Source organism: Haemaphysalis longicornis, unplaced genomic scaffold (genome assembly GCF_048455015.1).
Source record: "Haemaphysalis longicornis isolate Haplotype H1 unplaced genomic scaffold, Haemaphysalis longicornis Haplotype H1 scaffold_62, whole genome shotgun sequence".
Taxonomy (NCBI): Eukaryota; Metazoa; Arthropoda; class Arachnida; order Ixodida; family Ixodidae; genus Haemaphysalis; species Haemaphysalis longicornis.
The window spans coordinates 869173-1013351 of NW_027526410.1; positions in this window are offsets into that span (position 1 = coordinate 869173).

The window sequence follows — 144179 nt, forward strand, 5'->3', positions numbered from 1 at the left end:
ACGAGTAGTTGCGTTGTTAATCTCGTGAGGTGCTCATTAAAAATACGGGTGTAGATTCTCCCTTTGGGATTCCGGTTGGCATTCGTTGCGATTTGGGATGGTAATTCCTTTGTGGCAATTGTAGCTTTTCTGGCCTTCGCATAAAAAGCATTTCTCCTGCCACCGGACAAATCTGGCAATGATATTCGCCTTATTGTGCTTTGCGGTCAGTACCTTGCGACAAATGTCGATGTCGCTATCCAGCAATTATCTGCTCAATATTTTTGATAACATGGCTGTTAATTCAGCATTGGCTCAGCGTGAAGTTACGGTGGTTTTAAACAACAAAAAAAGGTGCTAGAAAAAAGCCACACAGTCCGAGAGCCTGAGGATTGGGCGCAGTACAAAAAAGTGGCCGGCTTACTGGAAGCCACTATTTTAGAAGTATTTTATTGTAAAGTTTCTTACTTTAGAAGTATTTCAATTTAAAATTAATTTATTTTAACAAGCATTTCAATTCTACTCTTTCCAGCGAGCTTAAAACAATCCCCAAAATGTTCTGGCGCACGATAAACACTGAATGCACAGCCAAAATACCCTTTTTAGAATGCGATATAGGTACCCCTTTAACAGAAGTTGAATTAGTTGAACGTTTTAACTTATATTTTAGTCAAATATTTACAATTGAACAGCCATTAGGCAATTTAAAAACCACTCAGCAAATTCCGATACCCTTCCCAGATATTCCTATCGTTGCCACTGGACATGGTGTAGCTCTTGCGATTGACCGCCTGGCTCACAGCACAAGCCCGGGTCGTTAGGGCATTAGTTGTATATTGCTAAAATTTACCCGTCATCTTTCAGCCCTTCATGTATCCCTAATATTCGAGCAGTCAAGCGACACAGGTTGCATACCGGAGGACTGCAGAAACGCCCATGTAGTCCCGATTTTTAAATCTAGTGATAGCACCCAACCCAGTAATTTTCATCGTATTCCACTAACTTCGATTTGTTGCAAGCTACTAGAGCACATTCTTTATCACCATATCATGGCTCACGTCAACAAAAATAACCTTCTGTTTGAAACCCTGCACGGTTTTAGGGGCGAGCGATCATGCCCAACACAACTTTTTGAGCTCATGAACGACCTTCACAGCTCATTGCATTCTTCGCTTTACGTCGATGCTATATCCCTTTATTGTTGGAAAGCTATCGACCGTGTGCCCCATAAGCGCCTACTGTTGAAGCTCTCTGGCCTTCAACTTGACAGCCGGGCGACAGAGTGGATCGAAGAATTTCTAACTAAGCGTTTTCAGGCAATCAAGCTCCGTCATCATGTATCTAATCGCATGCCTGTAAAATCCGGTGTACCACGAGAATCAGTTCTAGGCCCTCTACTCTTAATATACGTAAACTAGCGGTATCCGGTGGTGCCCGGGTGGGCCATTATAATGACACTAATGAGTAAAACACGTGTAAATTGATTCGTTAGTTGTCATATTTGGCTAGTTCATCGTGAAGTGTGGCACAGTGAGTAGCTCCTGCCTCCTGTCAATACATTGGCTCCAACCCTAGGGGCGTCGTGGTAATGTGAAACAACTGGCAGTCGTGTTTTACTGCAACTCTCGCTAAACAATTTGCACCAAGATGGTGCGCTCGAGCGAGTGAGTCACTGAGTGAAAAACGTTTTATTGAGCCGGTGAAGTAGGAGTGGTTCCAAATTTCAGAAGGCCATGTGATGAACGGGCAGCCTTCGCTCTGGAGGAAGAATTGTATGGACATCCCGATCGCTGTTAGTCACCAGGTTCCCCCACAGCTCATGGGTGTAAAGAGTGTGAATAAGAAGGGGGAAGTTTTTTTGCATGCACTCTTAATATGATATGAGGAGAAGTTCCAGGTTTTAAACACAACTTGAATTCGGCAGCAGAATACGCTGGGAACAAACGATGAAGGCTGGCTGGGTGAGGGGTATTCTTCCTCACGGGAAGTGGCATCCCAGCAGATATGAACGATGCTCATCGATACATTTTTATGATAAGCAACATGGGCTCCCTACGGGAGGCGCGGGGTTGCAGGAAGTCCCAACAGATGGCGAGCGCTAACCTTTCCGCATTTTACCGGCCCGTGTTCTCTTTTAGATTTATGATAAATGAGAGGGCTCCTACGGGAGTCGTGTGGTTGCAGAAAGTGCCAACAGATGGCGAGCGCTATGCGAACGCGGGAAAATGCAACTGAATTCCACATCCAGAGGGGTGTAAATTATAAAACCTCGCTTCCCTTTTTATCCGCATGTTAAGACAAAATCATAAAATCATAAATTTTTGAGCAATTAAATGGGCAGCGTTTCCAAGCAAAAACGAATTTGATTTTTCAACTGGCTGTGTTGTTATTGAGGAATGCATATAAACACAGTGTTTTCCCGAAATCCAGCCTGCCTTTCTTGGAAGGGTGTCATAGAGAAATGTTGCAGAACAGTGTTTAGATAACTGTGCAAGTGACCTATCTCAACAAAAACCAGTTCAATTTCTAAAATGGCGTGCGATATACAAATTAATATCTGAAAAACCATCTTACCGCTTTTCACTGCCCCCGTGGAGAATTTTTAATATTTTCAGCAATATTGACCTTCAAAACCGTGATCACAATGTGCTGATGAAATCTGTAGCCCATTGAAAGAGTACTTTGGCTAGACGTGTACATAACCTGTTAGGCCTTTTTGGCTCGTCAGCCGTGTCATTTGTAAAAAACAATTTTGTCCCTTTAGCGGCGTCGCAGGGCGAAGTCATAAAAATGGTTCTCTGCATTTGTATGAGTAACGTATGCTAGCAAAAATCGGTCGGATAAATGAATCGGTGAAAGATTAATTTGAGAATCTTTAGGAACACTAATATTTTTCCGGAATGCGGAATCACCTCGATAGTGTTGGTTAAGGCGAAATCTAAAAAAACACTTTTTAGATATTCTTAAGCGCCACATATATCCCTCGGTTAGGAGTACACTTTCCAAAAGTCTTCCGTTAGTGAGCCTCTACGCCATGTCGCAAATGTGCTTCCGAAATTTCAAGTTTCTAGGTGTAGCAGTTTTCGCTGAGCGTTGATGAGTCAGTCAGTCAGTCAGTCAGTCAGTCAGTCGAGCACTTCATTTTGTAGGTATAGATTACATAGCTGGTAATCTAGCCTCAAACGTCCGCTTTTCTCAGATGATTGCGTTATTCATAGAGAAATTACACATCCGGCTGATATAAGTACGTTCCAGGCAGATATAACAAATTAATCAGAGTGGTGTCGTACCGGGCAAACAGAGATCAACACCGATAAAACTAAGCTTGATTGATTGATTGTAGGGTTTAACGCGCCGACGCAACGCAGGCGATGAGGCGCGCCGTAGTGGAGGGCTCCGGATTAATTTTGACCACCTGGGGATCTTTATCGTGCGCCGAAATCTCGTACACACGGGCGTTTTTGCTTTTCGCCTCCATCAGAAAAGCGGCCGCCGCGGCCGGGAATCGAACCCGCGACCTCGTGCTCAGCAGCGCAACGCCTTAGCCACTGAGCCGATAAAACTAAGCGTGTAACATTTACTTCCCCTAACAATTTCGCCTTAAAATAAATATATTATTTCGATAACCAGTGTAAAGTCAGTCCTGTCGTTTAAATATCTATGTATTTGCCTTAGTTCAAACATCTCCTGGAACACTCATATAAAATGCATGACGGATAAAGCTTTAAAAAAACTGGACCTCCTTAAACGACGCTTACACATTCAAAACTATTAAACAAAACCGCACGCATACAGCTCTTTAATTCGTCCTTCATTAGAGTACGCTTTATTATATGGCAAGCCAACCAGAAACATCTCAACCTAACTGGAGTCAGTACACAAAACAACGCCGCTATGTTTATTTTTTGGTGTGATTCCCGCTATACCAATGTTTTGGCAATAAAAGCGTCTCTCAAACTTCCGCCTCTTGCAATTCGAGGAAAATGCTGTCGCTCCTCACATTTCCATGCTCTTCATCACAGTGGTGTATTGCCTTAAGCAGTCATGTTCAGCACAAGACAACCCGACGAAATCGACATTTATACTGATTGCAACCTGACACCACCAAATGTTGGAGCTGCCTGGGTTTCTTCAGATGACCGAGCCATTATAAGAACCCGACACTCCAAAATTACCGTCACATCCATGGAAGCGGAACTACTCGTCATTACCCATGCTCTTGACTACTTGATGTGCGACAACCATTAACCCATACCAAAAAAGATCGGAATATTAACCGATTGCTACGAAGCGTTTCAAGAACTTCGACGACCATTTTTAACGCACTCTTCCGTAAACCAAATTATCAGGCAAACAATGACCCTACAACTCTATGGCATTCAAGTCTGTATAGACAGAACTCCTGGCCATGAATTGGCGGCACTGGGGAATCAGTCCGCCCAAGAATCTGCGCAGGAGGCTTGCTCTTTTCTCGCCTCCGCTGACCTCGCCGTCGCCCAGCCTTCAGACCTACGTGAATGCTTGGACACGACCGAAAATACCAGCGTACCTCCCGCCATCCGCATACACCGCTACAAACACGAAAAGAAACTCCGACTCAAGCAACTTACGCCGAAGGATCACGTTTCACAAAGACCTTCCGTTACAAGAACCAAAGAAATATGTATTAACAAATTCTATACAGATGCATCATTTTCACAGGAAACAATGCGCAAATGATACTACCCCCACATCAACCCAAAATGTTCATACTGTTAGCAATCCGTCAAGGCTGATTTGCACCACCTGGTCTGGATATGCCCTAAATTCTCTCGATACCGGAATTTCACTTCCCCAAACCCAGATCCCTCAACCCGTATCAATCCCCTCACATTAGATGAATACACCATGAACCTTATCATACGGTTCACCACCAAGACCGGTCTAGCGCGAGTTGTATAGCGATGGCCTACACCAGTGAATGGACCATTCAATGCTGAACAATTGCCCTGTGAGAAACTAATGCCAGCTCCCGAAGACCATGAACTCGTATGAGCCCCCTTAAACCATGAATCCTCCCCTCCCAAATACCCCACAAGGCCTCTGGCCTTCCCTTTTTGAATAAAAGATTTACCAACAACATGTTCATCCAGCTAATTATGTATGAACGCGCATTGATCATGCAAGTAAACTTAGGGCCATGTTCGCGAAAATTAACAAATACAATTATTCACCATTACCACTTAGTATTGCAGAGTGGAATATGTTGCCTGCTAGCGTTGCAAACCTAACCGAGCTGTCCTAGTTCCAGAGTGCTCTGTTAGCTTTTGAGAAAGTAAATCCGGTCTAGTTCTGTACCCATATTCTATTTTATTTTTTAATACCTGGATGTATGCACTGGCTTTTCAACCTGCAATCATCTGACACATCTAACTTGTATGCAATTTCTTGTTTGATGTACAATCCCCTTTTATGTAAAGCCTTCTTGGCCCTTAGGATATCTCAATAAATAAATAAATTAAATGAATAAATAAATATATAACCAAATAAGCAAACAAACGAACAAACAAACAAACAAATAAATAAATAAATAAATAAAAAATGGGATGCTTTTAACTTCAATGCTTATTAGGGCGCTGGTATTTCTCCAGCTGCTCAAGCCTTTGCGTCAGCATTTTGTTCTGAGATTTGAGGTTCCTGTTCTCCCGCAGCACAACCTTTATTTCCTTCTTGAGTGAAATGAGCTCCCTCACTCCTTGCTTTAGGTTTTTAGTTGCTTTAGCTGACTCAGGGCTTCTTTAATTGTTCCCCAATTTATCCTTCAACTAATTCCTTAGCTCCTGTAGTGTCTGGCGTATCATCGCAATCACATGTTTAGCGGCCAAGACACTAGAGCTGTGCACGTTCCGAAAATTTGGGCCCGAGCCCAGCCCGCGCCCGGTGCTCATCGCAGTAGGCCCGGCCCGACCCGACGAAAAAGGCCGACGGGCTGGCCCGGCCCGAGATATTAACCTTATAGCCCGGGCCCGGCCCGGCTTGGCTGCGTGTTTCCGACCCAAATACCGTAGGGGCCCGCCCCTGATAGGGGCACGTTTGGAAGCGAAAACTACCTAAAGGCGGTAAAATGCATCGTAAAGAAAATGATAACAGCCAACCAACATTAAACGGGCAAAACAAACCCAATTACCCGTAACAATCATGCACATATTTGTACCGCAGCTGTCCTTCGCTCAGCTACATACGAAAGAATTGAAACCGACATAAAGGTGTCCAACCCGCCCAACCTAAAAAAAAGATGAACCAAAAACCACCCAACCACAGACAAATTCACGGTAATATGGAAAAATATTCAAGAAAAGTAGCCGAAACCGAAATGGCCCAAACCACTGAAAAGTAAAAAAAGATAACTGTAGCTCACCTAAAGGGAACAAAACCACCCGGCATTTTGTGTAGAATTTCATAATGTGCCATAAATGAATTAAAACAAGCAAATAAATACAATGGCGCCTTGGGCATTTGAACCTGATTCTTGCGATTGCTATACAGAAATGGAACCTGTGTGCCAGGGTACCAGCCGGTTCGTGTTTGTTTAAACAGGGTGTGTACTTGCTTTGTTGTTTCGTCCGTATACGTTTCCTTTTTAAAGCAAAGCTTTTCACCTCTACCCCCAAGGGTTCTTTCGCGACCGTTGGTGTCACCGGAAAACTCCAGCGAACAAATAAAAGAATTTACTGGCACCGCAGGAAATCGAACCTGCAACTAATAGACTAACAAAGGGAGAGCCCGTTGCCTTTCCGATTTAGCTACGAGCCCACGTGAAAAGTGGGAAGACAGGTGGTGTACTCACCCAGAACATCTACGGGTTTACCCCCTGCGCTCTCGCTGAATGCCACGTGAAAGCGTCACGCGACCACTCACGCCCGTGTAGCGGCCCTGTGCGCACGTTGCTCATTTGCTAAGAGTTACAAAAATTAAAGTAAGCTCACACCAATGCATGGCATCTCACTTCTAGTAGGCCAATGTGCTAAACCGTGTCGCCTCCAGTGTTCACGTAAACAATCACAGCTCCTTGTCGTCCGCCTTAACGCCAAACCAAGGAATACATTCAAATACTCCTTAATGGCCAAGCCATCACTCAAGCCCCAGCATCAAGATCCTGGGCTTACATCTCGAGGCTAACACCAAAGTTACATCTCCTTGCCGCGCCTCAAAAACAGCATTAATCAAATAATACACATGACCAGGCCGGTACCTTTCGGTATCTTTCGATTTCGGTATCTTTCGCCTAAAGGAATCCGGTACCTTTCGATTAATTGAAGCTTTTGTCCTCTCGAGAGTTACTTACGTGAACCCCTGTGTTCTTCTCGACGAGGAAGACCTAGAGATGCTTTATATAATAATTAGAAAGGCGGTCGAGCAGGCCATTGGTCTTCTAATGAGTGCGTCCACACAGAGGCTGCTTAGCACGGGGCTCCACCATACGGTGGAAGAGGTGATAGAAGGCCATCTTTCTAACCAGAAGGTCCGACTCAGAACTTCGATGGGTAACCGCATGTTTCACCAGATTGGATGGGTAGCCCAGAATGTCACTCCTCTTGACGAACTCCCCGACTATTGGCGACTAAAACTAAATATGCTCCCTTTGCTTAGAATATGAACCCCTCATATGACGAGGGTCACCGAAAAGCACGGGCTCAAGCACTAAACACTACCCTCGGTGGGGATCATGCAGTTATCTACACAGACGCGTCCAAACATCGAGGGCAGCAATACGCCATCATCGTGGCTACCTCCAGAACCAACCTCCTTGCGTGTACGTTGCTTAGGACCCAAGAAAAAACGGCAGCAGAAGAGGCAGCCATCACCTTGGCTCTCGCTCAACCAGGGGTTCGGAAGGTAGTCATCGATTCCCAGCAAGCCTACTGGAATTACCAGTAGGGTTGGGTGTCCTGACCTGCACTGCGCGTGCTAAAAAACCACTCCCCAAACGGTTCCATTCAGCTCATCTGGACACCCCCTCACGCTTCAATGGCGGGCAACAACTACGCCCACCCAACAAGCCTGCACTTTTACCTCCCGTACTATGGAGCTGCACGAGGACAGTCACCCGCTTGTCACGTTCAGGGAGATAACCCAGCATTATCGCCTTCTTGGACAGACCGTACCTTCGCCTTCCCTTGACCTTTCCAGAGAACAACAAACTACCCGACGGCTCATACAATGCGGGTCCCTTCCCACAGCCTACGCGTCTTCACTTATTGTATCCGAATTCCTACGACGCTGAATGTAAATTTTACTCAGAATTAGGAACACTCCGCCCCCTAATCGGGGTGTGCGACTTTAGCTCTGAGCACCCTCCTCTCTTTCCGTCAACTACTGCTGCTGTCCAGGCCTTCTCTACCTACCCAGCTTCAGCGGGTGGACAGAACACAGGCCGCGCGGACTGCATATGGGCCCCACAGAAGAAGGAATCACTCCCCAGGGATGCACTCTGGGTCGTTCAGAAATCTGAACAGAAGTATTTCTTCCTCCTGCTCCTTCTCTGCCGCAAATCTCGTCGCCTCCTTCCGCGGCGCAGAGACGGAGAAGACAGATCCTCTAACACCGGGTTGGAGCTTACTTTAATTTTATAAAAAAAGTTTTCACTCTTGTGCTACACCAATACAACTCAACCAAACGCCGTTCATGCTTCATGCATTGATATAACCTTAACAAGAATATCTCCTTGAAGTAATAAATGGTGTGGTTAAGTGCATTTCACTTCTTTGTGGTTTTGCTATTTATAGAGCTATGTGAGTGAACTTAAGTGACGTTGCATGGGTAATTGTTATTGGTCCCGTTTACATCTTCGCTTTCCAACCACATTCACGGGGTGGATAGGCGCGATTTTTTTCAATAGTAGATAGGGCTGTCGGACTCGGTCCATTCTTTTTATCCAGACGCAATGTACACGCGTGCATTTATGCGCATTTTATCGTTGCCGCTTCACTGCGTTCTATACCGACTCATATCGCTTATCTATAAAGTTTCAATCATATTAGGTGTTACTGTTTAGGCGGCTGTTGGCGCATTTAAACCACCATACTCCCCTGTTGCGCTTTTCGTTTCGTCTTCGTCTGCCGGCTACGATGCCCGAGGGCACAGGCCACCTTCTACCACCAGCTACGCTCGCCAAGATGTTTTCCCGCCGAAAGAAACACCAAAACTAAAGTTTAATTGTCACCTCAGTCTTTGACAGGTTCCCTTTTGTTGGCTCGGAGAAGGAACGCAATTCTGAATAGGGCACAGCTACAGAAAACAGATGGAGACGCATGTTTATCTAGAAGCGTTTGCAGTTCAAAGTGCTCCATCTTAAAAAGTTACGAATCACCCAAACTTAGAGGTGGAAACTAGTCACGCTGAATTGTCATTCGTTGTCCTTCCCTAGGCGATGTGTCGCTGAGCCGCATGTGTTGCTCAGTTCATCCCAAGACATCAGCTTCCAGATCTCTCGCACTCACCGGCTTGCCATACGCCCACATGTGACTGAGGGCCTAACGATAAGTCCCGTGGAATGTAGAAAAACCTGACCCGTGCTTTTACCGCGTCAGCAACATGAAGTTTCTGTGATATCATAGAAAACCTAAATATTGCTTCACTGCGCCGGGACAGCCCGGGCCGTCAGGACGGCCCGGCTCCTCTGAAGCATTTACATTTCGGCCCTGGTCCGGCCCTGGCCTGGGTGAAAAGTAAGTCTGGTGGCCCGAGCCCGGCCCGCGGGCCGCGCCGGGCCCGGGCTTTTGGGTAAGCCCGAGCCCGTGCACACCTCTACAAGACACGCCTTCACGGGAGCAGTTTTCATGCGACAGTGCTGCACTAATCAACACAATCAGATGTCTAATAAAACTTGCTGCTCGGCTAGTTGGTACATTGTCGTCACAAAGGAGGTTAGCGCTTCAAGAAACCTGACACACAACAGAAAACAGAAAGGACGAGCGCTACTTCAACTGATTTACAGTATGTAAATTTTGGTTCAGCGATGTTATTTCATACTTTGTAGTGCCGCCAACCGGTCACTCACACACGCACACACACAACCGGTCACCCACACGCTCAGGTGCCGCCTTAAATTGTCGCACATGTTGCGGTAAGGAAACAGACGCCTTTTACGCAGGAGCTCGGTTCTGCAACGTTGCATGTGTTTTCAGCATACTGAAAACACAATCAACGCCAGCGTTTAATGTGTTTTAAACGCCCCTGTTGATAAAAGGGATTCACAGAAAAATTTGAAGATACATTTTATTCAGAAGCATCACAATCATGAAAAAACACTAGTGCGTAGCGTGAAAAAAAAATGTTTGCCGCAAGGAACCCCGCGTCGTCGGCGGAGTTGACTGCAAGAAGAAAAATCGTGCGGGCTGAAATTCCGTAGCGCCATTTTACGGCGCCAAATGAAACATGCGGGATAGGCGCTGCCCCAACTGGCTGCGTGCTAACAGGTGCGGAACGTTTGCGTCGTTTGAGGGTGCCGCACAAATAAATGAGCTTGGGTTATAAAAATTACGACCCTCTGTGAATCAAGAGTATGGCAAGTGAATAATAACGAGATGCTAGCGTAGCAGGATTGCGCTGTCCCATTCCACGTTTGAACGCTAAGTTTAGGCGCCCTTCAATTTCTTACTATTTTCGGGTAACTCTAATACCCACACTACTTTTGTACGTTGTGTATTGCAGATCATGAAATAAGGGAATACATCACCAAAGCAGTGCTACAGTTCGCCGAGCGAAAAGCGAAGGAGAAAGGAATGCCCCTCGCTTGCACAAATATTGACGGCAATCCCCCCGTGACGACGTGGGAAACACGCAGGTATTCCTTCTACGCAAAAATGGAGTGCTCTACCTCCGACAAAATAAGAGACTAAGGGTTTGGCTACAAGCCGGAAAACTGTGGAACAAGGACTAAAAAATCCGCAAGACACACACGTCGCAACATTTCTGACGAGTGGCTTTTTATAGAACTGTTTAAAACACGGCATAGACAATTGTGCAGTGGTCATAGTACGCCAAGAGAGTGATTTCGCTTAGTGCCGTTATATTCTACTCTTAAGACACTGCTGAAGATTATGGGTCAACGCGTATTTTCTTTCCGTAATTTACTTCTGCGCGTGGTGCGTGTATTCAATATTGCATGTTTGGCATACCTCACCGGCCTTGTTACCTGGAAATCTTACGCGATGGTGTAAATACGTTTTAGCGAACCCCAAGTTACATAACATATAAAATGGAACCAAGCCTTTTTCCACAATATAGTTAATTGTGTGAGTTGGTGGGTGTTGATGTTGGTGTGTTAGAGCGCAATCAGACGAAGGACAGGGGATGGAAGCCCAACACGGGCGCTTACACGGCGTGCAGATGATGATAGGGACATTTTGTTCACCCGCAAGGGCCAGCTGACACGCAAGTTGTTGAATCCGACTATAACACAAGCGCGAATGTGACCACGTGTGTAAGCCAGCCTACTTTTGCTCGGTACAAAGAGTAAATGCGTTTCTTGCTACGTTTTATCCATGTGCGCAGTTCTGATGCCATTTTCAGATTTTGTTGTTTGTTTCAATTTTGTTTGTCTTCTAATGCCATTTTCGGATTTTCTTGTTTGTTTCAATTTTGTTTGTGTTCCTACTACACAACATTGCACGTGTAATTTATATACTTGTGCTCCTTTTCAATGAAATGCTAGCTACGAATCAGCACCCGTTTTGTGCTTTCTTCCTCTGTCCTTCGTCTGCTTTCGCTGTAACTTTTACTCATGAAGCTTTTATGACTTAACGTTATACATCACCAGCTGCAAAAAGTGTTTGCGCCAACGACGGCGCTAACATTTCTTTCCTTGCGAGCTCTGTTTTCTACTCTAAGACTAACACTGTCGTGAGTCATGTTCATTTTATAACGCCCACTTTTTGTTTAGAAGCTTACATTCAATATTCTTGGTAATTTTCAAACACCTCTGTAAGGGATCCAGGCGTCAGCGACGCGGAATCTGTCGAACGCGTGGGAAGCGGCGGTTCCGGGAAGGTGGAATGAATGACTTTATGGCAGCCAGCTCGTTAAGAGCAAGCGGTCTCTGGGTCATGCCGTTCGCGGAAAGACACATTTTCTGGGGTCGCAGCTGCGCGGTCGCGTTGTTTTGGCCGAAGTGCGTGGTGTAGCCGTAGGAAAACATTGGTAGCCTGGCGACTCAAATGGCACCCCGGGGGCATGGCGGCCGCTGGCTCGGGGCTCACCGCGGTTTCCATTAGCAGGTTGTAAAACCATTTAGTCCGTCGAGCGGCTGGAGACGGGGAGCGTGGAGCTGTCAACTGGGGTTAGACAGTGGCCGATTTACGGCGATAGCTTTCCTTTTGTTGGCCAGTGCGCGCTCGGAGCGGAGGCGGGCGAGGGAGCGCGCGTTGCGGCCCGGGATGGGCGCGGCAGAGGCGATGCCTGAGCCGGCCGCCGCGTCCTTTTGTCCGTACGCGCTGTTTCTGGCCCACGGTCCAATTAACGGGGCATCGCCTGTCAACGGCGGAGAATCTTGGGGACGCGCCGGGCCGTTAAGACGGATGTTTATGGGTTTCAGCTGGCTTGAGTAGCTGTCCGGTCTCGGACGAGATGCGTGGGAACAGGCGATGCAGACCAGCGTTCGTGGAAGCGTGCCCCGGGCGCATGCACGTGTTTCCTCGGGTTTTTGAGTGGTTGTGTTTGTTTGGTTTACTTTTGATCTCCTCCTTGTTTTCTGGTGGGAGAGAGTGACCAGCGTTTGAAGGTTGCGGGGGGCGTTGCCCACCGTGGTTTAGACCCGGATTTACTAATCCATCCTATCAGGTGCCCAGGAGATACCGATTGGCCGGTGTATCGGGGGAGGGGCCTAAGTAACCCATTAAAACCACGAGACACAAGGTCTCGGGGTCGAATCCTCAAGGTTTTAATGTGCTATGCACGGCCGGCGTATTGCCGGGCTAGCCAGGTCAGGCTAGGGAGGATCTCACCACTTGGGTAGTTTTAAGGTCAGGGTCCGTCGCTGACGGGGGTGCCGCGTGCACAAAGTTTTAGCTGACCTAGAGCCCCATTTTATTTCTTACTTTGTTAACTCTATCTTCAGTCTGTCAATATTCTGTATATATCTTCTGTGTAAATATACAGTTTCGAAAAACCCTCCATCAACCATCGTCGTCGTGTCATCAGTGCCGTCACCATCAGGCACCAACGCAGATCATCATCAATCTTCAAGGAACAACATCGAACTTGACATTTACTGGCGCAGTCGACAGGATCTGCGACACACGGCAACAAGGAGGGCGGCGACTGAAGAGCAACAAGTAAGGGGCGCATCTGCAATCGGGGGAAGACATCGTCTACCGGAAGCCCGTGCAGACAGCGGGACGGCAAGTTGATTGCGGCTTGCCGGGGACCAGCAGGAGCAACGAAGGCGTCGACACAGCGTCGGCGTCGGAGCGACTACTGGGGACGCAGCGCATCAGGTGTGTGACTGCGGACACTGACTGAACGCCGGGATCGTGCGGTGAAGAGCAGCAGGGAAGAGAAGCCACCGGGAAGACGACGGCGTCTGTATCAGCGCGTCGTGGGGTGAGTCCCTTTTGCCTTCACCCGTGTGCGATCACTGCCGTTAAGTCAGGGCATGCATTAGCGTAAACTACGATTTAGTTCGTATAGCTGATCATGGCGAGCAAGAATCGCTCAGTCGAAGCGATGGAAGCAGAGCTCAGGGCTGTTCGGGAGAACATTAGGGATTTAGAGCGGGCGCTCGAACTAATGGAACAGCGCGAAAGAGCCCGGCAGTTGCCGCGGCGGGGAGCGGCGGAACAAAAGCTCTGTGAGGCGACGCCGCATTGTCAGCCGAGCACCGATGAGGCGGTCGTGTCAGAGGCGGGGGGACGCGCGTGCGTCGCACCCGTTGCGGCCGCCGCAGGGGTTCACGAGCCGCCGCCCGACCCCGCCGCGGGGTGGTCAGTTAATTCAGACTGCGAAAAGGATAGAGCGACCGCACGCGAGTGTCTGGTCTCACGCCGGTGCGGGATTGCGATCCCGGGAGCGGAGCCTTCAGGGCAGTTGGCGAATGCTCAGGAGCCAGGGCCGGCCGACGAGGCCGTAAAAGAGAAGGGTGACGCGACGCAGCATTGTCTGCCGAGTGCCAACGGAGCAGCGGCTGTTGCTTTCCCAGCGGCAGAGGTGGGATGCGAACGCGTCGCAGTTAGTGCAGTCGCACCATGGCTTCAGGAGTCGCCGCCCGATGCTGGCTCGGACCGGTCAGTAAATCCAGACCGCGGGCAATCTCAGGAGAACGCAAGCGAGGGTGTAGTCCTACACCACCGTGAGGCTGTAATCCAGGTAATCGAGCAGAAGGGGCGGACCAACGGCGCGGTCGGCGTATCTGAGGCCGCGAAGCGTAGTGATCGCCATCACCGCTCGCGGAGCGATGCGGTGGGCGGGAAGGGTGCTTCGGCAGCACTCGGCCCGCGAGGTGATCTCGACGACACGGAGTGTCGGGAGGAGCCAGCTGTCTCGGTTCCGCGAGAGAAGCAGAGCGACAGGGTCGAGCAGGACGCGCTGGTATGGCTGACATGCCCCTTGGGCATTGTTCTGCAGCAATCAGACGAGAGGCGCGTACAGGGCTCGGCGGGGCAATGGCACAAGCCGCTCAAAATTGAGCATCATGTCGCCCCGGTAAGATCGCGTGAACGGGCAAGCGAGCTCAGCTGTTCTTGGAGCGAAGGAGAAACCGACACAGTGTTAGTAGGCAGGTGTCTGTTCGCTGGCAAGGGACTTCCAGGCCAGGTTTCGCATTGTCAAGCAAGGGGTAGCTTCATGCACAGGCGCGGGGAGTTTTCTCCGGCGCAGGTGGAATACCCAGCGGCTGTCAGGCGCTCATTTTGGGTGGCCTGGGGGTATTTCGGGCAGGTGTGGCTTTTTGGTGGCCAGGTTGAGCTCGAGGCAGAGTTGCGCCGAGGGGCAGCTCTAGACGAGGACGGAAGGGTGTCGATTTTTCTGCGCTGTTCTTAAGGGAGTGGCAGTGTTCGCATGCGGGTGCATGGCGGGGGACCCCTACTGTGCAATCGAGAGCTTCGTGTCGCAACAATGACTGGTCGTGCTGCTGAAGAAGACAGCAAACGAGACGTTGCGGACTGGCACCGGCTGTGTGTGTGTTTCGCTAGCGGAGCACAGCGAACTGTACGCTGTGTAGCGAACGTGGTGCTACACCGGACACTTTTTGCCTTCGCGTGGAACTCTAATTATTTTGGGGGTTGTCCTTGTCGAAGGGTTGGTGTGTGCAAGCAAGCTCGGGTTAGCGTGTTTTCCGGGTACAAGTATGTGAACTGTTTTCACTGTCACTTTGCACGCCTGGATCCTGTTTGTGTTATTCACGTAGTGACCAGTGGGCCCCTACGTGAATCTTGTGACGGGCGTGTAAGGGATCCAGGCGTCAGCGACGCGGAATCTGTCGAACGCGTGGGAAGCGGCGGTTCCGGGAAGGTGGAATGAATGACTTTATGGCAGCCAGCTCGTTAAGAGCAAGCGGTCTCTGGGTCATGCCGTTCGCGGAAAGACACATTTTCTGGGGTCGCAGCTGCGCGGTCGCGTTGTTTTGGCCGAAGTGCGTGGTGTAGCCGTAGGAAAACATTGGTAGCCTGGCGACTCAAATGGCACCCCGGGGGCATGGCGGCCGCTGGCTCGGGGCTCACCGCGGTTTCCATTAGCAGGTTGTAAAACCATTTAGTCCGTCGAGCGGCTGGAGACGGGGAGCGTGGAGCTGTCAACTGGGGTTAGACAGTGGCCGATTTACGGCGATAGCTTTCCTTTTGTTGGCCAGTGCGCGCTCGGAGCGGAGGCGGGCGAGGGAGCGCGCGTTGCGGCCCGGGATGGGCGCGGCAGAGGCGATGCCTGAGCCGGCCGCCGCGTCCTTTTGTCCGTACGCGCTGTTTCTGGCCCACGGTCCAATTAACGGGGCATCGCCTGTCAACGGCGGAGAATCTTGGGGACGCGCCGGGCCGTTAAGACGGATGTTTATGGGTTTCAGCTGGCTTGAGTAGCTGTCCGGTCTCGGACGAGATGCGTGGGAACAGGCGATGCAGACCAGCGTTCGTGGAAGCGTGCCCCGGGCGCATGCACGTGTTTCCTCGGGTTTTTGAGTGGTTGTGTTTGTTTGGTTTACTTTTGATCTCCTCCTTGTTTTCTGGTGGGAGAGAGTGACCAGCGTTTGAAGGTTGCGGGGGGCGTTGCCCACCGTGGTTTAGACCCGGATTTACTAATCCATCCTATCAGGTGCCCAGGAGATACCGATTGGCCGGTGTATCGGGGGAGGGGCCTAAGTAACCCATTAAAACCACGAGACACAAGGTCTCGGGGTCGAATCCTCAAGGTTTTAATGTGCTATGCACGGCCGGCGTATTGCCGGGCTAGCCAGGTCAGGCTAGGGAGGATCTCACCACTTGGGTAGTTTTAAGGTCAGGGTCCGTCGCTGACGGGGGTGCCGCGTGCACAAAGTTTTAGCTGACCTAGAGCCCCATTTTATTTCTTACTTTGTTAACTCTATCTTCAGTCTGTCAATATTCTGTATATATCTTCTGTGTAAATATACAGTTTCGAAAAACCCTCCATCAACCATCGTCGTCGTGTCATCAGTGCCGTCACCATCAGGCACCAACGCAGATCATCATCAATCTTCAAGGAACAACATCGAACTTGACATTTACTACCTCATTCAATGTGCAGCAGGTCGCCAATTTATTTCACAAAATGACATCACTCGGCAAAGATGCAATGAGAATATCGAGAATGATCTCACAGCACCCTCAGCGCTCGAGAGTTTTGTACTAATCTATCTGCTACAAGTTGTTGTTTTGAAGTAAAAAACAAAGACAACGAATACGACAGGGACCTTTTTCATAGTTACTCAGCCAAGTTTTAGATGCGGCTGCATCTCATTCACTCGCCTTGTCCTTCCATACGGCGTTGCTGTCCGTCTACACCCCTCCCCCTACACTATAAAAAAAATAAGAGTTAGCGTCGCCCGGTTTCGATCCCACGACCCTGTGGGCGGAACGCGAGGTACATGCTGCTCTTCCCAGTGCACCACAAAACCGAGACAGAATCAGGTACTACGAACGCGCCTTATATCCTTGACTCATTCAAACTACGTCAAGAAGCTACTGATACAACGCATGATAAGGCAATGATTAACACTTGCAATAAAAGAAAAGAAGCTCCCACTTACAGCAACAATGATGGAGTAAAGGTCGTTGCGACAGCGAAGCCCCAAGCATACCACTTAGAGAGATTGACCAAGATTGGCCAATAAAACATAATAATAATCATAAAACATAATAATCATACGCGTTCCCGACACGTTTCACGCGATTTCAGAATCAATCCAACGGAAACACCCAGTGAACCCCACGATGCGTCGCATCTACACAGGCTTCCCCTCGCGGGGAAATGGGCGCAATTTTATTGGGACGAATGTTTTGAAATAAGAAAATTGGTTGGCGAAAAAAATTCAAATGAGCTTGCACGGTAGCAAGACGATGCAGACAAAAGTATGGTACATCCTGAATGCCCAATCAGGCTTGGCGAAATTTGTTGTTCAGGATGGCTAGGTTACATTTGCTTTGGTTCTAAATAACATTATTTGTAACAGCACTCACAAAGAAAGACGGGAAAATATACGATCCCATCAGGCAAGTCATCCCTTGCTGGTGGAATTTATTAATGGTAATATTTCTTTGACTTTCCTTGAGATTTGCCGCAGCTCTTCCATTGCTGTTGTTTCTGTTTTCGGGCAAAGCGCGCAGCTGGATTTTACTTTACCTGATATCTCTTATACCTACGTTGCGAACGTAGCTTCCGAGCTAACTAGGGCACCTCTGGACCTGGCGGCAGCGAGAGCGTATAACGTAGCATACTATCGGTTCGACTGCGGCTCGAAGTCGTTGTCGCGTCACGGTTTGTGCGACTTTTTATGCACATCTCCCGATTGTGCGAATAATTCCGAGGTGCAATGAAAATTATTTCGTGGTCGCCTACGACACCATGTCCAGCCACTCGCCGGGAACGAAGTTTTACAGTTTGCCGAGCCGACCTTATAAAGAGAAACGGCGTCTACGCTGGATCGCGCTCGTCCGGCAGCAGAACTAAGCTGTTTTAATTTCCAGCGTTATTCTAAGCGCGTTAGCGCCAAATTTATTGCTTTTCAGCAATCATGGCAATAGCTGGGGCCTGCAGAGCGTTCCAGGGCTTGCAGCAAAAATTTAATCAGTGTAGTCGATTCTAATAAAGAAGAATTAACGCTTACCGTCCCTCGATATTTTCCGATGCATGCAGCGCAACGATGACTGGGTCTCTGTCAAGTGACCGCGATAAAAGGTACAGCAGAATTTCTTTATTTTGCCGTCAACTTGAGGTACTGTGGCAAACGGCAGCTGCTTTTGTGCGTTGCTGGTAGATTTGCTTGACTCGTCGCGGCGCTTGATTTATAATGTTTCGCTGTGACTGTCCCTACAAATGTTTTTTTAGAATAAGAAACTTCAAGGGGAAAAATGTAGGAGCGACAGATATCTTAAAATCGCCAAAGGGAGTGGGACACATGCCGTGAACCACCCATTTCAGAAAGCCAGCCTTAAAGTGACAACGAGAGAGATCCGCTGGAGGCCAGTGTGCAAATGACACCCATCATGTTCATGAAAGCGCAAGTTTTTTCTGAATAATTATTTGTGCTTTTGATTACACTTAACAAAACTGATGTGGCAAGCTGGCCTTTAAGTGCTAGTTTCACGTCTTAGCAATGAAGGGAGATGGCGACGTTACCTTCAGCATGAAGTTCACTTCAAACCAGAGTTGGGCAATGGGAATGCACCATCCAAAGTTAGCCACAAAGGAGTGCGCAGCACAAACTTTGACAGCTCATGAAGCCAATGCTTTTTTGTAGAAAAAGCACTGGGCTAGTTTGCAAAAAGCCTTTCATCGCTGAGTTCAAATCTTTTCAGCACAATGAAAACATCTTACCTGCATTGGCAGCAATAAATTTTTTGATGTTTTTTGCCTGCTAAACTTACTGCCGCATGCTTCAAAAAAGCAGAATGGGCTCTTCAATCAGCCATCCTGTCTCCAGGAAACACACCTACATTCAAAACAAACAAACTTTCTAAACTGCCACTGTGTTTAGGAAAGCTGGGGATATCTGTTCTCACTGCTCTGGTGGTGTACCAACAGTCGTGCAGGAATACATTCCTGCCACTTTCTTCCTTTGGCAAGAACTCTTGAAGTAGTAGCTGCACGGGTAATAATCTCCAGCAGGTTAGTAACAACAGGTTCAATATGTATTCCCCCTGATTTTCGCCTATCGAGTTCTGAATTAGAAGCCTTAATTTTTCATCTACCAGATACATTCATACTGGCGGGCGACTTTAACGCGCACAGTAAACTTTGGGGCTGTGAGCGCGAAGATGCCCGACCCGCCTAATGGAGAGATTTTTACTACCGCCTGGAGCCCGTCATTTTTATTGAAAGGAACCAACATACTATAGCACAACACACAACACCTACTCACTTATTGATTTAGCCTTTGGTTCGTCTGTTCTTTCTCTTGCTTTGAGTGGAACGTGGACTGCAACCCATCTGCGAGGGACCACTTCCCTGACACTCTAAAGTGCTTAAGGTCATCGACAGTTCCTTGTACCATAAAATACTCAAAGAAACACATGCAGACTGGGTGTTTTTCACGCAAACGTCACAACGTTCCTACAAATCCATACAGCACCTAGAGATCTACGAAGCCTGTAACATTTTTACCACACACACTTTCGATGCTGCTATAGAAGTTCGATCCTTCAGACCTCTGGCAATCCACAAAACCCCAAAAGGCTCTGGTGGAATGAACAATGTCGAGATGCACGCAAAGCGCAATACAAGGCCTGCGGTAACCTTCACGCGTACCCAAGTGCACAGAACCTCATTGCTTTAAAGCATGCCGAGGCAGTTAGAACACGTATTAACCAAGAGGAAAAAACCAACAGTTGGAGGGTTTTTGTATCATCACTTCTTACACAGCCACAAGCAAAGTCTGGAACTGAATAAGAAAAATAGAAGGACACAGAACAAACGACTTAACCCTCGTGAACACCACTGGTAGCACATAAGACCAGGCAAACACACTGGCTTCACACTTTGAACTTCAAGCCCTTACACTACACAGAGATATTTACAAAGCACAAAACGTCTGCCGAGCAAGTATATTAGGTACTTAAGGCAATTGTCACAAGACTCTCACAGCTCTCCGTTTTCCCTCAAGGGGTTTAAGGGTGCCTTGGCGACTTGTAAGTCATCAGCACTGGTTGAAGACTAGATCACATATGCGATGATTGAACACTTGCATGCAGACACCCCTGAAACATTCCTCTCTGTGTGTGATAAGAAATGGTGTCCCGGACGTCTCCCACGGGCTTGGAAAGAGGCGATTGTTGTGCCGTTACTAAAACAACGGAAAGATTCCTCCTCTCCCGAAAGCTAACGGACAATAGCCGTAACCAGCTCAGTAAGCTGTTTGACAATTGTGAATAGAAGACTTGAGTCCCTTTTAGAATACCATGGTATTTTGGATAACTGCAAAGCAGCTTTCTGGGCGGAAAGGTCTACGACCGACCAGCATGTGGCTCTTGGACCGCAGGTCAAAGATGCTTTTGTTCACAGTCACCTCTGTATATCTATTTTCTTTGACTTGGTAAAGGCGTCCGATATCGTATTGATACCGCATCCTGGGTTACCTCAAAGCTTACGATGTATCTGGAAACATGCTCAACACTATATAAAGCTACAAGTCTGACCGAACTTTTCCCGCAATAGTTGGAGCCTCAATTTCTGGAACGCACATTCATGAAAACGAGGTCATGCAGAGTCGAGTACTAAGCGGCCCATTTTTCATATTCCGAATGAACTCACTTCAAAGGACACTGCCACAGACTATTCTCTACTCCGTCTACTTTGATGACATTCAAATCAGCTATAAATCGTGTAATCTGTCAATCTGTGAACAAAAGCTAAAATTATGTGCTAACAAACTTGCAAAGTGGGCCAATCAAAATAGTTTCAAGGTCAATCTTTAACACTTGTGTTTGGTTCTCCAGGCAGCGTGGCATAAAGCCGGATATTGATATTATTTTGAATAGCGTTCCCATTTCGGTTAAAAAAAGTACATTTCTCAGTGTTGTGTAAATGATAATATGGCGTTTATTCCACAGATGAAACCGCTAAAGTATAATTACATCAGCAAAATAAATATACTGAAAGTCTTTTAACAACTCATATGGAGCAGATAAAACGTGCCTTCTGCGTCTCTTTAGCAGCTTGTGATGTCGCGCCAGGGCTATGGCAGTCATATATTGATCTTCCAGTCAATCGTAAAAATTCTGAATTCAGTTCTTCACTTGGGGCTCCGTCTTGCATCAAGAGCGTTTCGGACAATTCTCATCCAGAGCTTAAACGTTCAGTCACCCAGCACTCTAATACAGCGGCACTTTATGTTCTGAAAATGGCCTCATTGACTAATCATCCATCTAATTCTATCATCTCGGGTACGTCGGCCAGCAATCTCTTCCTTAACTATCCATCGATCACCGTGCCATTCCCCTTGCGAATTGTCGCGCAGGCCCAGGAACTCGGTGTCACGATGAACGACTTATACAAAACTGCTTCACCGACATTGTTTCCCCTTGGGATATGTGTCCATTGCCGTGTGGGGAATCTTTCCAACTAATTTAAAAACAAACGCATCACGGAAATAATTTTGCAGCATTTTCTTCACTTTCAACACAAGTATCCATACCCCACCTTCTAGACAGACGTCTCAAAGTCCATTTCTGCTGTCGCATGCGCTGCACATGACCCAAACGTCACTAGTACAAAGACACTGAACACAAACTCCAGTATGTTTGCGCCAGAAACTCGCGGAATTTGAATTGTCGTAGAAAACATCATAGAAACGAAATCAGACAAAGCATTGTATTATCTTTACAGATTGTCTGAGTGTCGTGACTTCATTACGCTTAAGAAAACCAATTAAAAGTTCTGTATGAGACCGACTCATTAAAAAGACAACGTAGGCGTACGCTTCAAATATGACGGTAATTGTGTGTTCGGTGCCGGGGCGCGGCAGCATTTGTGGAAACGAGATTGCTGACCAAAATGCTGCTGTGGCTGCTCTTCGCACTGGCGTGAAAAACCTCTTGTGCCGTATTTAAACATAAAACCTGCTATAAAACATTGACTCCGAGAACTATGGCAGCAGGATTGGAAAAAAGACTCCCCTAACAAACTACACACAAAAACACACACGTAAATATCTCACTGAGAAACACGATAGGTCACAGAAGTGCCCATTTGCAGATTGCGAATAGGCCACACTCACGCCACACATGCCTATCTTTTGACCGAAACACTGCCACCAGTTTGTGACAAGTGTGTGGAACTGCTTTCCGTGCTTCACGTGTTAATTGGGTGCACATCGTGCAATGCCGCGAGAACACGATATCTCCCGAAACTCTACACATACAACATTCTACTACACCGTAAACTTTTCTTGGGGAATAAACCTATGTTCACTTGCAAATGTGGTCTAACCTATCTTGCGGATACCCACTTCATAAAACTTCTATCTACAGGGCCTGACTTTAGACCCTCTCATCCATGAGGGAGGTCCCGATGATTCCTTTGTGTACACAGCAAGCCCCGCTGAGCCTCACGCTCTGAGGCTGCAGGCAATGTCACTTCACCATAATCCCCTTTTAGCCGCCATTATGAGCATCTTTATATTTTAGACTACGGGCCCTCCACACCGATATATAGATTTTTTAGGCAGCACGATACTCACCTCATACATATTTTGTGTTTGAACCTGACATTTAGGCACCACCTAACAGTCTTGGAGCTCTTTGGTCGAGTACACCTTTCCGCCAATAAACACAAACATACTACTACTACCTGTTTATCGTGAGAGTGTCAAACCTCGAACTCTGATCACTATCGTGGACAAGTAAATGTGATGTACATTTTATAGACATTCTAGAAAAAACTGCGTTCTCTTGGGCGAAGCGTAAATTATCTGTGAATACTTTTTAACAGATTCGCTACCGTTTGGGCTTGGCCTGAGTGGAGTTGCAGCAGGCATGCACAGTCCATAACAGCTTCTTCGGCGGACCAGTTCATTGAACTAGCAAAGGCGGGTTGATCATGAATGCCGTGTCCGCGACTGAACGCTTTGCACAAACATACTACAAAAAATAGGACAAAATGAGAGCAGGAGATGTTATCAACAATCACAGTATTTCACCAACGCCTTTCACAGTTTGGGCATTGCCTACAGGCCACCTTCAAAGATGCGTCCGCCGCGTGATGCACTGTTCAGTCGCGACGAAAGAAAAAAATTCCCCCGCATTTCCCCGAGGGGGAGAATGTGAAAGTGCGAATGCACGGTTGTCGGCCCGCTTGCGGCGCTTGCGCTCGGCCCCCGCAGCCCACCGCCTCGCCGCCTTCTTCCATCTCTTCCATCGGGTTTGTAGTATCACGTGTACACCACGCAGTTATCAAGCCGCTATAACGCCGCTGAGTCGCCAACGCACGCCGCTGACGACGTAGTTTGAATGCGTTAAAGATATAAGGCGCGTCACTAACACTGATATCACCGTCGCGTCCGTGGCTTGGTCGGTAGAGCGTCGCGCTGCGGCCGCAAAGTCCTCGGATCGAAACCTGGCGCCGGATGCTGTTTCTTTTTTAAATATAGAGGAGCACTGCGGACGCCGCCGCCGCCGGCGGTGGATGGTTTGGGGTCGCTAAAAGAAATTAAACGTGTAGCTTTCGTAGATCGTTGCTGTAACGTTGACTTCGTTATTGCGTTCCCATGCGGACGCAGAAATATGGATGTATTTTGGGTATGTCCAGGGAACATTCGTGCATTCCGCGTCCAGCTGGGTGTGGTGAATACGAATTGGTTGACCGTGATAGTGCTTTTGCATTTCAACGGCTGTGGGAGATTTTTTCTATAACACATACAACCTTCATTTTTTTTCCGGCTCGGAGACCCTTTATCGTTGAATATTTTTTTATAACTCTGCGTGTTTCGTAAAAGCGTTAGTGTCCACATATTTATGACACTGAGATTTGAACTACGGCTATTTTTGCATTGCTGGGTTGTCAGAGATGTCGTACATAGGCCAACACATTTTTAAGAGTTTTTTGTTCCAAACTAGCCTGAAATCGTTGTGAATTGACCAGATACGCGCTGCAGGACTCCAGCCTGTCACCTTAACGTTGCCCACATTTATTTATCACGTCTAATGAGGCGACAATATAATTTACCTGTTTTTGACGCTGCATGGTGCAGACAGTGATAACGTCTTCTTGTCGTTCTTGAAGTTTGTAAGGTCGCACCAGGAAACACACCGAGCACATCCCACATACCTTTTGCTGGAGCTCGTCCGGTTTTCTTGGTGTGGCTCACTAATACGGTGACCAAACAACCTGGATATAAATCAATATAGCCCCCACGAAGTCAATTCCGCTTCCTTCGTGTTGAGCATAGAAACATCAGGAAGGCACTTTTCACACTCTTCCACAAACCAGCATGTCATTGCCTAGTCAACAACTTTACGCAAATACTCAATAATGAGGCACTTTAAAACATGGCAAGCTTTCACCCCCTCAAAGTCTCAATATCATAAAGTAGGTTATGATTCATATTGTGTGCTGGAAAAGGATTGCAGTTTGCAAATTATACGTCCAAGCCCAGCCGCTTGGGCTTGGCCGATTTTTCGGGGAAATTATATGTCGCCCACATGACGTCGTTTCAGGCGATATTTAAATTATTGATACTATTGGTTGACACTGGTTATATTTTCGTAGTAGAAGCAATGCCACCGATTTGTTTTGGTTATTGTAAAAAAATTGTCCAAACGTATTGAACTCATTTATCAGTGTTCTGGAAAACATTTTCGGTAAACCCGACATTTGGTTGCAAGCAATCATGTGAAGAAGCATCAGGGGGAAAAAACCTAACATTTAAGCCCCACTAGGCGATATTGCCAGATTTCTGGACAGCCGCATAGGCCGGAGTACCTTAGGGAGTCTTACTTCACGGGAATCTTATTTCAGGGAAATCTCAAACATTGTGATTTTTCTAACCATGTGAGACCGACGTCGTATACCCCAAGCAGGTTGGGAAGCCTGCAGGGCGGACAAATTCTCAGGTACTTCTGTCTACGCATTTAGTGAGTTTACCTGAATATACCAAGTTTTTGACAATAGCAAAGCTGGTTTTGGATCTTTTGTATTATTCTTAGGCTCCAAAACAGTTTGCGGCTAGCCCCACTGCCAAGTAATGATGAGATATTGAGTCACACCCAGTTGTCATATTACATAAGTTGGTGAACATGAATAAATGTATTGGGTCCTCGCTCACAGTTTATGTGCTTCTTAGAGTCTGGGGCCGGTATCCAAACCGGTCCTTCGAAACGGCATTTTGAAAAAGATGCGCTCACCTTCCGGATCCAGAGAACAGGCAGGCATATTGTGCAGCCCCCACGAACGCTATTCCATTTCAGGTTTGAGGTATTATTGAAAAATATTTGCATAAAGGAAAAGAACAATGGCAATTATTATTACAGAAGGAGGTTCCAGAGTTTACACTGTCGAGGGGACCTCCTGTGCTTAGTACAAAAGAAACGCACACACAGGCAGGTAGAGCGTTAGAGAGATCAGTGAAGCGATATTTGGCAAAGATCAAAATACATGAATAGAATATAATTAAACAGATATATTCAAAGAACGAGTTAGACGTAATAATCGAGGTTAATTGACATTGATTACGGCAAACTGTTGACAAGTGATTTTTAAGCAGTTGTGAAATAAGCGTTCAGAGTTGATGAATTTGATGTTTGTGGGCAATGAATTCCAAAGAATTATTCCTGAAAAGAGACTGTTTGTTTCCCGCAATTAGTGCGCACTTTTGGTAGTAGCATATTGTTTTGTTCCGCGAATCTGGTATGATTAGGATTTATTAATTCTGGGGCAGAAATATTATTAACGAGAGTACCCTTATTTCGAATTCGATGAATTAGAACGCCGAGCTTTAATTGTAGTAAGTAACCCGCCGTGGTGGCTCAGTGGCTAAGGCGTTGCGCTGCTGAGCACGAGGTCGCGGGTTCGATTCCCGGCCGCGGCGGCTGCTTTTCTGATGGAGGCGAAAAGCAGAAACGCCCGTGTGTACGAGATTTCGGCGCACGTTAAAGATCCCAAGGTGGTCAAAATTAATCCGGAGCCCTCCACTATGGCGCGCCTCATCACCTGCGTTGCGTTGGCGCGTTAAACCCTACAATCAATCAATTGTAGTGAGTATGTAAGTGGAAGTATGTTCACATTCCGGTAGATTGGAAGGGCAGATATCTGGACAGGATTAAATGTAATCAGTTGTACTGCTTGGTTTTGCAAGTGTTCAAGGTGATTTATTTATTTATTTCAAATGCTGGCTGCCAGCCTTACGAGACGAAAGCAGGAGTACATCAATTGAATACAGTAAAGACTAGATGCATTCTTGCCGGCGGCATATAAAAATACCTCTTAAAAACAGAAAATAACAACGCTAATTACACACAGCAGTTACTTTTTTACAGGCGGCGTATAAGATCGTACCTTCTATAAAATATAAATTAACAGCGGTAGGTACACACAAACCAAATAGCACCGGCATTATTGCACCCCCAAAGTACACACACGTCGGTTACAGAGTCAACTGCTGTTACGGAAAATTGAAAATACGCTCACGTTCACACAATTCCACATGCGCATTTATATATTTAAAAAAATACAATCAGAAAACGTTAATGTGGCTCAGTGAAAAAAAAACAGCTGCATAATTATATATTTTACTTAAGCTCAATTTTCCAGGTTAATTCTGCCATTGACTGTATGCAGGCAATGAAGGGTCTAACCTCTTTTATCTTCCGATTGCCAGGTGGGGGGATAAATGTTTAAAGCAATCATTGTTTAAAGCGTATTCACCGATGTTGCGCACGTTCGTGTGCTAGTGGTCTGAATTCTGCTATGGAGGTGTATTCGAATACAGCGATTCGGCTACGTTTATGGAGGAGAAGGCGTACAAATTTTAAACATGACACTTTTGGCCGTGTCGCGAGTATATGTAGACCACCACATTCTGAACGCTTAGTGAGCGTGTCGGTGCGTTTGTACTTGTTATGAATGAAGCGGACATCCTTCCCTTATACCGGTTCTATTTTTCCGATATCAGTAGCAGATTGCAGAACCCATACAGTCTTCGTGCTATACGATTGTTCGTACGTACATTGTAAGGATTTAGAGCCTAACATACGTAGGGGCGCATAGTGAACTCCTACGTAGAAAAATCTCTTTACGCAAAGACGCTGCTGTGATTTTGGTTATCTTCACATCCCATCTCTGTTCTTAAGTGAAGGTGACACAAAGATGTTCCTGCTGTGTACCCACTTATAAAAGCATGATGTTTAATTTGTACGTAAACTTCGAGGACTGTTTTAACAACGAAGCTGTTTAGCAAATCGTAATTTTTCGTGTCCGTAGGTGAAAACACAAAGAAATTGCCTAGCGTGCGCACGTGAGCGTGGGCATCGTAACTACTGAAAGGCAGTCAATAAAACCCAGAAAATGCCTAGCACTCGTGTGTGCGTGCCTCGCGACAACCGCCAGCGTCCCCTGTGCAGGGTTGTCAAGTCACGTATACCGACACAGAAAGATTGGCAAAAATTGCGGCGACCTCCCAGCAGTTTTTTAAAAACCAACCTTATATCTACCGTCCGTGTGGGCGTGCCTCGAGGCGACCGCCCAGCGTCCCCGGCGCGCGTTTGTCAAGCCAAGCATACCTACTGAGGGATATTGGCCAGACTTGACAAAAAATACTTCAGTGCTTCCTGTAATTGTGGCAACACTCGCTCAGAACAAGACACCTAATAGCGTACGCCCCACCAAGGTGATGGCCAATGACATTCACTTCCAAAAAATGAAAGAAGCTCAGATAGCAACCATGATAGAGAGAGAGAGAATAAAGTTTAAGTCAAGGCCGTTGCGGCAGCGAAGAAGAAGCAAATCGGCGGCAATCGTAGACTGAAAAACCTTCGTGACGGTCGAGAAGGTTGAGTACAGCTTTTTTACCTTCTAGTCGTGCGCGCTAGTCTGAGCTTTCGTCATTTTTTAAAGCAAAGCTTTACTACTTTTGTCCAGCGTTTTCGCGAAGGACGCGCAAGTTAACCTTTCGACCGGAGACACCCCCGGCGACACACCCCTCGAAGCGCATGGCGTGATTTGCCGGGCGCGCTGTCGGCGCCGCGCAGAAAACCCCGTTTTAAGTCGTTCTAGTCAAGTAGCGGCGGCGGCGGCGGCCGCGACGGGAGTGGCTGCTTAGCTGATCGGCACCCGACGAAACCCTCAGCCTCCCACGCATGCCTCGGGTTATGTCACTCGGGTTATGTGACTCATCTTGCGCTGCGTTCATCGTGAAAGAAGGACACCGCGTTCGCCGAAAAAGAAAGCGAGGCCATGCCTCCTTTTGTGAGCGTTGCATGGGAATGAAAGCCTTTGAGCCGTGCTCGGCAATACAGCTACATCCATGGTTAACCAAGCGAAACCAATTTTCAACCAGACTAAGCCAAGCTTTTGCTTTGCATATCCAAGGTTAACTGAGCTAAGCCGCAACCATTTCTTTATGTATACTGTTTTTGCTAGCTTGACTCACGTCTGCCAATGCGCACACCAGTGATCTATCGTCTTCAATGAAAACTTTAGTGCCATATGGTCATCGCAGTAGTTACTCTTCCTGGAAATTATGCATCCCCCGGCCAACAGTACAATTTTTCCGTCTGTGTTATTCGCGATGCCGCTGTGAGGAGCCCATAACGGGCTCTGTTTCCCGTTTGGGTTGGGTCCACGCAGAGTTGAGAGGAAAAGAGACACAAACAGCAATGGATATCGACAGATAACAATTAAGTTTAATTAAGAAGGGTTTAAACAATGCCGCCTCCCTCGCCGGTCTCCAGGGCACGGTAGCGTCGGCGCTCCTCCGACTCCTGGTCAGGTAGAAGCGTGTCAGTCCGGTGGCAGGTTCTGGGACGTGGAGGCGAGATCCTTCGCTCTGGCACCGAAGTGCACGGGAGGTGCACCGCTGGATCGGGGGCTCGAGCTCTCGTGCCGGGTAACGTGGCTCCGTTGGGCTGTGGACGTGATCTCGGCGTGCAGCTGCGGGCCCGCCGGTCCGTGTTGGCGGCAGGTGCAGGTAGCGGTGTTTTTCGCCGTCTTGTTATCGGGCTGGAATGCAAGAGCGCGCTTTCGAATTTCTCCAACGGCGGCTTCCTCCGGCGGAATCGCTTGGCGTCGGGTGGAGAAGGCCCCCGGGGGCTTGTTTCGACGAATTCTTATGCCCTCCGCGGGTTGCGTGGAGAGAAGGGATGGCGCGTTGGGGAACCAAGTAGGTCCGGCTGGTCATTGTTCGCTCCCCACGCGTACCTAACGCCTCTACCAGCGTGGCGGGTGCTTCAAGGTCGGCTTGGGCTCGTCTCCGCGTAGGACGGCGTGGTGCGCACGTGGAGTGGTACGAACGTTGGCACCGGTGGCAACTTGCGACCGTCACACCACTCACGTAGATAAGACATCATAATGATCAAACGACGCAGCACTGGGGAAAACCTGACTTAAAGGGGCCCTGAAAGGCATTTTGAGCACACTAAATGAACTAGCGCAACCGTTAGATTGGGTCGTCAACGTCCTCTGTGCCAAGTATTACTCTTTTACGCGCAGCGGAAAGCTCACACTTTTGTTGCAAAGTTTGTCGTTTTTTTCTAAACCCTTTCCTTCGTGTTTTTGGACGCCGCCATCTTCACATGTCTACATCATCCATTCCCAGATGTTCGTCATGAGCTAGACATCCTGCTATTGGGCGGCTTTTTCACGCACTTCCGGCAAAGAGATGAGTCGTCTGCTCAGCGTCGGCTCGCCTGCTGATCTGCCAGCGGAGTGCCAGAGTGCTTGGGCTTTTTACGACAAACGAAACAAGTGTAAAACAGACGCTTAACCGTTTGTATTGAACGCAACACGGCCATAACACGACATGGATATTCTGTTACCTGAGTACGTTCCATAAAGAAAGCGTTGAAGCCCCATGGCACTTCTTTTGTGCAATCGCAGAGAACGCCCTGAGCCGAATGCGCGGGTTTGACGCATACATTTTATTCAACTTCAAAGCAATCCAGAGACGCGTTTCCAAGGAACACAACGTCACAACATGCGTTGAAAGTCTGAACCACGATTGACAGAGGATGGGTTGCCTCCTGCCCGCAGTAAATTCGGTACTCACCTCGCGCGCGCTTTGCGGGGACTAACAGCAGGTAACTTAACTCTGGCGCACAAGCCGATGGCTTTTAGCCACACACACTGCACATACCCCATGCGAGGTTGAGTCGTACGTCGCTCGAGAAAGATAATCCAGACCATGGGAAGCACTATCCACCCGCAGAAGCACAACGTCGCATTTCGTCGCGAAACAAAGGCGTCCACAACACACACACCATCGCCTCCTGTAATATCAAACGCATCTCGCACTTCCCAATGGGATTGAGTGGTACGCCTGCAGTGCCCACATGTCGCGAGGTGGGGCCGCGAACTGAACCCGGATCACGCAACCGTAACTGACTTCTGGGGCCCTATTCTCGACTGCACAAATTGCCGGCATTTCGCCCATGTTGTTTTGCGTAAGCACGACGTAAGCAATCAGTGACGTACTGCACCTATAGCTATGACGACATGCAGTGTAATTTGACGAGTCACTCATAAAGATCGCTACCAAGGTATCAAACATTGTGCAAGAAAGATATAAAAACACTTGGCATGTACTATAAAAATTAACACGGTAGCTGAGGCTGACAAGAAAAACACATTTCTGTAGGTCAAATTTGGCGTCAACACCACAAGGCGATCGAGTAACGTTGATCCAAAAGCGAGCGAAAGGCGGATGTCTAGCTAAAGAACATCACACAAGTTTTTTTACCGTATCTATTTATCACTTTCAATCGCTTTTAGTAACATAGATGGGCTCTCTGCTTCAATGCAAGCTTTGTTGCGTTATCACCTTCCCTGCCGCCACCGCCGCCACGCCATCGTCTGCTGCTATGTTACAAGTTTATGGCGTGATCACAGAAAAAGACGGCCGCGACCATCGCTTCTATGACACATAAGAGCAGCGAAGCGCTACGCCTGATAACCGCGGAGCGCACCGATGTCGCCGATTCACTCATTCGTCAAGCTCGACTGCAATCAGCGCTGTAATGAACTAAATAGTCACTTTTCATTGTTATGTTTCTCTTGAGTTCGATCATGTGACCCAACAGCTTACTAGGACAAGTATGGACAAATGCCATGCAGTGGGTTCTCTTTGGCATGGAGAGGCTTGTACTGCCCTCTTATGTTGCGGTTACGCCAAACAAATAATTTTTATTTCATTGCCAAACATAAAAGCAAAATACTGCATGTTATTTGTATGTTCCATGATCGCTGACTTGGAAGCAGTTGAAGCTATAATTTGTTTCGGTAGGAAACATGCTTTAAACAGCGCGCATGCGAAACTGCGTCTGCTGCAAATTGCCGCACATTTCGCGGCGCCGTAAGCCGGGGCAATATTGTGCCCTATTTTGCTTGTATTTTGCGACAAAAACAGCCGCCATTTTCAAGCTGTTACGTAACATTACGTCACTTTTACGCAGGCTGAAGTTGCCAATACATGACGTAATCGTTCCCGCCAACTGTTTAAATTACGTCACGCCTTCTCAGCCAATCACAAAGGGGGTGTGTATTACAAGCAGTATTGTTGTTGAATAGCAAAGACAGGCTTACGTTGTCATGTCCACCGCATTTTGTCTGGTTTTTCATTGCCGGCCAAGAATTATGCGCCTTTAGTAACGAGAAATAAGTCAAACTTTAGAACTGGTGTCCGTAGACGACATGAAACGTCAAAATGACGACAGCACACACAACCGCTTTGTCAACCGGAAGCACGTGACCTAATTTGAAAGCCAATCAGAAAAGACTTCCGGAAAATTGCCTGAATTGCCGGCAATTTGTGCAGTCGAGAATAGGGCCCCTGGAGCGGTTTGTGCCTTGTTGCCAAGGCAACCGATGTTTGAGATTGTCAAAGAAATGGCGCTCGCTCCAGCGCTAGAAAGCTCAGAGCCGCGCCGGAGCATGTTTTGCCAACGTTGCCGCTCTCCAACACGCGTCGCCCCAAGCTGAACTGGTCGCATGATTGAAGCGTTTTGTGCACGGGTTCTGTATCGGTTTAAAATGTCTTTTTCACATGCCGCCGGCAGGAATTACGACCGCCGCAAAATAAGACCCGGCACCAGCGGGGCCACATCTGATACGGCACTTTTTGGATAAACAGTGCGCGGTGCATCAAGGGAACGATTGCACGACCCTCCCCGTGTGGCTGCGAGTTCGCCGCCGATAAAAAATCATGTGCCGCCAGCAACGTACACCGCGAGAGGGCAAGGCCAGGCCGCCGCATACATGCGGCCAGATTTTTCGTTCGCTTTTCCAGCCTTGAGCGGAGAGCGGGATTCATGGTGTCAACAAAGCTTGCCCGTAGCAGACGACAGTCTGAGCAGTGCAATAGCGGAACTACGTCACCGCTGCGGAGCGCAGCATCATGGGAGGCAAGGCTCGCGCGCTGTCAACAGCGGAGAGTAAGTCGAAAGGAGGAGGAAACGCGGAGCGACGATAATGCGCGGTTTTTGATTTACGATTTCTCAGCTAATACTCATCGCTTTAACAAAATTCTTGCGGCAGGAGATTGCAAATACATTGCTTTATTTGGGTACATGTACATCCATGCATTGGCGGAAGGTATTTCAGGACCCCTTTAACAGAGGCTGCCCCTGATGATGCACTTCTGAAAATCGTGACCTGTGGGTGGTCCCTTGGAAATTCTTTCACCGAATTCAATAATTTATTACGAGGTTTAATGCGCCGCCGTACACACGCGACAAGGAACTCCGTAGTGAAGGGCTCCAGATTAATTTTGACCACCATCTTCAACTGGCGCCAAAATCTCGTACACACGGATGTTTTCGCTTTTCGCTTTCATCAGAAAATCGGCCCCTGTGGCCGGGAACGAACCCAGATCCTTGGACTCAGAAGCAGAGGGCCTTAGCGACTGAGCCACCGCGGCGGGTATCCCCCAATTCTTAATTTTCGCGTCCCCAAAGACGTTACCGTTTCGTAATTTTAAAATACTTTGTTGACATACTCGATGGAACGCTTTCGATATATCAATCAGTATTATTTCAGGTTGGCTAGAGTTGTTTACACAAAGTGGAATATCGTGGACAACTTCGGTAAGCTGAGTTATGGTTGACGATTATTTCTGAAAGTATGTTGATGGGGTGGCAAATTCGTGTTCTAGAAACCGACTGAAATATTTTTTGTCTATATGCTCGAGTATCCTGTATGACGCACTGGCGAGTGATATCGGTCTGATACAATAGGTAACTGCTGTATCTCCGGTTTGGTGGTTTAGTTTAACCTTCGGTGCTATCGGGTGTTTATCTTTATCAGTTAGAACAGACTTGCAATAAATACCCACCGTGGTGGCTCAATGGCTAGGGCGTTAGTCTGCTGAGCCAAATGACGCAGGTTTGATCCCGGCCGCGGTGGCTGGTTTTCACATGGCGGCGAAAAGCGACAACGCCCGTGTGTAGCGATTTCACCGCACGTTACTATCCGCGGGTGTGGCTGCGGTGCGTTGAGCCCCCATATTATTTGCAATATATAATACCGAGTTTTGTACTGCAGGACTCTGCGTATTTCAACAAAATATTGCTGGCGATATCATCGTAGCCACAAGTTTCTGTGGGTTTATGTTAAAGAGCACGTTAGGAATTCCTGCTCTGCATACGTTTACTCGCTTCCACGCATGACAATCTCAAGCTGACACGATACAGTCACCGGCCTGTATGATAGGGAGTACTTTCCGCCATCTAATAAGGCCTGATATTTCACTCCGGTCATAGATACTTTCAATGCCGCGCTTGAACATGTGTTCCTACCATCGGGAATACCATTGTGACGCTCGTTAATTGGTTAGTCACAAACATATTAAGGTAGCTCCACGCAGAGCTTGGAGAAAATGAGACACACTGAGGCGGGTGAAAGACATTACCAATTAGTTTAATAGGGTGCCTCAGTGTTGCCGACTTCCTCACCAGGTTGGGCGGAATCGTTCGGGCTTGCAGGGGTGGTCAAATGTCGACGGGATGCCGACGGGCCAAGTGGGTCTCGGGGCCAGGAGATGGAGGCAGTGCGGGGCCGGTGGCCCGAATGGTCTGCGCGGTGAAGCCGAGTGCAGAAACGAGACAGTACCGGACCGGTAGTTCGGCAAGCTCGAGCTGTAGGCCGCGGTCAGAAAGGGGAGGCCGGGCAGGACCGGTAGCTCGGCGGGCTCGAGGTGTAGACCAGGTCAGGAAACGCTGGCAGCGTGCGGGCTCCTGGGAGGGACACGCTTGCGGATTGCTCCTACAGCTGCGTCCGAATAGCAAGACGGTCGCCCTAAGTCCAACCATCTACCACAATCCTCTCCGTTCGCTCCTCTTGATCTCCTCCTTCTCCTACGTCCGAGCAGCGGCGGGGAGAAGAACGCGAAGGGCCGGCTACAAGCGGCGGCGGATGACGCGGCTGTCCGCGCACCCGCCAAGGACACGTCAAGCGAACGGAAGCTTGGCTCGCCCCGAAGCAAAAAGGAAACAAAAAGGAAACATGCGATGGTGCCGCGGGTTCCCACGGAAAAATGTCCTGCCGCCAAAGTTTTTTCCATCTGGCTCGGAGAAGTCGGGACACACGCACGACCCTCGCACCGTTAACATGGCAAAAACTCTATAGTGCTTGAACGTCCAACAAACTTCTTAGATTTCTATGTGCCTGACTCTTTCGTACATTTTTTAGCGCTGGTGTTTCTTTCATTTATGGCGTCTTACAGAAATTCTCGTGTTCAGTCAACCTGTTTTGCATTGCTGCTCTTAATCGTGAGTTTACCTTGTTCCAGAGCAAGAGTTTCGTGGACTCAACATGAGGTCATCATAAACAGACGAATGCTAACAAAGACCAAAGTCACACATGTGTACCGGTTGAGCTACGACTACCGTCAGAAAAAAACTAACGAGCGAGTACATTTCGCACACAAGGTCTCAGTCGTAAACGTGTGCCAGTCGTGGATTCGAAGCACTAATGAGCTCAACGCAGTGACGAACGTCATGGCTGGCCTGACAGGAATATTCACCATGTCGGGAGCGCAGGACTCCACACGGTATTGGCGACAGTATAATACAAACACAGTGGTCGAAGAAATAGTGTATCAAGTCCGTGCCACTGTGCAACTTCAACGTAAAACGCAAACCATTATCGACGTAATTAAAGAAGAAAGCGATGTGGTAAGTCGAAATCTTTAGACTTCTTTAATGCACTTTTAACGTTTCAGCACAATTTAGTGTCTCCCGTATGGCCTTCTGCTGATTTAGCGCATATTGTTTCGCCAAATAGCACATGGCGGTTAATCTTTTAATGATATTTCGTTGCCAGATTACTAACAACGCAGCTGCTTCAATCATTGAGATCAGAAATGAGAAGATTGTAGTATTTATATTGTGCGGATGCTACACCTTGGAAAAAAATATCGTTATATATAGACAGAAGTCAAATAATTCTCACCTTACCCACAAATACATTAGGTAATCGGATCATGATACAAACGGTCCTCCTAATATTGGAAAGTTACATTTCTTCTCTACGCTCAATGCATGCAAAGTGCCGCCCAGTACGACTACAGCAACATAGTTATAGACCATGAATTGTGTGGCGGCAGGTTTGAAAACCCAAAGATTTTGTTTCAAGAGTGTCTCCACCCCATCATGCCAGCATAACACCTTACCTGCATACCACTGTGCCTGTAAGCGCGTGGAGGCACGTTGGTATGACAACCTGTCAGTGTTCCGGGAGATTGTGACGGTTCACACGCCTTCAAAAGCATTAGTGTGCGCTCAAAAGAATCTACGACTAAACCTTGAGGGAACACAACACGGTACAAAAACGTCCTTACTGGGGATAGAAAATTACTGCAACTCAGTGTCGAGGCAACGCTCCGCACCCCAAGCCACCAAAGCCCTGCCCTAAATTGCAACGCAACGGCCTCTCAAAACACCCAGATGATTCGAACAAGTTTTTAATGGCAGTGCACCCACTGTGGCTGAGTGCGCATATTTATTTATGTATTCATTTATTTAGAGATACCTCAAAGACCACAATAGATGGTGTTTTACATGAGGGGTAGTAAAGCACAAAAAATGACAGAAAAAAAACAAACTAGCAATCGCGAATACAAAGAGTTTCCAGCACGCTATGTTCAGAAAGGGCCTACAAAAAAACCAACTAACTACATCAAACCACTCCCAATAATCGCACACATAACGCAAGAATTAATCAGCACAAAAGTGTTTCGCCAGATTTGTGTGAACTACGGCGCTTTAGGGAAGGCCATTCGAGCCGATGGCTGTCAAAACGGGAAATGCATGAAGATAGGCATTCGTGCGTGCGTGAGGCCGGTGAGCTGCTTTTGAGTGGTTGATGCGCTCGGTGGGTGGTGAGCAGATTTCATAAAGAGGCTGTCACATCATAACGTGTGGTAGAATTTGTGGAAGAGGCAAAGCCTTGCTACCCTACGTCGCGTTCTAACACCGGGCAATTTGGCTTAAGCTTTCAAGTGGGTTACCCTTGTTAGGTATGAATAATTGTAAAAGATAAACTGGCCGCAAGGTTCTGAACACATTCGCGAATTCGCGCACGTGAATTCCAGCTTAGGGCAAACAAGCGCTTCGTAGGCTGGTAATTTCACAACGGACGGTGCAAGGTTTAGATTACGTCGTACGAACCCTGCGCGGTTTCGTCGCCTGGTAATGGGATTTATGTGGGATGACCATGTAAAGTCGTGGAAATGTAAGACGTACATATTTAGTGGACGAGACAGAAGAAATAGTGGAGCCACCTAAGGAATATTTTTACGTGAAATAAGAGTGACGCCTGTTAAATTACGTGGTGGATGTTTTGTGAACGTTCAGAACCATGAGCCATTTGACGCACCATACATCTATCTTCCTTAGGTCTTCCTTGAGTGCTAAGTGATCGGTGTGGTAAACAACGGGTTGATAAATGACACAGTCATCCGCGAACAACAGAATACTTCAATAAATATAATCTGGTAAGTCGTTGATGTATATGAGAAAAAGTAAAGGTCCACGGCCATCCCTTGAGGAACACCAGAGATGACAGGGGATACGGAGGAGGCGCTATTGTTAGCGTAGACGAAATGCTGTCGGTTAGTTAAAAAGTTCGAAATTCTTACAAATACATATTCATCCAGGTTCGAGAATGTAAAATTATAGAGAGCAAACGGTTGTGAGGAACTCTATCGAAGGCCTCTTCGAAATCAATGAAAACTGCATTGACGGGGACGTCAACGTCGAAATTTTAGTTTAAACGCTAACGTCTAAATTACACTTTAGACGTTATACTTTAGAAATCACCACAACTCGTTGCAATTCCTCACACATACTTTTAAATCGTAGTATTCTGCGCCCTCTAAATTGACGTTCAACATGCTTCATGCATGACACGACGAGTGAAAACACACGAGGTTTGATAAAGGGTGCAGCAATTACAGTGTATAGTACAACGACAGACCACTGAGTACGGTGGTTCGAGCCGTGTGAAACATCGGAGAGTGGCGGGAGATATTCAAAAGGCGCCATGTAGCAGCGCAAGAAAAAGAGGTATAAAGAGGTATAAAGGGGACAAAGGCTCAGAAAAAAGAGGCCTTTTTTTTTCAAAACAAGCCGAATCCACCTAACGCGAATTAGAAAAAAAAAAACAAAAGTTTGTTACCGGAGTTAACGTCAAGGCTGTGAAAGCTATTATACGGCATGTTTTACATGCAATCTAGGGAAATTTTATGGCCACCAGTAATAAAAATATGCCATGAATTTGAGCTATATCAGGACGATAAGCTCGGATTTGGCTAGTATTGAACTGAAACAGTCGAGTTGCCGCGGCGTTCCTATGAACACTTTGCAATTGTTTTTCAAAATTTATACGATGACGCTTTGAAGGAAAACGCATTAAACATATGTAACAGGGCTTCAATTACAGTACAGCTATACAAGAAGAGCAGTTGAGCCCTCTTGGCATCATTAGCAGCTCTTTTCCAATTCTTCTGTAGGATAATTTTCTTGGGCACGCTGAGGACCCTCGTAAAGTAAGCAAGTTCTTACTTGCCTTGCCACTAATTTCCAAACCGTTCTCAAGAAGGATGCTCATATCTTCGTCTTCACCCGAATGAAGTAACTCGTGCCCCAGAAAAAGAAGGGGGGAGATTTGTCAGGCCTTGTAAGCGGCGGCTAATTCGTTAACTACTAAAATGGTAAATATGGGCGATAAAAACAGTAATAACCATATTATAATCGTAGGAACGGTGGGACGACCTAAAAGGATTGTTTTACATGTGTTTTATATCCTTCGCTTCTTCTTCTGTTCACTTTGTCGTCAATAGTTCGCTAATCTCTTCATGTCTGTCTGAGTTCATGATAAGCTAGCTGCCAAAAAACAAAAACTTGTGAAAACGCCCGCGAAACAGTCCTAACGGTCACACCAAGAGCGAACACTAATTCTGCAAATGGATTGGGCTCATTTTTATCCGTTCCACAGCAGCATCTGGCTCATTTTTGACACGAACTACGATCAGCGTACATTTTTCCAGGACGTTATCTCACTTATGTTTTTGCCGCTTGTTTTCTAAAGGAAAGTTGCTGAGGTTTTCTTGTCACAGCCGTTTTAGCTGACTTAGTTTCGATTTTTGGATTTGGCTCATTTAAAAAAGAACGTCTCAAGTAATCTCAAAGGGGCCATAAATTCAAAATACAACTTAGTTCTGTTTGAAATAAACATACTTTCATAGCTCATTAGACCTCATTCCGGCAGCGAAAGACGTTTTTAGCCGAACAAAAAACTATAAAATATTGAACTTTCCAATTTGTCTTATTAGTGACGTAATATCGGTAGGGGTCGGCACTATGGACCGGCACTCAAAGGATCTGCGCATAACAATTCACGTGCTACAATGAAAATGAACAAGAGACCTTATCACAAACTCCCATTCATATTTTTTTGACGGACGTGGATGACCTAACCGTCTGGACGCCTGCTGGCTCCATTGGGGATCAGCAAGACGCCTTGCAGCAAGCGGTTGCTGTTACCCTTCACGACCTCCACTCACGAGGCCTTCAGCGCGCACGAGAAAAATCTGCTTTGCTGACGCTCCACTCCCAGCCTTATCAGAAATCTGCTCCAGTTATACCTGAGCCTCAGGTGAGCTTGCAGGGTAGCCAGTACCCAACGTCCCCATCTGCGGGTGTTGGGTCTCAAAATACCCCATTAGGCTATGGACTCCACACAATTTCCCCGCTACATAATACCATGTTTCAACTGATACACCTTCTGCAACGCGTTTGTAACCGCCGTCTACGCCATAAAGAGCAAGATACCCTACGAATAGTGCAAGCTTTGTTTATTAGCCGCATTACCTACGAAATCTTATACCTCACTCTCAAAATAATACAAAAGGCTTCATTCAACATAATGATCGGCCAAGTGTACAAAACTGCGCTTGGCCTCCCCACTGCCACTCCGACCCAAAAACTACTCTCTTTGGGAGTTCACAACACGTGTGAAGAGCTCCAAGAAGCCCATCAGACAGCTCAACTACGGCGCCTGCAATTTCCTCTCACAGATACACAAGTGCTTACAGCATTTGGACACTCCTTGATAACCCCCGAGGGAACTACAAAAACGCATCACTCTAGCTAAGCGAGATCACATCCGGGTGGCCCCAATCCCTAGCAATATGCACGCCAACTACCACATTGCTGCCGGACTTTTCGTGCTCGAGCCCTTACTGCGCGATACGGGAACGACCGCCCCGCCCATACACAGATACACCCCCTACACTGGGCGCGCCGGACACGTACCCTGTGTATTAATTCCGCCACTACCACCACAACCTTAGTCGATGTAGCTGAGCAAATAGCCATTGCCGTGGCCGTTACTTCCCGCCCTGAACCAGTTACTATCATCACCCATTCGCAGAAGCCTGCCGAAACTACCAGATTGGCCGCATTTTATTATCAGCCCAACTCATCCTCAAAAACTGCTCGACAACCCCTGATATCCTCATCGTCTGGGCCCCTGGCCACGCCGCCATTCCCGGCAATGAAGCGGCTCACGCCGCGGCTCGCGATTTGATACACGGAACCATTGCCGACGGTTGCTAATTTCTACCCCCACAAGACCAACCCTACCCACTGAGTGGCTACACAGAGATTCTCGCCTATTACAAGCAAACTCGCCGCAGCATCCCACTATCTCATCGTCACCTCTCCAGAGAGGAAGTTACAACTTGGTGGCAGCTCCAGACGAATACCCACCCACATCGCACCCGCCTACCCCATCTTCCCCATCCAACAGCCTTCCCTCTGTGCTTACTGTCCACAGCCTGGCACCTTTTACATTTTGTACGGGAATACCAACGTGCTCCAGACTTGCCTATACTTCCCAACCCCACCTTCGAGCAGCGGAGGGCTTCCCTGGCTAGCCCAGACCCGGATAACCAGCCCGAACTGGTGACCCAAGCACGGACGGGCAGCCGAAGTCAAGGCATCCCGGACTAGGGATGCCTTCCACGGGGTGAGGCCCACATATCAGCCTCGATCTGCTCGACAAATAAAAATATTTCTTCTCGCTCTCTCTGGCATAGGTCGACGGCCGCCAACGCAATAACAAGATTCTGTGACGTAGAAAAATTGCCGGAAAGTGCGCAGGGAGTCGCGACTGTTGGTTATATTTTGTTTTATATTTCGATTCCTTGCTTGAAATTGGCAATAAAATTGGCATTGTTATCGGACAAAACCGCCTTTTTATGAACCGAGCTTGTATGTTGTCTCCATGGCCGCTCTAAGTCTGCTTACGTGATTTTAAGGCGAAAGCCTTGTCATTATCAAAGATTTTTTGCTGCCCCATCGTTCTTCGCTTTGGTTTGATGGTATTTGGCGCGAATTACTGCGATTGGCGGAACACCCGCAATTCCTCGGCAGCTTCCCCAATCGGACCTCTACTCCCGGTACAACTGTTTTAATCTCGTCCTGTCACGTGAATGTGCAACCCGACTCGCATCAGGCTGATTCTCGTTACGTTCTCGAAGTGTGACCCCGTACACCATTCTCTTCTTGCCATTTGGAGATGTTAATCGGGTGACGACATATTACATTCTTGTTCTCCTAGGACATCTTAGCTTCTGGAAGTGCCGCATGAATGATCGGCGTGCGGAACCCCTTACGCCGACCACGTGCCTTTTTCGGGAAGATGCGGCGTCGGTACGGAGCGCGTATGCTGCGCAGAGTGGTCCACCGGAGTGGCTGCCTCTTTTGGCTGTGTGTGTTTGCTTGCCTGAGTTTTGAAATGGTGCCGATCTCAGTTACAATGACGCCCTTACCCTTTGCTGTCTGTTAGAGTTTCTATTGTGTGTTAACTGTCCTGTCTGAGTTTTTCTAAAATTTCCATGCATTAAAAAAAGACCCGTTAGCGCAGTTGTTAGCACACTTGCCTGGCGCTCTGTTAACCCGGGCTTAAATCCCACTCGAAATGAAAGTATTTATTCATTTTTTCTTGACAGCTGACCATACTTTATACAATTGATTTTGATGGACCGCGGAAACAACGAAGACAATTACAGTCACTTTTTTCATTTAATTACGCATGTAAGGCTGTCGATAGATGGTTGGGTTTTTGTGTCGCAACGCCAACTAGGGCTGATTGATTGATTGTAGGGTTTAACGCGCCGACGCAACGCAGGCAATGAAGCGCGCTGTAGTGGAGGCCTCCGGATCAATTTTGACCACCTGGAGATCTTTAACGTGCGCCGAAATCTCACACACACGGAGGTTTTTCCTTTTCGTCTCAATCAGAAAAGCGGCCTCCGCTGCCGGAAATCAAATTCACAACCTCGTGATCAGCAGCGCAACGCCTTAGCCACTGAGCCACCGCGCCGGGTTGGCAACTAGGGCAAAGAGCTTAAGAAGACACTTGCCAACAGATGAGTATATAGATAATGAAATATGTGATTGAGATGAGATATAAATACAAATAAAGACAATGAAGATGGTTGGTGTAGAGAGCCAGGTAGTAACTGCGTGATAAGCAATGAGGTCTGAAAATTTAATATCGGCTAGAAACTTACAAGTCCTTTTAAGATGGATCACGAGACCATCCCCCAGAAATAATATCGGGTGGAGTGGAATGACATGGTGACTAAACAGCGCAACAGGACAGGAATGCCTCGCCTGTGGAGTTCCGGGAAGTGTTGGTCTCACGTTGTGTGAAGAGCCGTGCATGGTTGGATGTTAATGGCGCAAGGACAACTGGGGCAAAGAGCTCCAAAGCAGTGGATATATATGAGAGATATAAAAACGTAAAGACAAAAATAAGTTGGCAAAAAAAAGTAAAATCAATCAAGGACAATGAAGATGGCTGGTGTAGAGAGCCAGGTTGCAATTATGCGGGGTATGAAATTAGGTCTCAAAATTTCACTCCTGCTACGTAGTTAAAACGTACTTGACCGAAAAGATGGGATCATCAGAAGGAAAACCGCTGGGTGTAGTGGGATGTGTTGTCTGTAGAGTTGAATGAAGTGTCTGCGTCGTGTTGTATCGAGTTCTTTGCCTTGAAGGAGTACGTGGATTACAAATAGGCCCTCTCCACGCCCACTACACAGGGCACAGGTGTCATGACGTTGCCATGAGCAGGTGGGAGTGTTTTAGATGGGTGTGGCTTATCGATAACATACCAGTGTTTCTGTAGCATGTGTAAATAGTGTATGCTCCGAAAAGTGGCTTTATTTTGTCGCAGAATCCGCAGAAGCACTATCGCCACGGGTCGGCTGCGGTGCTACACGAACGGAACTTTTGCAGGAAGGGCCGGCCGTCGCGTGAAGAGGTGGGCCGCCCGCGCCAACAAATGTTGCGGGCGGGGAGCGGGGGGGAGGGGGGGGGGTGCCTGTGGCCGACGGGCCACGGCCGCGGAGAAAGAAGACGCAGACACGGTGCTGGCGTTCGAGACTGGAAACCAACTACGTTCTCTTAGCGCTCCTGCAGCACCACAGCCTGCTGCCTACTCAAGAAGATGGCGCTGCTGCGGATGTTGCTACAATTACATGTAGTTTGTTTTCTGTCTGTTCATTCCTGTGTGCTTGCTAGTTGCTATGTTTTGCGAAGGTGTTGTGTGATGTGTGGTCTCAGGCCGGTGTACGGTAAAATTGCAATGTTAACTGCATTCGTAAGTGCAGCAGTAGTCGCCTTTTGTTCTGCCGCCTCATTACCGGCGATCCCAGATTGACCTGGGAACCAGCAAAAATCCAGATAGAATGTTTGAGCATATAGGGGCCCGAACGAGGGACAGGTGGCTTTGCTGGCGCCGTTCAACAGCGCCACCCGCGGAAGAAAATCGCAAAAATGGTCGGGACATGCCCTGGCGTGTAAAGGTGGCGAACGCGTGTTCCCGCGTTCTTTAAAATTGCAACAGCTCGTTACCGTGATAATGGTAGTCATTTTACGCACATTTTTTTGCCAGAAATTAGGTCCGGGCGACGCGCGTCATTCTAACTAGTTAGCTAATTTAGGCTAAATATTTATTCATTAGTCATTGATTGCATCAAAAGTCAAATTGATATCACTAGGGCTTGTGAGGTATCAAACTAAAGGTCTCGATAAAGGGAATCACGTAGGACAAATTAAAAGTTACTCCCTTGGTATAGTCATCAGATAATCACACGAGTCATCATCATCACCAGCCTATCTACGCTCACTGCGGGGCAAAGACCTTTCCCATTAATCTCCAATTACCCCAGTCCTGTGCTAACTGCGACCAATTTATCCCCGCAAACTTCTTGGTCTCATCTGTTCAGCTCACTATCTGCCGCCCCCTGCAACGCTTGCTTTCTCTAGAGATCCACTCTTTTACACTTAATGACGAACGAATATCTAGCCTTCACATTACAGGCCCTGCCCATTTCCATTTCATCTTCTTAATTTCTTTTGATGGACTGTGGACCCATTGTAGATATTCTCTAGTATTCTTAATAATGCTCATCTACCCCCCGGTTCCGTAATGCCTGAATGACTGCTGAGGTTTCGACCGAGTCAAATGCTTTCTGAAAAAACTATGAAGGTTAATTAAAGCGGTTCAGTATACTCAGCGCACTTCTCTATCACCTGATTTATCGTCTGAATATGGTCAATTGTTGAATAGCCTTTACAAAACCCGGCTTGTTCCTTAGGTTGACTGAAATCTAAGGTGGCCGAAATTCTGTTAGCCATTGCCTTGGTAAGTACCTTGTATAGGACTGACAGTAAGCTGATCGGCCTGTACTTTTTCAAGTCCTGCATGTCACCTTTCTTATGGATTAGGATGATGTTCGCGTTCTTCCAAGATTCCGGTACACTTGCGGTCGTAAGACACTGCGTATACAGGTTTGCCAGTTTTTCAAGCACAATTTCTCCGCCATCCTTCAAGAGGTCTGCTGTTCTCTGATGCTCACCAGGTGCTTTGCCCACTTTCATTTCCCTCAAAGCCTTCCTCACTTCTTCGGTCGTTACTGGTGGGATGTCTATCTCCTCTGAACTACTTAGTCGTTCGGCATTATCCTGGATGTCCCGGCTACTGTACAGATTTCTATAGAACTCCTCGGCTAATGTGACTATTTTATCCCTATTTGTGATGACATTGCCTTGCTTGTCTTTAAGTGCATACATCTGATGTTTCCTAACGCCCAGACGCGTCTTCGATGTTTTCTGGCTACTTCCATTATTTCAATCGCATTACAGTGCATTCATATTATACTTCGTTATGCCAGCTGTGTTGCGCTTATTGATTAACTTCGAATGCTCCGCTAGTTCTATTCTGTCAGCAGGGGTCGAGATCGTCATGGTTTGCCGTTTATGTTTCCTAATTAGATTTTTCTGCTTTCTTTATTTGTTTCTTTGTTTATTTGGTACCCACAGCGCCTTTTTGGCATTACAGTGGGGGGAATAACAAAAAGAAATACATCAACTAGTCACATTGATAACCCAAAATAAAAAAATGTTCCAGAGGCCACGATCCCCTTTTAAGATACATTCGTACACACAAGGAGGAAAAGAAAAATAAAAAGAAAGGATGTGCCATGCTCTTCAAATTTCGGAACTAACGGTGTTCAGTAACATCACAAATGGTACAAATAGGAATTGAAGCATTCTGAAATTGAAAAAATAGGAATTGAAGCATTCTGCTTTGTCAAGAGGTTCCACAATAGCAATGTTACTTTGCACTAAAGCTGGAATTGAAAAAATATCCTTTTTATTGCGCTTGATCTGTTTCCATATTCCCTTTGAAATATGGCTAATACGCGACTGAAAGGAAGCAAAGAAACGTAATTCAGCCTGGCCGACTGAATTCTTCACTTCTTTGGCTATTGCTTTAAGTTTCCTGACGTTATCTACTGAAGGAGTGCGCTTGAATGCTCTAAACATTCTTTGTCTCTGTTTTGTTTTTCTGTGCACTTCTTTTGTGTTCAACGGATTACTTTTGTTACGTCTTTCCGTTAACAACGAAGATGGTACAAAACGATCACGCAGCTCGAAAACTTTCTTTTTAAATATTTCCCACAATTTTGATACAGGCAAGGTATCTGCCAATGTTTCAAAAACGATAAAATGCCTGTCTAGTGCCTTATTAATTTCCTCTACATCAGCTTTTCTGTAATCAAAAGCTTATCTTGCCTTCTTGCCATATGTTCCCATCGGCGTTTTCGTACGACGTAGGGAATCTTGTAGCGGGCTTTGCATGTTTTGTCACCAGTTTGGTGGCCCGTCCGCACAATTTAAACTTGGGTGTGCATGAATGGCTCTCTCGGGGGTTGGGTGTGCGGCATGCCAGGCCCACCTTTGCCTTGGGCGTGGGGCAGACGTCACTGCGGTGGCGCACCGTGCCGCAACATTTGCAAACTTCAATATGCTTGCGATAGAGACTGCATTGATATAATGTGTAGCAGTAGCGCACATATCGGGGGACTCTTTGCTGGCAAAAGCGACGATGACTGTCTTGGAGGTACCGATGCGCTTTGCTCCCACCCCCGTGGGATTGTATTTAGTAACAATCTGTTCGTGAATGTCGCGGTCCTTATCCTCCGAGGGGACGCCTTTGATCACGCCTTTCACTATACCGTGTGCGGCGGTTCCGTACGCACTGATAGCATACGCACTGACAGGCAGAAGCAGAGCAACGCACGTGCGATGTTTCGCCCGGGAATTTTCCGCAGCTGGCGGCCACAGCTGCCGGCCCGATGACGTCACGCCGCGAGAGCACTTCACATCACACATCGCGTCGTGCCTCGCGCAGCGCATCGCGTCACGGCTCGCGTCACAGCCGCACGCCGTCGCGCAGCCAATTGCGATGCTCCCATCGGCGAGCCTCGCGTAGCTCCATACGTGGGCGCACAGGGAATGATCAAACCCCCCACGACAAGGTGAGCTGGGCGGACACTGCAGCTGGAAGAGATCGAGCCAAGATGGCGCCTCGCGACCGTATACCCAGTAGCAACCGAAACAACCAATGCTGTGCCCAATTGCAAGCGTCCAACGATCTGCTTGCCAAGACGCTCAACGACATGAAGAAGCAACTAAGAAACCTTCAGTCGCAGCTCCACCAACAACAGCAGCAGCAATTCATCAACCCTTCATCGAGTACGCCGACTCACGCGGCAGCACCCATGCTACAACCTACGACGCCGCCTGTACAACAGACGCAGCAGCAGATCAACCAACCTACGACGCCGGCATCGTCCCAGGACGCCCCTGACCTCCACCCCGAGATGGATGTCGCCCAATCCGACAACGACGACGACAAAACATCTGCTGCACCCAAGAAAAGAGCTTGTAAATCGACCAAGGTGAGCTGCGATGTGCTGATCGAACGCCGTGAAGAAAGACTCACCGCTAAAATCGACAATCTCGCGGGGACCATCCACACGCTCACCACGACTACCGAACAGCGGTTTGCTCGCCGACAATCTCGCGGGGACCATCCACACGCTCACCACGACGACCGAACAGCGGTTTGCTCGCCTGGAAGAGATGATTGCGGCGCTGGCGGTGTCCCAACACCGATTAAGCAAACGCATAGATCTCCTTGAACAGACGCTGAAACCCATAATCTTAAGCCCGGTATTCGCAGCTCAATTCGCCAACCACCCCTATCTTCAAGAGCAAGCGCAGCAACCCGCTCAAACCCCACAATGCCAAAACGCACCCTCCCTACAATAAGACCGGAAGCGGCGCTCACGATATGGCAGTGGAACTGCCAGAGCAACAACAACAAGAAATCCACGCTTCAACAACACATACAGCATGCAGGGAAACGGCCACACATCATCATGCTACAAGAAACAGTGACGCTAGATCTGACTCTACCAGGATACAAGACCTACGCCGACAAGATGGGCCGGCGGGGCGTATGTACCTTTGTGCAGAAGGGCCTGACTGCCGTAAAACATCAGCTCCACAAAAGCAGAAAGGGCAAGTGCGAACACACCTGCCTTGAGATAATTCCAGGAAAACGCTGTACGCATGGACTCTACGTAGTCAACGTCTACAGCAACCCCAAAGACAATGGCCAAAAATTCAAAGCTTTGCTCAGAGCAGCCAGCAGCCAGGCGCGCCAACACGCCCTGGTCGGGGGGGGGGGAGGTGACTTCAATGCCCCCATCAAGCATGGGGCTATAACAGAGCCACTACCAAAGGCAAAGCCCTCATGCAAGATGCTATGGAGCTCGGTTACACGCTAATTACGGACCCCAAACAGCCTACGTGGTCGGGCCTCTCCTCCACGCAGAGCGACACTACCACCGACCTTACCTTTGTCAAGAACGGCGCTGACATCACCTGGCTCAATACAGGCGACGACCTCGGGAGCGACCTCGGGAGATACTCGGCGGGGGAGGTCACACACTTGAACACAAGTGGACGGACTGGGACCTCTTTCGACAACACCGACGAGAAGGTAGTGGAACGCCAGACATCAACATCCTCGAAGAATGGACGGCAGCCATCAAGGCAGACGTTCGCGAGGCCACGAAGACGATCGAGACAGACGACGACATCCCGTGCATCGACGGTAAGCTCACTTACTTGAGGCCAAGAAGTCGATCAAAGCCAGTTGGAAAAAGCAACGCTGGAACCGCAAGCTCAGAAAGAGGGTGACCGCATTGAACAAGGCCATTACGCAGCACTGCGCCCTGTTATGCTAGCAACAATGGCACGAAATCTGCAACAGCATTGACGGCCAGCTCCACCAAAGTAAGGCATGGTCGCTCATCCACCACTTACTCGACGACACCAAGACCAAGTCGTATCAACAAGATCGCATGACCAGGCTCATGCATAAGGCGGAAACCGAGCTAGGCAGGGACGAACTCATCAAGCTCATCAGCGCTAATTATCTCCTTGACCACAACACCTAGACGCACCCGGCATACTTGGGAGTACCGAACGACCACCTCGATCGGGACATCACGAAGGAGGAAGTCGAACTCGCCTGACCTCCCCGTCCGAGAGTTAAACACCCGATCAGCCGCGGGTCCCCACGGAATCGCCAACAAGGCCCTCCGAAACCTCGACTACACGTCGTTAGAAGCCATTACCCGATATTACAACAAGTTCTGGCGCAGCGGCACGCTGCCCCATCAATGGAAAAAGGCCAAGACGGTGCTCATCCCTAAGCCGGGCAAATCTACGCCCAATCAAGCTAACGTGATGCGTGGGGAAGGTTCTCGAGCATGTCCTGGCGAACCGATGGCAGGAATACCTGGAGCAAGAAGAACTCTATCCCAACACCATGATCGGCTTCCGGAGAGACCTCAGCACACAAGACGCCATGCTCCAGCTCAATCACAAAATCTTGGAGCACGAGACCAAAGACACCCGCGTCATTCTCGGTCTCGACCTTCAAAGCGCCTTCGATCGCCTCAAGCACTCGGCCATCCTAGCTCAGGTATCAAGACTTAACATGGGCCAGCGAAGTTACGCCTACATCAAGGATTTCGTAACGAACAGACAAGTTTACCTTCACGTGGGCTAGATCGTCCTGCCCACGAAAAGCCTCGGTAGCGTGGGCACCCCCCAAGGCTCGGTCATCTCGCCGTTCTTGTTCAACATCGTGATGATCACCGTAGCAGGAGCAATATCCAGCGTGCCTACTGTCCATCATACCAGTTACGCTGACGATATAACACTATGGACAACAGGCGGCCCCGATGCCGACATAGTACACCGGCTTCAACGCGCCATCTCAGCGATTGAAGACTGCCTTAGAGGAACGGGTCTCCAATGATCGTCGAAATCAGAACTCCTTGTCTACACCCCTCGCAAAGTGTGCAGACCGTTACTACCCCCAAGAGCTTGCAATCATCTCGCCCTGTACGCCGAGACTGGCCAGCGCATTCCCGAAGTTTCGGAGATCCGCATACTCGGCATGCACATTCACAACAAGAGCGACAAGACAAACCTCATGAACAAGCTTGCACTCAAAACAACAAGTACCCTATGCCTTCTACGCCGAGTCTCCACGGCCCGAGCCGGAATGCGGAAGGACGGCATGATGCGATTAGTACAGTCTTTCGCCGTCAGCCACATTGCCTACACGGCGGCGTACCACACGTGAACCACAACCGAAAGGGACAAGATAGACGCCATGATACATAGACTCTACAAACGGGCACTCGGACTACGCGAGTCCACAGACAACGAACGCTTCTTTCAACTGGGGGTTCACAACCGCATCGACGAAATCATCGAAGCACAGCTCGCTGCTCAGCGCGAACGCCTCGCAACCACAAGAACGGGACGCCACATCCTGGAGATCCTCGGCTATGGTCCCGAAGTCACGGAAAGACACCTTTCCAACCTCCCCGACATGATACGAGCCAATATTCAAGTCAGTCCTATCCCTAAGAATATACACCCTGACCACAAACAAGAACGCCGTCAAGCCCGGGCCAAGTTCCTCGTGGAGCAATATGGGGACGACTCCCGCGCCCGCTACGTCGACGTGGCCGAGTACGGCAACGGCCGATACGTGATGGTTGCGATCAACGCCTGCACGGGCCAAGCTACCCAAGCCGCCAGCACATGCTGCAACAACGCCACTGCGGCCGAAGAGTTGGCTATCGCCCTCGCCACGACCGAACCGGACTGCGACACTATCTTCAGTGATTCTCAACAAGCCCTCCGCAACTTCGCAAGAGGACGCATCAACCCCCAAGCCGCCCGCATTATAGAGCGAACAGCAATCTCGCCAGGCCTACGCAAGGAATTAAGATGGATCCCCGCCCATGCGGGAGATTGTTCACCTTATGCACCGAACCACAATGAGACGGCCCACAGGGAAGCGCGCGCTCTCACCCACCGCGCCCCCACCGCAAGCGCCCGTCCGCAGTGGAAATGGTTGACGGCGGCTAAAGACTCACCGAGTGGATACTGACAATTCCTCAAGAACATGAGGGCTGCTCGCCAGCTATTCCCTCACCCCACAAATCTCTAAACTGGAAAGAAGCAGTACGCCTACGACGCCTTCAAACTGCGTCGGTGCTCACACCGGCGCTCCTCCATCACATGTACCCCGACGATTACCCCAGCGCACAGTGCGACATCTGCAAACAAGGTACGGCCAATCGCTGGCACATCCTATGGGACTGTGCAGCCATACAAGATGGCGTCAGCTTCACAGAATACTCCGCAAATCTCCAAATCGCCATCGCCTCAACAAACAAAACGGATCAAGAGTGGGCCATCCAGCAGGTTCTCAAGGCACTCGAAAGGCACGGACTCCGCAAAGGGGTCCCTGTCAAGTAGGGCTGCCCAAGAGGATGCAACGCACGGCCACGTTGAGGTCGGCCCGTCAATTGGGCTTTACCTACTGCAGGATTTACTCAATAAAGTCCTTTCCATCCATCCCATTCTTCCTATATGTGTTTTCAGTCTCGAACTTCATTTCACAGTGAACAGATTTCTCCTCGCTGATTACAGGAATAATCGTGATGGAGGTTGAGTTCAGGTGCATTTGTGAGGAATAGGTCTGGAACGTGTTTTTCCCTAGTTGGCTGGAAGGGAATCTGGGTGAGTGGAAACAGATTCATAAAATTTACCATCGCTGTATTGTGGCCATTAGTTGTACCGGGAAACGCAGGTTGGTGCTGCGTCTCCTGGGAAAGTTTACCAGTACCCTGTCTAGCCATCGTGCGCCCGACGTCTACGTACACTCCGTGATAATGCGTGTAAGGTTGTCGCTGGCTTCCTGTATCGTAAACTCTGCTTCCTCGCTGAGAGCTGGATATTGGCTCTGCAGCGCGTACCTCAAACATGAGTCATAGATTGGCTTAAAAGTCAAAGTGATGCCACCAGGGCTTGAGACGTATCAAATTAAGGGTCTCGATGAGGGGAATCACGTCGGAAAAATTAGACGTTTCTTCCTGGTTATATTCATGAGATAGTCACGTGAGCCATAAATTGGGTTAACAGTGACCGTGATGCCACTAGGGCTACTGAGGTATCAAATTAAAGGTCTTGATTAGGGTAATCACGTGGGACAAATTAAAAATCGCTTCTTAGTTCTAGTCAGAGATAGTCGCGTGAGTCATAGATTGGGTTATAAGTCAATCTGATGCCACCAGGGCTTGTGAGGTATCAAATTAAAGGTCTCCATTAGGTTAATCACGTGGCAAATAAAAGATCGCTGTTTGTTGTAGTCACGAGATTGTCACGTGTGTCATAGATTACGTTAAGAGTCAAATATTTCCACTAGAGGTTATGAGGCATAATATTAGAGGTGTCGATGAGGAAAATAACGTGGGACAAATTAAAAATCGCTTCCTGGTAATAGTGATGGGATGGTGACGTTAGTCATAGATTGAGGTAATAGTCGAAGTGATGCGAATAGAGCTTCTGAGGTATCAAATTAAAGGTCTCGATGAGGGTTATCAGCTGGGAGAAACTAAAAATTGCTTCGTCGTTATAGTCATGGGATAGTCACGTGATTCATATATTGCGTTAAGAGTCAAAGTGATGCCACTAGAGCCTAAGAGAGATCAAATTAAAGGTCGCGATCTAGAATGTGTTCATACAATATTTTTGAAAACTTAACAAAGAAATATTTATAAAATAAAAATAAGAAAAATTACCGGTTTTTGTGGCATCACTAGACATCACAAGTCCAGGAAAACTCCATGTTATGGTAGAGCGCGCATTGTGGACCAAATTTTCTTTTTGGCTAGTACGTGTTTGTCTTTATTTTAAAACAACATGAGACAGAAAATATGTTTGCTGCCAGTTTCCAGAAACCGTAGTTTTTGTTTTTACCGAGCTTTCTTCTCTGCTGACGCGTCACTGCTGTCGACGCTACTCATTTCGCCACTGAATGAGCTCCCGAACCTCAGTTAGCCGCTAAATATCAATCGCCTCAAATGTCCGTCGGTTTTTCCGTGTAGTGCTGAATTATTGACATTTAGAGCAAATGTCATTCGCTCTAAATATCATTTGAACTGCCGTCTGAGAGTGGTATTACATATGCTACGCAGTTTCGATCGTAATGTCATATTGTTGCTCATAAAACAAAATATTAATGATCAGGTGACGCATTTCAGGGGCAGCCGCTTGTGTACCCAAAGTTATGCGTCTTAGCAGAACACTCCGCGCAAATACATGGCTTGCACAACGTTCGCGCTGGCCTCTTACATAATGTAGTTGGCTCACGCGGGGCGCGATGGTAAAGTAACAGAAGTACGAGGAGGAAACACAGTGAGAGCCTGACATTTCTTGCTCTCCGTCCACCTCGAAAAACATTTGCACGGGGTTATTTCCTAATACGGGCTGATATTTTTTTCAACCACTGCAAAAAGGAAGTCGGGTTTGAATTTATATAGTGTAACGCTCGAAAGAAGTGAGTCTCAAGGCTAAGCTATCTGTTGAAATACAAGATGTCTAGCTTATCAGCTGCATAAGAATAATCGTCACAATGATAATTATAACCATTTCTTTGTCAATGCCTAGAATTCATACGGTATTGGAATGAGCATTCATGTTCAGGAACCTCACATGTGGCAATAATTAATCTATTACCTTTGCGTAATAAGCCATAAGCCCGCTCTACATGGTGCGAATTCACGTGCGAATTCGCAGCTCCCGCGTCGCTAGTGGGGCAATATTACGTTTGGCTGCACAGGCTAAAACAATCCGAACGATCGATTTTTGTTGCTGCCGGAGCTACAAAATAGGTCGTTTTGCCGCTCTAGCAGTGCCGCAAATGTGAATTGGCAAGTAAATTCGCCATGCAGAACGGGCTATAGGATAATGAAATGTCATCGAGAAACGCTTAGGAGAGTTCCCATTCATCCGGCGTATTGCTACAAATGTTGAGGTATTCGCATTTCGTTTCACGTCCTCGGGCGTCGCTAGTATTGGTGTTGTGGTAATGGTGGTGTGGGGAAGCACCGACCAATCGAAGACCTACGTCACAGCAGTTCCAACAAGTGTCCACAGTGTGAGAGGCACAGTTGGAGAAGACGAAGCGAGAAGCGACTTAAGGAGAACCAAAGGGAGAGTGGGCTCAAATACAAGAAAAAGTGAACATTCCTGGGATTGCGTTACCGGTTGCACGAAATAGGTGGTCACAGCCTCCCCTAAACTTTCCTTATCTTCATAGTGGAATAGTTTACAAATGGTGGCGCGAGTATTCAGATAGTTGTGAATAGTTCTACCGAGACGACAAAAACAGGTATCTCAATACTGAGATACACGTATGTCGATTTATTTATCACACTAGTAAAGAGCAGAAAAAAGCGTAGTGCTTTTGCCTTAAAAGAGTAACCTTGCAAAACGTCTTGAAAGATGCATCACGGCGCTGTTGTGCCGCGTATTCCCTAAGAAAAGGGCGACGTTGCAACGAGTATTCTTGGGGACAGTCATCCGGAACCGGAACGGCGCATCACGTGACTGTGGTGTCACTCGTTCCGTCGGTGGCTTGCAACATACTCTCTATAGCATAAAGTCGTTTATATCAAATTTCACTACAGGAAAGTCTGGCACTGCAATCAGGTGTTGTCATGGGACTGCTGGAAAACGTTACATCTTTACTTCACCTGCCTTTCGGATTCTTGTGCTTATAGTGATTGACAACTCTCTTTACCGGACGGTGGCTCTAGTTTCTTTTCCTCCTAGCAGCACGGCGCTCCCTATGCACTACTTTGAAGCAAGCACTGCTTGCTTTGTTGACACGTTGTGTGTTGCTTTTTGGGGGCTGTTGTTAATACGCGGAAAAGAGCCATAGAAAGAATAGCACTCAACACATGGAGAGAACGCAGGAAAATAGGATCGAATTGAGCAAACTTCGACTTCATCCAAGATGGGGAGGGGGAGCGGAGGAGACCAGTGTGGGGGGAGAGAAGGGAGTGCTACAAGTACGGGTGGCAGAATACTACTGTCTTTCTATTACATTTGCTGCAAAGGAAGGAGATAAGCGGCCTTATTGTATTATTTCAGTTCAGAATTCGAACTATGCGTGTTTAACGTGCCGGGGCTGTGTACCTGGGCCTCCAGGGCTCTGGATTACTTTTGACCACTTGGGGATCCTTAACCAGCGACAAAATCTCGACATGCTAGCGTCTTTTTAACTCCTCCATATGAAAAACATCCATCGTGGCCGAGATCGAACCCGCGTCCTTGAGCTCATCAGCATAACTGAGACACGGCAGCGCGTGGTATTTTCAGTTACTACCGTTATACAGATTGGGGATGTAAAGCTTCTTCCGAAGCGCGCTGGTTCGTCATGTGTATATTTGTTTACTACAATAAAATCGTGAAGCCCCATAGATATTTTTACCATCCTGGTACATTATTGTGTTGGTGCTACATTGCTCCACATTGCAGATCAGCCACGAGTAACAAAGGCAATAAATAGGCAAAACAATAGAGTGGATTAATTTTATATATAAAGCAAACGCGTTAATTCGAATTGTAAGCACCACAGCTGGCACAGGCGGTGCGGCGGCGGTGGGTTCCGCTGCTGTTGCCTCGACGTCGATCTCATCGAGGACGAGATAGAGTACTTGGGGCAGGCGCAGCAAAGACGAGAGGGGCTGCCCCATTGGCGCTTGTTGCCACCGCATCCGCTGCAAGCTTGGCCTGCTGTTTGGAGGCGGGTTGGGCTGCCAGAGGAAACCCACGGGGGTGGGGGTGGCGGAGGCGCGAGAGGATCAGCCTGCCTGACCTGGGTCGCCGCCTAAATCAGACACCGCTTTGTCCCCCCCCCCCTCCTCCCCCCCCCTCCCGGCGAGCTGCGTCGGCGTAACTCCCCAAAAGGAAAGAGGCGAGCCTCTTTCGCGCCTCTGGGAAGGAGATGTTTCAGTCACTGAAATAAATGATTTTTTTCTCCTGTTTGAATTTCTTGCAGACCCGGGAGTATGCCGCGTGCGGACGCCGGCCGTTATCACAAGCGAGGGTGGTGGGGTTGCAGTTGCCACTGTGGGGTGGCCCTGTGGGGCGCATTTAGCCCTGTTTGTTTTGCCGCATCAAGAGTTTCTACCGTGCCCCAACCGCTGCCACCTAAAGCAGCGGCGCGGGTTAGGGATTTATGGACGTTCTCCACAACTAACGAAACCAGCATTGATGTCTTCAGGAAGTTTAGACCAATTGAAAGTCATTTTTTTGTGTTTAGTTGGTGCTTCTGTATTGCCTCTGGGGATGGTGACTACTCACAGCTGCAACACCTTGATCCTTCAGGCCCTCCAGAGGGTTGGCCTCTTTTCGTCTAGCAGATCTTGCTCAGATATCACACCCTGCGAGCTGTTGAAACTGCAGTTGGGTGTGACACTGATGTCTAGATCTGCCGTGCGGGTTTGGGTGAGGAGAATTGTTGCCCGTTTATGACTGTTTACTTCGACAAAGACTTCATAAGTCCAGAGTGTTTTACGGGGGAGGATTTGCCAATGCCGTGTTATGATTCTGGCACATAAGCGACTAGGGCCATCGTACACCAAACAGAACTGTGTGTGTACGTATGTGTGCTTGACGTGTTTAGGACATTTAAGGCTTGTTTAAGAGCTTGCTTGTTTTATAAACCCAAAAACGGGGGAAATTTCAACAAAGGCGTCGTACGCTAGGGGTAATTTCGACATGGTAAAAAGCGCACTAAAACGAGGACACAAGAAAAAGGCGGTGACGCGGGACGAGCGCTAAACATCAACTATGGCTTTATTCACAAGAAAGGCTATATATACACACATACAAATGCGCAGAAAAGCAAAAAGATACACAGGGCGCAGCTTTCACAGAACATGATATTGACGCTGTAGATAGGCGAGTGCTCACGCAGTCATCTTTTTCCTTGAAAATACAAAACGCCTCAAAGATTTCCCTTTGTAGTTGCGTCCTAAAGCTGCGCAGGACGCGGGTATTATGAAAGTCAGGCGTGCAGGTGCACCGCCGGCAGTGATCTGCCAAATGTCCTCCCCCCGCCAATGAGTTTACGGCTGCGCGGTGCTCTCTCAGTCTATCATTAATGCAGCGTCCCGTCTGGCCGACGTAGCATCTTCCACAATCTAGTGGGATCCTGTATACCACACCTACTTTACATTCCGTAAAGCGTGTGGCGTGCTTAGTTGTGCAGGCAGCTTTCCCAGCTTCATTATTCACGGCTTTGAACATGCGTGCAAGCTTGCCTGGGGCCGAAAAGACAACCTGGGTGCCGCACCTTCCCGCCACTTTTTTGAGCCGGTGGGACAGGTTCTGCACGTACGGCACGATCACGGGCCGCACCTTCAAGCGTTCGTGTTGATTGGCTCTGGGCTGGTTCTCTGAATATGCTTCTTTTATCAAGCTTCCAGCTATGGAAGCCAGCAATTCTGCTGGAAAACCGGCATTTCTCAAGCGTCGAGCTTGGTGCTGAAGGCTGCATGCCACCTGGTGACAACACGACTTTTTGAGAGCAGCGCGCATGCAATTTTTGGCAATACCCCTTTAATTTTGGAATGGGCCGAATCGTAGTAAAGGACTGGTTTTTTTGGACCTGGGTTGGTATCTCCAGCACACCTGACCGTCATGGAAAAAGATGCTTAAATCGAGGAACTGAAGACATCCCTCTTCAGGTAACTCAAAAGTGAATTTGACCCCTTTGCCACATGAATTAAAAACGCCTAGAACTTGGCTCACGGTTTCAGTCAAATTCCTTAGCACGCACATCCTTCAACATTACCAGGTAGTCATCTACATACCGAAAGACGTTTAAAACCTTTGCACCGCAGACTGTGTCAAGGCACGTGTGAATACGCTTGTCACAAAAGCATAAAAACAGATCACTTAAAATTGGGGCAATACAAGAACCAATACATATCCCTTCCTTTTGAAGAAAGGGTGTGTCATTAAAAGCAACTGTTGTAGAGGACAGGTAAAATCGTAATAATTCCATAAAATTATCAATATTAAAACCAATAGAATTCTGGAAGGCAACAGGGCCAAAGTCGTCAATGCTTTCACGAACGGCACAAAAAAGTTCACTTTGTGGGATTGAGTAGAACAGGTCTACAACGTCTATAGAAAAGGCATGCAGCGGCTGCTGAGGATATTCGTACTCTGTAATAACGGTCAAAACACTGTCTGAGTTAGGCACGAGGTAAGGGTCATTCACCTTAAGCAGCTTAAGATGCCTTTGCAAAAATCTAGAGAGGGTTCCTTGCCATGAATCCTTCTCCTTCACAATCGCCCTGAATGGAATTCCCTCTTTGTGCGTTTTTGCTGAAAAGCGTTGCTGCTCGGTTTTCTAGACATAAGGCAGTCGGCACCTTCTGAAAGAACCCGGTTTTGTTCATCTGGCAGAACTCCATTAGCGACATTCCTTACTACAGAAAGAAGGAATGTCGCTAATGGAGTTCTGCCAGATGAACAAAACCGGGTTCTTTCAGAAGGTGCCGACTGCCTTATGTCTAGAAAACCGAGCAGCAACGCTAACCTCCAAGTTCGGGACTCCGTAAACTTTTTGAAGAATAATAATTTAGCGCTCATGGTGTCTGATAAAGAGGGTGGATTTGTTGCGCTCCCCAAGGGTGACTTTTCTGAGAAAGCACAGCAAGCTATAAGGAAGAATTTTATTTCAGTTAAGTGCTGAAAGAAACAATTAAGGAATAAGGCTATGGCTCTCTGTGATGAGATTAACTTGCAAAGCCTGAAGAAAACCATCGCTGGTGCGAAAAAAGACTTCTTAGATATGTTCTTTTCAGCAAAAACGCACAAAGAGGGAATTCCATTCAGGGCGATTGTGACGGAGAAGGATTCATGGCAAGGAACCCTCTCTAGATTTTTGCAAAGGCATCTTAAGCTGCTTAAGGTGAATGACCCTTACCTCGTGCCTAACTCAGACAGTGTTTTGACCGTTATTACAGAGTACGAATATCCTCAGCAGCCGCTGCATGCCTTTTCTATAGACGTTGTAAACCTGTTCTACTCAATCCCACAAAGTGAACTTTTTTGTGCCGTTCGTTAAAGCATTGACGACTTTGGCCCTGTTGCCTTCCAGAATTCTATTGGTTTTAATATTGACAATTTTATGGAACTATTACGATTTTACCTGTCCTCTACAACAGTTGCTTTTAATGACACACCCTTTCTTCAAAAGGAAGGGATTTGTATTGGTTCTTGTATTGCCCCAATTTTAAGTGATCTGTTTTTATCCTTTTGTGACAAGCGTATTCACACGTGCCTTGACACAGTCTGCGGTGCAAAGGTTTTAAACGTCTTTCGGTATGTAGATGACTACCTGGTAATGTTGAAGGATGTGCGTGCTGAGGAATTTGACTGAAACCGTGAGCCAAGTTCTAGGCGTTTTTAATTCATGTGGCAAAGGGCTCAAATTCACTTTTGAGTTACCTGAAGAGGGATGCCTTCAGTTCCTCGATTTAAGCATCTTTTTCCATGACGGTCAGGTGTGCTGGAGATACCAACCCAGGTCCAAAAAAACCAGTCCTTTACTACGATTCGGCCCATTCCAAAATTGTGAAAAGGGGTATTGCCAAAAATTGCATGCGCGCCGCTCTCAAAAAGTCGTGTTGTCACCAGGTGGCATGCAGCATTCAGCACCAAGCTCGACGCTTGAGAAATGCCGGTTTTCCAGCAGAATTGCTGGCTTCCATAGCTGGAAGCTTGATAAAAGAAGCAAATTCAAAGAACCAGCCCAGAGCCAATCAACACGAACGCTTGAAGGTGCGGCCCGTGATCGTGCCGTACGTGCACAACCTGTCCCACGGGCTCAAAAAAGTGGCGGGAAGGTGCGGCACCCAGGTTGTCTTTTCGGCCCCAGGCAAGCTTGCACGCATGTGCAAAGCCGTGAATAATGAAGCTGGGAAAGCTGCCTGCACAACTAAGCACGCCACACGCTTTACGGAATGTAAAGTAGGTGTGGTATACAGGATCCCACTAGATTGTGGAAGATGCTACGTCGGCCAGACGGGACGCTGCATTAATGATAGACTGAGAGAGCACCGCGCAGCCGTAAACTTATTGGCGGGGGGAGGACATTTGGCAGATCACTGCCGGCGGTGCACCTGCACGCCTGACTTTCATATTACCCGCGTCCTGCGCAGCTTTAGGACGCAACTACAAAGGGAAATCTTTGAGGCGTTTTGTATTTTCAAGGAAAAAGATGACTGCGTGAGCACTCCGTCGCTGGCCTTGCACACAAAAGAGAAAGCCTATCTACAGCGTCAATATCATGTTCTGTGAAAGCTGCGCCCTGTGTATCTTTTTGCTTTCCTGCGCATTTGTAAGTGTGTATATATAGCCTTTCTTGTGAATAAAGCCATAGTTGATGTCTAGCGCTCGTCCCGTGTCACCGCCTTTTTCTTGTGTCCTCGTTTTAGTGCGCTTTTTACCATGTCGAAGTCCCATCACCAACTAGCCCAAATTTCTAGGGGTAAACTGGGGTGAAATATGATGTGTTTGTTGTCGAACTGCCAAAACGGTTTTATTCCTGATGACCTCAAATTTCGTCCGTAAGAGTAAGATGTGGTTTGCTGTTAGATCTTGGTCACATTCTTTACATCTCGTTTAATCTTACTTCATCAGGAAAAATTTATGTGTCAGGTGTCTGTGTATTATGCAAATGAGACATAGAATTCTGTGAGGCGATCTTTGTGTCTGCTTGTTTCTAATTGTGATAGAGTGGGTCTAACCATGTCAAGTTTGTTGTTAGCTTCCATTTGGCTGCGACTGCCATTGGCTGCGCATTTACTTCGGATAAACTTCATACAGCCGCCTGGAGGGTTGTTTACTTTATTTATTGTTCCATTACTGGCCTCTGCGACACATGTATCGGCTCTCCCTTTTCTAACATTCCCACGTGGCTAGGAACCAAGCAGCATTTAATTTTGTACCCTTGAGCGTCGGCTGTTCCTACATGACGTATTATGTCTCCTATTAAAGCTTGGGCCGCATTTCTGTTACTCAGTGATGTGATACCACTAAGCGTGTCTGTGTAGGTGATACTGTAGATAATACTGATATACCTGGCAATGTTGCTTTGTACACTCTTCCCAATATGATTGATATCACCGAGAAGTATGCAAAACTTTAATCTTCTAGAAATGGGCGGGAAATGTTCTTCACTGGTTGACTGATTCTTCCTAACACACAGGCATGCGTGCACACTGACCGACTCGTATTGGAGCCGTCACTCACTAGAACAAAAAGTGCAATTCCGTAAAAACTGTGTGACTTCTAAAAATTAGGGGTGTGCGAGTATTCGAAAATTTTCGAATAATACTCGAATATTAAATATGTGATATTCGTGTTCGCTTCGAAAACTTTGTATTCAAAACATTCCAAATATTCGAAAGGGTTCGAATCATCGGCTATTATCGAATATGTTGATTGATTAGTGTAAGGAGGGACGCGGCTTTCAACTTCAGAAAATGACCAAATCATCGTTTTTTGAAAGCCACATATTTGGATATGTTTTCTATCCTGTGCGTTTACAAAGTTTTTCCGCCGAAAACCGCCACAAAGGGGCATAAAAAATACTTTTGGTAGCCACAGCGACAAAATGTCAGCGCAAAAGTGCGAAAAAACGGCAATTTTTGGAGCGCAGTATCTCCGCAAAAGTGCCATCGGGCGCGGTCATTTTGGCACCATTAGATCGGCCAAGCGATCTTCTTTTCTTTCCCGGATATCTCTTTTATCTTCGTTCATTCACAAACGCACAAACGGCAGATCAAAAAAGACGCACAAAGCTAAGCCGGAAAGAGATGCTCAAGCGTGGTTGGCCATCCGGTCGGCGCCAACTGGAAGGGCCCCCCCGATTGGGCGTGGCTGCGTTAATGCAAGATTGCGGCCGCCTGAACTACGTATATAGTGCGCGTTTCTGTGTTAATTTTCGATGCTTCGCTCGGCCAAGTTGCTGTTCAGTCATTTTATCATCTGTGGTATTCAACACGGACATTATTGCGATGGGAACGCCTGAGATCACAAGCCAGATGGCGGGAAGTTGCGTGCTTCCGACGAAAGGCGGAAGTGATCGAACGATTCGTGGTGCGTGCGACTTTACCACTGAGGGTGAAACGCGGTGTGCGCGCTTGTGATAGCGGTTCGGGAAGTGATCTCTTGGTCTGATTTGCGATGCTTACACGCTTATTTATTGCTATGTTTTAAATTAGGCTTGCTATTCTTGGGAAAGGAACGGCCGACGCGTCAAAAGCTGGGGAGCGCAGCTTTGGACGTTGGAGCATCGCCTGACTGCGCCACCGGGTACGATGTAATGCCAGTATTTGTAATTAATGCCTGTGACGATCGATTTAGTCTTACGACCGACCTAACTGGCCATAGATAATCAAAGTATGACATGTTGCATTATACGAGCGCCGCGATGCGGTCGAGCCATATCGCTTTCTTGCGCAACGCTTCGCGTGCACTTCGAGTAATCATGCAAACAGGTGAGAATTTGGAATAAAAGCGTGCTGACGGCGTTAAAAATGTACCTTACTGCCGTAGCATTTAACAAATTGAATTTGTAGGGCAATTATTTATACCAATGCGCACATCATGGTGCATATTGGCTGTACTGCGAGAAATATTGGATGCCCTGAATTTCAATAGTACTAAAAACCGTGCATGTACAGGAGTTGAAGTTTTGCAGAATATTACACCAAGCTTCAAAGTAGCTCATCGGTATCCTTGTGGTATGTAATTTTTTGGCAATCAACACCTGCACGTACGAGTACGAAGTTGCTGGTCCATGCAAAGTTATAAAGCATAAAACAAGTCAACACTCAGTTCTCAAATAATGTCAAAAAAAGAGTGCTTCACTTGTTATCATGGTCACAACACCGGGGAGGGAAGTCGTTTAGTGATTTGATTGATTGATTGTGGGGTTTAACGCGCCGACGCAACGCAGGCGATGAGGCGCGCCGTAGTGGAGGGCTCCGGATTAATTTTGACCACCCGGGGATCTTTAACGTGCGCCGAAATCTCGTACACACGGGCGTTTTTGCTTTTCGCCTCCATCAGAAAAGCGGCCACCGCGGCCGGGAATTGAACTCGCGACCTCGTGCTCAGCAGCGCAACGCCTTAGCCACTGAGCCACCGCGGCGGGTGAAGTCGTTTAGTGCAATACAGGAAACCAGCTAACCTGTTTTGCATTGAAAGCCATCTCCTCCCCGCTTGCTCCTCGAACTGCCCACTATGTACTTCTTCACAGAGGAGCTGAAAATGATGTTTTCTGGGGGAAAAAAAGCTGCAAAAGGCACTCCAATTTCCAGGCTAGGCATCCCAGAAGCGCCGTGTTTATAAGGGCATGAAAGGCTGCAACCCTAGCGACTTTTGATGAATGAAATCTATGTTGGAACTTCGGAAACCTTTTTTTTCAAAAGTTTTTTTTTGCCACCTACGCCGCTTGCTCCAGTGCTTTCTTCGTGACCGCTAGGTCTATTTTAATTCCATTCTTGCGTTGCATCCCTTGATGAACAGTTCAGGTCGTTTTTCACAGTTCACGCTTGGTTTTTTAGTTTTACGTTTGTGAATTGTTTATTCAAGTAGTCGTTCATGGTCTATATGCCTGTTGTACATTCACCTAAAAAAACCGAAAACTGAAAAACATTGTATTCTAATAAAACCAAATCTAAGACTGTCACGACCTCGGTCATTCATTTCGGAATACAAAGCACTTCAACAAGTTTTCTATCATGTTTGATAGGCTGCTCAATCGGTACAAGGTGAACAGAAAGAAAATTTTATAAATGAAAACGTTTTCAAAATATTACCTTGACATTTCTATGGTGTATCACAGAAGCAGTTCCTGTTGCTGTGCAACTTTTTATCAAAATCTACAAAGAAATAAAAAAGTTGATTTCGAAATCCAGGTCCCCCCTTAATTTTTCGATATTCAATTCGATATTCGAAGCTGGATATTTGTATTCGGTTCGTATTCGAAAAATTTGATTTTCGCACACTCCTACTTAAAATCAACTGAATCGCGTAGCTTTTTTCTCTAGAACCAGTGTGCTCAGTTTTTTCACATTAGACTGATCTTCAAAAAAACGTTTATTAATTTTGAGGGCGGCCTGATTATATCGATGCTTTCACAGCCCTCCTGCAATAATATGGCTTAGCCGGCTCCACGTGGGCAAGGCCACCAACATGTTCCTTGCGATGCTATAGGCTTTGAGCTAGCTATACGGAAAAGTAAACCAAGGAACCATGTCTGCGCCACTTCGGATAGGTAGAAAAACACGTCCTGCAGTTTGAACGTGTCGTTCCACCGATTGAACGAGCTCACTTGCGAGTAGTTGTACCTTAATCCCGCGTAGTAACCATTATTATCCTGATAAATGACGGAAAACAAATTCCCACACTTTCTTTTGCGTCAAGTAAGGGGCTACAACCAGTTGCACAACCTTGAAATAACTGTGTGCTTCGTTATATTATTATCTTGCTTTCCTATTCACTGAGAACTTGGAAACACAGCTTCTTGTGTAATATATGAATTGATATGATGCAGTAACCCCTGGATACACACATTTTAACAGCTGGAACAATTGTGGGGCGCGCCTAAGATTAGATAAAAAACAGTAATGTTTTGGGTTTCCTTCGCTGTTGCCCGCACAAGGGCGTAGGTACGTATTTGTGATCACCTCATCTGCCTTGCATCGAGAAAGAGTCGGAGAGAAGGAAAGCTATCAAAGCCTGTTTTCAGAGCTGCCTATCAGTTACTTTTAAATCTTAGAAATTTGCTTTCTGGACGACTCGCATGCCTGTTAGGTTATTTACCAACGTAAAATGAAGCATTTACCTCTCGTAGAATTTAAAACATACTAAATGTATTTTTATTACTTTTTCAGTCTGTGAACTGGACGATGGATACATACTTTCACGGGAAATTTGTCATTTGTTATAAAAGCCACATTGGAAAGGTTTATCCAGAAGCTTACAGCGTTACGGAGTTGCAAACAGTTCGCCCCAATTTGGAAATTTTGTCTCCTGAAGAAGTTAAGCTGACATCTCACGGAAGAGCCGAATTTGACATAGCAACAAGCCTTCGTATTAAAGTCACGAAGAGACGCACAAAACCTCTGATTACAAAGCCCAAGCCTTAAAGAAGGATTTCTTTGACAATGTGGAAATGTGGCGGGTTAACAGTTGCTTGAAAGATGGTGCATTTTGTACCCTAAGATGTGTGCTGCCTAAAAAGGTATGAAGCGTGGCTCTTAATACGTTTGATAGGTTAAACAGTTTGGCATCAAATGGGACGTCAGCTCGTTTTTTTTATCCGACAAAATTGAATTCTTTTTTCAATTAAATCGGCATACAAACCTGTAGACACCGTCACTGCCAGCTGGTGCTTCTGCGGGTGTACCACAGTGGGAGTTTTTATGTCAGAGCCACGCATTTGCACTGTGTGACTTTGAGCATCGTTATGTCCTTTTCCGCTTTAAACTTTTTATAGTATTGGCAACACGCTTGGTTGGATTGTTTACAGCCGGAACATCTAGATTCCTTAGTTTTACAGCGTTCAGACATGTGGTAGTGTTACGCACACTGCGCAAAACGTAGTTGTAACAGGAAAGTGTTAGTTTTGTACCTGAACTTATAACATTTCACGCATCGGCGTTCGTTTCGCATATGAAGTGCAACGTTCTATCGCATAAATCCCGCAGCGATTACTCGTGAAGAGCGCTTCGGTCAAAAGTTGTATAGGATCACGTGCTTGGTTCATAATTCGTAGCCATCGTGTATAATCATAATGACTGTGACTCCAGTAACGACATTGTCCTGCATGTAATCAAGGAGGTCAGAATCACTACTTTAGATGAGGTCTACTGCAGAGAAAACGCCGCGAGCTACTGAACCTACCGTAAAAAGTCACTGACAGTTTCAGGTACCGGAAATCAGTCTGGCTCAGAAGTTTGCCAGATTGTTATTCTGTCTTTAATAAGGCAACCTAGGCACCAGAGGAAAGATTCTGTGCTTTGTAGTTGCTACCAACTACTCTGAATAAACTTTGCTATAAGAAAGACTGATTTACTTGCGATTGGGGCATCTTTTTTCAGATATCCTACTGTGAGAAAGCGGCCACAGCTGTTGTGGTAGCAAAATCAATAGTAGTGATAGCGTCGCGAAAGCTATTTCGAATTTTTCAGGTCACTATCATTTGAGGAGGGAAATTCAGACGAAGTACTACATGGAATCAACGAGATTTGTTTAAACTGTCAGCTGAGTTTTATCCCCGCACACACCAAGGTGCGGAGCTCTCTAACTGGTAAACAAAGATTTCACCAGCCGACACATGATCAAGGTGCAAAGAGCAAATGTTCAAGGTATCTAGCGTTTTCCTTATAGCTTCACGTGACTCTAGGTATGAGTGATCTGGCGCCATGGTGTCGTCACTCACAGTTACTCATATTGCTCGTAATGTTTTGAGCTGGCTTTTGCAACTTTGTACGCCTCAGCGCTGTAAACTAACGCTTGCTGCAATCTTCACTCAGCAAGGTAGGCGAACGGGCCGCTGAAGAATGACATAAGGACATTGTAAAGCACTAAAAAGATTGTGCAATTTCGGTGTGAGCTACCGTAATACGAATAATCTGTGGAATTTTGTATGTGGGACAAACCGGTTTAAGATATTATGTAATGTGGTACAGACATTAAATAACGACACACCGATAGATTCGTTCGGAATTTAAATAATGGTTGTTATGTATATTATTGATGTTTTTGCGAAAGAGCAGACACGTTTTTAATTTAAGCTTCCCATCCGAACTTTTCTCGTTGTATTTATTTATTCATTACTGCCAGCCACCTCTTGCAATCAAAGGCAGGAGGGGTACAGAGCAGAGGAAGAACGCAGAGATATACGCGACTAGTAACCCGGTCCGTGGTAGATAAGGCAGCAATAATGCTTATTACAAATCACACCCTTGCACGCATACGTAATGACAACGTCAATACTAATCCGCCTTATAACAAAGTTTAAGGGTAGCCGTAATTATTTTGTTATATCCATAATTTCGTTATATTTATTATAACAGTTTACCGCAATGTATGCCCAGTTGGATGCACACTTGTAAGCATGCAATTAAGGAAATCACCTCACGGCCCACTGTACCGCTACGTGCATGCTTGCGAAGGAAACTGAATAGAAGACAAATATCTTGCTTGTTCAACGCGCACACTGCCTAGTATACGGTTCGCTAGACATAGCTGTAAAAACGTCCGCGGTACTCCATGGTTTCGGACATCGCAAGCGAAAGACTTCCTTTTCAGCGGTGGCCACCAGGTTGCAGCCGTTTACACCATCGAAGAAACGACGTAGGTCGCTCGGCCGTGCATTTCGACGTGGGCTCGGCTTCAAAACAGCGGCGCCGAACGAGTGCGGAACTTCGCGGAGCACTTTACGCACCCTGGTGTGGTTTTTTGTTTTTTTTTTTGAGGGGGGGGGGGGGGGGGGACTGTCGAGACTGGTACTGTTCGTATGGCACGCCTATTTTACTTCGCTACAACGAGGCTTTGTCAAATGCATGCTGTGCTAAGGAGATTTCAAAGGGTATTTCGTTGCTTTCGTTATATTCACCATTTCGTTATATCCTGTTACAACAAAGCGAGGTTTCAGTACTAACTTATTGCAAAAATTACCCTGTAAAAGGGTCTTGAGTATTTATGTTAGTGACGTCGTGAGGCAAGGCATTCCATTCTGTTATGGTTCTCGGCAAAAACAGAAAGCCGGTATGTGTTTGTTTTGAAAGGAATTAGGGTAGTTTCGGCGTTGCTATTTCGGGTGGGACGTGACACGTTGAATGCCAGGCAGCTCTTGAAGTCCAGTTTGAAGAGCCATTACCTATGCTATATAATAACTTGAGGCGACGTAATCGGCACCAAAGCTCTACTGTTGATAGGTCAGAACGGATGCCCAGTTGCGTCACGAATACTAACCTACTGTATGCATTATGAATAAATTGCAACTCTTTTTTGTAGCCGTTGTAGGATCGCCGAGCCTGTTTCGTGTGTGCATCCCACACAACGTCCGCATATTAGAGTAAAAGACGAACGAGCGACACATACGCCACTGTCTTCGTTGTACTTCTACAATACTGAATTCAGTGCCTTAGTAACCAGTCTCCGTACAGTGCCTTAGTACTTGGAATAATAAGGCGCCCAATGGTGGCGTAAATGTGCTCGCTCCAGGTGATTTTTTGTGTCATAGTTAGACCCAGATCTTTAAACTCGTTAGCCATATCAACTTCTGAATTTTATAAGCGTAAAGGTCCCTGGTTCGTTCCCGGGTTTCGGCAACCAGCGTCTGGCGGGTCAAGCAAGGAAAGCAGGACACAGACTTCCGGTTCTCGTGATGGTCACGGAACACTTCCGTTCGAGCACGCCAGCGCGGCCGATCGTCTTCTTCTGATTTTGCCACGCCCCCTGCCTTCGCTTGTCTCAACCGCCCATTCCACCTTTACTTTCTACACAGTGGTTACTTTTTGCGTGTTATTTTTATTTGCCGCCACTGTTGTATTCAGGCTCATTTGCCAATGGTGCACCATTTACTCAGAGCTGCGAAGAATTTATTGAGAACTTCCTGGTGGTTGGACGATTCAATAGCGAGATATGCAACGCAATCTTCGGCAAAAAAAAAACGGACAGTCGAACTTAAAACCTTTTAAATTAATTAGGAAAAGTACCGGACAAAAGATAGAGCCCTGCGGGACTCCGGACAGAACATATGCGAAGGACCAGTTGGATTCACCAATTTAAACGTACTGATGCCGAAGTGACGAAAAATAGTTTAACCACTCAACTACTTTCTCATTTGCCACCAACTTCCCAATTCTCAACACGATATTACTTTTAGGTACTCCAGTAAACTACTTTTCGAAATCCACGAATATTGCCTAATTTGCCCTCCTTCAAACTGTTAAAACACACCGGCGTTTTCGCTTTCCGCCTCCGTCAGAAAAGCGGCTGCCGCGACCGGCGCCCGCTTTTGAGCCCATTTTTTGTTACTGACCCATATACCACAATCCCATATGTTCATCGAGACCCCACAAACTGCTAAAAACACATAACAGAAGTTGTTTGTCCTCAGCATAGGACCGGAGAGCGAATTTTATGATTATTGAATGTTTTAAGAGATGTACGTTTAAGCTTTTTTATCTAAGAAATGAGTGTTTTTTTTCGTAAAAACACTACAAACTTCTGCTCCTTTTTTACAGGAATGATGTCGACGTTGAGTTTAATGTCCGGGCCCACCCGAATCCCGCACCTCTTTGAAAATACGACGCGAGTACTTCTGGCAGGATTAAGTTTAAAACCATTCTCATGGGCCCATCGAGCAACTTTGTTTACCCCAAGCTGGAGATGACGTTCACATATGCAAATGTTGCAAGATTTAAATATCTGTACATCGTACCCGTACATTGAACATACATTGAAGGTGGCAGTGCCTACCGAAACCAGTTATCGTGACTGTAAACAATGTGTAACTCACAACGTCACCTTGAGGCACGCCATTCTCCTGCACGTGACGTTTGATACCTCCGACACAACTCTAAAAAGTAAAGTTCGTTTAGGCATTAAACGAGGTCTGTGCAGCAGGTTGCCTGACATAACGAAAGATTTTAAGTCTCTACGAATGCCATAGCGCCGAGCTGTATCATATGCATTTTCAATATCAAAAAATAGAGTCATGCAAAACTGCTTGCGCATGTCATCATCATCATCTTCATCATCCCTGCCTACGCAACCTGATGGCAAAGGCCTCTCCCATAGATCTCCAATTATCAATGTCTTCTGCTAACAGCGACCAATTTATCCCCACAACCTTCTTGTTCTTATCTACCCATCTAACTTTCAGCCACCCCCTGCCACGCTTGCCTTTTCTACGGATCCACTCTGTTGCCCTTAAAAGGACACTGAAGTGAACTTGTCAAGCTCCCGGTTTTGCTTGCACTGCGTAGACTCGCTCAAATTACCACACTTTTTATAGTTTATCCTGTTGATAAGTCGGTAAATACTTTATAAAGTGGGAAAAAAGGAAAACTACCATGCGCGGTCTGTGGCAGCCACACCAACTAAAGGCTGTGACGACGGGAGGATATGCACCTTGATTGGACGATGTCCAAGGTTACCATTCAAACAAGTTTCGGTTTTGGTTTTGTAAAACAACACGCATGACATCCGACGGCATCGTTGGATGGGCATTCTCGATATCTCAGTAATCGTCGTACCACGCTTCTGCCATGTTGTCGGCTGTAAAATGCCTAAGATAAGCCTCCCAGGACGGCTTGGAATCGTAGCAATCACTAGCCGAGGCCTACGCAGTGGATGAACGCCCTCCGCGTCACCGCAGACGCCCAAATGTCATGCCTTTTTCCGCAAATTCGGAGCTTGCCTCAATCATGCTTGTATCGTAAAAAGCGTGTTCGCACCGGGCCAAGAGTCTGCTGATTCTGGCTTGTGCCCACTGCCCGCAAGCAGCCGGCGCTTGTGGCAAGCGCTCGCCAATGAGAACTCGCCAGCGTTTCCTGTCAGTCTGCGCTCGTTCTGCGAACTCACTCGTAGAGCAGTGAACGTTGCGGCCCAAAAATTGCGAACTCAGTAGCATCGGCCAAAAACGAAAAAATCAACTTACGAAAAAAAGCATGTACCGCCGGGGATTCTAACTTGCGAATTTCAAAACAATCATCCCAGCGCTTCAAACCACTCGGCAACCAGGCCGCGCTGCAGAGGCTGGTTTTTTAAGGTACATAATGCACAACCGGTTTACACTTTTATTTAGTTTTAGCATTTTAAGTAGCTTAGGTGACTATTTGTTGCATAGCGCTCGTGCAGTATGCATCCCCCAAGCTTCCACAACATCTCACGTCTAGCAACTGCATTTCTTAGACGGAAAAGCGTTCCCAGATGTGTGGTCGTGCTGATGACCGCTGTGCCTGTTCACCCAGCGCAAAAAAGTGCTTCCTGCTCCCTAGTTTTGCGCTGTACGGTAAACGTTTCAGTTGATTTTATTTCCTTACTACCTATATTGACTACGCTTACTCTTCTCCCGCCTTCAAGTGGCCTTAGGTTTTCCTACTAGCGTACCAGTCAGCGAAGCGTCGCATGAGCACTTATGCAGCGCGTTTGTGGAGCAACCCGTACTCGGAGCTTGATACCGTGTACAAACTAACAAAGTAAAGAAAGGTACATTCTTCCATTCACAAACGTGTACTGGCTTAGTTTCATTGAACGAGAAAACTGCGACGACCCGTCGGCGGTCTGCGGACTAAATGCTGGGCCGACTGACTCTTTCGGAATGTCGGCGAGCCGTGCAGTAGCGCAGCCGATTGCCAGCTCATCTCCTCTTGACGTGACACGAAAACGCCACAGAAAATGCGCTAGGGTGCAGAGAGAAGGACAGCATTTTTGAATTCATTTTTATACTAAATAAATTCGCGTAAACGTGCTCAGAGTGGTCGAAACATGGCCTATGGACTCGGGACTACAATTTGCGGTAGTAATCCCGCAATGTTTACAAATCCCTTCAGTGTCCCTTTAATGACCAACGGTTATCTTGCCTTTGCAGTACATGTCATGCCCATACCAATTTCTTCCTATTAATTTTTACTAATAAGTCCTTAACACGAGTTTGCTCGCAGACCCACTTCGCTCTCTTCTTGCCCCTTATTTGTACACCTATCATCTTCCGTTTCATTACTCGCTGAGTCGTCCTCAATTTACGTTTAAAAGTTTTGGTGGGCCTCCAAGTTTCTACAGCGTAGGTGAGTACCGCTAGGATGCAGCTGCCATACACTTTATTCTTCAGGGACAATAGTAGGCGGTCGTTCATTATCTGAGACTGCCTACCGAATGCACTCCACGCCATTCTTATCCTATAAGTTATCTTTGCCCCATGGGTGGGATCCAGGGTCACTACTGGGCATTGAGTAGATATATTCTTATAACACTTTCCCTGCCTGGCCCCTATATCAAACCGATCTGCTCTCCCGAGGTTATTGAGCATTACTTTAGATTTCTGCACATTACTGTTAAGGCCCACGGTTCTACTCTGCCTGTAGAGTGCGGTAAGCATGCCTTGCGTTTTGTCCCCCGGGTTACTTAGCAACGCAACATCATCAGTAAATCTGTGTTTACTACCCGCCGTGTTGCTCAGTGGCTAAGGCGTTGCGATGCTGAGAACATGGTCGCGGGAAAGATTCCCGGCCGCGGCGGCCGCTTTTCTGATGGAGGCGAAAAGCAAAAACGCCCGTGTGTACGAGATTTCGGCGCACGTTAAAGATCCCCATATGGTCAAAATTAATGAGCAGCCCTTCACGACAGCCTGCCGCGTCGCCTGGGTTGTGTCCGCGCGTTAAACCCTACAATGAATCAAATCTGAGGTTACTGAGCCCACCTGTTCCCAATTCAATGTTCCGACTACCTCTTACATGCTGTGAATACCATTCGAGAGATTGTGTCGCCTTTTCTGCCGCCCTTGCTTATCGGTATTTTACTGCTCTTCTTATGGAGGACAATGGTAGCTGTGGTCCCATTGTATATATCCTCTGGTATTCTCACGTAATACTCGTCTACACCCTCATTCCGTAATGCCTGAATGACTACTGAGGTTTCGACCGAGTCAAATGCTTTCTCATAATTTATGAATGCTACATGTAGGGGTTGAGTATACTCCCCGCACGTCTCTATCACCTGAGTGATTTGTGAATATTGTCCATTGTTGAATAGCCTTTACAAAACCCGGCTTGTTCATTACGTTGACGAGAATCTAAGGTGACCGAAATTCTGTTAGCGATTACCTCGGTAAGTACCTTGTAGATGACTGACAATAAGCTGATCGGCCTTTACTTTTTCAAGTCCTGCATGACACCTTTTTTTTATGGGTCAGGATGATGTTCGCGTTCTTCCAAGATTCCGCTACTCTCGCGGTCATTAGGCATTGGGAATACAGGTTTGCAAGTTTTTCTAGTACAATTTGCCAACCATCTTCAAGAGGTGTGCTGTTATCTGATCCTCACCAGGCGCTTTGCCCTCTTACATTTCTTTCAAAGCCTTCTTTACTTTTCTGTCGTTACCGGAGGGATGTCAATCTCCTCTGAACTACTTCATGACTCAGTATTACCCTGGATGTCGCGGCTACTGTACATATCTCTATATTTATTTATTTTTTTTATTTAATAATTTATTTCAATACCTTCCATGCCCGAGGGCGTTACAGAAGGGAGTGGTAGTTTACAAAACAAATGTACACGGGGAGATTAGTCATGTTACACTATAAATGCGGTTTAAATATACAAAATATTAATGTTTCCACAAATTATATAAAAGTAATAGCAATATACAGGCTCAAACAATGAATTAAATACAAAGCGAGCATATGAACTAATGCAATGCAATTTAAAAAACCACGTATCAAAAAATATCAGCGTACGAGACCAAAACAAAAGCAGAAGAAAATACAAAACGAACATACGAACACACGAAAAATAAACCCATCTACCAAAAAGAAATCAGTATAAAAGATAGGGAGACCGAATACACGTTCCATAAATATACAATGCACGCGTGTAAACAACAAGAAGATAAAAAAAATTTAACTCTTAAAAGTAGAACTCTTCGGCTACTATACTATTTATCCCTATTTGCGAAGGCATTGCTTTCCTTGTCTTTTAGTGCACACATGTGATTTTTCCTCAAGCCAAACGCATCTTCACGACTTTTAGGCTGCCTCTGTTCTTTACCGCATGCTCGATCCTCTCCATATTATACCTCCGTATGTCAGCTTTCTTACGCTTAGTGATTAACTTCGAAAGCTCCGCTAGTTCTATCCTGTCAGCTATGGTGGATATTGTCATGCTTTGCCATTTCCTAACTAAAATGTTCGCCTCCTGGGAAAGTTTACCAGAATCCTGTCTAGTGATCGTTCCTCTGACTTCTACTGCACACTCCGTGATAACGCATGCAGAATTGTCGCTGGCTTCCTGTATTGGAAACTATGCTTCCTCGGTTAGAGCTGAATGTCGGTTCAGCAGCGCAATCCTGAATATGTATTCACTTCAATGTAGGATACTAAGCCAACCAGTTGATCGTTTGTGGGTCGCCCACGCCGTGGAGACTGCCATTGTACTCCAACAAGCCCACGAGTCTCCTGTTTATCATCTTCTCAACAAGCTTGCACAGGCAGCTTGTCAGGGTGATGGGTCAATACCTTGCGGCAAGAAAGGGTCCTTCCCTTCCTTCAGGAAAGCCACTACGATGCCCTCCCTCCTATACATTAGGAGCTGCAACAAAAGTTGTATATATATATTTATTTCTACAGCAGTAGGAGTGTCTCAAGAGAGCAATCCCCAGCTCATGAAATGAAAAGGGGGAGTTGTAAATGTGCTACATGTGATCGCAAGCAGGGGTTTTTTTACAAGGGATGTGTTTCGTGAAAGTGTTTGTGTAATGTGCTAAAGAGGACACGTGTTGGAATTGTTGTGCAATTATGTTAGCGTGGTCTTCGAGTGCGTCGCCTTAGAGCTGACGGGGCAGGCCTTGTGTCTGTTGAACTTTGAGTATACGCTTTCGTGTAAATACTTTGTGTGTGTCTTTGTATGAGTTTATGGATGTCAGGAGGCCATGCCAACTCTCGCTCTCTCCCTCCCGGGGCACGCGCTCCCCAAAAGCCTTGGCTCGTTTAAAAGATATAAGGTTCTGTGAAGCAGGGTACCGGCGAAGGATACCCCAGGCTTGTTGCGGGCCTCTCGTTCTCGCCTACTGTCCTCGCTCCACTTGGGCCTCCTTGAGTGTAGCGGGCACTGGAGACCTAGGGAATCAACTCTTCGGTGGCGTGGAGGATGTGTGCCGTGAGGCGTTGGGTAGCTTCTTCCATCTGTAGGTGTCTTATGCACGTGCATTGTAGTTAGATGTCTCTGTAAATGTATACCGGTTTGTTCTTGTTTCGTGGAACCTGGTATGGAAAGATGAACTGTATGGGCCTGCGAGGTAAAGAAGCGGTCATTACCGTACGGGTTTGTGCCTACGTCCCATTCAGGAGATGATAGAAGTGCTGATCCAATACCCGAAATAACATTTGAACAAGTTTTGTGTCCTAGATTAGCGTGCGTATGCTTGTTTTGTTGAATTAGCCAGGGTCCTGAAGATGTTAGGAATCTTTCCATGAGGTGACCTCGGGCATCCGTATGGGAAGAGCCCCGCAGAGTTATACGCATTTAGGTAGCCTGTAAGAATGAAGGGATCAGGTAGCTGATCTACAAGGCCCTCGATATGGAGCTCGAGAGCTGGAAGTCAGGAGGGATGTACAGAGGGCATACCATTGTAAGCCTATTCAAGATTATGGTTCGAATAGCAACAGCCTCAAAGACGGTCTGCAGTTGGATAGTGTGACACGCCAAGAATTTACGGGCGACGATGGCCATACCACCTACATATGAACCACTACCACCCCTGTCCTTCCTAAATACCACATAACTACTCAATAAATTTGTTTGGAGTTTAAATGCGATGCTTGGAGATGCCGTAGAGATTTTTAAGGAGAGCTCTGAAGTGACATTTGATGATGCTTTCTCTTCCTATTATGTACTCTCGGTCACAAAATAAAGCGGAACAAGGGAGCACAGAGGGGGGAAAACGTTTATTTATATTTTAGTGGTTGGGTGGCACTCACCCGAGGTCTCGTGCCACGTGCCGCAGACTCAACAGGGTCACCGGGGGTGGTACCCTTGGTCGAGGACTCCAATGGCCTCTGCTACTTTGTGTGCCAGCTGAATCAGACCGATCTGGTCTTCACAGCAGGCGCTGGTAAGCAGTTCCTCCCATTGCTCTGCATTAGGGTTTATGATTTTGGGGACAGCCGTTGTGCTTTGGCATTCCCATATGGTGTGGTAGAGGGTTGTTTTTCTTGATGGCACAATGGGCATGCGCCTGTATATCGAGTTGGATAAATTTTACTTAGCACGTTTGGGTTTAGGAAAGCGCCCGTCTGCACCTGTCGCCAGTTGTTGGCTTCTGCCCTTGCCAGGGATTCCAATGGCGGAGGATACCTTTACCTGATACCCCTGCAGTATGCCAATGTGGCCGAGTATTCCGAGGGGACTGGCGTGGGTTCTTCAATGTCAGAATCATCGGGTGCTCGGTTGGTAGTATAGCCTCGAGCTACTTTGTCCGCCTCTGTGTTTCCCTTTGTAGAAAACGTCGGGGTCACCACATGTAGGGAGGAGACTCGGGAGGTGTGGATGATGCGGCTTCCTACATTTATTTGGAGAGCGAAGGCCCGGCCAGAAGTGGGAGGGGCGAAGACGAGCTACTGCCCGGCTGCACAGTCGTGTTCGATCTCTGTGTCGCGTGAAACTGCTGACCTGGCCAGGCACCGCTGATGGTGATCCTGGCGCTTATGATGACGATGGCGATGGTTTCGCTGCACCTCTGTTCCCGAGCGCGCCGGGGCCCACAAGATCCTGTGTTGAATCTTAGGTGGATGCTCAGGGTGTTGAGGTACGCCACCTTAAGCCTGGAGGAGTACACGGAGTGCGCAGTGGCTTATTCGTCTCTTCAAAAACTACCGACAGGCCTCCAGCGAGTCGGACATTATTGTAAATTACCGGCCCCTCCGGAAGCCTTGTGCCCCAGCCACAGCGACAGCGAGCTCCTCGGCGTCTGTCACGGTACAATGCGCGTACACTGTGTTGTTCTTGGAGGAGAACGTGCGGCGTATGTAATCCGCTCGTGTTTGGCGCCTGCCTTTATGGGGGTTGGGGTCCATGTTTTTAGTATTTGGCCACCTGGAACTTTCGGCAGATGTCATCAGGAATGTCTCTTGTCTTGGACATTTCTCTGGTCTGTTCGGTGCAACCCAGCTGTTGCAGGAACCTCCTACCCGTCGGGGTCTGCATCAGCCTCTACGTCTGGGCTTTGCGTTGGGCTTCTTTATGTTCTTGGAATGTGTTGTGAACCCCTAAGGCCAGTAGCTTTCCAGTTGACATGCATATCGCTAGCCTTAACGCCGTCTTGTACGCTTTCGGTGCGCGATAACTATGGACGCAACGCCTTCCGTCCGAGCACCTGCTGTCGAGATAGCTGAGGGCGCATGCGAGTTTTAGTCTCGTAAATGCATGTCAGTTTTTTCGATTTCGCCCGCAGCTCTTCCTTTCTCTCGAATGGGGCACCTGGCGGCGCTTTGCCCGAAGCTCTTAGCGAGCGGCACGATCTGTGGCAGCGGCCGAAAGCGTGTAACAGGCGCTTATTTTGCACACACGCCGTTCACCCTGATGTGTTGTATCGCACTCTTCTAATTTTCATCTTATCGCCTTTTAATTTTCATCTTATCACCTTATCGGCAAGTGTTCGATTTGACGAACGTGTAGTTGATATCAAGCATTGAAAACAACCGCGATGGTTTATTCGCTTCTTTAAAAAATACAGGGCATACAGCGAGTGATTTACTAGGTGTTTGCGCAGTTGCCGTCGTTTTTCCTTACTAGTCCTTAGAGAGAATGCAGCAGTAAGTATGCAACTCAGTTATGTAAAAGCACACAGCTCTTCAATAGGCAATAACTTTGCAGATGAACTGGCGAAAGAAGCCACAAGAAACGGATAACCAACTTATGTTCCAATAACAAAATCATTCATTTTAAAACATTTATATACCAAGTTAAACCAGCAGTGTAATAAGGTGTGGAATGAAAATGGCAAAACAAGTTATACTTTTAGGTGGATTAAGAACGTAAATCTTATTCCGGACCACTTTCCTACAAACTTCTACTCTTCCCAAGCCCTGACAGGGCATGGTATATTCCCGTTTTATTTTTCAAGATTCAGAATAACACATAGATCTACATGCAAGTGTAGCAAGGCTATAGAGGACTTTGATCATTATCTAACAGAATGCCCACTCTTTATAAATGAAAGGAAAAAAACTTGCTAAAAAACTAGGAGAGCACTTAGAGAACAGAAAACCGGAAATAATTAAGAAAGAGGAAGCAAGAATAATTTTAGAAGAGATGGTTTTAAAAATTAACGAATTCATTCTGCAAGCATAAGAATAGACCAAACATAACAGAACACCAACACGATCAATCACGACAATATAAAGATGGGATATGATACGGGGATGGAGCAGAAACGCCATGTTGGTGAGGCTTCCTCCGCCCACATCTCCAGTCATTCCCATCTTACACCATAACAACACAAGGAAACCAAGCAGAACACCAACAACACAAAATTACAAACCATCACAAGTCAGGTCACGAACAAATCAAGAAGAACAAGATGAACAGACCAAGATCAAAGAATCAAGAATCAAGTAAATTTCAAGATTAGGAACAAGCACAAACACGACAAGACGTCTACCAAGGATCCAAGTCGACAGTGAAGACCAATTTTTAGAACGAAGTGTTCTTAAGGTTTAGTGTTTGTTATTTTTCTTTTCATACTTGTAGAGTTTTCTGATTTTTCGTTTGAAACAAGGAAATTTTTCTTTAATGTTCAAAAAAGAGCCCGCTGATAGTTTTCTCGTTGCCGGGCGGTGGTCGTTGATCTATCTTCTCTTCCCCATTACCCCTTCCTTTTCCTGCCCCAACCACCTTTGTACCACTACCTCAAGCCATATTTCTACGCCCTCGCCTTCCCTTTATCTCCCTGCAATACATATGTGGTGCAGGCTGGGAACCTCTTTCCCTCTCACAGTCACCTCACCTAATGCGTAGCGGAAGCGACTTGTAAGGAGACTAAAATTTCTGCGCGGGAGCGATGACGTTCCCATACCTCCCTGACTACACTCCACAACTCGTCAGCAGTGCAGCCGCAGTCATTTCTTTTGGCGAGGTGCATCTTCATTAATCCCCAGACATTATCAGTGGGCTTCAGGTCAGCCTCGCAAGGAGGCCACAGCAGCTAACGCACCGTGTGGTCCTCCATGAGAGCGCCCACTGCTCGCGCTGTGCGTGGACAGGACTTCGGAGGATTGAAACACGTTATGGCCTTTCAACTGCACTTTCCTTATTTTCAGCATAACTCGGTGGCTCAGTGGCTAAGGCGTTGCGCTGCTGAGTACGAGGTCGCGGTTTCGATTCCCGGCCGCGGCGGCCGCTTTTCTGATGGAGGCGAAAAGCAGAAACGCCCGTGTGTACGATATTCCGGCGCACGTTAAAGATCCCCAGGTGGTCAAAATTAATCCGGAGCCCTCCACTACGGCGCGCCTCATCGCCTGCGTTGCGTCGGCGCGTTAAAAACCCTACAATCAATCATTTTCAGCATATTTGTGTTTATTGTGAACTGTTTTTCCCAAGCGAAATAATCGCCGCGGTTGTTTTCAGTGCTTCATATCAGCAACACGCTCGTCATATATGACAACAATAAAAGGAGCACCGGACAACATATCGCAAAGATGCATGAACGGCACCATTGCGCGCGTTTAAACGCATGCCAAGCGCTTCAGCCGCTGCCCCAAATCTGGCCGTCCACTTGGAGCCCCGCGCAAGGCGCTGCAGGGTGCCACATTCGAGAGAAACGAAGCGCAGTGGGCGAAATCAAGAAAACTGACGTGCATTAATGATATTAGAACGTGCATGCGCCCTCAGCTATCTCGACAGCAGGCGCTCCGCCGAAAAGCGTCGGGCCGATAGTTATCGCGCACCGCTCCCTTGGTCCGACGATTTATTTTGTGACCGACAGTATATTTGCAACTATATTGTGCGTGCGTGCGTCTGAGTGCGTGCGTGCGTGCGTGTGTGTGTGTGTGTGCGTGTGCGTGCGTGCGTGTGCGTGCGTGTGTGCGTGTGTGTGTGTGTGCGTGTGTGTGTGTGTGTGTGTGTGCGTGCGTGCGTGCGTGCGTGCGTCCGTCCGTCCGTCCGTCCGTCCGTCCGTCCATCCGTCCGTCCGTCGGCGCGGGCGCATGTGTGTGTAATGTTTTGTCTTTCGGAGATTCCATTTTCGGGGGGTGCTTTTTGGGTTTTCTGTTGCCTTTCACATAGCCTTGCGCTGTTGCATTGCGCTAGAAAGCAGGCAGGCATGACCGAACGTCCATCTCATCAATATCTTGGGTGTGCCCGACGGACTGCGCTTTCTGAACCTGGGTTTAGCACCCTTTCGGACGCTCTTCGTTTCAGCCACCACCACCAAGGGCGTCGAGGGCTGTACGATTATGCCGTAAAAATACGGTTCTAGAGATTCATAGTTTTACAGACACGAAAATTCTGCCCATGCGCAGCAAACGACACAGCGGTAACAATCTTTGGCGCGTCACTATGAAATTTTGCACACTGGTACTTATCCTGCAGAAAAAGAAATTCTGCAGAATCGCAATTGTTCGTGCCCTGTTCTTATCAAGCCGCGTAAAAGTGCTCCTCGTAGCTTGGTTTTTCGCTTTACAATACACGTTTTGGTTTATTATTTATTACCCGCCGCCGTGGCTCACTCAATAAGGCGTTGTGCAGCTGAGCTCCAGCCACGGCGGCAGTTTTTTGTGATGGAGGCGAAAAGCGCAAACCTCCGTGTGTTCGAGATTTCGGTGCACGTTGAATATCCCAAGGTGGTAAAAGTTAGTCCGGAGCCGCCCACTACGCCGCGCCCTAATGTCTGTGTAGTGTCCGTGCGTTAAAAACCTCATAATCAATTTATTATATAGTCCCTGCTACCTATATGAACTTCGTCGAATTTTCTCCGGCCTTTAATTGACTTCAGATTTTGCACTACCATACCAGTCGCCAAGCATATCCTGCTTAAACCTCCAGTGAAGCGGATTCAGCGAATCCCCGCATGTACGCGTGTGCGGATATACCTTTACTAGATAGACTTTACTAAGCTTGATATAGTCTACAAACTAACCCCCTAAAGCCATGGACGCAGAAGAAGAAGTCGGTTCGGCTTGCTGGTTGCTCTAGGTACCCTGCCATTGCTCCGCTTTTCGTGTCTCCCCGTCTTCAAGACCTATTCTCCTTCGCGCTGCCTCCTTCTGATCGCTGGAGACGCCCCGGCGGCAAAACCCCGCGTAAAATGGCTTGCCTACGCTAGCGAGCGCACCCTGCTGCTCGACAGGGTGCTGCCGTTGCCTGCGCTTTATGCCGCCGTGATGGACTCTAGAGGCCACATCATCGTCGCACCCTCCGGACCGAACGAGCCACCTTCAGCCCTATCGTGCGACACACCTGCCTCAAACCCCAGGGAGCCCACCCAGCCACCAACAAGCGTGCGATCGACCGAACTCCAGGTGATGCTGACGCTAGTTATGGCAACGTGGAAGAAATGGCTCAGACATTCACTCTTGTATCGTATAGGAAGAAGCGAACCAAGGGAATTCCTGTCGTGTTTCAAGCAGCAGAAGTACGATGCAGTCTCTGGAGAGCCAACCGTAACGTCGTCGCAGCGTAAGTTGTGGCTCCGCCACAAGAAAAAGTTCTGACTCTTCGGTTGAACAAAGATGGCAGCCTTGTTGTCAACGTGCCTTCTCTCTATGCGGCCAATCGTCTCCTCTAGGTGTCAACCCTTGCTGGGATTGCGGATGACGCTCGGGTTCCCCAATCTTACATGGCTACATACGGAAGGATTCAAGCGGTCCCTGTCGAATACACCGATGAGGAACTTGGGAGCTACCTACGTGACCAAGACGTCCTATCTGCCCGCACGCAAGTCTCCTGCTCACGTGACAAGGACAGTGTCGTTGCTGAACCCGCCGGCGATCAGTTATTCTAGAATTCAAGACGGGAACGCCACTTCCTGCACGAGTATTTCTTGTCTTATGTAGCTTTCCCGTTACCGAATACGTGGGTGGAGCCACGCAGTGTTTCAAATGCCAGAGGCATAGCCATATAGCTAAAAATTGCAGAGGGCCAATACGATGTAAAGTTTGCTCTGGGCCTCACTCATACAAACACTGCACCTCACGGGCCCAACAACGATGCCCAAACTGTAATGGCCCACATTCAGCGTCGTTTGGAGCTTGCCCGTAGAAAAATCCCGCAACTCTTGCTCGCAATGTGAAGCAAATTCAGGGCAAAGTGCCTAGTCGGCGCGAACATTCGCCAAACCCAGACCTCGTCTTTGCAATCATCGCATGATTCACCTGCTCAGAGTAGCGCACCTCCGAGCAACTCTTATGTGGGAGTCATCCTAGAACAGTCATTCACCAAACATTCAAAAGTTGCTTCTGATGCACGTTCTACGGACACATCCTCCCCCTCGAAACGACGCTCTCATAAGGACCATGATGAATCAGCAAATCAGACCAGCCAGAATATTCTTGTTCCGATGATCTTTGCGGCCATCGAGGCACTGCTACGTGCCACCTCCTCCTCTCAGCGCTTCCCTGAAGCCGAGGCTGTTCTAGCCTCAGAACCCCTCATAGCATTTACCTTTCGGGTGCAAGAGCGTGCCGGCCGATCGCCACAATGATGGCCCAGCCATCATTGACGTCATGGACTGTACCAATTTTCAATGCAACGAAATTGCACACTTTCGTAACAAGCCTTGTACATTTATATCAGTTCCCATTCATAGTAATATGTAAATCAAGTGTTGGGGATCTCCTTCGTTTAAAAAACTACCACATCTATCATTCGGAACGTTTAAACGGCGTAAGCCGGTTGTTTATAGGTTTCCGCAACGACGTGTCGGCTGCAGCCGTGGCCGTTCCACTTCATCATACCGAAGGATACGTCCGCGCTAAGACTCTTATTGGAACACAACGATTTACACTCATTGGTGCTTACCTAGAGCCAGTGACTGCCTTTGATGCTTCCATACTCGAAAGTATCATCGTCAGCACGCCCTCGCTTTACATAAGCTGCGGTGATTTTAACGCACACAACGAACTATGGGGGATTTCTTCTACAAATCCTCGCGGAGCAAGGCTCCCCAAACTGATGGTGAAACATTCTATTGAACCGCTAAATGACCGCAGTCTAACGTTCTTTAATAACCCAAAGTCACCAGTTGCATTAATATTTCGTTCGTTTCATGCCATTTCATTAAAAAATTTGCCTGGTGCACAGACTTCCAAACAAGAGTGAGTGATCACAACCTCATTCTTATATACTCTTTCAGTGCAGCTATGTTTCGACGTGAATTGAGGGTCAAATGCACGGATTGGGAAGGCTACAGGGCGTCTGCCGACCTCATAATCACAGCAAAAACTCCGGACGAAGACCTTATACCAACTTTAACCAACTGCCTTCAGGAATCCTCCCGAACCATGACCAAACGTCTGAATGTAAAGACCGACCACGACTACGAACAATTAGTAGCCGTTCGCAGGCGGGCAGAACGAACGACACGACGCACTAAGGCATTAGAAGATGTACGAGAGGCTCCAAGAACACAAAGGCAGGTCAGACGTCACTTGGAAAAGTTGACGAGGCAGCAATGGCGTGATTTTTACTCAAAACTAGACATCCCCCAACCTCTGTCGCGCATTTGGCGCGTTCGTAAGGGAATGCGCAACGATGTTTAGCAGATCTACCCATTCAGAGCGCTGTCGTTGCACGTCGGCTTTCTCCGAAAGAGGCGGCTGAAGAGTACTGTATAATCCTGTCCACAAAATCAGTACCTCTGACATGCCCTACAAGTGGCTCCTACGAAGTACCGCCAGCTGCTTTCCCCGCCATCAACTTCCCTTTTTCCGTGCAAGAACTCAATGGAGCCATTTCCCGTGCAAACAAACGTTCTTCGCCTGGTCAAGAAGAAATCACCTATGAGGCCATATCTCACCTGTCCCACCACTCTCGATTACGTCTCCTGGAATACTACAATTCAATTTGGCTCGCTGGCACCGCACCTTCTGAATGGAAACTAGCAAAGCTCGTGGCCATCCTGACGCCTGCAAAATAACCGAGGAGGTATGATTCTTTCCGACAGATAGCTTTGATAAGCTGTACCGGTAAAATTATGGAAAAAATGATATCTAGGAGACTGACCTGGTACCTTGACAGCAAAAAACTTTCTCCACCTGACATGAACGGTTTTCGCGCGGATAGAGCAGCCATCGACAACGTAATTTTACTGGTTTCGTCTCTAGAAGACGAATTACAAAAGGGATACATCCACATTGCAATATTCTTGGGAAGAAAATCGGCATTCGATTCAGTTTTGTATGATACAATCCTAGCATCCTTTGCTGCTCTTGGCTTCCGTGGAAAACTTTAAGCGTGGGTGTCAAGCTACCTACAGGAACGAGAACTCTTAGTGTGCAACCCGTAAGGGCCAACGTCCTACTACACTATACAAAAAGAAGTGCCTCAAGGGGCGTTTTGAGCCCTCTCCTGTTCAACCTGACACTCATCCACCTAAAGCGAGTCCTCCCGCATGGCGCACATGTCACACTTTATTCGGAGTCACATGTCACACTTTATCTGCGTTCGGAGTGCGGCGTGGTCACGTCGCACCAAACAACAGACTGCAGACAGCTCATGCCAAAATTTCAGCATACCTTTCCCCAATAGGGCTGCATCTGTCCTCTGAGAAAAGTGTTTTCATGGCTTTTTCTCGCAAGAACATGAAACAGTATCCATTAGTCCTCGGAGTCCGCCTCTGCAGTATGTACGTACTCAAAGATTCTTCGGAATCTTAATAAACGCAATCTTTCGTGGCCTCCGGAGGTTAAGAGGCTCTGTATGCGAATATCTGCGATGTCAAAGATCGTCGGCTTTCTTGCCGGTAGTTATGGGGCAGTGACTGTCGCTCCATGATACTACCCTGTAAAGCCTATGTCGGTAGCGTCCTGCGCTGCAGTCTCCCTGTCCTCCAAAATCTGTCACCCACAAGCAGAAAAGAGCTAGACGCGGCAAGAAACAATTGCCTCTGTATCTGCCTCGGACTTCCCAGAGGGTCGTCGTGCTTAGGTACTGTCGCTGAAGCTGGCTGTCTGCCCTTGGACGTGATTAGGCTTCAAGAAACCATGTGGATACAGCTGCGACATCGGATGCACGCCAAAACGCATACAATAACCCGAATGATAGAAAATGGGAACTCAAGTTTCAGTCTAACATTGAAGACATTGCATCTTTCAATTCCCTCCCAGACACCAAATTCAATGCCGTCTTATTTCCGGCCGTGAACCCTTTCGCCATTGCATATTAGATGCAACATTCCTCGAATCGACTCTAAAAAATACGCATCAAAGCGGCTTGTTACACTTGACACTCGGCCACATTTGCCGGCTATACTCAGGCACAAAATAAATTTTTACAGATGGGTCGTGTACGCTTGATCGCAGTTCCTCCGGGGTCTTTGTCTCGTCCACTGGACAGACATCCTCTTATCGCCTCGAGCGCTACCCGAAGTTATCGACGTGGTTCGCCTCAAATCCTAGTACGCTAGAGGGTGGACTTTTTATTGTTTGGACAATCGTTTCATTTTTAGCATCGCGTCGATCCTCTATTAAAGGAGGTGGGGATAGCGCGAACTATACTCTCTGGTTTGTTTACTTGTGTGTTGTTGCCCGCACCTGGCAGCGCCCAGCTGTCATATGAAAGGTTTAACTGAAGTGCGCGTTTCTGTCTTTCTTCTGTATACCACGTGGGCTACCTGGTTTGGTAGTAAGTGTATCGATGTCGTCAATACAACAGAATGTTTGTCATTCATTGCCCTAGTTCTAGATCTGATTTGGTGGCGGTCGAAGGACACTCGCCGAGTGGTAAATTACCGCAAGGCAAACACGGTGGTATTCGTTTCGTCGACACTCGCCTGTGCACGTTACATTGCTGACTGCTCTCTCGCCGCTTTTATAAACTTTTGATGTCTCAGCGGAGCACAAGTTCGCTCCATTAAAGTTTTGTTCTCTGAAAAACCCTGCATCGTCCTTCGTTACGTGGCAATATCGTTACGTGCCCTGCGCCGTGCAGTTTTGTGTTCACAAAAAAAGATAATCCACTCCCACAAATAGTCCACCACAGCTGACATCATTTGCTTTGCAGTCACGAACATTGACAAGTCACGTCATGACCTTGACCGTCCCCTTCGCATGTTCTGTCTGCGAAATGGCCAAACCAAAGTAAGAAGTATCGCCGTCCTGCCCAATCCTGCAGTGATGCGAAAAGAACTAGCTAAATAAAGCGACACCCCCTCCTTTCATGTATCTGGCCACCAAACCGGCAGCCCCCGTAGCATCTCATCGGAAAGGCTCAAACATTCAGTAAACAAGCCTGGTTCGAGCAGAGCAAGGCCTGAAGTGCCTTGGTGGCCTCTTTGCTGCCTTAGTGGCACCAGTGTTCATCGCTTTCCGGACCTATCATCTTTTTGATAGTTACCCCGTGTTTACGGGCCAGCACAGCCTCAACCAAAACGCTCGATCACTACCCCTGGCCAAAGTCCACAAAAAATTGTACGCAATACCCATACAGCAAAACCTACCCTCACAACATTGTGAAGAATAAAAGGATGCTGGCACAAATCCTGTTGTCCTCTAAAATTTGTCATTTCATTTTCTGTCATGTCAACAACTAATAAAAATGACTTGGCTTGTCTCCCTAAAAACCTCTAAAAGTTTCAGTTTTTATTTTTTTGTAAGTATTGGATGGCGTGAGCTTCTGAACTTAGGGTTGGTTGCCTCTTACAACTGTTTATAGAAAATTGCAACAAGAACCCCCGTTTTTCCAAAGTTTGTTTAATAAAGAGCACAGAATGATGTGTGCCGACTTTGTGCGATAAGAAAAACAGGCGACGACAGCCCGAAATGTCTTCGTGCAGACACTTCGCAGCAGTACCTCTCCGCACGGTAGCATCAATCTTAGGGCGCTGTAATCCAGCCACTCGAGAACCCCTGTTTTGTGACATTCGTTTAACAGGTGGCCGAATTCAGTCATAGGTTTAGACGTTTGCTACTAAAAGGTCACTGGATGCCACGATGTCACGAGGTTCAAGAACCCACAAAAACGTCAGCATGTGGTAACTTCAAATCTCTACGAATTTATTGTCTACATTTGCTTGACATAAATGAGGTCGATTTCCAGAAATGTCATCTGTGCTGTCCACGTTCGGGTAAAATTGCCGTATCTACTACCGACATTTTACATCCAAACATCTGTACTAATTATTAAAAGTAAAAAAAATTCAACTCGGTCACGTGATTCCAAGTTACCTTCAATGTATAGCTTCTGCATAAGCGTACTCTCCACTGTGCTCTGTATTGTAAACTAGAGAAATTCCTTCTCTCCCGCACACATTGGTGTTTGCGTACATGGCTCGACCTTATGCGACCTGTCTCACTCTGAGTTGCACAAATTTTCATGTTGTATGTAGCCCGCCACAAACATAAGGCCGCAAGCGTTAAGTGCGTCAGTTTTCAAAGCGAATGTCTAGCAGTTTAACGCGTTTGTTTAACTCCATATGATTTTGGGGCACTTTTTATGTCCCCCGCAAACCTGATAAGACTATCTGAAACGTTTTACTCACGTGAAAATTTTTACGCTTTTCTAGGTATACTTAATGAGAGTCTATGCTGCTATTTTGGTTGCACGCAGTGAAAGGCGTATGGTTATACATGTGCTGGAGATAGTCGCTCTGCTTTTTTTACGTGGTAGCTCTTTCAAAAACGACACAATTTCTTGCAAAGGTTTAAGTGTCCCGCGACATAAACAAATGTTGGTCAGAATACGCAAACAAGCAAACACAAGCACTGGCAATGCAATCTTCATGTTTGTGAAGAGTAGCGGACATTGCATTACAACCTTTGATGGAAGGAATCGTGGAGGTAAATCGTACAGACAGCCGGAAAGCTTCCAGTGGGGATGATTTCTCTTTTGGTGTCGCCTGACCGGCTGCGTGGGTGTTTGAAGGCGAAAACCTTAGTGACCCATTCTGTGAAAAACATTCGTGGTTTTTCGGTCAAGAAAATGGTTTCCCGTGTAAGAGTAATGAAGAAAACGTCTCGGGATACTGCAGTATGCTTACGTGCATTGAAGGCGACCCCTGGCCATCCTGATTCACTCTTTTACTGCTGCATCGTATTTCTGTGCCTCCCTTTCGTATTTCTGTGCCTCCCTGTCTTTAGGCTAGAATTACTTCCAACACATTCGTTTCCCCTATACCGTCTTCGCGTATCTCTCTTCACTTTGGATTATTTGCCTCACGGCGAGAACAAATTGCACGCCACACCTTCCCTACAGTCAGGCTTCTGGGCGGCTGGTGGTGGGTACCCGTTTTACTCACGTGCCATCAGTTAAGGTGTCCCCTAGAACGCACTAATCTACAACTTGTACTTTTCTCTATCATCGCTTCATTAATTTTTATGTTGTGATTACTTTTGTACTTCATTGTTTTGTTAATTTTTCGAATCATGAAAATTGGGCCTCAAAGCCTCAAAGAGTGGGCACGCCGGACCAGGAGCGGACATGCGGCATAAAACGCCATTCTTCAGCTTTGCGCAGATCTTCCTGCTCGGCCTTGCCGGAACGCATCTTCGCTTTGCCGCCGACGCGCCAACATTCGACACGTGCCAAGAGGATCCACCGTTTCTGCCTTGCATCGTCAGATGCTGCCGTTCGGATATCGTACTTGATTCGCCCCTTTCGCATCATGAGACACCACCTGCATCCCCTATAAAGGACTGCATCCAGAACTTCAGTTTTAGTGGGCACGGCGGACCCGGAATGGGCATGCGGCATAAAACGCCATTCTTCTGCATTGCACAGGTGGGTGTCCGCTATTGTACAATTAAGAGTTACTGCCGTGGTCTTTTGGTCCCGCCGTGCCCCAAGCAGTGCCTTTGTATTGCCTATGATGTTTATTGCGTATGCTCATTACTCTTGTGCGGGGATGTTGAGGTGAACCCTGGGCCCGAGATCGAGAATATGCTGAAGGAGTTACTAGATGGTAAAACCCGAATATCTCCAGACATTGCTGCGATAAAGTCCCAGCAAGAAACAATGGAAAAAAGTATTTCCTACTGTAACTCGCGTTTTGCTAAATTGGAAAAACGAACTGCCAGTATTGATGGCTTTGCTTGAAGCTAAAATTACTGATCTTGAGGACAGGAGCAGGCGCTCCAACTTGGTAGTTTTCGGCATACCCGCGGAGTCTGAAGAAACCGAGGATATGTTGAAAGAAACAGTGCTGACTGGAGTTTTCGCAAACAAGCTAGAGGTCCAATGCAAATCAGTGGACAGGATTCATAGGATTGGCAAGCCCGGTAGTAACCAGGCAGCTATCGTATATTTCCAAGATTATAACGAAAAGCAGCAAATTATCTCGAATGCCTATAAGCTAAAAAGGAAAGACATATCGGTTCAAAACGATTACTCAAAGGAAACGCTCCGCGAACGGAAACACCTTTGGGATGGCGCGAAAAATGAAAAAAGCATGGCAAAAAGGTTACCTTAGTGCACGACAAACTCATCGTCGATCGAGACAAGTTTGTATGGGATGATTAAAAAAACTCAAGAACCTAAATTGGCGGTTCCTAGCCTAGTAAACAAACACTATGACCCGAACGCCCTCATCCTAAGCAACTTCGGCTTCTAAACGTTAACTCACGCAGCATCGTAAATAAATCCGTACAACTGGAGTCTATTCTTCTTGGTAATAACCCGCATATTGTCGTGATTAAGGTAAATATAACTGGTAGCGAAGCTTCTATAGAAGCCCATACGTTCAGAAAATGGCGGCTCTTAAGCTGTTCATGGGGCTTACGCGCCATCTGTGTGAGGAGGGAAAACTTTCGGCTGAACAAAAAATAAACAGGATGTGACACAAGATCCGGTCAGAAAGGGACGTCATTTTGGTGGCATTAGCGGGAAAATTACTTCAACATAGCCTTAGGAGGCCTCTGATCGCTGAGAGCGCATGGCATTGCCATCTGAAGCAAGTTGGCGAGCCCCTGGCGTGTGTGCACAAGTCAACGCCAGCTTATACTCGTGAATAGAGATACGTACTTTAGCATACTGTGGTATGATTCGCCTCGGTGTTTATAAAAACATCTTGTCTCTTCTCTGAACCTTTATTCTGTATTCATGCCTTCCACTGCTGTATAAAAGCAATCAGTTGTTTATTTTGATTGCAGTGGGTGGCAAACGTAACCCTCCCGGGGTTAACGTAGCCCCCCCCCCCCCCCCCCGATCGGAATTTTTTTCTGGTTTGGGATACAGAGCACAAAATGACACTCGACCACCCTCAACGGCCCCCTTTCTTACAAAAAACGTGCCCACTCCTTACCTCGACCGATACCAATTTCTACCAACGCCACTGCTGGTTTTAATTGCGTCGCACATACGCAGGTTGCGTGCGTGCCTTAAGTATAGATCAAGGTTATATAATGCTTCCTCAGTTTGTCTACTTCTGTTCTAAGAGAAGCAATAACACACTATAATCAAGATATTTGAATTTGTTTCAAGGATAAACATAAAACAAATTTACCACACTGCACACATCAGCACGTATAGAATAAGTACAAATTGTTCATGGGCAGTACATGCATTGTTTACGCGCCGAAAAATTGACTTTGCCCGTAACACATACCATTATGAGCAATGAAAGCGTCAACAGCAGAAGTACTTCGAAACAAGAGAAAAGAACTATACACTGCATCTTGACGCAGAAAACCGGGCCGCAGGAATGCCGAGTCACGAAAGTGCAGCGAGCACACCGCAGCTGTCCCGGCGTCTTATCAAGTAGACATGGGTTTCTACACAAGTTCACTCAGCATTCACGCCTGCAATTTCCTGGTTGCATTATTAGGCAAGTGTCGCAACAGATAAGTAAAAAGAGGAAAAAGAGATCAATGCAAACGAAAGCGACGGCAGTATGTAAAAGCACATAGCAGGAAAGATCTGGCAGCAGCGCAGCATGGAGCAGCACTCCACAGTACTGCGATGGAAATAATGCTTGCGCATACAAGTGCGAGAAGCAACGAGCACTACAATCGTTGTACTGCAATAGAGAAGACACTGTGATAGACAATTAAAGCGACTCATTTAAATTCGAGCGGTAGTACGCTCAGAAGTCCTAGAGCAATTGACACCACTTGCTGCGAGCCAGCCTGAGGTGAAATCAAGAGATAACTGTGGCATAACAAAGCTTTAACCCATTTTTTTCGAAGCAGCACAACATCCCCTTACACAACCCCCGTGCACGTAGTGACAGTACTATAGTTTCGCGTTACCTGTGGAAATGAGAGGAAAATGGTGCAGTAAAACGCCAGGCGTACGGGAGTTGCTCTTGCAACCTTGTACAGCACATCGTTTCCGTAGGTACGGAGGAAAGCGCTCCGCTCCAACCGTTGGCAGCATCGTCCCGTAGTTCACCATGCCCGCCGGGCACGGTACTAAACGTGTTCACCGACGATACAACGCACCTCGCAACTCCACGCACAGCAAAAATTAAGTGCACACCAAATTAACAAGGAAAAACGAATGCAAATGCGCACTCCAAAACACGCGAGGGGCGTTTCCTAGCAGACTATCTTTAGGAGCGCCTTTCCGAACACTACAAGGACTGCATCACAGAGCAATCACATGTGCCATTCTTTAGAGGGCGCTACAAAAACGTTTTTTGATAATGAACAGCATTTTCATCAATTATTTACACACTGTGCCTAAATAAATGTGATTCAGAAATATCGTTCGTAAAATTTAAATGTTGTTTTATTGTTGAACAAAACTTGATTTTTTTGTTACTAGTGTTTGTTCCCTCCTAACCTAGTCGCGCTTCAATCGCCACTCCCATAAGCCCCTATGCTGATGTCGCTGGCAATTGGTCCTGAACCGCTTTTCGCCCGAAGCTTCGCTACCATTTATATTTACCTTGGTCGTGGTAACGGCGACTTGGCTGGGTGATGAAATCACAGATGACGTTGTTTTTTAGATGCGACGCATCTCTTTCACCCGCCTTGTCCCTCCGGCGTAGTCCGGCGGCGTCCGCATCCCTCCCGCATTCTCCTCGTCGCGCCAGCTGTGCGCTAGCGCCGCTCTCACCGCAGCGCCATCTGCGTGTTAGCGCTCGGCTGCGATCGCTACGTCGCCGGGCCAGCTGTGCGTGGGTGCGGGTTAACACATGCGCATGCGCTGCTCTGCGCTGCTCTCTCTCATTCCCCTCACCGTACATATAAACACGGTAACTGCGCCGCTCCGCTCAGTCGTTCCGCCGGCGCTCCTGCGATAACATCCACCGGTGACCACCGATGATTTGAAATCGAGACTAACAGGCCTGATATCGCGATGGTCGGCGCAACCGCAACAAGCACCGGCCACCCCGATAAAAATTTACACCATCTTCCCGCGAGGGGAACCACGGGGTAGATGCGACGCATCGGCGGTGAACATGCTGCGTAAATAGGACATACAAAAACAGCAATCCACACGCTAACATAACGGAAACGCAACGGCAACCCCCGATGCGTCGCATCTACCCCACGGTTCCCCTCGCGGGAAGATGGTGTAAATTTTTCCCCCTCTTATCGTGTGTATCTTAGTGACAGAAACCGCAGTTGGGCGGTGTTGCCGCCCTCGTAAAACGTGCTCTTGATGCGACACTTCTGCATCAGATCGACAAGCACGAAAGCCTTACTTTAAAGGTATCTTACTGTGGGCATTCCTTCCTTAATTTTGCTGTTTATCATGCTTCTGATTCGCCTCCTCGGTTTCTGAATGACTTACACGAGCACATGGTAACATTTAGGAATGATAGCATATTCCTGGTGGGTGATTTTAATTTGCCTGGCGTTAATTAGGACTCTCCTTTCCCTACTCTTATGCAATCCCCGATTGCTTCATACCTTCTAGATATTATGATGTGTCATAATTTGCGTCAAGTAGTAAACTATCCAACACGTGTCGACGTGACCTGTGATTTTATACTTGACCTTTTTTGGTCAGTAATTCAATTGAACAATTTGCTGTCTCCGTTGAAAATAGTTTTTCTGATCACTGTATTGTGTCATTTTCATGCCCTTTTGAAGCTGTGTATAATGCTGATCGAACTAAATGTATCAGAATAAAAGATTTTTCGCGTGCAGAGGATGAAACTGTATTAGATTTTCTTGAACTACACCTGAGCAACTTTCACGGTTCTGATGTCTTACAAATGTGGGAGACATTCAAACACTTGTGCTTGCATTGTATTGATAATTTTGTTCCGGACAAGGTGAAACAGACGTGTAAAACAACCCCTTGTGTCTCTCGTGTTAATATATATTTGAAAAGGAAATTAAACGCCTGAAGCGGGTAGCGTTGTCTCGTGACATTATTCAAACCTCCCAAGTAGCCCTCAATCAAGCCGTGGCAACTGCTAAACGTAACTATTTTGAACAAGTCATACGCAACTTTATTAAATCTGCCCTACAAAAATTTTGGAATTCCTTGTCCAACAAAAGAAAACCCATCGAAACATTGCGTCATGCCGACGCGCTCCTCGTTGAGCAGGCGGACATCGCTGATCATTTCAACACCTATTTTCATTGTGTATTTTCCTTAGTTACTGAGCCAATGCCCAAACTTGTTCCTCTTTGCACAGCTAATACTAATACTGTGTCCATGTCGGGTGTTTTTTAATGCTGCGTAACATAAAAACGAAGACATTAACTGGTCCTGATGAGATACAGAACGCGTTTCTTTCTCGATACGCTGAAATGTTATCACATTTTCTTGTAGCAGTTTTTAATGCTTCATTAACTTCTGGTGTATTACCCGCTGACTGGAAAGTTGGACGCATTGCACCTGTGTTTAAGAACGGCGACTTCATGATTCCTAGTAATTATTGTCCCATTTCAATTATGTCATCTTGTTGCAAAATTTTGGAGCACATTATAGCTAGCTACATTACTAAATTTCTTAACGACAACGGTTTATTATCTCCCTTCCAGCATTGCTTCCGAAAAGGTTTTTCTACTGTCACCCAACTAACCTCTATTGTTCACAGTTTTGCCAGCGTCCTTGACAAGTCCAGCCAGGTTGACATAGTTTTCAACTTTCAGTAAAGATTTTGACCTTTATTCCCACGCACATCTTACGCGCAAACTGCAATCAATCGGGCTTCCTGCGTTCATACCAAACTGGATTTCTTCCTATCTATCATACCGCATGCAATCTGTCAGTGTTGAAAATAGTTGTTCCGAATTTTTACCCGTGACTTCCGCCGTGCCGCATGGCAGCGTACTAGGTCACTTATTGATTTTAATTTATATCAATGATATTGTTAATGTAATCACTCACCCAGTTCAAATCAAATTGTTTGTGGACAATTGTATTCCGTTTAACGAAATAACTTGCCCCGAGGAACAACTCAAACCATATTCGAACCTTGCAACCGATTATACATGGTGCACAAAGTGGAATATGCAGTTAAATGCAGAAAAATCTGTTTTTATGAAAATTACCAAAACGAAACATAGTTTGTCGTTTTCATACGAACTCCCAGGACAACCGCTTTTTGGGGTCACTGCTTATAAGTACCTTGGTGTCATGATTACAAACAAATTAAGCTGGAGCGAACATGTTTCTAACATCTGTACCTCTTCATTTCGCAAGCTTTGTTTCTTAGACATAAACTTAAATTGGCTCCTCCAAGTATTATAGTACTCGCATACACCTCGATGGTAAGCCCAAAACATGAATACGCATGCTAAATCTGAGACCCGCACAAGTAAAAAAACATTCGGGCTCTTGAAATGATACAGCCCCAGGCTGTACGATTTATCTACTCGAAATATCGCATGACTGACTCTCCCACTAACCTTGCAAGCACGTCGTAAAATAGAGTCTAAACTTCCTTCACCAGTTCAAGACCAATAAACTGGGAATTAACCCTGAACAGTATATTCAACCATTGACAGCTCGACGTACACGGCATCGACACAGCGCATCACTAACCCCATACAGTGCAAGGACAAACGTGTTCAAATTTTTCTTCTTCCCGCGCACCATATCTCAATGGAATGATCTGCCCATATCTGTTATCAGCTGCATAGCTGCAATCGATCATTTGGAAAGTTGAAGTGATGTGTCTGTGTGTGTGTTTTCTTATTCTTTTTCCTCTGTTGCTATATTTTACCCTATGTTGTCAGTGTGTTACACTGCAGTGATTCTGCCCCTCCTGCTTGGACCCCTTGTGGGGTCTGCAGTATGTCACAATTTCAGTTGAACCCTCTTGGTGAGCCTCCAATTTTCTGCCCCGTAGGTGAGTACTGGTAAGATGCAGCTGTCATACACTTTCTTCTTCAGGGACAACGGTAGGCTGATATTTATTATCTGATAATGTCTGCCGTATGCAGTCCACCCCATTCTTATCCTTCTATTTATCTCTGCCTCATGGTTGGGTTCCTGGGTCACCACTTCAACGGCCTCGCAACCCATGTCCCGAGGTAATTGATCATTACTTTGGTTTTCTGCATAATAATTTTCATGCCCACGGTTCTACTCTGTTTTTCCAGTGCGGAAAGCCTGCTTTGCGATTTGTCCCCAGAGTTACTTATCAAGGCAACGTCATCGGGAAATCTGAGGTTGCTGAGGTATTCTCAATTAACCCTTACTCCCACCTGGTCCCAATCCAGCGTTCTGAATACTTCTTGTAAACATGCTGTAAAACATTGGAGACATTGTGTCTCCTTTTCTGACGGGCTTCCTCATAGGTATTTTACAGCTCTCCTTATGGAGGATGATGGTAGCTGTGCACCCATTGTAGGTATCCTCTAGTATTCTTACATAATGCTCATCTACACCCTGGTTCCGTAATGCCTGATTCACTGCTGAGGTTTCGACCGAGTCACATGCTTTCTCCTAATTTATAAAGGCTATATATAGGGGTTCAGTATACTAAGCGCACTTCTGTATCACCTGATTGATCGTGTGAATATGGTCCATTGTTGAATAGCCTTTAAGGAACCCTGCTTGTTCTTTACGTTGACTGAAATCTAAGGTTGCAGAAATTCTGTTAGCGATTACCTTGGTAAGTACCTTGTAGACGACTGAATGTCACCTGATCGGCCTGTAATTTTCCAAGTCCTTCATGTCACCTTTCCTATGGATCAAGATGATGTTCACGTTCTTCCAAGATTCCGGCACACTTGCTGTCATTAGGCATTGCGTATACACGTCTGCCAGTTTTTCAAGTACGATTTCTCCGCCATCCTTCAAGAGGTCTCCTGTGACCTGATCCTCACCAGGTGCTTTGCCTCCTTTCATTTCTTTTAAAACCTTCCTCACTTCTTCTGTCGTTACTGGTGGGATATCTATTTCTTCTGAACTACTTTGTCGTTCGGCATTATCCTTGATGTCCCGGCTACTGTACAGATCCCTATAGAACTCCTCGGCAAATGTGACTATTTCATCCCTACTTGCTTGTCTTTAAGTGCAGACATCTGATGTTTCACGAGGCCCAGAGCCCTCTTTGATATTTTCAGGCTACTTGCGTTCTTTACAGCGCATGCAGTCCTCTCCATATTATACTTCCTTGCACTGCAGAACCAACCTCTTGCAGTGCCACTATCAGGTCTGAGTGAGGCGACAATAAATAGAATTCACTTGTGCTGACGTGTTTGAAGGTGAGTGATATGCTGCTGCCATCGCCGACGCCCGCAAGAGTGGCCAAGAAACGCGCAGAACCGTCTCCCCAGGTCGCTCTTGTTGGCATTCGCGTGCTATACCAAGACGCAGCTGTATTTTTTAAGTGCCCTAAACTTGCGATTTGCTTACAGGCATCACCATAGCAAGTTGTTTAGTGCGCGGAAAGGCAAAGAGAAGTGAAAGAGAACCGAAACACTACATGGTCACCTTTCAGCCACGCAGCGCTAATCCCGCAAACGCCGCGGAGAAGCGGCGGCAGGCGGCGCAGCGATCGCGAATCTCGAGGCGTATAGTTGGTCTAGTAAACCCTACCTGGCTAAGTTTCGACGAACGCCTTTACCATGTCAGAAGCGGCACTGTTTATTTTTTTTTCTGTTAGAGCTATTATGTTTCTTAATTCCGCACTTGCACAGCATTTTTTTCCCGTGGTTTCATTATTACTTGCCTTGGTTCTTGCTATATGGCGTGTGTGGCCAAATATTTAACCACGCACAGGCCTGGAATTGACGCATTTACTTAGCATGGTTATATTCTTATAACAGGCATTAGGTATTGTCCGGGATTGGGTAACCATATCCCCGAAACACATTTTTCTGCCACGAGCATATTCGAAACGAAGCCGCGATCGTTGTCCACGCTGCCAAATGAAGCCAAGCTCTCCCTGTACCAGTACCAGGTCTGAACGAGGCGACAGTAGAATTCATTTATGCCTGACGTTTTGGAGGGGACATGGTTAATATGTTGCTGCCGTGGCCGACGCCCGGAAGAGCGGTGACGAAGCGCGCAGAACCGCGTCCCCGGGTAGCTCTGCCGGCGATCGCGTACTCTACGAAGACGCAGCTGCTTTTTAAGTGACTTAAACGTACTCTTTGCCTATAGACGTCACCATAACAAGTTTTTTAGTGCGTGGAAAGGCGAAAAGAAGCAAAACATAACCAAAACACTGCATGAACCCCTATCAGCGACGCAGCGCAAATCCCGTCAACGCCGCGGAGAAGCGGCGGCAGGCGGCGCAGCGATCGCGAAGCCCGAGGCGTATAATCGTGACCATGGAGGAAGAAAAAGTTAGGAGACGGCATGACGTCACGCAGCTAGCCTTCGCAAGCCCAGCTCCGTTGAAGCCGCTCCCTCCGCCGTTTCTCTTTCTCAGTCGGCCCAGCACGTGACCTTCATGGTCGGGTGGGCCGGCGGCGGCGGCGGCGGTCTCCGACTCCGGCGCATCTCTCGTGTTTGGTTGGCGGTAGCTTTTCCCCGTCCTTCCTGCATTTGTCTGCTCGTCCATCTCATGCCCGCGTGCGGGCAGGAGTGCCGCGTACGTGCGAAAGACAAAAGCCGTGGGAAACAAAAAGCAACATATAGATATAGCAGGCTTCGCGACAACGGGCCGCACAGCAGTTTCGAGCAGACGAAATGGAAGTATTCGCGGCGGCAGCGGTGCGGTGGGGTCACGTGGTGCAGTGACGCCTGGGCCGACTTTGATTTTACTTTTTATGTATAGGCTTCCAGTTTCTCCGGTGGCGCCGTCTCCTAACTTTTTCTTCCTCCATGATCGTGACCGAAAAACCTCGACCTATAGGCCTTATGCAAAAGTGCTGCCCTCTGTCGCAACCGAATCGAACCCTCGCTTCGACGCCATGTTTAAGGATAGCGCCGGTCGGGAATACGTGTGCTACAAGATGCTGCGCGTGCGTGTTATCGCTTCTTGGTGACTCGCTGCACGTCTCGTGCTGTGTTGTCGCACGTAATGACTGATGAATGGTGTGTGGACTTGTCTCTGCGTTTCCCCGGTTCCCGCCCGGCTTCGCGGAGACATATTACGCGTCCAAAACGCAATCGCAATGGCACCAGGAGCGCAGTTACAAGTTCGCCACCGAATCGTACGTTTGCCTGCCGACGATGAAGACGAAACGGTGCGCCGGGTAAGTACTCCTGGTTTGTTGTTATTTGTATGTGCTTTTGAGTTTGCGCAGAAGTTCTTTAATGGTGCCTAGAATGAATTACATTCTAAAGCTTACCGAGCCATCAATGGTGCCGCATGCAAATCGAAGTTTTGAAAAATCAGTCGCTCGGGCAGCCACAACACGTGTGTTCCGTTTCACTTCTTGTGCGTTTCTTATTTTATGCAATAAATATTTGGCTCACGGCCCTTGTTTGTTCAAGTAGCGCTGGGGTATCGTGTTTTGCAACAAACAGTGCGGTAAATCGTCCTTATGAAAGCGAAAAAACATTGACGAATGCTCGCTCTTCCGCGATTGAACTAGCTTGTAATCGCAAGTACGGTACCATAGGTTCACCTAAGGAAGGTAGCAAAGAAATACTTGATGAAATGAGAGGGTACAACGCTGGTACACCCCAGAGAAGAATGTCTACGAAACAGCTACCCCCTCCTCCCCTTCGTTCTACCTCCTCAATTATGCACTGAAAATGCTCAATAATCACTTATTGCGCTAATTGCAGAACTAAGGCATACAATAAATGTACCTAAACTGCGTCTCTTTCCATGTATCTTTTTTCGTTAAAAGGGCATCTTTTTTGCGCTGCGTTTTTTTTTTGCGTGTGCTTTTGGCCAGATAATCGTCATTCATGGCAAGAAAAATCGCGGATCAAGCGATGGTTCGTGTTCGGCACGGAGTTCGTTCACGCGACCACTCGAACTCATTTTGCCCTGCATTTGGTTTGAACGAAGAATGCTTACATCGCGTGCAAACTTCTCTTCGTTTTGAGAATATAAAAAACGGAATCTTTCAAACAGTACATAAAGTACGTCTTGACATGAACTGTAGCAGCGACGTTCACCTTGAACTCGCAAAGCATGTAAACACCGCAGTTGCACCCTCTATGTTCAAGCCAGTTGACACTCCTGCCTTCCGAGGGATCAAATAATTACCAACACTGGACCAGCAAGCACGAACGCTAATTTATCAATATTACACGCACGAGCGCTGGCCGCTCCATTCAGTATTCGCTGTAATTCTTTTTATAGCTTCGATCGCGTTCGCGCCGATCACCGAAATAGTAGTCCGCAATCGCCGCTGCGTTAGCGCGAGGTCGCGTTCGCGCCGATCACCGAAGTAGTATAGTCCGCAATCGCCGCTGCGTTAGCGCGAGGTAATTCTGCCATATTGAGACAAGCAGGCAGTTCTTTGGTAACCCCTTTCATATCACACGGACATAATTTGTTGTTGTCATTGTTACATGAACGAATTTTACACGGATACGATTCGCTGCGCGCGCGACACGCACGCGCAGCACGCACACACGCGCGCGCGACACGGAATAAACATTAATGATTTGACTTCTAGCATTCTTACCTTTGTCCCTTGAGCATCCTTGTTCCCAATTTGTGTGCAACATGGCACACAACAGCATGTAAGCATCCTGGACGACAGGAAACGATAGATCGCCGGGAACTCGCTGCAGTTCGATGCTCCGCTTTCCAGTTGAGCCCTTGAACATGGCGGCCGCGCTCGCGGTGGCCGCGAGAGGGCAGCAAATTTTGCACAAGGCCTATAGTCTAGACCAAAGATGACGAGCGCACAGAGCGCTCAGTTTCTCCGTCGCGCCCGGCGCTCCTCAATTGGAGGCGGCAGCGCGGAGCATCTATAAAAAAAGACAGGCAAGCAAATAAAAGAAGAAAAAATAACGAAACAATCAGCATAAGAAAACCAGCCACAGTCACTGTCGGCCATCCCGCGTTATCTGCGGCCGGAGCCGAGCTGGCCGAGCGAGCTGACCTAGTGGCTAGAGGGCCAGATTGGCTAGGCTTGGTGTCTTCGGAGCCGTGGTAGCGGCTAGTGCGAGGTGGTGGTGACTTTCGCCACCTAGCGTAGCCATCTCGTGAACGGAACGGCGTTGGCGGCATTGCTCCATGTCTCTACTATCTCCCCGCTCTCCGTTTCATGCGCTTTCATTGTGTCAGCTTCGTTCTGATTTCCGCACACGACGTTTTGCACATGCACATTTCACGATGTCACGTCGCATAAGTTGTATTGCAGACTTTAAGCGGTTGGTGATCCTGTGTGCCGAGAACTCGAACAACTGCGCCGCTCAGCGAGAGTTCGGCGTTAACGAAAAGCTGATCAGGAGATGGCGGAAACAGCGGGACGAACTTTTTGCGTGCAGTGGACTGCGTCGAGCGTTCCGTGGTCCTACAACCGGGAGGCACGATGCTCTCGAGAAAGAACTCCGGGTTTACGTGGAAGAGGAGCGTGCTAAAGGACTCCATGTGTCCTGTGAAGATATTCAGACGAAGGCTCGGCAGTTGGCGCTGCGAGGCGGGATTGGCCGTTCAGCCTTCAAAGCCAGTCAGGGGTAGGTGCAGAAATTCATGCGCCGCAATGGTCTCTCCCTTCGCCGCAGAACGACCATCTGTCAACGTCTTCCAGCGGAGTACATAGAGCGGCTGGTGGCATTCCAGCGCTACGTGATCAAGCTCAGGCAGGAGCACAACTACCTTCTGGTCCAGATTGGGAATGCAGACCAAACTCCCGTGTATTTCGATATGCCGAGCCGCACGACCGTCACAGCGAGAGGAGCGAAGGACGTGCGCCTCTTAACGACAGGCAATGAGCACACGCGCTTCACAGTGATGCTGTGCTGCACTGCTGATGGCTGGAAGTTGCCACTGTACATTGTGTTTCGCCGGAAGACCATTCCGAAGGGCGAAGTGTTCCCAGCGAACGTTATCATCCGCGCAAATGAAAAGAGATTCATGAACGAGAAAATGGTCAAGAAGTGGTTCCGGATGGTGTGGATGAGGCGACCGGGAGCAAACTTGAAGCTCCAAAACATGCTGGTCCTCGACTCTTTCAGAGGCCACATTTGCCCGGGAGTAAAGGAGGCTGTCCAGGAGGCTGGTACGGACCTGGTCATCATACCTGGCGCGATGACTTCGCAACTTCAGCCCTTGGACGTGAGCATCAACAAGCCCTTTAAGGCCCGCGTCGCTGCGTCCTACAAGGAGTGGCTGCGAGGGACGACGCCGCCAAGACCCCGACGGGACGCCGAAAGAAGCGACCGCTGAGCGAAGTGGCGGCTTGGGTTAAGAACGCGTGGAAGGACCTGAGTGCAGACATCATCCGAGCCGCATTCAAAAAGTTCTGCATCTCCAACGCCCTCGACGGCACCGAGGACGACGCCATCTGGGAAGCATCCGACGATGATGACATTTCCGGAAGTTCCGACGACGACGCAGCGTCTGGCTCTGACCAGTGAGGTTTAAGCGACCGCGTTGTAAATAAATGTGAGTTTGAACAAGTTTAATCCAGTTTTCTCTTAAAAATATGGGTCGACCTATAATCGAATATTTTAATTTTTTTTTCGGCGACTTCAATTTTTAGGGGGTCGACTTATATTCGTGGTCAACCTATTTTTGAATAAATACGGTAAAAGCCTACGTTTTTCACTCGGTTCGTACCTGAAGATACGGCCGCACGTGTAGTTTAATGTATCCGGCTGCGAATTTGGGGCAGCAGGCATTTTTCACGTCGCTGTACGTGCGCACACGCACAACATTGGTGTGTGTGTATCTTTTTAATTTATTCACAGCAACCTATAACGACATGAAGGTGAAATAAACATGTTCTACAAAATTGTCAAAGCACTTGAAACTGCACCAAATTAAGGTAGGATGTATGGCTAAAGTATGCCTGTAGTAAATAGTCGCTTTTGCACTGCACGGTTAGCAGCAGCATTTGCCTCGAACCATCAGTCAAGATTTCCAGGTAATTTTATGTACTATGTGTTGTGTTGTGTAATGTAGTTCTGCTCATGCCACCAGGTGACGCACAGTACTAAGGTGGCCAATTTCCAGTATCATCATCCGTAACCGCAGCCAGTTATAAATAGCATGTAACAAGAATAAAGGCTCTCTTTTCCGTGGGTACGAGAAAGCCGCTCACCGAGTCACCATACGTAGCAGAGAGATGCAAACTCTGCATCTCTCTGCCACGTATGGTGACTCGGTGAGCGGCGGATACAACATAATGGCGGCGAGGTAACCCTTCTCGGCTGCGGGCGGAACGCCACGTCAGTACTCGAGTACGGCATGCTGCAATATTCTTTAATGGCACTGACGACGCCGCCGCCGCTGTTTCTACCGACACCGGGAAAGCCCGCCATACCGTGGACGCAATGGTGTCGGATGTTCGAGAACTACCTCGTAGCGTCGGCAAGCGACACATACCTGCCAGCACGCCGCAAGGCGCTCCTTCTACATTGCCTGGCGGTCGAGGGACAACGAATCTACTACACGCTACCAGAGAAGCAACCTACGGAGGACGACGACGAATTCAAGACTGCTCTACAGACGCTCGAGGCCTACTACGCAGCAAGTACTAACGTTGTCATTGAACGCCAATGGTTTGGTCAATGCGTTCAGTTGTCGGGTGAGACCGCAGACGTGTTCGTTTCTTCGCTGCGAGACCTTTTACTTTCCTGCGCCTTTAATGACAGGGCCGGCGAGTTCATATGCGACCAACTCGTCGCCAAGACGAGCAACCCCGTACTTCGGGAACGGCTACTTTTGGAAGGCTCCTCATTGACGTTGGACAGGGCCCTCACAATTACTCGAAGTATCGAAGAAGCTGCAAAATATTCCGAGGAGTTGTCATCAGCTAGCCCTGCAGGGTATGTGCGAAAAGTGGATAAGCGTTCGGCGCCAGGGCCAGCTGAACGTGCCTCGTGAGGACAGAATAGTAGGACTTGCTTTCGCTGCGGCTCTGCGAAACACTTAGCCAATTCTAGTATTTGCAAAGCAAGGGACAAGACCTGCAGCAATTGTGGTAAGGTAGGCCATTTCGAGAGAGTCTGTCGTAGCGAAGCGCTTAGCAAGAAGTCCCTCGCTGTTCAAGAAGTCCAGCACCGCGATCCAACAGCTCTCAGCGTACTGCAACTTAATGGGGAACAGAGCACCGGAGTACAGGTTCAAGAAACTCTCGTCGATTTCCTCGTGGACACGGGTTCTGCAGTTTCAATTCTTGCTGCTGACACTTACAGCAAAATGAGGCCTCCACCACCAACCACTCTAGCCAACATCGGCAACATTGCTCGATTTTTCACGCAGAAAAATCAACATACACGGATGCTTCGCCATTCCATTCCAGTATCGGAACCGGCATGCTCAACTCCTTTTCTACGTGATACCACGAGGCACAAATCTCCTGGGCATCGACGCCATCAACACACTGCAACTACAGATAAATGGTACATCACTGAGCTGCTTCCATACTTCTTGTAAACCAGAAGGGCTCTCCCCTGATCTGCTATCCCAGTTTTCTGACCTGCTTGACGGGAATTTGGGTCTTGCAAAGGGTTTCATGCATAAATTAAAGATACGCAAGGATGTTGCTCCTGTAAGCGCTAAACTACGACGCTTGCCGTTTGCAGTGAAGGAATCTGTGGAAGCTGAACTGAATCTGCTAGAACAGGCAGATGTTATTGAGAAAATTGACAGTTCCCCTTGGGTGTCCCCAATAGTTGTAATGAAGAAAAAGAACGGGAAAATTAGGATATGTGTAGACCTGTGGGAACCTAACAAAGCAATCATTGTAGACTGCTTTCCCCTGACCCACACTGAAGAGTTGCTACACAAGCTGCATGGTGCAAAGTTCTTTTCAAGACTGGGTTTGGCCTCGGCCTATCATCAATTGACTCTTAGCCCAGAGAGCAGGGACCTGACTGCTTTCATCACAGAGCATGGGCTGTACAGGTACAAGTGTGTCTGTTTTGGACTCACTTCGGCACCAGCTGCTTTCCAGAGAATGACGACTGCAATCTTGCAAGGCTGCAGAAATACTCTCTGCTAAATTGACGGCATTGTTGTGTTTGGGTGCACGAAAGAAGAGCATGACGCCTGCCTTCGGCAGGTTTTGAAGTGCATTGCCCATGCTGGGCTAAAATTGAATGACAAGTGCGTTTTTGGAGTGAAGGAGCTTGACATTTTGGGTAACAGAGTGACTGAAGAAGGGGTTCGCTCACTTGTGAGCAATGTAGAGGCCATCCAGACAGTTCCAGCCCCCACAAATGTAGCAACGTTGCGCTCTTTCCTTGGCATGGTTGGGTATTATGCAAAATTCATACCGCACTATGCTGAACTTGTTGAGCCTCTACGACAGCTCTTACCGGAAGGGAGTAAGTTTCACTTGGACGCCTGAAAGGCAAGTTTAGGTGATGCTCCCCTTGCAGCGGTCGGCACATGCCTTCGTGGGGAGGTCAGCCCTACAGCGGCTGTAGCTGCCTTGGAACTTGGCAGGAGCACCACAGGAGCTGGCCCGTTAAATGTTTCGTCGGAACTGCCCGCTGGAACAAGTAAGCGCATCAATTTTTTTACCTCACTCTGTACGAGCAGTAGGGAAAGAACCATGAAGTGGTTAAGGACTGTCGTTTTGTCACTACTTTAGTAGACTACTTCAGCAAGTGGCCAGAAGTAGGGTGCACCTCTAACATCACTTCAGCGACGACCATGTCCTTTTTGCGGAGCATATTTAGCTGTGAAGGCTATCCGAAGGAGATAGTGAGTGACCGTGGGCCCCAATTTACATCCGTCGAGTTTGAAGAATTCTTGCGCAATAGAGGTATCCACCCCAATTCTCTGCAGTCTATCATCTACAATAAAATGGACAAGTGTAACGGTTTAAACGTGTGTTAAAGGACTACATTCAGGTGTGTCTGGAACACCGCCCACTAAAGGAGGCTGTCACAGAGTACCTTGGGAGCTACCGCTGCACCCCGCATGCAACTACGGGTCAGAAACCTGCTGTTCTCCTACACGGCGATCACCCAAGGACCAGACTCGATCTCGCTGCAGGACCGACTGAAAGTGTTCCTGAGATCGAAGGCGTGGAGCTTCAAGCTGTCAAGCAAAGGGGAACTCGGAAACAGCTTGCAAGCAAGCACTATACGGATCGACGTCATGCAGCCAAACATTCGTCATTGAGCACAGGACAAGCAGTTCGGATTAAGCTACCGGGACATGTTCCAAAGGGTTCCCCATCGTATTCACCTCCTTTCACCGTGGTTCGGCGCCAACATGAGGACACGTACGAGCTGAGCGACGGTCGCGTTTGGAATCGTGAGCGGCTGATTCCATACACTGCAGCCTGGAATCCTGCGACAGAGGCAACCTGCGTTTCCCCTGGGACTCCCGGCTCCACCGCAGCACAGTCCCCTAGTGCCCCTATGTTCCAGCCGCTTACTACCCCGGCCAGCACCGACAGAACGGCAGTTCCAAATTCAGCTCCAAGTGCTGGTGTGCCGAGTGTTGATGTCACAGACATGAGTGTACCAAGGAACGTGTTGGGTGGTGGGACTGATGCAAGTGCTGAAAGTGAGGCTCCACCACCAGAGACCGGCGCAAGCCTGCGTGGCTTGCCCCTTTTTGGGAGTAGGGGATGTAGTGTTGTGTAATGTAGTTCTGTTCATGCCACCAGGTGACGCACAGTACTAAGGTGGCCAATTTCCAGTATCATCATCAGTAACCGCAGCCGGTTATAAATAGCATGTAACAAGAATAAAGGCTCTCTTTTCCGTGGGTACGCGGTAGTGTCTGCATCTCTCTGCAACGTATGGGGACTCGGTAATCAGTGGATACAACACTATGCTCGCCGGTCGGTTTGTTTAATGTTTCATTTAAAATAACTTAGAAAATGAGTATTTTCATGATAACACCACTTGTGTCATCGAAAGATAAAAACCTCGATGCTAGGGTTGCCACCTAGCCGGTTTTTGACCGGCCCGACCGGTTTTTTAGAGAGCGGGTTGGTTGCCGGCCTATGCCTAAAACCGGCCGTCATTGGCCGGTTTTTTTGGCATCGTGCTACGATTCTGATCGTTTTAGCGTTTTGTAAGCGTCAATTCAGCGACTACGACAATAAATATGTGCCGACGAGCTGCGCAAAGACACGTGAGCAAAGAAAATACGTTACGTGTTTCCAGAAAATCACGTTTAGGTTTCCTTTTTAGACACTCTTAAGCACTTTCTGCGCAAATTTTATGTTGATTTCTCACTAGGAAAACGCCATAATAACCGGCATTGCATGGCAAAAAACACGTGACGTCTGTTTTCCAACACAAATTCAACTTTCGATATATACCCCGCGCCCCCCACGGAGGGCCGGTTTTCTTTTGGGGGAAAGGTGGCAACCCTACTCGATGCAACGAACTTTTTTTTCTCGAAAATACTACTTCGTTAGATCGAGGTTCAACTGCAACACGTATCCCAATCACCTCCATCTCCGCCACATCTCTTCTACTAGCTACCCACCCAACTGCCTCAAATGCGATGAGCCTAACACTACCACTCATCTCGCCTCGACGACGTGTCCTGCAAATCCTCCACCACACAGATCCCCTACCCTCGAGCAGAGGGGGTTCGTCTTGCAAAGGTGCCTGCTCGAAGACCAGGAGGCCCTGATCTCTCAGGCGAGGACAGCAGCCGCAGCACACAGCCTATCAGAAGAGGAGGGACTCCCACTGCTCCTAACTCACCGCTCTACCGGAATAGGATGGCCACCCACCGCTCCTAACCCCTACCCCTCCTCTATAGTTTCAATAAATGTTTTTCTCTCTCTCTCCAATAGCACCTCCGTTTACATCAAATTGTGCCACGCAAAATAGTTGCATAAAGTACACCATTTAAAGCCAGCGGTGCAGTGGAAAGTGCTTCATCAACAACAAAAAAAGAAAAACGTGCAAGGTAGAAAGAAGGCCTCTTGGCTACTTCCCGGACAAGCATTGGTGAAGAGTCACGTGGCACTGGGACGCACGCCCACCCAGCAAACATGGGCCGCATCATCACACTAACTGACGATGATGGTGCTGGGCTTTCCACAGGCCGCGAGAGCACCCATGGTAGCGAACTGCGGAAACGACAAAGCCACAGTCACAACACTGCTATGATAACCACAGCCTGCAGGAGCTTGGCCACTCCACAAACATGGTAAACAGTGATGTACTTGGGAGAAAAATTCCCATTTCTAAGTTCACAAATTCCCTATTTTGACCATTTTTCCCCCACAGGTTTCTCCAGAATTCCTTGTAAATTTTCCTGCATTCTGTTTGGTTTTGGGTGTTAACCAGAGCCACCTATGTCTCCGTTGTGTAGCTTTCTACTTTGCGTAGCTTTCCAGGCGCAGACGCCATTCAGAGAATCAGAGTTTAAGCATGAACTAGATTTCACGACATCTGCTGCTCAGTAGCATTTGACTATGCATTTCCCGTTTTGTACAACACAGCATGTTTACTTTGCATGTTAAAGCTTTAATTTAAAACTTCCCGTATGAATAAGAACAAGAAATTGTTGGGTAATTGAGGTAATTTTAGCTCAGCTCCGGAAACACTAAAGCCATATCTTGTCGACACAATGCCGACTAAGGCACACTCGAAATCCTTTTTTTGTATGATGAGCAGGAGCACATGAGAACCGACTTCAGCCCTTCAGCTGCCGCCACTTCACGCATTACTAGCTCTTTCTTAAAAGAGTACTGACACGAAATTTCAAAGCTGTGATAACTATGTAAAACGCTTCTTTTTTATCAGGAGATATCTCCCAGCAAGTTTCAACAGTTCAGCAAAACATATTTAAAATCCATTTTAATCTTCACCCGCACGAGAAAGCCCAGAGCGGGCCGACATGACATCATCTGCTACTTGCCCCAAACTGCCGACGTTGGGGCTCCCGTGACAAAGCCGACGCGCTGGCTGTGGTTGGTGCGCGCTGCTCGGGCATGTGTACACGTCATGGTTTTGGGACTGACGTCATGCTGCCCGGGCCTGTGGGGACGGCGAAGACCTCGGCCGGTCTGGGCGCGCGCGTGCGCTCGCTCGCGCGCGCTTCCAGAGAGGCGGCGATGCGGCAAGAATGGTGACGTCATGTGATACATCCTGTTATGGCGGCCGCTCGGCGTTTTTCAGTCGAAACCGAAACTGGCACAAATAAACGACGCCGTGAATGAATGTTTACGCTGCGCTCTACCGTCTAATCTGTCATTCTATGATTATTGGGTTGGTAGGCACGCATAGCAGCGAAAAAAACGTAACACGAAAATTTCGTGTCAGTACTCCTTTAAGGAATATTCTTTCCTCTATGCTCCCTTCTGTTCTATGAACTGGATTGGAAATGCTCTTAGATGGTTATTACTTCAGATATGTGAACATAAATCCGACGAAGTGTTTAGGGAACTGTTTAAAATAAAACAGACTAATAAATGATGCGGGGTGAGGATTACTGACATTAATTTTCCTTTTTCCTCCATGACTCCTAAGATTCCCTGAATTTATTGAAGATTCCCTTTTTCTCTTTTGTCCACAATTACAGCTGAAAATTTTCCTAAAAACGGGAAATTCCCTGCACGGAACATCGCTGCCGGTAAAGTCATGCACGGGCTCAACTTTAAGTGCACTCAGATACTTATAGTACACATGAAAGCAGAACACTTTGTAAGAACGCAGACATCTTGTTCCAGTGTCCTTAAAGATGGCAAAACCCAAAGCCCACAAACACAATGCGTGACGACGGCCATCTTGGTGCCTGATTTAATTCTGCCTTCAGGAAACAAATGAGAGATAATGCAAGCCCAGAATTAGTATGGCTGACGAAACCTTCACAAAACGCAACACTGAAAATGTAAGACAGACAGAGCGGCAGAGCAATTGCGTCTGCCCAGCTCGTCATTCTGCTGCAGAATTAGTATGGCCTCTGCTGAAATATGAAAATACAGTAAGCTGCCTCGGTTGTTAAAAGAAAACTAGTATACAACTAATGTAACTTTCAGGTAATGACACGTGGGGCAGAAACCTGGGGTCTCACTAAGAACCTTAAACAAAATAAACTCGGATCAGCTGAAGAAGCAATAGAAAGAAAAATGCTAAGAATACCACCAAGGCATAAGCAAACAGCATCATGTATCAAGGAACAAACTCACGTGGAAGATGTCATTCATAGCTAAAATTAGTGAAAGAAGTCAGGTTGGGCATGCAATCAACGCAGACGACAGGCAAAATGTGGAACACAATGTCTGCCAAGGGACTACAAAAAAGGAGAGACAAAGGGCTTGGAAGGGGGGTGCTTTAGGAAAATTCAAGAGCAATGATTTACGTGGGGAATCTCGCAATAAAAGCGGCTGGAAGCTTTAGGGTAGGGCTTTCGTCCTGCAATAGACCGGTACAGACTGCTGATAATGTTTGCAATAATGGCTCTGCCATCCTCCGTTATCTCGCACGTTACTTTCACCTTGGGCTTCAGATCAGACACAAAAAGCCCACTTGCAGGCGTTGTTTTGGCACCGGCCACCATAAACAGCTTTTAGTAAAAATTTCACTCCGTGACGTAACGAAGACAAGAACACCTTGATTCTTTGTGCAGTAAAATGTTCAAATATGACTTTGTCCCAACTTTCTTAGCCGTCTCAAATCTTACACAGCTGTTTCAGCCGGAACACAAAAGCACCTGGATGATCGACAAAAAAAAGCGCATTAGTCACACCAGCGCAACATATCAGAGGACACAAACTCAAGCCTAAAGCCTCCGACATATAGCTTGAAAATAAACACAATTTATAACCAGTGAACAAGTTGTAAAGAACTGCCCAAAAGATATCCCAGATTTTGTGTTGTCCCTCTTCTCGTTCATTTGATGTCTATCCCCGTTTTCTCCAAGCTGCATCATTAAAACAAACCCAAATCCCTGCACATCAACCACTAGTTCCTCGTAGTTCCCTCGAACTAAAAGCTCCACAACTTGCACAGGTTACTGCCACTGTCACACGGCAAATCTAATGTCGTTCAAAGTGAATGACATTGGCTGTTAATGCCATTTGGTTTGACCGTGCACGTCTACACGGCGAAACGAATGTCATTTGACAGTGATAGCGATGACAATTACCTAGCTCGCAAAACTGCAAAAAAAAGTTCAAGTGCATCTATAATGTTCTCAGACGACATATTTTTTTAAAACCTAAGAAAGGATTAATTTTTAAAAATAAAAATAAGATAATCACCGGTTTAGGTGACATCCGTAGACATTACTAGTCGAGACAAGTCAGCGAAAACCCGCATTAGGGTAGCGCGTGCGCTGGAGACGAGGTTTTCCTTTTTGCTAGTACTTGTTTGTATTTATTTGAGAAACCGCCTGGAGGGGGAAATAGTAAGTTTACTAACAGCAGCTTTTAGATAGCTTTTAGAAACAGTATTTTTTTATTTATACCTGAACTTTCTTCTTTAGTGATGTGCCACCGCTTTCGAGGCTACTCATTTGGCTGCTGAATGAGCTCCCGAACCTCTGTTGGCGATAAATGGTCATTAGATCTGCCAAGTGACAGGGGTATTACTGCCCTTCCTACACCTCCCAATTCCTCCACCCCAGCCACAGAAAACCAACTGAAACATGCCGCACTTACGCCAGTTTGAATGAAGACGTAAACACAAAGAATTTCGCTGCCCGACCTACACACACTGACTGCCACTGACGCGGGCAAGACCCACCCTGTCCAGTTGCTTTGCAAGGCCTCGACATTTTCTTCTTTCCCCTAGCCCCAAAACCTTGAGTGAATCTCTGCCATCTGCTAAGCCACCCCATGCAAACAGGACAACTAGCAGCGGCCCCTAGTGCAGGATATGGCAACTTAGATGGTACAAGAGTGGCCCACGTTACTCCGAATGAACACCACCTCTCTTTACAAGTGCCCCACCAAGGGGAAAGCTATACAAACACTTCCATTAAAGCAAGGCAGGCACAAATCGACCCCTTACATCTTTCCCAGCCGTCCAAACGTATAACTCCTAGCATTTGTTTTCCGCTTACAATCTATATTGACTGATTGTAGGGTTTAACGCCCCAACGCAACGCAGGCGATAAGGTGGATTTTAGTGGAAGGCGTCGCATTAATTTTGACCACCTGGGGACCTTTAACGTGCACCGAATTACAATCCATATTTCTACTGGGCTGAAATTTCCTTACAACACCGTGTTGTTTGGTACCGCGTGTGCAAGCATTCCTCAAAAAGCACACACTTGCTACGCATGCTGAAGAAAAAGAAGTAAGGCACCTCTCCTCAATGTAACCCCGGTGGAAAGAATGCTCAGGAGGTACTGCAGAGAGGCCCTGATGTCACCTTTTGTGAAGCCGCTCCCACTATGTAAGGATGTCCACTACCTTTTCCTATTCCCTGCTGCGCCTCCGCTGCACCGCCACTACTACCAATCACAGAGCAAGATAAGGCCCACCAGGGCACGTCGAAGCTGAAGAAACATGCTGACGGCACGAAGACAGTTAGAAATCAGCAGTACTCTCCTTTTCCAGCTAGCTGATTTTGTTCACACCCAAAGTCTCGTTGGAGCACCGTAAAAATTGTCTCTGGCATTTCGCCACATTTATCCGCCGTAGCTGTAAAAAATTACGCAACACTGTCGGTGGATGTCTGTAAAACGGTACAACTTCCTCCATGCTTTCTGCAATGCATTGGAGATGCTCGGGGCCTCTCCTGAGTTTTGTTTCCTCCATGCAATGCAAGGTTTTCACCCAGTAGCCATTCTTCCCGTGGCAATAATTTTTAGACATGATACTAACACAGCTAGCCTGAAAATATGGCGCCATCCTGCATCAACTTGTCCGCGTCGACCCATGCCACGCGTACACAAAAAGTGATATTAAGTGCCTAATGTCTCGAGTTTTCATGCCATCAATTCATTGCTGCACGCAATAATCTAATGGCATTCATTCTAATGTCATTTTTGGCTTAAGGCACAACTCATTCGCCTTCACGAAGCCATCGAATCTGCCTACTCTCGAGCGCGATGGGCACCAAATGAAACCAACGAAACTCTCAGCCCCAGGGTGTTGTCGGGGGAACGTAGCTGAACTTCGAAATAAGGCGATTTTTTGTGCACTTGCAGAGGCAAATTTCTAAAGAAGACAAAGTTCACTAAAACAGCGGCGAAAGGCAAAACATCGTGTTACACATAGTTTTGAATTTCTTGGATTTGGCTACCGCTGTTAGGTGATGGCAGCTGCTGAAGCACTTTTAGAAACGGCTCGCACCATTTTTCAGAAAGCACTATATCTCATAAGGTCTTCTTTCACAAAAAACATTTTTAACTATTCTAAGACGTTTTTGTACGTTAAAAACTTCTAAAATATGAGTGCATTCCTCTTCTTCGTCATTATCACTCTCATTCCTAACACATTTAATGCCTTTGAGTTTTCGCGTGTAGCACAGCCCACCCGAATGTCATTCGGTTTCTTAAGGCCTTAAACACTTAATGTCATTGTTCGTGCACGTGTGGCACGGGCATTACACAGGTGGCAGAGTAACGAAACAAAGAACTCTAGAGAGAGGGGGTATATTAAAGACTGCTACAACAGAGCTTCCTTTTTGCTTCTCAGCGACCGTGTGGGTCCGTATGGTTACTGATCGGCTGGTCCCCATCAGAAGCACGCACCCACTCAGCTATGCAAATCATGTGCTAGCACAATTGACTTGCAAGCATAAAAGGGCCCCATTTACAGCATCTTAGAGACCATTCAGCTTTCAACTGGGAGAGTGGGCCTTACCAACTCCGCTGGGAAAATGTCGTACGCCATTTCCACCAACAAAAGTGGCCGCAGTCGATCTTACGCTAGAACAGCTTCACACTAGAGAACTGATCGGCTCTTGCAAACGAAACATGTGAATGCGCAGTAAACAATACAGCTCCCGCACACTGCAACCTTGCATGCCCAGCTAAAACTTCAGAATCGGGAGGACATCCGGATAATCAACAACTGATCACACAAGACAAACTTAAATTACGGTTTTACGCACCTAAGATAGACCTCCAGTTTCAAGTCCACCAGTTTTAGCATACCGTTACTGGGGTTTTTCCTCCATGGCGTTACCTTTTGGTACTGACTACAGTGACGGGGCCCCGTCACTTTAAAATCTGCACTACAGTGACGGGGCCCCCTAAAGTTCCGTCCAGAGGAAACGCAACTCGCGTTGAGAGCAGTCTCTCTTGATTTTGACCCAACCAGACAAACCGCTACCGCTCACTGACTAGCCAGAATCAGTGATAATTATTAATCATTATTAATAATTACAGATGGTCGGACTAACTCTAGCCGAACGGATCTGCAAGCCGCCACCCGACGCCCGCTTCACAATGTTTCAGCGAGAGCAGTCGGTCTTGATTTTTACCTAACCGGCCAAACCGCTTCCGCTCACTGACTAGCTAGAGTCACTGTTAATTATTAATTATCAATCACTGGTAATAATTACAGGAGATCGGGCGTAACTGGCGATGGCTACGTCGGCCTTGGCTCCAGTGAGCGGGAGCGGTTCGGCCGCTTGAGTGAAAAACCAAGACCAACTGCTCTCACCGCGTGAATTGTTTGGCTGTTACAAAACGCTAACCACGCGGCCACACACACAAAAAAAAAACACGATGCGAGAATCGAACCACGGACTACAACGTCCGTCAGCGGCTGAACCACTACACCAAATCCCTTTTTTTCTTTATTGCAACATTTCAGTACAAAACAAGCACCATCAAACAAAAAACAGCAACGATAAAACTGCTAGTCATCACCTTGACAGCAGAAAACGATTAAAATTGTTTGAGGTTGGTCAGTGTTTCCATCACAGGCAACCACTCTGGAGGCTCAGGCTGAGCTCTCCACACTTCAATAATCATACGCATTGAATCATTGAAGTATTCTCTTGACCATTTAGCGTCAACGTCCCTATGGCGTATGGCCATGCGGGATTTCCAAATTGCATGTAGGGCCAGGACCATCACGAGGTCGTAAGGTACTTCGTCACTCTCAATAGCCACTACACCAAATCCCTGGACGAGAAACGGCGGCTAATCGGCTGGTTTTGATTCTGTTATATTGAGGGGGCCCCGTCACTGTAGTGCAGATTTTAAAGCGACAGGCCCCGTCACTGTAGTCAGTACCTTACCTTTTACCGGGTTTGCGAGCCGACTGCGCATGCGAGACGAAGTGTACCCTGTCGTCTTGATTACAGCAAACGCAGGGCGCTCGGCGCTTGATACTTGGTACAGCCGGTAAAACTATTCTCATTTTAAGTTAATTTTAGGCTAGATGGGGACGCACGCAAAAATCTCACCAAGAGGGGCATTTTTTTATACAGTTTTTCGTTTTTTCGCACTTACTGCGCATTCGGTGCCGCACCCGACCCAGCGTTTCCTTGCAAGAGAGAGGAGGGTGACTCACATCGGCACTCACGCACGGCTGGAAGGGGACTGTCGCCAGCGAAGCAGACCCCCACCCGACACGAAGCTACTACCGAGCCGACCTTCGCCTCCAGCGACGAACATGCCACGACAATGGACGCCTGCGTCGCGCAGAGGCGTGGACGTGCAACAAGTGCGGCGTTACCGTCAGCAATGCAGTGCTACAACCCTCTGCTCCCATTCTACCCAGAGCCTAGCAGCCGTGATAAACTAAGCAACACGAGGAACATAACGTAGAAAACACTCCGACGTACCTGTGGCAACCTTGCGCGAAGAAACCGACAAGCCGGCAGTCGCGGTCGTTTCAGCAGAACAAAAAATGGGGGACAATCGAAATGTCATCTCAAGTATTAAGAACAGCTACAACAATCAATCGCTTAATCGGACTGTCACTGCTCAGACTACAACGAAGCTTACATAAAAAGTGACAACTCCACAACTTTACAAATTTACCACGCTCGTGTCCACGCTGCCCGCGTTTGTCCCAACCAACCAAAAAAAGTAAGCCAAAACGTAAACAAACGTTTGTAAACAAACAAAAGCAGCATTTTGCTACTCTTTAGGTTAAGTAAATTTTTTTTAATAAACAACGTTAATTTGATGGAGATCAAGATATCCATAATAGAAATTGAGTCTGTTCTCGTTTTTTGTTGTTGTTGTTGTTGCACCGCCATCTGTGTTCCACCTTCGTAATCGAACAAAACCGCGGGGCCTTGAAAACGTGAAGAATATGTTCACTCGTAGAAAGTAAAATACTCCAGACTGTGTCCAGTAGCGGAGGCAGATCTTTGAGGGCTATGTTAAACAGCAACGAAGAAACGACGGAGCCTTGTGGTGTTCCTCGGGGGAGCGCTGGGAAGGAGGGTGTGCGTAAGTGGGCGATCCCCACTGTAGCGGTGCGGTTGGTAAGGAAAGCTCTCACATAGTTGTATAGTCGTGTCCCAACATGGAGAGTGGCCAGGCTATTTAGTAAGGCGTCGTGGGAAACGTTATCGAACGCGCTCTTGATGTCGAGAGCGAGGATACAGTGTTTGTGATGCTTCGGAAGGTTAGTGAGGTCTTCCTTGAGCTGCAGGAGGACGTTTTGGGTAGACAGTTGAGGTCGAAAGCCGTACATCGTCGTGGGGAAGAGGTTGTTATCTTCTATGTACGCCGTAAGGCGATTGTAAACCATGTGTTCAAGCAGTTTCCCGAGGCATGAAGTAAGGGAGATGGGACGCAGGTTGGGTATCTCGATTGGTTTGCCAGGTTTGGGGATCAGTGAGATGTCAGCGTGTTTCCAGGCATGCGGAAGCGTCCCTTGTGTCCAATGATCATTGATAAAATTTAGGAGCTGGTCGAGGCTGGCAGGAGGAAGGTTGCGTAGTAGACGATTTGTGATTTTCTCATTACCTGGTGCTGTGTTTTCGTGAGGTTGCGGATCGCTGCCTCGAGTTCTTCGTAGGTAAAAGGCGTGTACAGCGTTGCGTTAGGGTCACCAGTGTGAATAAGAAGGCAGAGGAGTCTGTGGAGAAAGTTTGTATTTTGTCGTAAGGTGTTGAGGAGGCCTTGTTCATCTCCTGGGGAGGCACGCATGGATCGGCGGATGTTATGTTGATTGGTGGTCTTCTTCTATCGGGTGCCCATTAAGGCCGATCCACACAACGGACCGAGTCCGCGGTCCAATCGGTCACGTGATACGATGTCACGGTCCGCCGCGGTCCGATCCAGAGCAGAGCGCATCCACACGGCGGGCCGGCTGAGCGGACCGGGAATGCCCGACCGTCTGAACTCGCAAGCTGGAAGGTTGAACACAGGCGCCGTTTGGCCGCGACAACAAGCCTGCACGAAACGTTTCATCCCCGCAGTAACAGCCACCCGCATGCGAGCCGGGCGGGCGCGCTCACGCAGCCGCCAGCGTCGTTCGCACGAAGGCGACACTACCAGCGGCGACGGCGGGGCGATCCGGGCTGCATACGGCTCGTCACCGCTCGCTGGAACCGAACGCTTCCAGTAAATTGAGGTCCACATGCGTGAAACGAAGTGATAATGATTGCTAGCATCGCACTAGTAAGCGTCATAGGACTCGGTAGTAAAAGCGCGGATGAAGTGTGCGTCGCGATTGTAAGCATAGCCCGCCGCCTATCCCAGCGGGGGTGATTGACAGGCTCCTTCGAGCGCTTCGAAACAGCCGCGCTGCTTGCGCCATTCTCTATTGGCGCAACTGGACCCGGCTCCGCCCACGCGGCGCGGGAGCTGTCAGACCACGCTGATTGATGTCGCGGTCCGCCGTCGAGACAACGGACCGAAAAGCCTCGGCGAATATTTGGACCGCGAGGGCCGCGGTCCTGCGCGGTCCACTGGCGCTCCGCGCGAACTGTTGACGTCCTATCACGTGATGCGCGGACCGCGGTCCAAATAATCGTTTTGGTCCGCCGTGTGGACCGGCCTTTAGGGATCGAAGTGGGTGCCAGGTTTTGCGCATACTAAGTGTTCCTTGTAACTGGGCGCAAAATTGGAGCCAATTGTGCTGACGGAATTGTTGGGCGTAGTCTTCCGCTTGCTTTCGTGCGCACGAGCTGTCCTCGGCGGATGCCCTTCACACCGGCTCCGTCTTTAGCCCCTCGTTTCTTTGGTATATTGACACCCCCGCTCTCAAGATTGGTACCACAAGGATCGCTGTGTCACACGGATTCCCGGGATTCAATATCTTGGACATCGGAGTGCCCACCGGACAGTTACAACCAGCATGATGAATACTCCAGGCTCAATGCGCGCAGCACAACAAGGCCGCCGGCGCCCTCCGAAGCGCCAGCCACCTGCTTCCCCACTGCCAGCCTCCGAGGTCAAAATTATCTTACGCCCACGCGGCGGACTAGCGTCAACGTCTGTCGCACAAGCAACGCTAGCTGACGTCATCCATGCTCAAGCTGGATTAGTCCCTAACCGAGATGACCAGATAAGAATTAACCATTGCAAAAAAGAAACCAGCGGCAAGCACACGCAGCACAAGAGAAGGAGGGACACAAACACAACGCTGGACTACCAACTGATTTAATCGGAAAACTACGATACACTTATATGCAAAACCACGCGCAAGCGCACACCTTGACAGCATGAAGAGACAACTTTATACATCTAGGAAGTGAAATTCTTTATCTGTTAGAACCACCGAAGGAACGCTGACACATGTCTTCTTGTTTTTTCCTATAAAAAACGCCTCAAGTAACTCACGCTCACGTCTTCATTTGTCCTCCCCACAGTTACGGCATGGTGAAATTTTGGAACACAATCCTGGCAGCTTTTTGTATGTAAAGCTAGATTGCTACCAGTGGCCGAACTCAAAGTTGCCCGGTGCTGCCTCAAACGTTCATTAATGCACCCGCCCGTTTGTCCAATATAAATTTTCCCACAGGACAGTGGGACTGAGTAAACAACACCCACCGCGCACGACGTAAACTTTGTTTGGTGGTTAGTCTTGCAGGGGTCCACTTTCCGATGGCCCCCAGTAATTTGGGAACACAGCCCAGAAAGTTTTCGTGGTGCTGAAAATACCATGGTGACACCAAATCTTTGCGCAACTTTTTTCAGTTCATGCGATGTCCTGTGGAAGTAGGGAATCACTTCCACCTTTTTTCTCGCGTTCTTCTCTGGGCAGCAAGACTTTCCAGGAGGCTTGTTTAATTTCCTACTCAAAGATTCCCCAACCGCCAGAAACATATGAGAGGGAAAACCAGACGCTTTCAGGCGTTCTACTTGTTCTGCAAGGCTCACCTGCATGACGTGAGGACAACTTTTGTTCAGCGCATTCAGAAAACACAGGTTTGCAATCCCTTGCTTTACCAACTTTAAGTGTGCCGAGCTGTACGGCAAAATCGCCTTCTTAGACCTTCGGCAATACTTCCAACACACGTGCTGGTCGGGCATGAAGTTAAAGCCACCAACCGCAAAACCGCCGCCGCCGCCGGCCCAGTGGACCGTGGAAGTCACGTCTGGGCCGACTCCGCCGGCTTGGGAAAGGGAAACGGCGAAACGGTGGAGGGAGCGGCGCTAATGAATATGGGCTTGCGAAGGCTAGCTGCGTGACATCATACCGTTTCCTAACCCAGAAATTTTGGTCTGTCTGTCAGTCCGTCTGTCTGTCTGTGACTCGATTCAGCCACCCGACCAAAGCAAAACAATGACTGCTTATATAGTCACAGCTAAATCTACCCGTCTATGTCCGGTGTAATGTTCATACTTGTCAACATTATGGAAGAAGAACAAGAAATTACGCAAATATGAGACAATAAATTAATACAGAAGTGATATTTGCATTGTTCCTTAACAAAAAATCAAACATGCTTGACTTTGCGAAATTAAATACCGTATTTACCCGATTCTAACGCGCCGCCGATTCTAGCGCGCACCCGATTTTCCTGGCGAAAAAACCGAAAAAACTTCCACCTCCGATTGTAACGCGCACGGGACTTTGTGACCCAGACAAACGAATGCGAGAGAAACGGGCGATTTATTTCCCGAAGTAATCTCACTCATCTCACTCCTCGTCGCTGTCCGCTGACCACAACATCTAAGCCTCGGTGCCCTCAAGCGCGTTCGCGATGCCACACTTCTGAACGAACGTTCAACCAATGTCTATGGGATCGTGGCCCACCCCTCGCACGCCCATCCCGAGAGCTTCTCCAGAGGTACACGCTTCAGCCGACCGCTCGTATTGAACGCGTGGGAGCCGCAGCTGCCATTGCTGTTATCAAGCGCGCAAGTGAAACGATATGACGATTTGTGCGAACGCCGATAGAAAGGCCAAGGCGCCTAGGCTTGCTGCGTCCGAAAAATCTTTGCTAAAAGCTTTGGTGCCATCTTGAGATGGCGATGGCGATGGGTCGGACAAAATTTCCGCTGTTTCGGCAGTTTTGGTTTTGCATCCGATTCTAACGAGCATGCGATTTTTCGGCCTATTTTTTCGGAAAAAAAGTGCGCGTTAGAATCGGGTAAATACGGTACTTCATCAACTGCAGAAAAAGAATTCACTCCGCCGTCGCCTGCTGTCACCCGCGCCACTATTGCTTCTGGCGCCATTTTAAGAAATCAACCGGCAACAGTTACGCAAGGTTGCACTAGATAGGTTCCACGTTCTGCTTGCAACGCACGTGGAGTAGGCAAACGCGTTTCTATAAACGTTGAAGTAGGGCGCCTCGATTAACGTGCGTCTTCGCCGTACGGCAGCGTTCGCATCGAGACACCCAGTTTGGAGCAGTGGAACGCGGGAAATTTAAAATGATTGAAGCAAACATTGGCGTCTTTACCTTGGGAGGAGCGCGACGCAAGAGGGACAACATGAGAGGTGGGCGGTAAAGCGAAGAGAGGCATTTACTTCGCAAAAGCCTATAAAGACTATCGTCTTTTGACGGCATTTGCAACGAAAAGAGCAGATACGCGGCCAATTTTTTTCTTCCTTCATGGTAGGGTACAACTTAAAAACGCCAACGATGATGATGATAATAACTGCTAGTGGTATCCTTTTTATAGGTGGGTTATGACGTGTCAGCTTACCGAAAAAAACCTCATATACCTATGTTTTATACTCTTCGTCTAATACCAGCGCAGCTCTTAGGGCAGGCAAAAAATACTTATTAGGCACAAAATACTCATTGTTTCGGTTACACGTGGTAGCTATGCTAGGCAATATTCCCCTTTCTTCTTTTTGTCCACCAGTATTCTAATGTTCTTTTCGTCGCCTCGAAAGCCCTGAAGTTAACTCCCTCCGTGCTACCCTTAAACCATAGGGCCTCTGAAGCCGAATAATCCCCTCATGTAGATTTGGATGGATACACTCGCATTCCAACACTATGCCCTACATAGTTCCTGTTTATAGCCCCTCATTTTGCGTATACTTCCCCACAAAGCTCTAAGTTTGCAAGTAACATGCTGTACCTCAATAAGCAAAGCAAGGCCCTTGAAAAGCAAGCCCTAGACATCTCTAACGACGTGTTAGCTTCCATTTTTTATCTCTATTTGTTTCTATCTGCCTTTCCCATTTTTTGGTTAGCTTGGCTATCTGGGATTCTCCACTGTTCTTTCCGTATTTCATTGTTAGCCTTCTAATCTTCCTTAGCCACTGCGTGTCCACGCTTTTCATGTATACGCACCTAAAAGCTTTAGTTGTCCACCTACTTTGATCCATTGCTCTCAACCTCCCCTCCAAACATATTTCACACTGAGCTTCTCGAACTTCAAACGACGCCCAGCCGATATTTCCTGCGCTTCTTCGTTAGTTTTACCATGCGCTTCTAAGGCTACCATACGCTCCTAAGGCCTAAGACATACTAGAGCGTCTGAGCACAGTGCTGCATTCGCAAATGTGAGACCCGGAACCACTACTCCTTTCCACATTCCTCTTACGACTTCATATTTTTTATACCCCCACAGAGCTCTATGCTCATTCATTACGGCTGCGTTACGCCTTCCTTTACCCATAAGAGTCTCCTCGTGAGTTCTTTAGTAGTTGTCCCCTTCGTTTATCCACACTCCCAAATATTTATATTCCTTCACTCTGGGTAATTGGCCATGCTGGATAGACACTGCGTCAGTGGTAGTGTCATTGAAAACCATTATACCCGATTTTTGTGCGCTAAAATCTAAGCCCAGGACGGTGGCTTCCTAACCGCTAATATTTAAGAGCCATTGCATATCGTTCTGGTTATCAGGTAAGAGAACAATGCCGTCTGCGTATAGCGTTCCCGGCATACGCTTTTGTACCACTTCGCCTTGCAACATATGTGTTAGGTTGAACCTTGATTTTCTTCGCTTATTTTAATCCCGCCATGTAAACCATAAACAGTACTGGGTTCAAATGGCTTCCCTGTTTCAGTCAACGATGCATGTTGAACTGCTGCGCGCGTTTCTGCCCTTCCCATGGCAGGTCACTCTATTATATTTATGAAAGAACTGTATTAAATCGTCATCTAATCTCCGAAGTTTCAGCAATCTCCACGGCAGTTCTCTGCTTACGGTGTCATATGCCCCTTTAATGTCCAAAAACGTAATCCATAGTTATCTACTCTGAGCTTCCTAGCAATTGTTATCATCCAAGCAACTGTCTTGTCAAAATCCATTCTGCAGTTCCCCAAGGATTTCATTTACTTCCATGCATGCTTGAATTTCTGATTTTATCGCCTGCAATAGGAATCTATACACGACTGACGTGACTGTGAGTGGTCTGTATGAATCAACACCGGTTATGTTGCCGCTGCCTTTATATAATAAATTACCTTTTGTGACGAGATTATTGGGGCCAACAAAGGAAACAGCCGTTCGGATAATCGCGTACAATGCGCGTACGCTCGTGCTTTATATGCTCAGGGTTGCGGATTCATGCGCGAGCCTTTCTTGCAGCTAAAAGCATCGGCGAATGCCCCCGCCCCTTGCAGTTCTTGATTGCAGTCGAAGTCTGTCGACAGCCTCGTCTGCGTGTGGCAGAAGCTGATGAAGAATAGGCGGTGATTGCTGAAGCCTCTCACGTTCAACGAGGTGACGTTTTGGGCTTGGAAAGCACGAAGGGCCGCCAACCAGCGGGTTATGTTGACGCCCGGTTTGCTTTCAATTTCCGGACTCGATGCATTTTCGTAGCTTCTGTCTGCACCATAAGAATCGAAGTGCGTGTCATTGAGTACAGTCTCCGTGTCCACACCCAGGAGCAGTTGCTTCGCGAACTGCGTTCCGATGCCACCATAGCTTGCGGCGAGGAGAATGTGGTCAGGGCAAAATAAGGGTTCGTACGCGGCTAGCATGGACATCATGACGCTGTTGAGGACATCGTCATACGAGAACGCGGCGTCGGCAAACGAACGCGGCAGCCTCTTTTCCTCAAAGTACGCGTCGGTACCGATGAGTAAGGCGCTGGCAAGGCGAGTTGTGTACCAGTACCCCAGAGTCGAATCCTGATTAGTGTTGACGTGGGCGTAAATTTGTCGGATTCGTTTTTCCGACTGGTACTGTTCATCTGGCAATAGGTTGACTCTCACTGCACGAATCTTTTGTGTAATGTGCGCTTTGTTACTAGCCGGCAGGTTTGACTCCTCGTACAGCGCAATCGCCGCTTCCCGAACGGCGTCAAGAAGCCGGTCGACATCCGCCTTTATCTCTGGCGGGAAGTTCAGGCGCACGTGATTCGCGAGCAGCATGATCTTGAACCCGCTCTCCACTTGTGTCGTGCAGAAGAGAGATCCCACTTTGTGACCGTAGTTTCTGTCGCCGTACTTCAGCTCAAAGAGGTCCCGGTATACAATTGGCGAGTACACCTCAATCATCCACCAGCCCAGATAGCTCAGGACGTCGGTCGGGTCGTAGTCTCGCACTGCGTTGATTATCCCTTTGCCTTTCATAACTGCGAAGTCATCGACACCAAAGCGGTCTACCGGATGGAAGTACTTATTCAGGGGAGCTATTATGCGATCAGTAGCAACATTCATATCGCGACCGATTTCGCCTAGCCGCACCAGGACGGAGGCTTTTTATTCAGTCACGGAGTCCAACCTCAAGGCAAAGTCCTTAGTGATGTTGAAAACTTTGTAGAAGTCCACTATGGCTTTTGATTTGTTTGCGTCACCCTGGTAAGGAAAGTACTTTAGGAGGTTGTCGATGTATTTTGTTACTGTAAAATCATCTTTTCTCATCATTTTTTTGTATTTAACGTTCATATATTTGTGTTGTGCACTGGGCGTGATGTAAACAGCCTTGCGACCTTTGACACTCTTTCCGGGGGCCATTTTGATGTCGAACCAGAGAGCAACTTGAAATCTTATGCACACGTGTAAGAAAGCGTCGAGAGGGTCGACTCCACTCGGTGGCCGTTCAGGCCAGGGAATATTGATGTTGCGCAGGAGCTCCTTGAAGAACTTGTGCGTCTCCACAGGGTTCCTGGTTGTGTCTCCCTTGCAGCTGGTGAAAAAGGCTTCGGCCACGCGCATCAAGGGATACGCAGAGGACGAGCCCGCTGATCTGAGCTCATTCATCAGAGTGTTGATGAAGGCGTACTTGAGGTTCCACTGAAGTTTCCAACCCTCCTCGAGCCTTTGTTCTTTGGGAGACGCCCATCTGGAAGTGACGAACGCCGTGAAGTCGTCGCACGGATCAACCTTCCGGTCGAGGGTGGCCGCGAGTAGCTTGCCGTATTTAAGGCACGCGTCGGAAAGGCCGCACGATTCGTCAGTCAAGTGGAAAAACTGTGGGGCGTCGCCGCTTGATCTTGCCGAAAAATAAAACACGACCACCACAACAGCGACGAGAACGATTCCGCTTACGAGGGCGACCCGGGAGGCGTGGCTCAGCGGACATGGGGCCGCCAGTGGTTCCTCGAGTGATGCCGGAAGAGACCTCTGAAAAGGAGCATACGGCAATGACAGCAATCAAAATCACTCAGCGATAGAGCTTGTAAAGAGTTCTTTGTCAGACTCCACTATGTCATGCTTGCACTACCAGTAAGCTGTTCATCACAGCGCGGAAACGCCATGGGGTGGTGTAAATGCACACACGACCGGTAATCGAGCATGGCCAAGCATGCGGGGATTGGGCGGGTCGACAAACGCAAGCTGTCGTGGCTATACACGGCTGCGCATTGCTCTCCCACAGCTAGTATCTGTGTTAGGTCTTTTGTGGGTCAACTGCACCACTGGGAATAATTCAGCTTGACTTTTTCAAAGTGGTTAGCACGTGCACGCTCTTTGGGGTCCCTGTGCATGCGTCCGGATGCTGCACTGCTCAGGCTGACTGGAATTGAAATCACGAATCGTCGTTATAAAAGGCCCGTCGAGCCTGCTTCTTTGCACGGTTTCAACGGAGGAAATGAGGCCGTCTCAAGTCGGGTGTAACGACAATCGTGGTGAACGTGGGCAGTTCCACTAGGGCTATCCGCCGTTCGTGGATACCTCAAGGGAGCGTGGCCGTCCGTCACTCCTATACCACGATAGTGGCTGCAGCAAATGGAGGCTAACGGCGATTGACGTGCTGCCAATAGGGCAGCGACAGACGAAGAACCACGGCACGCGACTAGGCCATGACGGCCTCTTCTTTGATGCATGCAATTCAATTGGCCCTCCGGAGCGAGTCAGCGTGGACCACCTCGGTCAATGTACCAAACGGGTATATTTATTCTTAGATGCAATGGACGTGTTTTTCGCGCGTTCGCGACGTGATCCCCTTCCTGATTGGACCCCGTGGTGCAGAGTAAACATTCTGAAGTTTGTCTTTGGGTTGTTTGGCTACAATGCGCTTAAAAAACAGCGCGATATACTTGTACGAAGTAGGAGACAGCACTCTTAATAAAAAGGTCGTTAAAAGGTAGTAACAGCCGTATTTACTAACTTCTTACGAACCGTTCTACCGCGCGGTTTTGTATGTAGGCTCTGCCACTAGCAACTGCATGGTTAGGAAATTAACTGAGTGCAGGAAGTAGTATGCACTAGATTAAGGTCGTGCTTATGACTAGGTTATGCATGGTCAATTAGTAAAAGCATGTATAGCTCAGAAGAGTGCTATCGCTAGTACTAGTGGAGGTAGTGGTGCTTACATTGTGCTTTAGTTAGTAACCCTGACCTGCGCTAAATTTACTACCTCCAGTTACTATATACCTAGTCTATACTGGGACAAGTAACTTGTTAGTGTTCCATTAGTGAATGCCCTCACCTTTTTTTAATGGTGAGCAACAAGCGCTGACGAACAACTGGGGAAATTTTATTGCAGTTGAGAACATATGGAAGGACGAAGCAACGTAATCGTACGATGGTGCTAATACCAGAGAAGCTCCGGAAACCTGAGAGCCAAAAAAAAAGGCAACTACCTACGGTGAACGAGGTAAATATCTACAAAACACCAACATTCTTTCTTTTTCTTTTAGGCTGCCAAGTTCTCCTTTACGGTAATTTATCTCATTTATCTACTCTACTTTGTCTCCTATGCTGTACTTCCTTTACACTGAGACATGCTACTCTTTTAGCGGGAAATAGCGTATCCTGCCAGTTACAAAGAAAAAGAATGTTGGTGTTTTCTCAATTTCAACTGCGCGCTTTTGGGAGGTTGCAGTTTATTAGCTCTTTCCGCTATCGCGGGCTCTTGTCCCCGCACCGTCAAAAGATCACGTTGGCATCTTCTATATGTTGTACACCCCAATAATATTTCCCGAGCTGTTCATCAGCGTTTGTGGTTGTCTCTCACTTTGACCAAATTTCCCGCGCTGTTTTTCAAGTGACATAGAGTGCACGCGTAACTTTTAGAAATGAGAATGTGGATTATCATGCGAGTCTAACACTTTTTGGGGGACAGTCTACAGACAGGGGGAACGGCAGTGGCGCTGTGGCTACCCTGTCGTTTACTTTAGGGGTATATATACCCCTAAAGTTCAAAATATGTTAATTCAGAATGTGTTCGCATGTGCCCATATATAGGCACATGCGAAACGTATTCTGAATTAAATGATGTTTGTGTGATGTTGAAGAGCTGAATGGAGCTATGGGTAATGGTGTACAGATGTGGACATTGATTTTTCTGCAGAGTAAAATCTGATCGAAGCGGTCTGAGTTCGAATCGCTGAAAGTTCAGTCTAACAGTGTGATTGGGAAGCAGGAGGAGGAAATATAATCTCATAGTTGGAAAAGGCCGTAATTTATTCCTGCCTTGTGTCCTCGAAGGCGACACCATCCCTTTTTTCTCTAACCAGAAAAGCCTTTGGAAGGCCTTTTCGGCGCCTTCTCCTAAACTTCACCAGAGACAGCGGCATTTAACCCTGCCACGACTTCCAACGGTGAGGGCGCACTGCCTTTGCCATTAGGAGATTGAATTTCTTCATGTTTTGTAAGTGACTCTTCTTTGAATAATAACAATTAGGTTAACCTAATCACGATTACGCTATTTTAGGCTGCATACTATACATGTTTGTTCGCGCGATAACAGAAGAAACCTTGCCTCCGAAGGGGTTAAAAACGAATATGACAGCACAGTGACACTGCGTTACGGCCCGAACGTTCGCACGCGCTCGTTTGACCCCCGCCACGCCCAACTGTGTCACGATTCGCGCTTGGCCAGAAAAGAATCAATACATAAACATCTGCTATCGGGAGATGCACGGAGAACAATTATCATATATTGGAGCCAGGCTGATAATTGAAGTTTAGGCGCAATTCTCCGCGTCACCTGGCATGACGTAATCGCCAGTTGCGTCAGTGTCTCGCACAGCAGTGAAGCAGCAATGTATGGAAACTAAAGCGTTGTGCAGCAGCCAGTTCAAAGACTACAGCGCGTGGATGGACCACCAGAAGCTTTAAAGACAAGGGCGTCCAAGTGATTCGGCTACAGAAGCGGCGCGGCGAAATATCTAGCAGGTTGGGACTTCGGCCATCCAAACCGCCTCGCGCGTGCGCAGACGCGTATTTTGCTCCAGTGTTTTTCACCCTTTTGATGACAATGCGGAATAACGAAACACCCCTAAAGGTATAATAGACAAAGAGGTAACACTGGTTCCGGGTTGAAGTTAGAGCTATGCTGCTAGAGGACGGCTGAATATCGTGGTAGATATGTCTTCACCTCATAAAATGGGAACGTATATGGGTCGCTTAACTGGTTCTTTAGCTTGGAGTAAGAACTGGCCATGGATTAGAAATGAAGGTAATGAATGCGGGAAAGCGGAATGTGTAAATCATAATACGCTTGACTCTTTCCAGAGTACGCCTAATTCTCTGCATTTGAACTTGACAAGGCGTCAAAACATGCTTTGTCAATCGCGTTCTAAGCAATGTAAAATCATACCAACGAGCCAATGGGATTTTTATGTTCTATAATAGTGCCTGGGGGGGTATATTCACGCCCCGAACTGTGAGCGAATATATCAACTCGTTGTCTCTTGCGCAGCGCCATGCCACCATGACACCGCAGAGCCAGCGGAGCATCAGTGCAAGCGAACGCGGTACGATGAATTCTTGCCTGACGTCGTCGGCTAGCCCCGCTAGGGAAACTCACCGAACGGGTAGGGTGGAACTCGTGTCGGTGCGTTGGAAGAGGCGGAGGCTTCATCTCTGATGAGATACCGTCGTAGCAGCGGGAGGCGTATAGAGCGTGCCGGTTGGGTCGGAACGTGAGAGCTTCTTCGTCGTCTTTTTCTGCGTGGCAAAAGGTGCTCATTATTTGTTTGGTAATAACCAAGATAAATGGCGCATAGATTGGCGTGAGACAGAACAAGATGGTATTATAATAAAGCTAAAATATCCGTTTGGCAGAAAAGGGAACAATAATAAGACTTATACCTGTCGGAGAGCCGCCTCAACATGAGTTTCGTTGTGTTCCGGAGTCCACAGCATAGTATCCTTGTATAGGGCTCCTGCGCTACCCAGGGGGCGCTGCGAAACTGACGTAAGACCGGACTTCTAGTACGAAGCTGCGGGGGTCCCACAGATCCTGTGTTGACAGAAGCAAAATGAGCTCGATGCTGCCGATTGTTTTGTGTCATGGTCACCAGCCCGTCCCCGACACGTCCGATCTCTTCTGTCGGTCAACTTGGCTTTAGAAAAAAACACTTTGCAGGGCTAAGTACGTCTACAGCGTCGACAAAAGCGCTGGGACGGTGATGGCGCTCTGCCACTTGCAGGTTGACCGATCGATGGTGGCATAAAGTGAAATTTGAAGTGAAAATTTCTTGGTTAAACTAATAGACTTGGTGACAAGAACGTTTCAGCAGCAGGCGATCAGATCAGATCAGATTACCTTTATTGTTGCCACGGGTGGGACCGTTTTCAGGTTGACTTCAGTGTCCTTACGGCGATGGCAGGAATCATGTAGATCTCTGCGGCGTCCTCGGCCACCTGGGCTAGTGAGGCCTTCGTCATTGGGTCTGTGCTGAGCAGCGCGGCCTCCCACCGCTCCTCGTTCGTAATTGTAATAAAATGGAGTGCTTTTTAAGAGTTTGAAGGGGTTTTTCTTCACAGGACGAAATCACATGTGGTAGGTCTGCGTATTGATGGCAAAGATAAAAAACAAGAAGTAACGCAATCGGCGAATAACGTGCGGACGTGCATGCGTACTATGCGTGCACTTTCATCAAACTCTGGCGGTTTGCGTCGCCGTTACGACTACATGGTCCAGCGCTAGTTTGCCGTTTCATTGTCTGGCTAAGGAACAAAATGCAGCCAGCGTCAGAAGCGCGAAATCTGTTTTGTGATTGCGAAAGTAGTGGCCGTAAAACAAAGTGGTCGGGCGAACTTAGTGGCCGTCCTGTTTCCTTTTTGCTCTCACTTTATTTAATTACGCTCTTGCATCATATATCCCCAGTTCGCACTTAACTGATTAGAATAAGGGTCGGCAACATATTTAGGTGTAGTGCTGAGTTGCATGAAGTCGACACGGCGGAGGGCTGGTTGGCAAATCACGTGGGAGTGGGACTGGGGCTTTCAAGGCAAAGAGCAAAGATTCAGCGGATTGCCAATAATATTTGACAACAATCTGGCAAAGTGTGAATATGGGGAACAATGCAGCTGGAAGCGATTAATTTTCATTCCTTGTGTCCCCGTCAAACACTATATGAGGTCGAAACTGGCGTGTTGGCGTTCAGATTGTTAGTGACAGGGGGAGAGGTGGGGTTCTGACGACGTGCTGGGGGACGCATAATACAGCCCCTCGGGCCACATTCGGCCCGCAAGTTGTAGGTTGCCGACACCTGCAGTACATATAACCAACACAGTCAGTCACGATCGCATGTAAATATTTGGGCCTCGCACCGTGTATGTGGCTCTGTTATGTTATGTAAGCATAGAATTGGACATCTCTGCAATGGCGTACCTGTGATTTGGTGATTGTTTTGCGTCCGTTAATTGCGCTTAATTTGTTTATTTGACGCTATTGCATCACCTACTCGTTACTATACATGTACCCTGCCGTTGGTAAATCGTATGGCGTACAAGAATAATTTAGTTTGCGAAAATACAAAATAAAATTTTCACTCGTTTTCAAGGTGGGGCCAAGCCAGCAGTGTCAGTTGAGTCAGCTGCGCTTTTGGTATCGCATTGCATTATAATCCTCCCGCTGAAGCAACCATTTAGAGTTACCTTAGGCTATAGGATGAGCAGCATTCTTTGTTTATGATATACTTGCTAACTGTTTCTTTGTGAACGGTACGCAAGAAGAAAGAACGATAATGATCGTCAGGAATTAGGTTAGATCATCGGACTTGGGGATACTGTTCCACCTCGCTACGATCGCGACAGCTCGCTCAGAAGAAAGCCGACAAATCGGCTTGTTGTAACAAATATTATTTTGTTTGGCCTCTGCAACTACTTTAAGGACATTTTATCAGTATGCAGTCATTTAAACGCACCACAATATGATTAAGTTAAGTGCAGCCAACTTTCGTTCTGGCTTTTAATTGAAAACACACGGAGAGCGATGAGGGTCGTCTGTTATTGTTCTACCCAGAGGCTTCGGCCACTAGGGGCGCTGCAAGTCGCCAAAACTCCAGCGCAGGAGCCCTATATGCTGCGGCGTAGGAGACGAATAGTAGCGAGCTTAGTGAAATGTGTAGTAGGGCAATGTTAAAGAGGAACGGGGATAATCCCGCGCCTTACGGGCAACCCGCGGATGGGAGATGAATGGCGTCGAATTGCAGGTCGCCGATATGAATGATAGCTGCTACAGAACGAAGGCGTACATTCCGGCCTCTTTTTTGCTGGGGTAGCGTGGATGTTGAGCCGCTTGCAGGAGAGCTCATTCCACTCCGACGACGAAAAGGTAAACCTTAACTGTTTAGGCACGTTCTCCGCCGTGCCCGAATACACACTGACTATAGGGTCACGTGCAGGCGAGCATAAATACTCTGAATTCAAAGCCGTCAACAGGCGTTCAGCGTACTGCGGGCGGCATCAAAAACTACATGTACAGGGTGTTGCGGCGATAATTGGAACTCTTTAAAAATTTTTCCTGAGCGAACCGCCGCTTTGTTCGCGCCCAAACTTCACACGAAGATCGCATTTTGTGGTCTATATGTTTTGACACCGGGAACAACGACGGTACTTACCTGGTCTTTCTGAAAATAAATAAAAACGATTTTCGCCTATGGGAAAACGGCGGCTGATTTGGACGTGCGAGGCAGCGCAAGTTGATCTTGGAACAACGGCGCCACCTGGGGGAGCGAAACCCATGTTTCGGATTCACGGTAGAAAGGCGCCAAATGGTGTAGCAGACTTTCAGAAAATCTTTTTGGCCCCCAGTTTACGATGCTCACAAATACTTGCATAACAGCTGCTTCAGTACATATTTTCCCTTAAAACTTCCTTCCGGCGGCGTGGCGGCGTGTTCGATTCCGTGGGGATTGTTGCAGGAGTCGGTGATCCAATCGCTGGTGGTGCATTTTTTTTCTGCGACTCCCTTTCAGCAGTACGTCCTTGGGGAGTATCGGAACGGACCAACCGGTTGGCCGTTTAACCGTTCGTCCGCTCACATTTAGTCCCTAAAGGGGGCAATGATTGTGACAAAGGCTTTAGTCCCGCAGGAGACGAACTTGTAGTCCTTTTTGCCCTGGAGTGTAGACTCAACTTTCGCGTCTGTGTGCACTTTGACATCGTTGTGTTACCGAGCAGCACTGACTGCTCAAACTTTTATGTGGTTCTACGTAGTACTGAAGTTAAACTCCCGGAAAACAACCGCTAGAAGCAGTGGAATGGGACGCTTATTCACAGTGACAAGGTGCACAATTTCTAATTCAAAGAAGTAAAGGTGACATCTACGTTCGGGTCTTAAGATGTAAGACGCGGTAGCGTTAAACAATGTGGTGGTTTTGTGAAATGCGACCTCACACTTGCACTTCGCATGGTGTGCCGCAAGATTTCCCGCTGTGCTGACTTGTTGGCAGGCATATCTATGTTTACGCAGACTTTCGTTGATACATCGGCCTGATTGTCCGATGTAGAAAGGACCGCAAGACAAAGGTATCTTCTATATAACACCCTGCGCGTAATTAAAAAATTTTCGCACGTGCCGAAACTTGCATGTTGCCTTTGATGCTCCCTTTTCTTTTCCTAACTGCGTAGCCTTACAAAGGCCACGGAGCTTTAAAGGTGCAGTGAAAACAACTGGTACTTTATGCTTTCCCCCGACTTTTTAAATGAGGAGAATTTCTTTAACTCACGATGTTATGCGTCCGTAACTCGGCGTCCGCACCACGGCAGCTGCGCCCTCTACCCCACTCCTCCTCGTCCTCAACACGCTTGCAACAACAGGTGCAGCGCGCGCTCCGGCGTTACAAGCACCGTAGCAACAGCAGGTGCGGGCGCGTCGTGGCGTGACGGTGGCGTAATAGCCCGCTCTCTCTCCGCGTCCTCTCCCTCTACTGCGTTCGTTGGGAATATAAACCCGGGTGTCGGCGCGTCAGCCGCACTCCAGTTCTGCTTCGTTCTCTTCTCGTCGCGGTTGTCGCAGTTGCTAAGCGATGGAAGCAAGACCTTCAACTAGTACCGCGACGCAATCCAACTTCAGATTCGCGGCACCAGTTCAAGACATCGTGCCATCGCCATCTTCATCTTCGGGATCAACGGCATCAACGGAATCGTCGGCGGAAGACAAGGCGGCGAGGCGGCGGGCTGCCGACGCCGAGCGCAAGCGGCGTAAGCGCCATAACACTTGACGTTACCTAATACTAGTCTCGTTGTCTCTCTCCCCAATCATACCAACAACAACAGCAACCCTACCACCACCATTACAACACCCATCGCCACCGCCACGCGCGTAACGCCGCTAATGCTCTGCATTTACTCGTGCCCCTCCCGCGGGGGCATGTCGGGGTCCCTTTTTTAACCAGTTGGAAACGCCGTGAACGTATTGCAAGACGGCAGGTCGAATGCGTTTTTTCACACCTGCTACTTCTACACCTTTTCCTTTGACAACAGTTCTCAGGACTTTTTCTCCAACAGAAACTAGCAAAGCGTTTCGACAACCACTTTTCTTTAGCAGGTTGACTTGGAAGCTAAGGCTTTCCGTGATAGGCTAAAGCTTTCCGTTGCAGGATTTTTTGACCCCTTTCGAAAGACACGAAAACGCGGTTCCACGTTGCCCTTCACGTCGTTTGTAACTTACTCCACCTTGGGGATTTCCCCTAAATCTGTTCGATCAACACCTCTCCATTACTTCGAGTTGTTGATCAATTCGCTCTCGCGCTACAAACGACTGGCCTCCTGGTTAGCTCTATTGGTAGAGCGACTGCTCTGGTTAAGCGGTCGTCCCGGGTTTGAATCCTGGACCAGGACTAATTTTTCTTCAACTGCGAAGTGTCTGAGGTAGCTGTATAGCTTTTTTTTTGTAGCCGATTGGCTGCATGCAGGTGGATGTCAAACTTTCCTTCGCAGAAACTTACTCCACCTTGGGGATTCCCCATAAATATGTTCGATTAACACCTGTTCCTTACTTCGAGTTGTTCATCAATTCGCTCTCGCGCTACAAACGACTAGCCTCCTGGATAGCTCAGTTGGTAGTCGACTGCTCCGGTTAAGCGGTGGTCCCGTGTTCGAATCGCGGACCAGGACGAATTTTTCTTCAACTGCGAAGTGTCTGAGGAAACTGTATAGCTTTCTTTGTAGCCGATTGGCTGCATTCAGAAGGATGTCAAACTTTCCTTCGCAGAAACGTACTCCTCCTTGTGGAGTTCCCGAAAATCTGTTCGAGTAACACATATATGTTAGATGCTTGTGTTGGTTTATCCTCCACAGTGTTTGCGAGTCTTTTGAAGAAAGAAACCCTTTTGAAGCAACGGGGCAAATTGGGTTCCTAGGCGTAGGATGAGCAGACACTCTTAGTGGTTTTTTTTTTAAGAGAGTGGATATTCGTGGTCGCATGCAGCATATGTGACCTCGCGTGCCTCTTGGTCGGTGCCTCATTCTGTTCCAGGCCTTTGTGTCCGGGTGTCCAGGAGACGTTAATTTGCTGAATTGGGGAAAGGAGTATCTTACCGAAGACTGCAGAAAACAGCCGAATCCGTGTTGAGAGTCTGTAATGATGTTTACGATTCTATTCGATTCTCCCAATTGTCGGATTGCCAAGGGCATGTCTTCAACTTTCATTTATTTGATCCTGTACGTAGAAGGGCCATGTACAGAGGAGGGCTAAATTTTGAACTATAACAATGGCTGCGTCGTAGTACTTTCGTCAATGCCATAGTCGGTGTATACTGTGGTCTCATAATTTTCGAACTTTCCTCAAATGAACTTGATCCTGCCATATCGCCTAATCTTTTGTAGGTTTTGAAGCATGTTTTTCATAGAAGAGAGTTATTATGCGGAGTTACTGGATTGGTGACATGTATATCATGGCGCGCAGTCGTTTTTTTTTCACAGTGGTAGCCTGTCTTCCATAAGAAGCCGTCCCTATTTTGTTTTCCCAGCTCTTCTCTTGCGGCTGGGAGAGTAGTTTCTCTGATTTCTTCAAAAGCATTATGAAGACAAAATTTGTGGGCCTATTTATCGACATAAACGTCACCATCCTATTCAGGCCGACTGCAGGAAGAAGGCCTCTCCCAATGACACTCACTGCTGTTGTCCTGCGCTGCCCGTCTCCGCTCTTTGCCTCTGGATGTTGTTTTTTCATCCCTCGATCGACTAAATAGCCTTTCCCTTCTAAATCTGGCTCCTCATCTCCATTCTGTTCCCGTCATGTTCCGTCTATGATCCGTTCGTCTCATGGTGAAAATTGCTAGGTTTAGGACTGCCTTATATGCTGTCCTGATGATGGTGTTTCTTTGATTTTCTTTGGTGCGGGTAATAACTGGCTTATGATCAGTGGCTCAGTGAGCCTCACTGTTCCTTCTTCTTTCGTTCTCTTCTCTTGATTAGGTATAGTGTGGAAATTGCTTAAATTTTTTCTCTTTTTTTTGAATGTGAGTTCAGCTGTGCTGCTTGACTGCAGAACCACGTCAACATTCATACGGGAGTGTTCTCTAGGAGGACATCGTTACCTGTTGTACGATGATGTTTAATTTTGCCGCATGGCATTCTACGTCGTTTGCCAAACGGAGCTTGCAGAGGAGACTAAAGCAGGAGAATATTTAAAAGTAGCTTGAAAATTTATGTGATTAGACTAGACTCCAGCAGGCAGTACCGCTTCCTGCGATCACCAAACTAGTCGAAGAGATCAAGCTGAGTTTGCTGTAGCACCTCGAATACATGCGCATGGATGCGCTATTAAAGCGAAGCTGATGCCGTTGTACGATAATACTCCCTGCAGAAAAGCCAATTTTCTCTGAAGGTGGTGATGAATGATCGTGGGAGAAGTGAAAGAAAAAACGCTTCCTGTAATCGGTATAGAACCTGAGTCCCCGGCCATTGGAAGTCGACGTCTATCCGCTTGCTCCACTTCTGCAAGGTCGAAGCGAACGCCAAGCAGAAGGTACGCCTTCGCGCCCTACACCCGCAACCCAAATTTTAGGCCTACGGAGCGCACGTCTCTCGTCTCTCCCAGTGCGAAGCGGTGTACCACAGGGTAGTGTGCTGGGTCCATTATTGTTTAACATTTATATTAATGATGTAGTGAATATTGACCTCACTCCATATTACTATATATATGCAGATGACAGCACCCTGCTTTTTACTGGCAGTGACCCTGACTCCCTAGTGCTACAATGTAATAACACTTTGCATAAATTACACAAATGGTATAACTCAAGCTCTAATAATATAAATGCACTAAAAACGAAGGCTATACTTTTCAGGCCTAAAAATAAGGGGTTCACCTTACATCAGAAAATATCACTCTGTGACAGGGACATTGAACTTGTTGACGAACATAAACTTCTTAGAGTTACACTTAATGGCATTCTGAGTTGGAATTGTCATTTACAATGTCTGTGTCGACGCCTGTCTGTCGCGGTGGCCGCATTATCTTGCAGTAGAGCATTGCTGCCAGTCAATGTCAAAATTCAACTAATTTATGCTCTATTTGCATCTGAGGCTAACTACTGCGGTCTCCTTTAGAGTTGGACTACAAAAAATAATATAGATAAAATCACTGTGCTTTAGAAAGCACCTTTACGCCATATAGCAGGTGTTGACCGAATGGCTAGCACTGGAGAACTATTTCAATAATATAATATCATTCGATTTGAAAACCACTATGACTACAGACTTATGCACTCTTACTTCGTTTCCCAATGTAATTTAAAAAAATTTTTAATACTGTTATTATCATCCCTACGGCCACACGATACAGCTGTCCACACAAGAGATCCTGAACCATGGTTCGCTCCCCGTTTCCGTACACAATACAAAATTCAATCTTTAAAACAGAACCTCCCTGTGCTACTCAATAAATATAAAAATGTAAGTATCGTTAGTCGCAAGTGTTTCCGCGAGTATTTTATTAACTTACCATGTGTATCTTAGTGTGTTTGTGTTATAAAATTTTATTGCTTTTGATGTTGCGTACCTATGACGCATGTATCTTTTATGTCACACTATAGAATTCCCAATGTATGAGTGTACATTGATTGTATGAGCATTACTTAGGCCAGTGAGAATGTATCTGTATTTTTTGGGTTTCTTTCATTACTTCCAGTGAGATGAAAGCGTAAAGTAATTTTTCTTCTTCCGGTAAATTGTGAATGTTGCATTGCTGCCATTATGTACAAAGGCTCCTGGGCCCCTGTGAAGCTGCTCATTGCTGCTTTTAGCACAGGAGACCATCAAAGATACACTTCTGTGTATCTGGTAAATAGAATTTGACTTCACTTGACTTGACTTGACACCCGCGAGTTGGTGAGGGGATTTCCATAAATGGATGCATACCTCCAGAGTACCACATACTCGCAGTGTAGAATTGGCGGTGTTCAGCCCCGTGTTCACCCATCCTCATCGTCAGATGGAGAGGTGCAACATTTTTTTTTCCTAAAGGCGACACGTTAAACAGGAATGTCGACCCTGCTATCTTCCCCGAGACTACCCCACCGTGGGAGAGACCTGCGATGGCCACTATTTGACGACTACCCATTCCCCCCACGTCAACGAGCAGCAAGGGAGAAGTACGTCCGCACCCTCGCCAAGGATAAAGCCGACGAGGGAGTTGATGTCTTCACCGATGCCGCTAACCACGGCACAACAGCCGCTGTTGCTTGGACATGCCCGGATATTCCTCGCACTCCGTACCACATGGTATGGGATAGTCAGAAAACACCATCCCTTGTCCTTGAATAAATTGAATAATTTTTTTCTTCCTGCTCCAAATAGGGCTTTCAACATACGGAACCTCTCTCATAAACAGACACGCTACGCGCGCGGTCTGCACTGCTGGGCAAATCTGGAGCGTACGGCAACCAAATGGCGCACACCGGGAGTGCCTAAAAAGTCCTCCCACTGTTATCGACACTGCTTCGGCGCAATCTGACCCACCGAACACATATGAACCACATTGGCAACAAAACCGTCAATCTAGAGCCCTAAGCCGGCACCGGCTGGCCGAGGTTCCACCCCCTGGTTTCCTTGCCTCTCTAAGGACCCTTCTTAGAACAAGGGACGTCTTTGCACACAAAAATTTATCCCCAGATTTCCGGCTCACGGTTAGTTCAGCCATCCGCCGCCAAGCTCTCAGTAACGAGCGTAACTCTATGGGCGGCGATCTTTCCAGCACGATTACTCATAATTTTCGAAATGGTCTGAATTGTTTTTCTTATCATGTTATCCTGGGAGTGAAAACTACTAGTCTAAAAATATTGCTTCAATAAATTGGTTCCACTAGGTTCCTGAGGGGTTTAAATTGGGAGTATTGCGGAGAAGCTTCAAGCACTGCGGAAAAGCCCCATCGTCCCCGGAGCAGACCACGTGTTGAAAACTGCGTGGGTGCTTTACCTCGTTGTTGTATGAGGCCGAGTTCCAAATAAGTCGCATTTTTTATGCCTACGCGCGTTACTGGTGCCATGGATAAGAAAATGATAGTGTGGAGCTAAAGCGATGCGGTAGTGCGAGTTCTGAGGGCTGTTACAAATCGTCGGTGTGTGAGTGCGCGCGCGCTTGTGTACATGCGTGAGTGTGCGTGTGTGGCGTGCGTGTGTGTATGTGTACATGCGCCTGTGCGTGTGTGTGTGTGTGCGTGAGTGGGTGTGTGTGTGTGTGTGTGTAGGTGCGTGCGTGCACCTCCTTAATTTCATTCCACGCTACATTAGGTAGACTACGGAAAGTAAAGACGGCAGTAGAACAGCCAGAAGAAGAAGAATATAAAGCAGTCGTGAATGTAACCGTGCTGTAACAGAAGGTTTGGTTAATTAGATTATACTTGTCTCTGGTTTCCCTCTTTGTACAGCCCCGAGTGAGAGTTCAAGTGACGTCACATTGGTAATCGTTGCGGGTCTAGTTTACAGCTTCGTAGTCCAACCACATTCGCAGCGTGAATTGAAGCAATAATTTTTTGTATTTTGCCTATTTAGATGATTAGTGAAGGTTATTTAGTCAACTTTAAAAGCAGGAAAGCTAGGCAAAAAATTCCAACGTTGCATAGCGGTTTGCAAAACTTCCGAATAAATAGTTTCCGAAGTATTTTTCACCTTTCTCATGCCTTATATAGAAAAACACTACGTGACATGCGCGCTTGCGCGTTGTGATTGCGGTGCTCCCAAACGATCGGTGCACGGAGGTTCGGTGCTCAAAAAGACACAGGCGTGCTGCCGCCCTAAAAGCGACAGGTCAGCGACGCGAACTATAACCGTTGCCTGTGCTTATCTCTATAACAAACTGTCGCGAGGGGAGCACATCGCTGGCGTAAATGGCAAAGCCAACGCCTGCATCGCTAAACTGTAGCCTTTCAAGCTGGCAGCACACCGATTGCTGCCGATAGCCGACATAATTTCGAATTCCCTTGTATACCGTGCGCCGTACGGATAGTGACAGTCGAAGAGCTATTGCCATAAAAATTATCTTCCATTTTTCGCCCATTAAGGCATCCCTAACCACAAAAGTACTTGGTGCACTATTAAGGTTAACAATACTTTAATTATTACAGGTGGAATCTATAGAAAATCAAACGGCGATTGAAGATTACCTCAATCGAATGCACGATTTACTTTACCAGAATAACTGAGCACGCTAAAACTTTTCATAACTAGTGATTTCAACCTCGGTGACATTGACTGGGATCAGTTAACAACTGGTAGTCACGAAGTGAAAAGCTGTGAGTGGCTTTTAAATGTAATGTATAGATTCTTGTTACCTCGCTTGGTAAACGAACCCACGTGCATTAAAGTTAGCGCTCATTCAGTACTTCATCTGGCGTCTGTATCCCGACGGTTAACCCCTGAAGTAAGCATAGAAGGCATTTCTTATCGACAAATCTTTCTTATTACACTTGGTGACCAAAATCAGAATTCCAGCCTGCGTACTCGCATTTCCGCGGCGGCGCAAGTCATGGGATACCTTGCCGGAATTCAATGGGGCTGTGACTGTCGATCCATGGTGCTTCTCTCCAAGGCTTATGTTGATGGCTTGCTGCGTTATAGCCTGCCTGTTTTGCAGCGGCTGTCGACCACAAGCAAAAAGCAGCTGGATGGGGCAAGACATAATTGTATGCGCACCTGCCTTGGCCTTCCTAGGGGCTCTTCCTGCGCTGGTACCGTTGCGGAGGCTGGCTGCCTGCCCTTTGATGTTCTTCGGCTACAAGAGACATTCCGAATATACTTGCGGCATCGATTGCACACATCAACCAATCTTTTGACCCGTGTTGTACAACGCAACGAAAGCTCCAGCTTTGCACAGATGATAAACTCTATTAACATATCTGTGCCATCCCAAGCGCGGCCAACCATGCCGTCCAATTTCCCCCCCTGGACTCTGTCACCGGTGTGCATAAAACTCAACATACCTGGTGTCACCTCAAAGCAAACACTCCCTCAATTCTGCCTCCTTCAACTCGTGCTCGCCCACATCAGTGGCTGTTATCCGCATACGGCCCACATTTTTACGGACGGTTCATCTACACCTCACAGTAGTGCATCGGGCGTCTACGTTTCGTCTACCCGCCAAGCGCTGTCCTACCGCCTTGAACGTGCAACGTCATCCACGTCGGCCGAGCTTCATGCAATTAAGCAAGCCCTCCGCTACATTCTTCGTCAGCCATCAGCAGAATGGACTATATTCACGGATTCTAAGACAGCGCTGCAAACCCTGCGGCATGCCAGTTGCTTCAGCCTCCACGACCACGTATCCCGCGACATCATCTACCTGCACCATCTAGCCTACGTCGCTGGGCATCGTGTGACCTTGCAATGGATACCCGCACATTGTGGCGTTCTCGGCAACGAGAAAGCAGATGAGGCGGCTCGCAGAGGGCTACAACTGCGCAATGTAAGGAAAATTTTCTTTACAAAGCACGAGGCTGCAGCGCTAGCGAAGCAGCTTGCCTTAGAGGAACGAAACCGTCTCTGGTCTTTTCCCGAAACTCACCACCCTTTTCTGTATGACATAGACTCTGACCTGAGAATGAGGCTCCCAGAGCGAATCCCACGTCGACTTGAGACGCTCTACCATCGGCTGCGCCTCAACGCAGCACTTACGAACTCCTACCGACATCGCATCGGTCAAACCACAAACCCTTACTGTGATAACTGTGGCTAGCCAGAAACTACTGAACACGTTTTATTAGAGTGTCCGGCGTACAAACAGGAAAGGAACGACCTCGCCAAGAAGATCGAGTGCCTCAACAATGGACTTTTATCATTGAAAGCTCTTCTTGGACCATGGTCATCTCCATCATCCCAGCGAAAAGTGTTACTTGCACTGTTTGATTATATACACGACATCGGCGTCGCAGAGACACTGTAGAACTCCACATCGTCATCCTGTGAGAACACCTGGACTTTTACGTGACCCACGGAACACTCCATGTAGCCTTCTTTTTTACCTCTTCCTTTTTTCCCCTCTCTTTCGCCCTACTTTTTTTAGGGCCTTTACCTCCTCCACCCCATCCCCGCAGAGTAGCATGTAGGCGAATACATGCCTGCAGACTTCTCTGCTTTCTTCTAATAAAGAGCTTTCTCTCTCTCTCTCTCTCTCCAGCCGGAACAATAATATCTTACGGGTTGCAATCAAGCAGTATAACCGCGCAAACGACGAAAGCGTTATCGATCATCTAGAAATAATGTCTGAGGAATTTTTATGTGATTCTGATACAAGCATTTATTAGTCATAAGGATCGGAGTTCTCCGAAACCAACTTCATTCCTACTAACTGGAATCCTACATAGCGGAAAACGCCTTAGATTACATGTGCTATCATGGATATTAAAAGAAATTTAGAAAGAATACAAGAAAAGAGAAATTATTCAGCATACAAAAGTCACGTCGCATGAACATTGAAGCTCCGAAAAAAAAAGCCAAAGAATTTTTTTTTTCAACAACGCTTGCAAGTTTTATGATAAATCAGCGACAGACGTTTTGACGGAATTTGTCTAAGCCAGTTGACCACATCAGCACATTAAAAGTAGCAGGTGTCGTTTTCAGCGACGCAAAATGATTCTCAAACGTCTGCAATAAGTATTTCCAATTGTTTTAACACGTGTTACTGTCGTAGTAGCACCGCCGACAACGTCTCCCTCAGGAATGCCGGGGATAGACATAAAAAAGTCGGGAATTTGAAACTTGATTTTGCAAATTGACATCAAAAAAGTGCCGGTCCTGATAATATATCAAGTGTTTTCTTTAGACAATACTCTGAACACGTAGTTCCATTCTTGTTTGCAATCTTTACAACGTCCCTCAGGACGGCCACCCTGTCCGAAGATTGGCTTTGTGCAAACATCGCTCCTATATATAAATACGGCACATAAACGCTGCAACAAACTGCACGCAGGCCAATCTCACTAACAAGTTGTTGCTGGAGATTGGCGGAACAGATTCTCCACAAAGCAATAATATATTACTAAGAATAAAACAATGTGCTATACATAAAGCAACACAGCTTTCGCAAGGGTCTGTCCCCGGTGACTCAGCCTCTTGAAATAACCCATGATTTTGCATCACCAATAGATTCCAATTTATACAAAATGTATTCAGTTCACTGAAGCCTTTGACCGAGTACGGCATAGCAAATTTAGAAAATTTGAAGTAAATTAACGTACATTATCAAATATAATACCATAGGAAACAGCCAATTTCTCCAACCGCAATTGTACGTATCCATCAACAAATCGGGATCTTACCGTCCTGACATTTTTTCAGGGGTCCCACGGGTTTCCGTCTTGGGCCCCTTACTTTTAAATGCAGAGCATTTCTTTAACTCACAATTTCACCCGTTCTAGTTGTCCATCGTAGTCCGCACCCCTCCCACTACTATATATAAAAAAATAATACTTACGGTCGCCTGGTTTTGACCCCACGACCCTGCGGGCGGAACGCAAGGTACATGGTGCTCTACCCACTGCGCCACAAAGCCGACACAGAATGGAGGTCTACGAACGCGCCTTATATCCATGACTCATTCAAACTACGTCAAGAAGCTGCTGATACAACGCATTCACTACCTGTGGGCGGAACGCGAGGTACATGTTGCTCTTCCCACTGCGCCACAATAATCATACCCACCTGCTAATAAATGATGTCACGTGACCACGTAATTACGTCTCCTCAGTTAATTACAATACAACAACCAACAGCAACAAGTGCAACAACATTAACGTAACGCAAACTACTGAATTTCATGTTTTTGAATTTCATGTTTGCATGTGCTTGTGTACGCCTTCACAAACGTATTTTTTCTTGTACGTTTAATGACGTTGCTTACTGCGTTGTAGATGGAGTTACCTAGTGTCGCTCGATAAAATACAGAGTACCATCAATGAGGCACGCAAGTGAGCAAAGGTAGCCATTTTGGTGTCCATCAGTGTTGCCAAAGTGCCGCCTCACCGCTGACCTTGACTACGTAATTTGCAAACAACACTGCCAAAGACGCAGCAACACTGCATCTCCGAACACACTTATGCAGCTGAAGTGCTGCTAATCGCGTTATCTTTGATTCGCGTTCGGAACGAGGCCAGTCGCGCGTGGCCTCAGAGCCGGTGGACACACTGAGACCGCCACAGTTGACCGACAGGAAACGCATAAGCAACAAAATTGCGGTGCCCATAAACCGTCGCACTGTAAACAAATATCGCGTGATCCGAACTGACCAACGATCACGGCGGAGGCACGGAAGAATAGGAGAAAAGAGTGCCGATCCTCTGTGACGCTATCTAGTTACACTAGGCTTACCGTTCAACTGCTTGCTGACGATTGCGTTGTTTATTCAATCGTGCGTGAGACCTCATAATATTTACCACTAAATTCTTTGCTCTGTGGTAGATCTCGTGGGTGTGACAACTGAAACTTAAAAATTAACACTAGTAAAACAAACTGTGTGAGCATAACTCAGAGAAGGTCACCACTAGAATTTTCCTACACACTGAATGGCTCCGAAGTGTCGCGCACAAATTCTATAAAACATTTAGGCTTACAACTTTCACGTATATGTTGAAATGGGATACTCATATTGAAAACACGTGCACCAAAGCATTTAGACAATAGTGCTTCCTCCGTAGAAAATTGTCGGCAGCACAGCCTCACGTCAAATGAACAGGGTATAATACGCTTCTAAAACCCATCCTCGAGTATGGAAGTATAGTTTAGAACCCACATCAACAATATTTTGTACACAAATGAGAAAAAAATCAGAATAAGTTACTCCGTTTTATTTACTCTGGTTTATTGATTGTAGGGTTTAACGCGCCGACGCAACGCAGGCGATGAGGTGCGCCGTATGCTCCGGATTAATTTTGACCATATGGGGACCTTTAACGTGCCCTGAAATCACGTACACTCCGGCGTTTTAAATGCAGAGCATTTCTTAGCCTCGCCTCTTCCTGCGTCGGACGGCGTCCACAGCTCCGCGTCCGCAGCAGGTGCGCCTCTCCTCCTTCCCTCCTCTCTCTCAACAGCAGCTGGCGCGCACATGCGTCGTAGTCAGCCCGTTCTCTCCGTCGCGGTCTCGGCGTAACAGGTGCGTGATAGCAGCGCGGTGGGGCATGGAAGTGCGCGCGCTGCTTGCGCATGCGCGCTCTCCCCCCCGTACTGCTCTCCCTCTACTGCGCGCGCTGCAAATAAAAAGCGGCTAGCGGTCGCTCGTGCTTCAGTCACTGCGTTGCTCCTTCCTTCCTTGGTTGGCGCTCGCTCCCACGTTTACTCGTGTCTGCTACTCCAGCATCACGGAAGAAGCGATGGAAGCAACACTACCTTCAACCAGTACTGAGGTCCCAATGCTCTGCATTTACTCGTGTTCCCCTCGCGGGGAGGCGCGGGAATTTTTTGCTTTTCGCCTCCATCAGAAAAGCGGACGCCAAGGCCGGGAAGCGAACCGTGTCCTCGTGCTCAGCAGCGTTTTTATTTACACTAAATATTCTAGACACGACAGTGTAACTTCACTTAGCCTTCGAGCACGTATTGTAACCTTGTCGTCACGTTGTTGTCTTGCATCCAACCTCCAAATCGCCACTCGACTAGAACCAATCATTCAAAAACATTTAAGGCCATTGAACACGCGTAAAAATACATTCAAGAATTGTTTTTCGTCATGCATTGAAGCGTGGAGCGTATTACCACCCGACGTTATTATTAATGCCGGAACGGTTGACCGCTATGTTAAGAAGGCAGAATCGGGGTTCACTTCATTCCTGGAGCAGTAAATGCGTTTGGTAAATGTGTGCAGG